This window comes from Solanum stenotomum, chromosome 9 (assembly GCF_019186545.1).
Source record: "Solanum stenotomum isolate F172 chromosome 9, ASM1918654v1, whole genome shotgun sequence".
NCBI lineage: Eukaryota > Viridiplantae > Streptophyta > Magnoliopsida > Solanales > Solanaceae > Solanum > Solanum stenotomum.
The window spans coordinates 55,524,426-55,647,080 of record NC_064290.1 but is presented as its reverse complement, the minus strand read 5'-3'; the positions used below and the strand labels follow the sequence as shown (position 1 = coordinate 55,647,080).

At 33.6% G+C, this 122,655-nt stretch overlaps 12 protein-coding genes, 1 long non-coding RNA gene and 2 other non-coding genes across 18 annotated transcripts; 6 read left to right on the top strand and 9 right to left on the bottom strand.

Annotated features, from left to right (window-relative positions):
* The first annotated feature begins 4,197 nt into the window (after nt 1-4,197).
* On the top strand, nt 4,198-17,627 carry LOC125877182 (uncharacterized). 3 transcript variants are annotated; one of them, XM_049558519.1, is made up of 10 exons: nt 4,198-4,370; nt 5,513-5,676; nt 6,659-7,172; nt 7,483-7,630; nt 9,638-9,748; nt 10,808-11,861; nt 13,682-13,891; nt 14,753-14,822; nt 15,804-15,988; nt 17,238-17,627. In XM_049558519.1, exons 2-9 carry the CDS (start codon nt 5,539-5,541, stop codon nt 15,974-15,976), a joined length of 2,418 nt encoding a protein of 805 aa, XP_049414476.1. In that variant the 5' UTR covers nt 4,198-4,370; nt 5,513-5,538; the 3' UTR covers nt 15,977-15,988; nt 17,238-17,627. The 3 variants fall into 3 exon arrangements, with proteins under 3 accessions (XP_049414476.1, XP_049414477.1, XP_049414475.1); XM_049558520.1 differs by having other exon boundaries at nt 4,248-4,414; nt 5,532-5,676; XM_049558518.1 differs by having other exon boundaries at nt 4,248-4,414.
* A 786-nt stretch (nt 17,628-18,413) lies between these two features.
* Nucleotides 18,414-20,361, top strand: LOC125877181 (photosystem II 10 kDa polypeptide, chloroplastic). Its single transcript, XM_049558517.1, has 5 exons — nt 18,414-18,708; nt 19,502-19,560; nt 19,768-19,823; nt 19,920-19,972; nt 20,105-20,361. Exons 1-5 carry the CDS (start codon nt 18,555-18,557, stop codon nt 20,197-20,199), a joined length of 417 nt encoding a protein of 138 aa, XP_049414474.1. The 5' UTR covers nt 18,414-18,554; the 3' UTR covers nt 20,200-20,361.
* A 226-nt stretch (nt 20,362-20,587) lies between these two features.
* On the bottom strand, nt 20,588-25,350 carry LOC125877180 (DNA repair protein recA homolog 1, chloroplastic). Its single transcript, XM_049558516.1, has 13 exons — nt 24,994-25,350; nt 24,804-24,895; nt 24,526-24,601; nt 24,145-24,207; nt 23,703-23,832; nt 23,492-23,577; nt 23,278-23,403; nt 22,874-22,978; nt 22,727-22,783; nt 22,245-22,307; nt 22,095-22,171; nt 21,546-21,618; nt 20,588-21,114 (listed from the first exon to the last, which is right to left on the bottom strand). Exons 1-13 carry the CDS (start codon nt 25,195-25,197, stop codon nt 21,007-21,009), a joined length of 1,260 nt encoding a protein of 419 aa, XP_049414473.1. The 5' UTR covers nt 25,198-25,350; the 3' UTR covers nt 20,588-21,006.
* Nucleotides 25,351-36,648: 11,298 nt separating this feature from the next.
* LOC125877086 (NAC domain-containing protein 21/22-like) lies at nt 36,649-41,913 on the bottom strand. The gene is made up of 3 exons (XM_049558403.1): nt 41,458-41,913; nt 38,882-39,165; nt 36,649-37,305 (listed from the first exon to the last, which is right to left on the bottom strand). The coding sequence occupies exons 1-3, from the start codon at nt 41,642-41,644 to the stop codon at nt 36,730-36,732; spliced, it is 1,047 nt and encodes a 348-aa protein (XP_049414360.1). The 5' UTR covers nt 41,645-41,913; the 3' UTR covers nt 36,649-36,729.
* Nucleotides 41,914-51,125: 9,212 nt separating this feature from the next.
* LOC125877203 (uncharacterized) lies at nt 51,126-57,803 on the bottom strand. 2 transcript variants are annotated; one of them, XM_049558539.1, is made up of 12 exons: nt 57,616-57,803; nt 57,387-57,482; nt 56,622-56,702; nt 56,107-56,181; nt 55,526-55,609; nt 55,088-55,227; nt 54,148-54,399; nt 53,546-53,720; nt 53,317-53,400; nt 53,076-53,208; nt 52,413-52,606; nt 51,126-51,639 (listed from the first exon to the last, which is right to left on the bottom strand). In XM_049558539.1, the coding sequence occupies exons 1-12, from the start codon at nt 57,739-57,741 to the stop codon at nt 51,451-51,453; spliced, it is 1,629 nt and encodes a 542-aa protein (XP_049414496.1). In that variant the 5' UTR covers nt 57,742-57,803; the 3' UTR covers nt 51,126-51,450. The 2 variants fall into 2 exon arrangements, with proteins under 2 accessions (XP_049414496.1, XP_049414497.1); XM_049558540.1 differs by having other exon boundaries at nt 55,526-55,606.
* A 7,570-nt stretch (nt 57,804-65,373) lies between these two features.
* On the bottom strand, nt 65,374-65,471 carry LOC125878115 (small nucleolar RNA Z122). Its single transcript, XR_007447728.1, has one exon. It is a non-coding gene; the product is annotated as a small nucleolar RNA Z122 (small nucleolar RNA).
* Nucleotides 65,472-65,808: 337 nt separating this feature from the next.
* Nucleotides 65,809-67,445, bottom strand: LOC125877155 (uncharacterized). Its single transcript, XM_049558494.1, has one exon. It carries the CDS (start codon nt 67,227-67,229, stop codon nt 66,015-66,017), a length of 1,215 nt encoding a protein of 404 aa, XP_049414451.1. The 5' UTR covers nt 67,230-67,445; the 3' UTR covers nt 65,809-66,014.
* Nucleotides 67,446-70,830: 3,385 nt separating this feature from the next.
* TRNAH-GUG (transfer RNA histidin (anticodon GUG)) lies at nt 70,831-70,902 on the bottom strand. Its single transcript has one exon. It is a non-coding gene; the product is annotated as a tRNA-His (tRNA).
* A 1,676-nt stretch (nt 70,903-72,578) lies between these two features.
* Nucleotides 72,579-76,128, bottom strand: LOC125877827 (uncharacterized). The gene is made up of 4 exons (XM_049559097.1): nt 75,840-76,128; nt 74,374-74,538; nt 74,031-74,088; nt 72,579-73,063 (listed from the first exon to the last, which is right to left on the bottom strand). The coding sequence occupies exons 1-4, from the start codon at nt 76,069-76,071 to the stop codon at nt 73,057-73,059; spliced, it is 462 nt and encodes a 153-aa protein (XP_049415054.1). The 5' UTR covers nt 76,072-76,128; the 3' UTR covers nt 72,579-73,056.
* Nucleotides 76,129-77,173: 1,045 nt separating this feature from the next.
* Nucleotides 77,174-79,261, top strand: LOC125876274 (uncharacterized). The gene is made up of 2 exons (XR_007447480.1): nt 77,174-77,369; nt 78,855-79,261. It is a non-coding gene; the product is annotated as an uncharacterized LOC125876274 (long non-coding RNA).
* Nucleotides 79,262-79,986: 725 nt separating this feature from the next.
* Nucleotides 79,987-82,505, bottom strand: LOC125876604 (pentatricopeptide repeat-containing protein At1g79080, chloroplastic). Its single transcript, XM_049557824.1, has one exon. It carries the CDS (start codon nt 82,164-82,166, stop codon nt 80,433-80,435), a length of 1,734 nt encoding a protein of 577 aa, XP_049413781.1. The 5' UTR covers nt 82,167-82,505; the 3' UTR covers nt 79,987-80,432.
* Nucleotides 82,506-83,113: 608 nt separating this feature from the next.
* Nucleotides 83,114-83,829, top strand: LOC125876751 (SEED MATURATION PROTEIN 1). The gene has a single exon (XM_049557988.1). The coding sequence runs from the start codon at nt 83,319-83,321 to the stop codon at nt 83,721-83,723; it is 405 nt and encodes a 134-aa protein (XP_049413945.1). The 5' UTR covers nt 83,114-83,318; the 3' UTR covers nt 83,724-83,829.
* Nucleotides 83,830-83,917: 88 nt separating this feature from the next.
* On the bottom strand, nt 83,918-94,548 carry LOC125876225 (uncharacterized). The gene is made up of 16 exons (XM_049557348.1): nt 94,344-94,548; nt 94,072-94,257; nt 93,233-93,412; nt 92,062-92,470; nt 91,738-91,856; nt 91,590-91,667; nt 90,918-91,058; nt 90,341-90,385; nt 89,293-89,459; nt 89,070-89,148; nt 88,009-88,091; nt 87,592-87,721; nt 87,068-87,200; nt 85,977-86,143; nt 85,381-85,573; nt 83,918-84,568 (listed from the first exon to the last, which is right to left on the bottom strand). Exons 1-16 carry the CDS (start codon nt 94,461-94,463, stop codon nt 84,363-84,365), a joined length of 2,436 nt encoding a protein of 811 aa, XP_049413305.1. The 5' UTR covers nt 94,464-94,548; the 3' UTR covers nt 83,918-84,362.
* A 7,865-nt stretch (nt 94,549-102,413) lies between these two features.
* On the top strand, nt 102,414-112,537 carry LOC125876650 (peptidyl-prolyl cis-trans isomerase CYP59-like). Its single transcript, XM_049557873.1, has 14 exons — nt 102,414-102,589; nt 103,477-103,581; nt 103,940-104,057; nt 104,205-104,255; nt 105,432-105,523; nt 105,602-105,701; nt 106,763-106,885; nt 106,962-107,039; nt 107,176-107,222; nt 107,334-107,389; nt 108,933-108,973; nt 109,902-110,004; nt 111,476-111,608; nt 111,709-112,537. The coding sequence occupies exons 1-14, from the start codon at nt 102,492-102,494 to the stop codon at nt 112,349-112,351; spliced, it is 1,788 nt and encodes a 595-aa protein (XP_049413830.1). The 5' UTR covers nt 102,414-102,491; the 3' UTR covers nt 112,352-112,537.
* Nucleotides 112,538-112,992: 455 nt separating this feature from the next.
* Nucleotides 112,993-122,380, top strand: LOC125876474 (uncharacterized). The gene is made up of 11 exons (XM_049557659.1): nt 112,993-113,399; nt 114,473-114,661; nt 114,795-114,848; nt 115,429-115,539; nt 117,116-117,178; nt 117,327-117,581; nt 118,084-118,230; nt 118,337-118,364; nt 119,533-119,603; nt 120,950-121,009; nt 121,923-122,380. The coding sequence occupies exons 1-11, from the start codon at nt 113,178-113,180 to the stop codon at nt 121,989-121,991; spliced, it is 1,269 nt and encodes a 422-aa protein (XP_049413616.1). The 5' UTR covers nt 112,993-113,177; the 3' UTR covers nt 121,992-122,380.
* The last annotated feature ends 275 nt before the right edge of the window (nt 122,381-122,655 follow it).

Here is a 122,655-nt window from a genome sequence, read left to right as displayed (position 1 = left end):
TTTACGCGCAGTAGATTTTTTGACTTGCCACGTCAGCTGTTTGGGGGATATTAAATTCACTTGAAAAGAGATAAGGGGGGTAAATAATTACCCGTAAAGTTTAAGTATTAAAGTAAGTTTTCATGTCAAGTTTTGGGGGAGGGGGGTTTATGTATTTTCCCTTTCTATTATAATATTTAATATAAATGCTATTTTTTTCTTTCTAAAATATCTATCACACTCCACTTCTTAAAAGTCAAATTATATGAATTTTAATTAATATCTTAAAATATATTTTTCACTATATAACTTATAGTTATAGTATTTTTGTATTTAAAAAATTAAATATAAAAATAAATTAGGGGTAATTCATAAACCTCCCTTCATGTTTTAGCTTTACCACATTAATTTTTTTTTTTGCGGTTAAACAATTTACACTTATCCCCATTATCTTTTTTTAACAATTCTTTTAACCTATTAATTATTGATTTTTTTTATAATATTACTAATTTTCCCTTTCTAATATATTTCTTTGTTCAATTAATTTTGTAAACATTTTTTTAATAAAATAAAATGTTATTGTTACATTTCTATTAGCATAGACTTATTAATTTCAATTTTTTTTTAAAAACACCATATATATATATTTATGAATGAAGTCTTTCACTTTTTATCCTTTATTTTGATGTCAAATATGAACAAGCACTTAATATAATGATGGGGCAGAAAAATATATACACAAATGTGGACATGCACTTAGTTTTCGATTTTTTTATGGTGCACATATTGATTTATAACACATATATTATGATTTGTTTTTTTAGGGATTGACAATGAAATAACCTTGATTTGAAAGTTTATGTTGACTATTTATTTATACAAAACCTTAATGTTAGTAGTTGTGGATTGATCTTGGCATTAAGTGATACAAATATTGTTGCATTTCGACATTAATGATATTGTTTGGCTAGATCATGTTAAAATTGACGTTCCACTAATATCTATTTATGGCCACGATCTGCAATTTTAAAGTCATTTTTACAAAATAATATTTTCGAGAATCTTATAATTAAGTTAATATTTTTCAAGTGAAGAGTGTTAGAATTATTTATATATATCAACTGAACTTATTATTACGTTTTAGTAAAATGTGTTAAATATTGATAATTATTGAACAGAGACTCGAATTATGTATTGGTCAAGTTTAAAATATATACAATAAAGTAATTAGTTTACAACAAATATATAAATATGTTTTCATTTACATCAAAAATAGCTAAAAACTCATAGAAAATATACATTAACTATACGATATAGTTTGTCCAAAGTCATAGAAAGTACACACTCGTTATATAATACAACTTACCTATACATGAGTTATATATTTACTGTACATTATGATACACGCAAAAAGCTGAATATTGCTTAACTATACATGAAGTATAGACTGACGAATTCAATCTCGATCAACTCAAAATCACATCTTAATAGTCCCAAAAGTTAGTTATGAAATCTTTTCAGTATTTTGAGTCTCACGTGGGTCTGTTTTCATTTCATGTCATATGTGTGTGGGCTAACAATAGTATACGTCTATTGAATATCAATGAATTCGTAATAAAGAGGCACACTAGATTAAGGGTGTGTTTGGTATTAAAGAAAATGTTTTACAATTTTTCCATGTTTGATTGGCGTAAATGTTTCTAAATCAATTCATTTTCCTCATATTTAAGGAAAATGACTTTCCTTCTAAAATAAAAAAAAAACATTTTTCAAAACTCTACTTCATCCTTTAATTATTTTTTTCTTACCATACCCCGTACCCCGTACCTGACCTCCATTAAAAAAAAATTAATTCTTTTTAATTCCCTACCCCTAAACCCCCCTTCCAAACAAAAATAATTAACAAATAATAAAAATTGAAAAACATTTCAATTTTTTTTTAAACCCCCATCCCCTCCACCCCCGCCATTTCCCGTAAAAAAATCTTTTTTTAAAAAAAAAATATTTAAATTTTTCTATTTTTACGCCTACCCCTACCTCTACCCCAACCATCCACCAAATGCCACCCCCTGATTAATTATTTAAAAAAAATATTTTTGAAAAATATTTCAGGATCGAAAGTCTGGGTCAGGTTCTGAGTCAAATCTCAGAATCAAATTTTGTAACGATCTTCGGGATCTCATCCTTGCTCGGATGTTAAGGTTGCGTCCTAGATCAATTATATTAATTTTCGGATCAGAAATTATTTTTTGAAGAGTATTTTCCAGTCCCAAACCAAAAATAAAAGATATTTTTCAATTACCAACCAAACATGAAAAAAATAAGGTAAAAGTCCACTTGTTTTCCAAGAAAACATTTTCCATGGAAAACATTTTCCTTCATACCAAATACTCCCTAAGTAGGATGGCAATGGGGTAGGGCAGAACGATTGTGGGGCAAATCCGTATAAACCCACTAAGATTTCAACCCGCTCCGTCCCATGTAGCACAATTTGTTGTTTCCACCCCGCCTTGTGAAATTTGTAAGAAATTTCAAATACTAGAAACAATAATTTTTTAACCAAAAAAGTCAAATTTTGTTAACTGCTTACTTTTTGTTTACCTGCTAAAATAAATATGTTAATAGCTTTTTTTTTTTTTTGATAGTTTAAATTGGTTGAATTCGAGGTAATAAACAAAATATTAAATGCAATAGTGATGTAATATCATTTTAATACTTCTTTTTTTCTAATTTTTGGGCCATTAAAACATTTTTTTATTCGAAGAAAAAAGAAAATCTCAAATTGATGCAAAACTAGTACAAAAATTAATGTGAAATTACGAAATTGAATTTTTTTATTCATAACCTGCAACCCGGCCCGTGTGAATTTTGAAAAATTATATTTGAACCCGCTTCGCTCTAATCCCACAAAAGTTCTAACCCGCCCTGCCCCGCAAATGATGTAACCCGTCCCGCTCCGCCTTATTACCATGCCTAACCTTAAGACTTATAATATATATAAATACGAGACGTCCCCTGTCATGATTAACCTAAAAAACATTTGCAGAATTCTGAGTGAGCCGTCAAGCAAAATGAGAAGAAAACGCAATTCACGTCGTCTTCGACTAGTTATTGATTTGCCTAAGCGTATGTACCTTCTTTTCATTTGTAGTTCACATTATTATACAAGTTCCCTATTTATATGAGTATTGTAATTGTGTTTTTCGATCATTTAACATTTATGAAATGAATATTTGTGATTGTCCCCATCAAATTTAATTCTATCATGTTTGTCAAAATCAATTTTTTTTTCTATTTAAGAATTTGTGCAAATTCAAATTTAATCAAGTGAGTGAATTGGGTAATGGGTACATTGAACTTTAGTAAATTTTGAAATGAAATTTATTTCACATTTCATTAAAGAAATTATCTAAGATTGATATTAATTTTATATGAAAATTTTGATACAATGTATACCCCATAAAAGATAGGGCTAATATTCATGTCACAATCTTGATTAAAATTCTACAATATCTTAATTATGAACTAAATTATCTACCATTCCTCACAATTTAAGAAGTCGCAATATTTCTTTAGTCAATGGCTTAACAAATCAAAGGTAAATCATACGGAAATTCATCAAATAATTAAGTATTTTAGGACTTTTTTGATATTTCAGGATTTTACAATTCTGAATGCAATACTTTAAAACATTCATATATCTTGCTTGTGAACTAATTTGCTTATTCAGTAAGACTGTATGAAAATATATTTTTTAACAACTTGAATAATTTTTATGTTTATGAAAAAAATTACAACTTATAATTTTTCAACTTAATTTCATATAGGGAAAGAGCACTTGTACTGAAGAAAAGGGAAACTATTTACCGTGACTATTCCTTACTTTCATACCTCTATGTTTTTTACTATTAATCACGTTTACTGTTTGATACTATCAAAACACTACTCAATTAATTTCTTGTTATTACTGGTATATATGTATACCTAATGACATCAAGGAAGAAGAGACCGTGTTTAAGTGAAAAAACAACTCAATTACTACTTGATACGTCAGAGTATATGGATACCATTAGAGGTATATATATATATAACGATGGTATGAGTAGTGGTTCAATGAATAGAACAAGAGACAGTCACATAAATAGTTTGGGCTGTGGATCCAATCAAAATAAATATATTAGATTGAGTCCATTTTGTACAGTTTTCCCCTTTCATAGGGATAACATGTCCAAACGGGCCTTAGGAATTTAATATGGTATTTTAAGCAAAAATAGTTAAACGCTAAATAGGATGCATGAACTGCAAAAATATGCAGAAAATCTGATTATTCTGTAGTTCTACAGTTTAATCAAACCAAGGGTTTCAACGAAAACTGCTGCTAGAACTAGAAGGTCAAGTTTCCCTCTGCGATTGTTGCTAGTCTCTTCAGCAGAAGGTTTTTGTACCTTGAATTTTGTATGGAAACTGATTTTTTTTTTTGTTTTTGTTGCATGATTCTGTGTGGAGAACTTTGTTTGTTATTGTTCATCTCTTAAGTGAAAGGTTTTCTGTACCTTGAAATTTGTATGCAACTGGATGTTTGTTCTGGTTTCATTTTTCTACTTTTTTCTGGTACTAGTTTTGTTTGTTTTTGTTGCATGATTATCTATTGGATCTGTAGCATTTGTGTTTGAGAGCTTTGTATATGTGGGTTTTCATAAGTAGATTCAGAATTGTAAAACCCTGAAGCAATCTTGGCCCTAACTCAATTAAAAGCTAGTTAATGTGGGGAGGAGGATTGCTCAAGGTGATATAATTAAGGAGAGTAAATTCCCATCCCGTGAACATGTGGGACTCAGCCAGAATAGGATTGCTCCAGGCCAAAAAGGGCAGCATTGAACCTGCCCAAATAAGTTAAAGGGGAGAAGTTCATGAGTCTAGTGTTTCATTTTCTACTTCTATACCACTACTAGTTTTATTTGCTTTGATTGCATGATGGGTCTATGACATATGTGTGGAGAACTTTGTTTTTGTGGTTTTTTCATTAAGTAGATTCAGAATTGTAAAATCCCAAAGCACTCTGACCTGCTCGCCCTTTAGCGAGGAGAGAATTTTTTTGTACCCAGTCGAATCCTTCCAAAAGGGGTCATATTGAATGTGCCCATATAGGTTAAAGTGTTGAGTGTTTTGGTGGTCCCAATGAGCTGTTCATTTATAGAGCCTTTCCTCTAGGTAGTTACTTTTATAGTACTTTAGTTGATTGGCAATGGGCTTATTGTAGTGATTCCGCTAGTTTTTTGGTGGTCCCAATAAGCTGCTCCTTTCTAGAGATTTTGCTCTAGCTACCGTAATATTTTATGCTGTAGTAGATAGGCAATGAGCTTGTTGTAGTGATTCTGTATTTACTTTCGCTAGCCTTTCTGTCCCTCCAACATGATTCTGCATTTTGTGTGGAAACCTTGGTTTTACATTCCTCTTTACAACTGTGCAATAGCAAAACCATGAAGCAACTCACATTGTGAAGTGTCTGATTTTGGTTCTTTATTTTTATTAGCTTTCTTTGCTGGGCAAAGCTTTATTATGGAACCGGAGTTGGTTTCTACAGAAGAAGTGGTGAATGCATTGCTGGAATACTTAGTTGGTCCTCGGTTGCCTTTGAAATCGTCTGCCTTTAAGGAACCTCCCACTCTTTCTCAGCAGCAGTCTGTAGCCAAACAGGTCTTCTTTGGTTTCTTCCCACCCTTTGCGGGTTCTCTCTTTACCTTGTATACTCATTGCATGGTGTTCTTTTTGATATGATCTTTGACCCTTGACATTTGAAAAAGAAAGCATGCCCGATTTCAATTTATTTTCTTCATTTATTAACTTGTTATTCCTTTCAAATATTCCTTCTAGTTAGTTTAAGACTTCTGAGGATAAGTTACAGTAGCAGTGTGTTTGAATAACGAGAACAGACTTCCATCTTGTTTCTCAATTCTTATCAACCTGATATAAAGTTAGTCCAGTTGAATGCGATTTAGAAAAATTCTTGGAATGGAGAAGATTAATTCATACGACTTGAACTCTATCTCTATATATAATATATCTATTATTTCAGTTGAAGGTACAGACATTCAATGCCATGCTCTTTATTGTAAACTAGTATGGTACCCGCGCTATACATGGAAAATATTAGACATAATAATAATAAAAATTATTATCTTATTTTCTTGACCATTTTGTTTTTTATTATTGTTGAATTGTAAAATTTAAATCATTTAAATTTTGAGCCACGGTCATTAATAAGGACCACCAAAGAAGGAAAAATGATTTTCCCCACTCTATAGTACCTTTCAAGTGTTCAACATCATTCAATAATTGTTTACACCAAAAGTGAAACAAAAACAAACAATTCATCTTGATCTTCTATATAGGGTTGTAGTTATCATCAACACATCTTCGGTTTCTCTCCTTCCACACAGTCACCACACACACACACACAGAGGCACTATTTGCCTCCTCTTTTTCTGTCTTGCAAATCCTCCAGCACTGTTCCAACATTCTAGTAGCCCCCCTGTAGTCTTGGTATATTCCATGTAACTTTTAATAAAATTGAAGTATGGATCAGCTTTGGCAACTTTATAAAAAATTGTAAGTGTTTCCAATAAGATCTCCAGCTAACTTTTGAATTCTTTTCCTTGTTCCTTTTTTCCTTCTTCAGTTGCATGCTGTTGTGTTACTTTACAACTACTACCAGAGGAAGGAAGATCCGCAGGCACAATATTTAGATTTTGAATCATTTTGCAAGTTGGCCATGACTCTGAAACCGGCTTTGATGTCATATATGAAGTTCATGAACCAATCAGATCTAACTTCCTCCAGGGACATGAACAATGATCTCTCGGTGACTGAAAAAGCAATCCAAGATGCGTGCAACATATCTTGCGCTTTGGATGCCTCAAAAGATGTTCCAGCTATCAACAAATGGCTAATTTCCAAAGTTTCTGTCTTATTACTAGACTCTAAGAAAGAAACTTGTTTTCTGAATTATTGTTCTGTTACTGAAGGGGTCTGGTCTCTCATAGAAAAATGTCTTGAGCTTCCCACTGCTGAAATAGAAGGTACGGTGGAGAGAAGAAAGAGGCAAACCAGTATGAGACCAGTGACAGTAGATCAAAAAGATGATGACTCTGGCTTTCAGCAACTTGCATTTTTGGCTGTCAAGGATGCAACTGGTACGTGAATTTCAGAATTATATTTGTAATATATTTCTAGATCGGCAAAAGTAATTTGTGCCTAATCAGCTCTATATTAACCAGACAGTCATAAGTTGATTTCTAAGTTCTTTGAATGCCTTTGCTAGCGACAAGCCTCTTAATTAGAGTTTTCTCATGCCTGGGCAGAGAAAGAATTGATTAACAGAACATTGACCTAGGCAGTTGTATCTTTCTGTTCTGGTTTATAAAATGAACTGCTTGAGTTACAGGTGTGTCCTGATTTAGAGAGCATTTTATTATGTATGATACTTTGCTTCATGTGGAGCAGGTATTTCTAAGACTGACCTTGTGACTTTGGAGAAGCATGTGGTATATTCACTCACAAAAGAAAAGACAGCGTCTTGCTTTTACATTATGCAAAGTACCCGATCAATCAATCAAGACATTCTAATTTCTGTTAAGGAGATTATTGAGAGGTTAGTTCTTGTCATGTTAACTGCTTTGGGTAGAAAATACCTTTTGTTTTTTTTAATCAAGGGTAGTGTAAGAGATGGGCTATTTCAACAAGAACTCTTGTATCTCTAATGTTAGAATAGCACATTTGTTTGATGATACTGCTTCCTTTTTGTGAAGAATGATATAATAGTTTCTCGAGTTCATCAATATTAGTACTTTCTTTGAAACAATCTTTTTTTTGAAAATGGTAACGATGTATTATATCACAAAAGTACATGGGTTGTACTCATACCTTATATACAAATGCACTCTAGACACTCCTACTCTATTTCTATATTGAGTCTAAAACATCAACTATAGAGGCAGTGTCATTTGAGTATAATTGATTACACCAAAAACATAACAACAAAATGCAGTTTAGTTTAACATCCTGCACACTATTTTCTATGCCTTCAAAACATCTGGAATTCCTTTCTTTCCAGATTGCCCACCATATTGAAGCAGGGATAATTCTCCATCTAGTTCTGTCTTTTGCAAGGGCACCTGCCTCCTCCCAGCTGTACAATGCCTCAGTAACTCTCCTAGGCATAGTCCAGGATATGCCTTTAAGACTCAAGAAAATCCTCCAAAGCTGCCGAGTGTATTTGCAGTGTAGAAATAGATGGTTTACAGTTTCTAAGGTTTCCCCACATAGGAAACACCTAGAGCATAAGGTTATCCCCCTTTTCATTACATTATCCTGAGTCAGGGCAGCTTCCTTAGCTAGCAGCCAAATAAAGCATGAGACTTTGTGTGGGATTCTACACTTCCATATTTGTTTCCAGGGCCAGATGGGACTCTGCTGGCTTGATTGATCCATCAGCCTGTAAGCTGAATGCACTTTGAACTCTCCTTTATTGTTGCCTTTCCACCAAAGCATATCCTCATATGCTTGAAGTCCAGTAAAGTTTCCAACCAAGTTGAGGAATTCTGCCAACCTCATCACTTCCCAGTCATTTGGTTCTCTCCTGAAGATGAAATTCCACCCTTGTGGTGTCCATAGTTCTGCAATAGTTCTTTGTTGGAACATTGCCAGATTGTAAATATCAGGGAAAAGAGTTTCCAGGTTACCTTTCTCATGCCATTCATCCTTCTAGAATTTGATCTTGTTCCCATTCCCCACTTTCATCTTGAATTTGGGTTTAACTTCCTCCCATAATGCTCTTATGGACCTCCATAAACTGATCCCATAAGGTGTGGTCACAATCTTAGTCATCCAACTATCTTCATTCTCATATTTGGCACCTATCACTCTTCTCCAAAGTGTTTGGTTTTCATTTGAGTATTTGCACAACCACTTCATTAAGAGTGCTTTGCCATGTAGCTTCATATTCTTTATTCCCAGACCACCATTCTTCTTTCCAGTTGTCACTGCATTCCATTTAACTAGATGAAAGCCTCTATTCTCTTTGTTTCCTTGCCACAAGAACTTCCTTCTTATGCTGTCTAGTCTTTTAGTGATCCCTGGTGGGATGGGGAATAGAGACAGCATGTAAGTTGGGAGAGCGTCCAGGACTGAGTTAATGAGGGTCAGTCTGCCCCCTCTTGACAAGTACTGAGTTTTCCATCTGGCCAGCTTCTTCTCACACTTCTCTATCATACCATTCCAAATTTCTAAGGACTTGGATTTTGCTCCCAATGGCATACCCAAATATGTTGTAGGTAGTTTGAAACAATCTTGCTAGTCAGCAGAATGATTCATTTGTATAACTTTTTTTTTTTAAAACAAAGACTCATTTGTATAACTTTGAGAGCAACTCAAAGTAGGTTTATGGCGTTAAATATGCTGAGTTTGAAGATTATAGTTTCGTTCTGTGTTGTTATGAGTCTAACATTGATAAACTTAGTCAAAGAACAATCTCTAATTATTCACTACGTAAAGTAAATATACATAATTGCTTGTATGATTTGTTAATAGCATTAATTCATGTATTCTGATACCTTTTGCTACTAGAAAAATGAAAAGTGACAAGTGTTTATCTGAGTAGCTTACAGGGTCCATTGGTGAAAAGGAGTTCTGGTAGTTGGTCTGCTACAGAAGTAGTTGAGTACTTTCATCTGCTTCCCTATGCCAATATCATAGCAACCTTTTTCCTGAGGTACCTTCAATTTCAATTGGCCTTTATTTGTGGTGAGCTGTCAATAGATTTTGCTTTTATAGCCATTGCTGCCTGGCTTAACATGTCTTTCTGTCTCAGCCATATTTGCTTAGTTCCTTGGTATATAGAAGACTATCAGTTACATCATTCATTCCTTCTGAAGCTTGAGTACATTTGGATACTACTATATTAACCTTTATGATGCAGTTCTTATTCTTGGTTTTTGTTCTTCAAGTTGATACATGTATACTGAAATTGAACTTGACGGTTGGGCCTAGCTGTTCTTGCAGCATTCTACATGTTGCTTAACAACTTTGTGTGATCAAATTGACAAATGCCAACATATGAGTAACTTATGTTTTGTGCTTTTGCTTGATTCCATTAGTCCTAACAAATCATTGAACAAGACTTGTACCGTAAGGAAAAGATAAGGAAATTAGTTGTGAATATGGTGCTAAAAGAACATCATACCCACCTTTATTTAGAGAGCTTTTTTTGATAACTGAGAAATGCCTGGCTAGTGGTGCTGGGTTTGAAACTTGGTAGATAACAACCAGTCCTCTGCCCTTCTCCACTTAAATATTGTCTGTGGAAGGGGTTGAACCCATGACGTGCGCCTAACCACACATCACAAGCTGCACTCTTACCACTAGAAGCCCTAGGGATGTAAAGAACTTTATTTTTGAGAATTAGAAACAACTGATTTACTTAGGTAAGTTGGTACTAATTCATCATCAAATTTCTTTTAAGGTAATATACTTAATTGTACATAACAAACTTACTTGCAAGATTGAGCTATTTTCAGTTGAATGATGCATTATAGTGAAAGATTTAGTCCTCTTTAGCTCTGTTTATGCTGGGAGCTTATACTGTATATACTGTATGTATGTGCATAGACCTGATCAAAATATGTATATCCATTGAGTTAAGATGGGGGAGGGGGAGGGGGGAGCCAAGTTAAGATGTATGCATATGTATAATTTTACTGTACTGCAGGTTCTTGTGTGTTCCAATTGTTGGGTTGTGATATAAGATGTTATGTGACTGGAAAAAATGCAGGGAGGTTTTTGGTTTGGAGGGCTCAAATACCAGAAGCCATGAGGATATAACAGGCAATTGTAAAAAAGAAATTTCTGAGAGCAGAATCTCATTGGTTGATCAAAACTCGGGCAATGTAAGCATCATGACTGCTATAGGTTCAGAAAGTGCTTGCAGTAATGTGGCCAATGATGTGTATGACCGAAAGGTCAACCCTGCAGACGCTTTTGGTGCAGAAGTTGTTGCCGACAGTGGGTGTGAAAGGAAAACAGGGGACCAGAAAGATTTTGGGAAGGAAAATGGTCTGCATCATCACCACGAAACAGTGAGGACCCATGGGAGATTTAGTGGTAAAGCCAAAAAGACAAGTGCTAGTAATGGAAACCAGGGCGTTGAGGAGAAGGTTAAAAAGATTGAAGGAAAGACGCCTGATGAAAGTTATGAAGCTTTAATTGGAACCAAGTCAGATAGTATAAACCTTGAAATTTCAGAGGCAAAACACGGTGATGGTTGCCATGAAAAAGTTGGCCATTCTGCTGTTGGTCAAGAAGCAACTGCGGTAGGTGGCCCCCATAATATATGGAAAAGTGAAGAAGCAGGAAGCGATAGTTCAATTAAAAATACAGGAATTGTAGATCTCAGTGGTAATAAGCTAACTAATGTCAACTTGAAATGTTTAAATGATACAAGTAACAAGGTACAACATGAAAATAGCAGAGACTATGAGGATTCAACTGTAAAAGAACTACATGCTATCATCAATCACCCAAGGACACCAGAAGAGAAAACTGAGGAGCTGGTGAAGTCCACCAAAGGCTGTGAAATCAATGATTATAATGATATGGAGTTAGCTGGTGCTCATCTTGAAACTTTGGAGGTGAAAACTAATGATGGTCATCACTTTTCTAGTTCTCCTACTAGGCCTCAGAGGATGGAAATTGATGCATGTATTCCCTTCTCCAAAAATGGAAATAACAGCAAGGATTGTGAGCTCATCAAAAAAGTTTATCATCAGCAGAAAAAGAGGACGAGGGGGAGTGGTGGAGAAATCATTGGAAGTGGTATAATTTGCAAGGTAGACAATTTCAGTTAATGTAGTAAAATTTATTGATTTACGATGCATTAGTCTTGTTTGTTTTTACTAATCCTCCCTTTCTCTTTTCTAGAGCATTCATGAAATTGCCCACTTGGGATGAGTTAGTGATCAATATTTCAATCGAAAGAAATTTCATCTAGAAATAGCAGAATTTTATTTTAATAGACCTCTTCTCTTCTTTTCCCAAAAGTTTCTGCATTTGTGTATGCTTTGCGGGTCCAAACAACAGACATTAATCCATCCTTGAATTGCAGTTCTTAGTGATAGATTTAGTAGTAGTGACACTAATAAGCATAATGGCATGACATCAATAAGAAGTAGTAATACTTCTAATTATTATAGCAGAGGTTTTGGATGATACACATCATTTCTTTTAATGTGTCTTCCTCAAGCCTTGTACAAGGGAGACATCCACTTGATACCTTGATCTAGTTGTTGTAATTGTTATTTTGCTTATAAGCAAAACTTGATGATCTTATCAAATAGAAGTAACTAGTCTTTGTAATGCTTCATTTTCCGACCTCTTCCCCTTCAAATTATCATACATTAAAGTGTATAATCCCATTGGTGTCAATAGTGTTTGAACACTTCCCTATTATGGGTATTAGCAATCATTATTACATTATATAAAAATGAATGTGCCAACAAACTAATTTGCCCTAGCTAACATGTTAATTTGCACTTCAAAATGATATTTGGAAATGAATGTATAGGCCTCCACATTGTCTCTTGCTTTAAAGGATCTTGGTGGGGTTGCATTCTGAGCAATATAATGTAACCATGTGTAGGGTTTTAGGTTCAGAGTATGTTAATGTCTAGCTTAGGCAAATGAAGTCAATTTACTTTGAATAATACAAATCAAATGCTTTCTTAGCTTTTGTTTAGTCAAATAAATAGTACGTGATTTTCAGTATATTGTTTATAAAAAAAGCTGGAGGTCTGCCACTTCAGGATTTCATCTCAGTAGGCAATTTATTTGTGGCCGATAGGTATCTCAACCGGCTGGTTGTCGGTAAAAGTTGGTTCTTTTCTATCATATATTTTATTTTACTTCTGTTGAAGTGGTGTTATTTCCAATTTAAGCCTATCTTTTCTTCTTAATCCATGCAATATATGAAACCTGTGTCGCTATCTTTGTGATTGTGTTCCACATTGCCAGTGAATCCTTCCCTTCTCTTGTTGTTACAATGCTTAACTAGCATGGACATAAAAGAAAAAAAGTATCCTCATGTTACTATATTGAGCATTATGAAATTATGCTTTAGAGTTGAGATAATGGATGAAATGGTAGCTTGTAAAAGAGATACTACAAGAAGTTGATAAGGGAAAAATATCGTGGTTTTAATGTGAGTAGGCAGAAATAATGAACTTTGCCTTTTTGAAAGAAAAAAAAAGAAGTCAAAAAGATTGGATGAACTAGATTGGATATCTAGGTTTAGGAATTCTGTGGTGGAGGTTATAGTATATTCTTTGGGAAGGACATACAACTGCTGCCCTTTTTTTTGATGATAGTGGTGTCTAGGCCAACTTGGGCGCACCTTGACACAAGTACTTGGTAATTTTACCCACCAAGGCTTGGGCAGATGAGAAGAAATCCCTTAGTGTTTTTTGCCTCTGCTATGGGAATTGGACCTGTAACCTAGGTTCTCCTCCAACTTAATTGCCCACTAGGCGACTCCCTTGGGTGCCAACTTAAGTTGATATATGTCCTTATCTTTTCCAATTTTTTTCCTGGAGATGGGAAGAGGGGTCTGCATTCTTCATTTGTTGTCATAATTGATACCAAACCTTATTTGCAGGCAGAAAGAGCTGATGAGCTGAAGGCTGATAAAGACAACCTTTCCACTATCTCACCCAATCGAAATGGGATTTCTGTGGCACATACTCGACTTGTTCCTTGCAAGCATGAATCTACAGATATAGGCGATTTACAAACTGTTTTGGCTTCAAAAGAGGAGGCTTTGACAAAAAGTTCCCTTGAAGTTCTTCTTCAAAAACGACAGAAACTGGTAATTTTACGTTTGGTATGAAGTAGAGTACATGTGGTCAAGACATACTAATAGCACTAAGCAAATGACAAGACACTTGACCACACACTCTTTTTTGAGAATCTTCGTTTGGATTTTTTTTTTTTTTGGAACTGGCAACATTTTTGTGTATTAATAATAAACTACACAAAGGGTGTGTGGTCCCCCATATTTACATCCAGATGAGCAAAAAAATGAGCTCCTAGTCCTTAATCTCCTCACAAGGAATCTAGTACATCATAAGTTGATTCTAATTCGTCCAAGAACTGAGCGTGAACTTAGTTTCTAATTTTGGATTAAACAAAAGTCAAATGAAAAAACAATGAAATAAGATAGATTAAAATATACTTAAGAAGATCGAAGGAAAATGGAGAAACAAAAGTGGCCATATATTACTTATAAGGCCACATTTGTTTCTCCGTTTCCCTTCGAAATTCTTAAGTATTTTAATCTATCTTAATTCATTGTTTTTTCATCTGACTTTTGTTTAATCCAAAATTAGAAACTAAGTTAACCCTTAGCTCCTTAAGCTGGACTGTTCTAAGACGAAGACTATGATGTATATTTTCCAAACCTGACCACTTAAAACTTGTGTCAATGTATCAAACATTTCATCCTTCAAAATGTAGTCAGTAATTTGTTATGGCCCTTAGTTATGCACCTTTAATGGGTCAAAAGTCTTGTGGGTTTTTCCTTTTACTGTCTCTAAGTAAATAGGGACGGAGGGAGTATTAGTTTTCTCATTTCCAATATTGAAATTCTGTGGAGTAACTTTTTTAATCTGATCACTGGAGCCTACACTTTATTTGGTTCTCAGTAATATTTGCATTCATTTCTTGGCAGTATGATCAACAACTTAAACTTGGAGATGAAATTGCTTCATGTGATAAAAGTATTGAGAGAATCTTAGATGGTATGATTTCTATCTGAGGCTTTAGTAGCTTCGTTTTGTTTCAGTTGTTTGTGCTAGCATTTCTCTTTTCACATGGCTTGGTACTGTATGGATCAAAAAAAAATTCTTCTGCTTGTTGTTTGTTTTTCCTCCCCCTCTCTTGTTTGATTCTCCTTAAAGAAATATAATGTGAATGAACTAAGTTTCCCTCCCAACTTAGTTGCCTCTGTATCTCCTTTTTTTTTTTTTGTAAGTAAGGATATTTATTAAAAATGGTATCAAGATGGTACAGAAAAGACTACAGGACCTAAACTACACCACTCGCTCCAAATACTACATATTTTCCCCTAATAAGTTTAAAAAATCCACTTCCATCATCTATGACCGAAAGAGGAATTATATCCATCAAAGAAAACCAAAAATCCAGCAAGTCTCTAGGAAATGGAGCAAAGAAGCATCCCCACATACTTATCCATCCTATCAAGAGTACAACTATTAGTCCAAACACACAAATTCTTGATACATTTGTTTCTGACTCTGGGTATCTGCAGCCTTCGTATCTCCTTTTAGACCCATTTTTTTCCAAACTGACGTGATGTGTAGTGGAAATGTCCTAACAAATTCAACCTTTTAGGAGATTCATCATAGCTAGACTGTTTTCATGATGGTTGTCTACCTACCTGCACACTTCCTTTAATACATGCTTGGAATGAAGTCAAAACTACAGCAATTGCGCCATCCTAAGTTGGGGGGGGGGGGGGCTAAAATGGTTTCCTTTCTCTTGCTTCCTATTCTTTCTTCTTTGTGTTGGAGGGTGGTTAGGAGGTGAAGGGGAGCAGCGTGGTTGAGACCGAGATAGTATCAGGTGGCTAAGTTTCCTTGTGGTGGTCTTGATTCTTCATCAAGTTTTGGTAGTTTCTTGGAGTCTTGAACTGCTGTATCATGAACTTGAGCTAAATTACTGCAGGTCAATGTGCTCATGTTTATTTTAATGCCTTGTAGGTGGCAAAGATAGTTTGGCTCTAAAAATAGATACGGTACTGGCCTTCTGTGATGAAATGTGCTTGAAGGATAGAGCTTCTATCCAAGAAGACGGCAATCAACATCACGAAGAGTTTGGCTTGATTCAACCAATGAGCGGAAGGAAATTGTCCAAAGCAGTACACACTCCATGATGTGCATGTCAGGCATGTTTTGGCATCAGAACTTACTTAAATTTTATCTCCTCTTTTATCAGTGTTTGTCTTGATCCTCTCCATATATATTATGATGTCTTGTGCTCTTGGTCAGGCAGTATTTCTGATAATTTGTTCCTTTGTTGAATGATCCTTGGAAATGCTTGTGTTTTTCATACAATATTGTCAGCCTTTCCTGCATGGGACTATATATTCTCTGTTATGATTGCTCACATACTTCAATTTTCTGTTCAGTATCTTAATTCTTACGAAGCATTTACTTTATTGTCATTTCCCCCCACTAAATATATTGTTTTTTTTTGGCTGGACTTGTATAAAGTGTTTCCATCATCTAGTGTGTCAGCAACAGTTGCTGGTACGGTATTTTACATTGATGCAATTTTTTCTTTTCTCATAAAAGATGGTGTAACAGCCCACAGAAGCTGGTTGTTAGGCCCGAAAGGGGGTTCATTGTGAAACTTACATTAGGCAAATTTCACATCATAATGGGAGGGGAAAGTTAGGGGTCATATAAGGATTCAACTGTTGAGGTGCCTTTTGGGTTATTACCCTAGAGGAATGCAAAAGCCTTTCGGTGGTCCAGAGTGGCCAAAGTGAGCAATACCTTGGGTCCTTAAGCAGCCCAGAAATCTGTCTTCGTACTATTTCCCACAGTGATCCATATTGCCTCAAAACACTTGAATGTCCTTTGGTTTTTTATTGTGCATTGCCGCTAAAAGATCACCACCTTTTAACAGGAAACCCTTGACATTTCCTTCCCCGTTGTAATTTTCTTCAATTGTTTTTCTGGTGAATTCCCAAGTTTTTTTGTTGTTTCTATCCACTGATGTCTGTGCTACTGAACATAATGCATATTGGGGGGGTGGGGGGTGGGGGGTGGGGGGGGGGTTGTGTTCATCTGTTGGACAAGCTAATAATATCTATTTGTTGTCTGAATCACAATTTTCCCATGATAAATTAAAGCCGAAATTCAGCTTCTCACAACCTGATAGAATCTAATTTTATGACATTTAATGGTACCTCTCTCCTGTAACTTAGATTTGATGTTCTTGAGCTGAGGGTCTCCCGGAAACAGCCTCTCTACCTCCACGAGGTAGTGGTAAGGTCTGCGTACACTCTACCCTCCCCAGACCCCACCTAGTGGGATTTCACTGGGTATGTTGTTGTTGTTGACATTTAATGGTACCCATTCCTTAAAAATTCCCGATTCAACTAATCCTTGGAGTTCATTTTCTCATAGGTGGATTTCATGCTGGAGTTACTGTAAATAGGGTTGGATTTCTACATTCTTGCGAGAGTGATCTGCATTCCAGCCCCCTCTGAAGCACAGGAGTCAGCTGCATTTCAAAAGATTACCCAATTACAGACTATGGCAGACCACACCCATTAGATTTAATGTGGCAAAGAAACATCAACACCAATATTTTTGAATCCTATTAATGGCTACCATACCATAAAACTGTATTAGTTTCATTACTGTCCAGAAGCAAAAATTGTTGTTTTAGAATATTACTTGGTTGCAACCGTATCAGTGCTTTGAACATTTATCAAGGCCAAATACATAATGGTGCCTTGAAATCAACTCTAGTTTATTGAAATGATGTCTATTGAGCACCTATATGTGTTGCCAGTATGCCCATGCTTAACTTAGCATTCTGGTTAACAAGTGTTATGCTGGATGTTCGAATTGAACATGGAGTTTTCATGTTGCTTAGAACTATATGCTTTCAGTGTTAGCAGTATCGGAAGGTAAATACAGTTTAAACACCAAAAGTAGAGAGAAATAAGGAGGAATTTAATCTTTGGATTTGATTCGTCTTTCTTGTGGGAATGGTGAACTCGTTAACCAGCTAGGTGAAATGAAGTCAATAATTAGTTCAAAATTGTTAAGTTCCATTTTTGGTTAAGAGAATTGAGTTGTGCTCTCTAGCTTTTGAAGATGATTTAGGTTCAAGGACTATAATTTTACACGATATTAGAGCTAGACCCATTGATAGGCTGCGTTTCTTAATGTTTTTGGCCTTGTAATTCTGTTTTCACATTGATTGACTGAATGAGTTGTGCTCTTTCTGTATGATCTCGGATAATTCTTTTTCTCATGAGCTAACTTAAGTTAGGATAGGAGCTAACCCCTCATAATTTATTCTGGTCTCCAACAGGCAACAACCCATAGAGGAACCAATCAGTTTTTTCATTTTGTCCTCCTCTTCCTTGCACGAGTGGACTGAGTAAATAGAAAGGAAAATAACAAAAATGTATAAGAAACAAGTCAATCTCTTGGGTCCCTTAATAATCAAAGAAAACCAATGAATGAACTCCAAGTGCACAAAACTAAGATAAGGCAAAGGAAAATAATTTGTAGTAAGAATGCTATATATTGATAATGTTGGTAATAATATTATCTAGAAGCAATCCACAGAAGGGGTGCCACGTGTCAACTTGTAAATCACAAATTGCAAGTCATCACAAATATTATTATCAAGGGACCATGCAAAGGGAAAATAAATAATTCATACTAAGTAGTGAGAGCAAAAGAAGAAAAAAGGTATAGGAGAAAATGGCAAGCACAGTAATGAGCTCATTGAGCCTAAAGCCAACTTTCACTTTGGAGAAAACATCAGTGAAAGGGCTTCCATCACTTGCTAGATCTTCTTCTTCCTTCAAAGTTGTGGCTAGTGGTGTCAAGAAGCTTAAGACTGACAAACCCTATGGTATGTAATTTTCTATTCTTGCCACTTATTTAATTGAATTAGAGTCATACACAAACAATATTACAATATTTACATTATTAGTGTAGTTTTATTTGTCTTGATAGGTAATTTAACATGTCCATGTTTACTATTAGAATTCCTTGTGATTTAGCTTTTAAGTCGTGACCTTAGCTTATAAATAGTATATGAAATATTTTATGTTGTCGATGTATATATTCGTCGAACTCTTGGGAAAAGGTGCATATTTACTCATGTATGTAATGACATGACTTAATTGTATCATCTGGTGTATTTTGGGGCTATATTTATAGGCTTGTTAGCGAACCGTCTCGTATTTGTCCTTGATGTTAATTTGAGCTCTAGTTTAGATTGAGAGGATTTCAGGTGTCAGAATACTTAAGTAAAAAAGTTCAAATTTACCTTAGCGACTTTGAATATGGTTTAAAATTAATTACCTTGCTAGTCTAATATACTTCAAGTTAGATCTATGTCAGGGTCAAGGGCTAATATAAGACAATACGTTAACACAAGGGTATGAATATCTGCTAAGTAGAGAGGAAGATAAAATTAAGATAATTAATCCTTGTTCTCTCAACTCTTTGGTGAAAGCAGCTCGGTATACAAAGCATCCCATATTAGTAGGATTCAAGAAAGGGCCGCAGCCTAAGAGATGTGATGTAGACAATCTATCCTAATACAAATTATGTCTATATATTTGAAAAAAACCAGAGATAAAATATTGTAATGCAAAATTAATACTACCTGCTGATTATGAAGTGGGCTTTGTTACTAGGAATTAATGGAAGCATGGCCTTGAGAGATGGCGTTGATGCCTCAGGCAGGAAGCCCAAGGTTTGTTTCTGCTTCTACCTTTGATATATATATATATATATATATATATATAATAATTATCATTAATTTGTAGTAATATAATATTTCAAATATTTTTTTCAAAATAAAAGAATGTAGTATATAGCAATTGCTTTTCTGTAGTTTATAAGTGTGTATATTTTAATTTATGACTTTTCTAATATATGAGCAAAACATGGTGATGTTTAGGGAAAGGGTGTGTACCAATATGTTGACAAATATGGAGCTAATGTTGATGGATACAGGTTAGTTAAAAACTTCTTAATTTGTTTAATGTAATGCTTCACTAATAGAAAATGAAACAAATAAATCTAATACTTTGTGTGATTTTGAAAATGCAGTCCCATCTACAACACAGATGAGTGGTCTCCAAGTGGTGATGTCTATGTTGGAGGTATGACAATTTACTCGAACTTCCTTTTTTAACTCGAACTATGTATATACACAACAACGTTAATAATTAAGTCGTACTCATTTTGAATCTACTGACTCTAGATCCTGATTCACACATGTAATATAATTGCAGGTACTACCGGCTTAGCCATATGGGCCGTGACCTTGGTTGGCATTCTTGCAGGAGGTGCTCTCCTTGTCTACAACACAAGTGCTTTGGCACAGTAGATATTCTTGTTCTGTACTATTTCAAGTTGTATTCCAGATCGCATCATGTAATCTTTTCAAAAATACTTCAAAATATTTCCTGGCATCTTGATTAATATGTAATTGCTGTGATTTTACTGTGGATAATATTACACCTAATGTTGCTGTTTTAGGTTCTTATAATCTTAATCTTTAAGTTTAGTCGTGATTGATTGCCTTCCATGAGACTCCACACAGTTATAGGGTAATCCAAGATTTGAAGTGTAAGGTTCCTGCAACGATCTCAAATTAATACAACAATAATATATGAGTTCACAGACAAATATTTAGTAGATTTCTTAATGCATAGAGCTAATGGGATAATAATTCCAACGCAACACTAGATGGTACTTCCAATGCAAATGTTACAAGCAAAAATCTTCATTTGCCTCTGGCAAAGATCATCAAAATTTTGGCTAACAGTACAACAAAAACAAAGACAAAATATGCAGCAAAGAGCTAACACTCCTTTTTCACCACCTTAACTCGAATTCTTCAGTTTTGGCTAAACAAATACCTAGTCGCCTAAGACGTCCAAATACAAGTTCTCCTGTTTGCCCAACAGGCAACCAGTCAAGCAATGAAGGACGTATGAATCTCCCTCTTCACGCAAAGAATATACATCTTTCTTCAAGAATCTGTAGTGTACAGAAATGGTCTCATACAAAGCAAATCTGGCAGTGACGCTTCGATTTTGCTCATTTCTAATGAAGAATTTCAGATGGATGTCAATGTTGGTTGAGAAATGCTCTGTTGTCATAATCAGTCGAAGCAGAACTCTGATTCATGTTATTGCATCTCTTGAAGTGCATCTTCCTCTAGAAGCTGCGGCAGTGGATGTTTCAATGAAGAAGAGCCTAAAAACCCCGTTGTCTCTAGCACTGATGACCGAACCATCTGCTCAGGCAGATAGATAATGTCATCTCTCCGCCTCCAAAATATTGATTAACAGTGTACAAGAAACCTCTCAATATGTTAAGCTAATAACTACGATATATAAAAATATTATCTTCGTGTATGGGTACTATGACCACATAAATACAATTGCTGTCGCTCAAAAACTATGACCACATAAATGGTCGTAGTTTCCATCTGTTTTCCATCAAAAACAACAGCCTACAACCTCAAGACACCAGAACAAATCAGCTAACGAACATACCAAATATGCAAATAAACTTAGGATATTGTTTGGTTATTAGTTCTCTTTTATTATCAGGTTATTTATCCATTTAAACCTCCCAGGTTATGTTTAGATATTGAACTTGTATCTTACACAATATGACAACTAAAACTCTTACAAAATGCACCTAAAAAGGAGGGCATGATACCTTTTCTATTTCTTCAGAGAGAAGAGGATTTTCTCTCAAATATTGCAATGCTTTCTCTCGTCCCTGTCCCAGCCTTCATTAAAAGTATCAAGAATCAGTGACTGACTCACACAAGATTAGTAATATAGTAAAACATCAATAAACAGTGCTGAGTCGCATAATATTGGTAATGAACCTTGCAAGACTCAGCTCACTGAAGTATAAGACAAATCTTTGATTAATCTTAGGTTCTGCAACAATAATCAGTTGCTCAGACAGTTTTCAATCACATTGAAAGTCAATTTCTTGCTTATTCTTACTACTTTAAATTATTTCCATCAGCAACCACATAAAGTATGAGGTCTATCAATTCTCCTAAGCTGTTTTCTTTTCATTTGAGTATAAGCTCTGACATTTCTAGTACAGCATGTGGAAAATTCCCAGAATCTTGAGCGGTCATGACAAAAATATGCAAATATTTCTGTTGGGATATGGAGTTTCATAAATTAAAAGTTTAGTAAGCTTCTTGGGAGTCCCTATATTATAGGGAAAACTGCAAAATGTACTAACCGATGCTCTCCGTAGTTATACCATGAACCTTTCTTAGCCACCACCTCAATCAGTTCAGCACAATCTAATACACAACCCTGCAAAAAGTCAATTTCAGGAACAGAATTTGAGCCAAACACTAAGGAAAAGAAAGATAAAAATGCCACAAACCAGCTTGCTCACTCCTTCTCCAAACATAATTTCAAACTCTGCTTGCTTGTATGGTCTAGAAACCTAAGAAGGAAAAGAGTAAGACCAATTAGCATGTTGGCACCATAATCAGCAAGAAGATGCAAACAGTAAAAGACCAGATGTATACTGGCAATTTCTTTCATGTTCCTGTATTTGCTAAAAGAGATTTAAAAATAAATAGAGGTCTTCGCTAAAAGAGACCTCTGCGTGGATGCACCACTAGCGTAGCTACATAAAGTCTTCAACAATATACACCAATTTACAATAATCATACAATGGAATCACCATGCTTCTAGTGCAGGAAATCCAATAACCATGATAACCTTTATTATGCAAATGTCAGCTTTATAGTTTTAAGCACTGAACACTTGTATAACTGAACCATTATCATATGTTTTCCATTCCACAAACATAATACTGATGCCACCACATTGAATAATTATGACATGAAGCAGTTTTACCTTACTCTTTTGAACTCTCACTCGGACCTTAATGCCCACTTCCTCATCTCCTTTTGCCTGAAGGGAAGAGTAACAATTTTTTCATAAAGAGACTTAAATGAGTGAAAATAAAAAGTCTAATAGCCGACTGAGCAGTTCTGCACTCACAGATTTTATCTTCCCTGTAGAACGGATTTCAAGTCGAACGGAGGCGAAAAACTTTAAGGCAATCCCTCCACTTGTGACCTCAGGATTTCCGTAATAAACACCAATCTGATTCGAAACATAGTAATTGCTTTCATTCATCAAGTAAAACCACAAGTTACGATGAGAATTATGCTAGTTTATGAAGTTAATCACAATGGAAGCAAGAATGACAAGTTTCCGTTGACAACATTATCCATCATCTGTGACCTATAGCTCATGGGTTCTACACGGAATCAGCCAATAATGCTTACATTAGGGTAGGTTGTCCCATTCCCTGGACCCTAGTGAACGCAGGATGCTTTATGCACCGGGCTGCTGTTTCAGTACTTGAAAAGAGTACGCTGCAATTTCTAAGTCAAGAATACCTTGTATCTTATCTGATTGAGGAATATAAGAGTACATCCGGCTTTGGAAGCATTGCCTGACATTTTACGTAAAGCTTGACTCATCAGGCGCGCTTGTAAACCCATTTGCTGCATCCCAATTTCTCCCTGCACAAAATAAGAGACCATGAAATCAGGAACTGGTGGGAACAATTTAACTTTCTAATTTTTTCAGAAAATTAAAATGTTGGCTTACCTCAATTTCAGCGCGTGGAGTAAGGGCTGAGACTGAATCAATGCAAATGAGATCTACAGCACCTGATCTACACATCCGGTCTGCGACTGAGACAGCCAAAAGTTTGGTTGACAGTACAAACTCTAGTAAGACCACCATGATCACTGACAAGGTTGCAAGCGCAAAAAATGAAAAATCATTTCTAATGGTGTAAACAAGGGAAAAGTGTTACTTTCTAGAGCCATCTCTCCATTATCAGGCTGGCAGACAATCAAATTCTCTACATCTACTCCAAGTGCTTTGGAGTATGCAGGATCAAAAGCATGCTCAGCATCAACAAGCATTGCATTGCCTCCTAGCTTCTGCATAACAAAATTTAACATTTTATAATCTGTCTCACTTTACATGAGAACATTTTTTAGTAATAAGCCTAAGGCAAGTGGTTTCAGTTTATTGGTCACAATAATAAAGTTCCAATGGACACTGGAAGGATTCTAAGTTTGCTTTCTAGACTTCCAAATTGTCCATTATTTTCTTTCCACTTCATCTATAGATATAAGCATATGACTTCCTTTTTCATCCAAATGATCAACTGCCCCCTCCCTTCCAAGTGCAGCCCCATGCCTGTAGAAGTTCCAAACTGATGGGCAGAATAAACCAAACACATACTGCACCTGTACTTCTGCAATAGCATGGAGAGCTAAGGTAGTCTTTCCACTACTTTCAGGCCCATATATCTGTAAAGAAAAATATGAGGAAAGCAATTAGACAACAAATTGCAGCAACCTTGTTATTATTCCACATGCTCATATCAGATGAGAAGTTCAGGATGTAGACAAACATCAGAATCAAATACCCCAGCCTATCAATGAAATAGTTTTCTAACAAAATCACTCTATCAACTGGTCACTATAACTGTTCTATGCATCTTCATGTAGGATTACTTCACTGATGTGTAATCAAAACCAACAATTAGTAGTAATAACCAAGCAGCCAAGCATTTGAACACTAACGCATACTGAAAATATAAATGATAAAAGTAGAAAAATTTACACCTCAACAATTCTGCCTTTGGGAATGCCACCACCTAAAGCAAAGTCTAGCGTCAAGCAGCCACTCGGAAAAGTTTCACTGCATAAAGAAGCAGATACACAAATGCTTGTAAAACTGATATAAAACTTTGTAGTCTAACTAGGATCAAAATTTTGTGCAGAATATTTTTCTCCTTTTTCATTTTCTTCTTCTTTTCCCCAAAACATTTCATGTTTGTTCATATGTTTTCTGTGCAGGAAGTTAATATAACTTTTTTTGAATTCAGGAAAAAATTACATACACCAGAGCTCCGCCAGCACTACCCAATCTAGTAACGCTTCCTTTGCCAAACGAGCTGTTTATATCGTTCATTGCAGCATCCAATGCTTTTTGCTGAAGCAGGAGTTAGGGAAGTCAGTCACATGGAAATCTTCAGTAAAGCAACATACAGAAATATAAATACACACACACGTAGAGAGAGAAAGAGATACCCGGTCGAGAAACCGAGCGTCAGAATCAGGAGAGAAAGCGCCATTGATTTTATGGTCAAATTCCGAACGAACCCTAATTCCACGTGCTGTAAATTGAGGACGAGATACTTTCTGATAGAATTTTACTGAAGTTGAGTAGCTTTGGGATTTGTAACCAATTTTGGAGCCAAAAAACTGAGCTTTCACTGGGAAAGTTAACTCCATTAAAGTTTCTAGCTTAAAGCTCCGTTCTCTTTGACTACAAAGTTCAAGCGGATTGGAAAATATTGCAATACTTAAGCTCAGTTCTCCTTGCTGAAGAAGGAGCTTAGGCTATGCTGTCGTCGGAGTTCCATGGCGCCATTGTCGACGTTTAGATATTTTTTTTCTATTTTGAAGCCCAAAACGTAAACGTGGACCTATTCTTAAAGCCTAATACATGGGCCTATTCTTAAAGCCCAACTAACGTGTGTGTTCAAGTATCTTGCAGACTGAAGCCCAGCACTATTGAAGCTTAGCAAGCCTATTCTAGGAGTCCATCGTGCATGTATCACTTGTTAATATTTAGTCATCATTTACATTTACAGTGTAATTAAACAGATAACCACTCTTTAAAGTAAGGTTTTTTTTAGCATATGGATAGTTTTTCAATTTGTTTGTTACTAATATTTATTCATCATTTGAAATGTAATTGAGAAATAACTTTTTTTTTAAGTTGAGAACAATTCGGACAAAACTCAATATGGACAAATTACAGAAATACACACATTTTGTTTCACTTATTTCCATTATCACCTATTACTTTTGAAAATCTCCAAAATCCCTTATTTCTTAAATGTATCCGAGTTGCATATTAATGTATCTGAGCTAGTATTTAATGTATCCGAGCTACATATTAATGTATCTGAACCAGTATTTAATGTATCCGAGCTACATATTATGTATCCGAGCTAGTTTTTAATGTATCCGAGACAGTTTTAATGTATCCGAGCTTCAATTATTGTTCTCGGTTTTTTTAATTTTTAAGGGATTAATGTAATTTGAAACTTATTAGGGATAGATTGTAATTTCATATTAAAACTATGAGATTTATGTAATTTATATAATAACGTTGGCATAAGCAGTTCACACTCCAATAATATATATATTGAAATAGACCATGATCAGTGAAGTAATTCTAAAAAGATTATTTCCATTCATGATACCTCCTCTTATAAGTTTCTTAAAATTATAATAAAAGATTATTTCAGTCATGCTACATCATCGAATTCCAACAATATCAAATCGGAACTCTTTTTTTTCTTTTCGTATCTTAGCTAGAGAAATGTAATTGTTTAAATATTCACATATATATCCTAAGTTACTTAAAAATATATTTTGTGGTTGCCATTTTGGTCTCATAAGATATACTCAAGCTTCTAAATATGGCATAATTATAATATATGTTCTGTCTGAGTGTTTATGTATATACCTTTCAAATGTCAAGTGTCATATCTTGGAGCACACGGGAGTTTGACTTTGAAATATGCAAGTGAATCAACCTAATCTCAACAACAAATCGAGAATGAATTAGGAAAGAAAATAGAAAAATCCAAAAATCATATGTTTGAATTACCTAAAAGTGCCAAATATCAATATTATATATATTGTAACACTAATAATGTCACATATGACATATGGTTAATTGAGACGGATTTGAGATTTGCACTTTATGAGTTCTGAATTTTAAGATTACAATCTCTAGTACATCTAGTAACTAGAGTCTGAATTTAATATTTGTACAAATTTAGTGAAATTTTCTAAATATATATATATATTAGAGTTAAGTCAATTGAGTTCTGTCAAATCTATATATTCAAGTCTATAAATTTGAGAAAGCTTCAAAGAAATTAAAGGAGAATCGTGAAAGTAGGGGTGTTCATGGTTCGATTTGGATCGGTTATTGGTTAAAACCAAAACCAAACCAATCTAGTCGTTTTTAAAAATTTTTAAAACCAAACCAAACCAAACGAAAAAAATAACTGTCGGTTTGGTTATTGATGGTTTGGTTTGGTTTGGTTCATATTTTCTAGTTTTTCCAGTTTGAAAGTAATAATTTTTTTAGGACATACGTATCTTGTTAGACCCAAACACCTAGTACATGAACAATTCACTGAAAAATTATTGTTGGTTTAATTAAGCAATTAAACAATACTAAAGTTATCATTACACGAACAAAGTGATTCAATTAAGAGAAGGTGTAACTATCTTATGAAAGACATGGTAGGTAAAGACTAAAGTAATGAATTTTGATGGACTTGGACTTATGATTGTAATAGATGGGCTAAAATTTACGTGTTGGGCTTGAAAAGTGGTAAAGTTAAATACTTAAGTTACTTAAAATTTAACAAAATATTTATATTTTATTTATGAATAATATATAAATAATTATAAAATTTATATATCTAATTTATCGGTTCGATTTGGTTATTTTTTACAGTTATTTTTTAGTAAAACCAAAACCAAGGGTTTTCAAAATGTAAAACCAAACCTAACCAAATCAAATCAATATCAATTTTTTTAATCGGTTTGATTCGGATTGCGGTTCAATTTGTTTTTTTAACCATAACCATGAACAACCCTACGTGAAAGTTTGAAAAGAAACATGTTGCTTACTAGGACATCAAGAAAAAATGTTGTTTTCATCCGATTATTATGGGAGTTTGGTAATAAGTTCCTTTCATTTGGGGATTATATAATACCTTCCCTATAGAAAAAATAATAAAAAATCAGATTCTCAGTTAGACTTTTGGCGCCATATATTAAAAGCCAACCTAATTAATCCTGTTCCATATTTTAATCATTTTCATTCGGACTGTGTATATTTCTTATATTATTATGATAATAACAGTTGATTGAATTAATATTCTTTACTATATTACCCATATATAGAAATGACACTTTATGAGGACGAACACTGCATTGATTAATTGTATCAAAAGTAGTATGAGTTGTACCGTTAAAGTTGAGTTGAAAAAGGGTGTACTAGGAAATTAACATTATATGTAGTCTTGCGTGGTTCTTTTTAGGACATAGAAAGTACGATTGTGCTCCTTACTCCTCTATTATGCAGTTGAAAGTTCAAATTACTATAAAATTTAATTTCAGTTGAAATATCTGTCAAGTTGCTTTGGATAACTCTGGACGAGTTAGAATTCATAAAATAAATAATTTAATAATGACGATTTGAGATACAAAATTAGAAAATTCAAATATTATCTGAAAATTACAAAACAAATCCGTTATCGAATTCCCACCATTGATTACATAGAAATGACACTTTATGAGGATGAACACTGCATTGATTAATTGTACCAAAAGTAGTATGAGTTGTACCGTTAAAGTTGAGTTGAAAAAGGGTGTACTAGGAAATTAACATTATATGTAGTCTTGTGTGGTTCTTTTTAGGACATAAAAAGTACGATTGTGCTCCTTACCCTCTATTATGCAGTTGAAAGTTCAAAATTACTATAAAATTTAATTTCAATTGAAATATCTGTCAAGTTTCTTCCGATAACTCTGGACGAGTTAGAATTCATAAAATAAATAATTTAATAATGACGATTTGAGATACAAAATTAGAAAATTCAAATATTATCTGAAAATTACAAAACAAATCCGTTATCGAATTCCCACCATTGATTACATATTGTTGTTTAGTTTGTTTTACCCTCAACTGTTTTGAGGGACGAGGGGATAGGATGAAATACATAAAACAACCATATGAACGGTGGAATTATATGAATGCCAGCTTTCTCACATAACAATTTCTTAAAAGCACAAAGATTGCTTATATATTGAAACAAAGTTTGTTTTTTGCAGATGATGTGTATTAAGTTTTCTTGCTTGACGTTATTTTTGTTTATTTTACTATTTATGGATATGAATAAGTTAACTTTCTAGCTTCATATCGTAAAGTATTGAAACTACTAATAATAGTTATTGTTCAACAAATGTTCAACAGAACATTGAGTGTATTGCCATTGTGTATCACAGATGAGGAAAATGAATATGATGTTTATGGTATTTATCTGCAGGTAGCTACTCTTGTGAAGAGGCAGATCACAACTCACAAAAATATAAGTGGTATGATTAAGCCCCATAGAATTGAATTTGCTATAGAGACTTTCAAGTTCTGGAAAGACTACTTTGTTTTCAGATTTGAACAAAAAGCTCGATCAGGCCCTAAAGGTGAGATTTTTCAATCCATATAAATTGAAGTTCTCTTCTTCTTTTTGTGAACTCGGGTTACTGGTAAGGAAACCTATAATGGAAATGGGCTACATGAATTTGTACCACAAAGAACATTAGCTAATATTAGCCAGCATGAATGTGTAGGAAAGAAATGATTGTAAGGGAACTTCGAAATTTTCTCCAAGATGTCAAGGATTTGGTTCTAAATTTGGTTAGTGTATTCTTATAGTATCTTTCTAAAATAAAATTCAATAAACTCAATTCAACATATTTTTTGTGGTGAAAAATTATAAATATGATCTATGTTGGATGAACTTAATTATATCAACTTTTTAAATAAAAACGTATTTGAAGGTACAACATTCATCAAACAAGAAAAAAGTAAAGGTTATTATGACTTGATCTTTTATGTGAAACATATTCTTGTAACAATTTTTAATACTATCCACCATACTACTCTCTTTTTTTAAAAAAAAATAAAATAAATATATATATATATAGGAGTAGCGGAAGGGGAAATGTAGAGAGGATTACACGGTGGGTAATTGAACATTCACCAATAAAGTGAAAGTTCAAATAATTTACCAATCGAACTAATAAGATTCTCCCCACAAGTTTAGATAATCAGCCAATCAAACTAATAAGATTCTTCCTACCAGTTTTTTCAACTTTGACTGCTACATGGTAACTAAGAAGCTGGCATACACACCTAGAGTGATGTGCTTCTGAGTCATGACATTCCAAGTAAGCATATTGTGAAAATATCAAACAATTTCTCAAGTTATTTTAGGTGAACAAATTTATCGTAGTATTATCGACTTCCTGTTTAAAAAGTCATATGCATATGTCATGTAACAAAAAATGGAGGTAAACGAAGTCAGATACTTAAATTGTAATGCACATTAAGATATTAATCATTTCTCTATATTTTGGTTAATGGATACTTACCTGAATTAGTATGTATGTAAATATATATTTCTTTTTTTTTGTCTTCACATGTTTTGAGAATTAAGGACCAAATGCTCTGCTGGAGGTTCAGTGGAACATTGATTTGACTATAATTGGTATCATTTCAGTTGAGTAGTCAAGATTATTTGTTGTTATTGTCTGATTCTGAAATTCTGAGGTATGTATGTAATTATTGCCTGAAATATTTTTTGATTTTCAATAAAAAATATAAGAGAGACTATTCGAAAAAATATAAATTTAAATGTGTAATTGACTCAAATGTTTAGGTAGAGAAATATGATGATTGGTAGTTCAGATAGTTTTAGTCTTCACACTAAGTTAGCTCAAAGACCAAAATTATGATGTGCCCAGGGTTCAAAATGTTGCATACTAACCACTAATTCTTTGATTCTTGTGTTTTTTTAACCATCTAAAGTTTATGATTCTCTAATTTGCTTCACTATTGAGCATCGATTTAAATGCTCTCGCTACAATTTTCAGATGGAACATTTTATTCATGGGGAATTTTTATCGACTAAACATTCTTATTGTGAGATTTCCTATAGCCACAAGTGTAAGGAGGGATATATGCCAATGAATGTGGAGAAGAATAATGTGGATAGGAGAACGTTTGGTATACTTACCAATTAGAACTTTTGGATCCTTACTCACTTTAAGAATTATACTGTTGAGTAAGGTAAGTGACCAAGAAAAACAGTTTTGTTCTAGAAACAGAACAACAAGCAGTTCAAACCATGAAAAAGGATTGATTTCAGATTCTCTAATTTTCAAGCCTTCAGTTACAACTTCACACATTTTTCAAGCTTTTAAAATTTGTAGGGAACCATAGTGTTCTATTTTGGATGGTTTTATATTAGTATTTAGTAGTTATTCTTGGAGAGAAGTTATAGTTTTAGAGTAATCTAAATTTTTTCTGTTATTTTTCTATTATCTGAATTGGAACTTTTGATATAGTAGTGGCAGACTGATAGACAATATCAAACACCATAGTTTTATCATATTCATAACAATAACAATTCTGGAATTGAGAGAATGATAATACAATAGGAGACTAATGATGTTTGGAAATAATTAGGTCACATTCATTCCCTTAATGAGGTATTATGTGTATTTTTGACACATAATATCCTATGAAGAAGTTTCCACAGTTTATGTGATTATGCATGTAGGATATGCTTTGCTTAAAAATTTGTTGTTCAAATTTTTATTTATTCAATTGAAAATCTTAGGTTACGAATAGTAAACTTAAATGAAAGGATAAAAGACAACTAGCTATATCATGTTTTATTTTTATCTTTATCAGACACTCAAATTATTAATCTTAGAGGTAAGAATAATGTCAAAGCGAGTCAGATCATGTGCTCCCTGTAACAACGTTTTCCCCTATATTTCAGCTGATTTTCATTTATTTTTCTAAATAAATGACAATTTTGTTTTGTTTGAAAGCCTATTGAGATTTATACTATTTTATTAGATGTAAAAAATAAATTTATTTTCCATTTTTATAAAATTAAGTAAACTTATAACGTTGTTTTGCATAATTAAAAAATTAAAAATACATTCTCTCATACTCATTTTAAGTCAAACATTTAATTTATATTTGATTAAGGAATAATATAATTATAAGTAAGATTAAATAAATAAGAGTAATCATTTAAAATTTATAAATAAATGCAATTGTACCGATATTTTTCAATCTTGATAATTATTTTCTCGACACGAATTTTATTGCTACAATATGATTGAATTTAGAAGTATTCCTTAGTTAGTTTCAAAAATTAAATAGCATTTATATACAACAATGACAGAGACAAGACCCATATAATTTTTAAAAATACATTCTCTCATACTTATTTTAATGTTATGTCAAACATATACTTACTCGATTTTATTGTTTGTGTTGAGGTAGAGTTGAATTTTTTTTAGTTGCTTATATCTAATCCGACCCATTTATATTTGACCCGCCCTGCCCACCCCGCTTATATGAATACTAATAGTGTGCTTACTTATCTTTTTGAACTCCCTCGATGGAAATCCTGCATCCGCCACTGGACGTGACAGGGAGTAGCCTACATATTCCCTAAGGAACCAGAAAATGCTGCTTGGAAGTGCAATGTTGTTGTTGATCTTGTGAAGGAAACTTCTTCCAACAGAGGATGGAGGTTGCTGCTATGAGAAAAGGATGGGTAAGAAAGAAGGTTAGGTATCAGTTTGAATTCTTGTTGTCTTAGAATATTAGTTGGTTGCAACCATATCAGTGCTTTGAACATTTATCAAGCCAAATACATAACGGTCCCTTGAAATCGACTCTAGTTTATTGAAATGATAACTATTGAACACTTATTTGTGTTGCCAGTATTGCCCACGCTTAACTTAGCATTTTGGTTAACATGTGTTATGCAGGATGTTCGAATCGAACATGGAGTTTTAGTGTTGCTTAGAATGCTTCTAGTGTAGTAGTATTAGAAGATAAATACAGTTTAAACACCAAAAGTAGAGCTATACTTAAGCTCAGTTCTCCTTGCTGAAGAAGGAGCTTAGGCTATGCTGTCGCCAGAGTTCCATGGCGCCATTGTCGACGTTGTTTAGATATTTTCTGTTTTGAAGCCCAAAACGTAAACGTGGGCCTATTCTTAAAGCCCAAACCATATACATGGGCCTATTCTTAAAGCCCAACTAATGTATCTTGCGGACTGAAGCCCAGCACTATTGAAGCTTAGCTAGCCCATTTTAGGAGTCCATCGTGCATGTATGTTTATTGGATCGCTTGTTGATGTTTAGACTTTAGCTATCATTTACATTTACCATGTAATTAAACAGATAACCACTAAGTAAGTTTTTTTTCTTCTTTTTTTTAACCATATGGATAGTTTTTCAATTTGTTTGTTAAAATTTATTCATCATTTGAAATGTAATTGAGAAGTAACTATTTTTAAGGTGAAAATAACAGTTGGACAAAACTCAAATAATAACAGCTTCTTAAAATAATAATAAAAGATTATTTCACTCCTGATACATCTTTGAATTCCAAAGATATCAAACCGGAACTCTTTTTTTTCATTTCGTATTTTAGCTAGAGATATATTATTGTTTAAATATTCACATATATATCCTAAGTTACGTAAAACTATATTTTGTGGTTGCTATTATTGGTCTCATAACTCATAAGATATATTCAAGCTACTAAATATGAAGTAAATTATAATATATGTTCTGTCTGCGTGTTTATGTATATACCTTTCAAATGGTAAGTGTCATATCTTGGAGCACACGGGAGTTTGACTTTGAAATATGCAAGTGAATCAACCTAATCTCAACAACAAATCGAGAATGAATTAGGAAAGAAAATAGAAATATCCAAAAATCATATTCTCCAACAAATATGTTTGAATTACCTAAAAGTGCCAAATATCAATATTATATACTGTAACACTACTAATGTCAAGGATGATATATGGTTAGTTGGGGCGGATCTAAGATTTGAACTTTATGAGTTCTGAATTTTAAAATAACAATCTCTAGTGCTAGTAGCTAGAGTCTGAATTTAATGTTCGTACAAATTTATTGAAATTTTCTAAATACATATATAAGAATTGAGTTAAAATTATTGAATTTTGTCAAATCTGTATATTCAGAGTCTATAAATTTGAGAAAGCTTCAAAGAAATTAAAGGAGAGTCATGAAAGTTTGAAAAGAAACATGTTGCTTACTAGGACATCAAGAAAAAATGTTATTTTCATCCGATTATTATGGGAGTTTGGTAATAAGTTCCTTTCATTTGGGGATTATATAATACCTTCCCAATAGAAAAAAAAACAGATTCTCAGTTAGACTTTTGGCTCCATATATTATAAGCCAACCTAATTAATCCTATTCCATATTTTAATCATTTTCTTTCGTACTATGTATATTTCTTATATTATTATGATAATAATAGTTGATTGAATTAATATTCTTTAATATATATAATAATAATGTTACAATTGTTTGGTTGGACTTATTTTATTAATATCTTAAGTGATTAAAAAAAATGAAAACTATCATATGGTGAAGCTCGTGTGCAAGTGAAAGCGAAAGAACCGCTCTGACTTATTTGATTTTCTACGATTGAATACGTCTTTAATTTGCTCCAAAATATTACTTAAAATGTAGTATATAGGTGGCTAAACGGTTAGACTAATTACTGTTATATGTTCGATGTGAATTCAGACATAGAGTCTTTAATTTCTATTCGTACTCATCACAATACAATAACAATAATAACAAACTTAGTATAGTTTTTCAAGTGAAATTTGAAAAAGATTAGACATATGAAAACTCTTTTTTTTTTTTAAATAATAAAAAAATTAACAAGTATCACTTAATTACCACCATTGGCTAATATATTAGTATTTGAATTTCCTTAAGTTATTACTTGCTATAGTAACTTTTATAATTAATGTGTGAGTGTGAACATAAAATATACTCTGTAATTAGTAGATTACGCGTGGAATCTGTAGGCAAACATGGAATTAAAGATGAAACTAAGTCAGCAAATCTTGCTGAGCAAAGAAGGATTTGAGTGTTTTATTTTCTTGATTGTCTTTCTTACCTGTAATTAGCTATGAGATGAAAGTGATAGTTAGATTAATTACTCATAATATTTATGATAGTTAATTACATTAATTACTCGTAAATATTTGTGAAACAATATTGACCATCCTTAATCAATCTTCTTGTTTTCTAGTACCTGTATTTTTAATTAGGAAGTACTCCTTTGTAATACTATTAGGTGGAAATACTTAATTTTAATTAATTTTCATATTCTTTAGTGAATAGTTTGGAAGACTTAAATTAATTAAATAAGTTGATTACCCCGTGTGTCACATTTATGGAATAGGAGTATGTAAAATTGATGTTTGGCTCTTGTCATCTTCAATGAAAAATAATACAACTGACATGTATAGTTGTATATGATTTTATTTTGTTTTTAAAAAAGAAAATTTATTTCATTTAAAGAATTGTACTAAAAAAAGGGTCGGCAGCTAAGAGTTTTCAAAATTGATTGGTCATTCATTTTACATTGTTTATTGATTAGACATTCCAAGGGAAATATCATGAGGAGAAAGTCAAACCTTCCCAAAATTTCATTGATTTCTACTATTCCAAAGATTATAATACAGCTCCCTTATTAAGGGTTTTTACTACTAATATTTTCAATGGGTGCTGGTTCTATCATATTGATGTGGAAATAAAGTCATGGTTAAAAATAAATAAAAAAGAAGTCATATATTAGATGTAAGTGATACTTTAATGCTCTAAACATACTCTTTTTATAAAAATAATGTGCACTTGGCTCAAAATTGATATTATATCATGTTATAAAATATTTTAAAATTGTTTTAGCTAACTTTTAATTGGTTTCGATGCCAATATTTCTGATTTACGGTATGAGTTTTGACTAATTGCCTTTTGCACGCTGCAGGTTGATTTACTATCTTGTAGGTTTGGCTCAAAGCGGACAACAACATATCATAATAACAACGTTTTTGTTGATCACATGGAAGTTCAAAATGAAAGTAATTATAGGACAAAAATAATTAATGATTTTTTATTTTTTTTAGGTTTGCTTTTTACAGACAGGAGTGCCTCCTAATTAAGATTATGAATTTTATGATACAATGAATGTATGTGCAACTAAATTAAGCTTATCCAAATTTCATCTTTAGAGTCTTTCTATTTTTCTTGTCAAATATGATGATTCCACTTTACCATACGCAATTCCAAAATGGGTATATTTTTTTGGACAAAAAGAAGATTCTATATTTGGTGTATACAGTATACCTTTCACTTCATGTCCAAGAATTAGGCATGCACATCTATGATACAATGCATGAAGCACATAGGAAATAATTCGATCAAATTCATGAACAATAACTTAATATTATTTAGGGGACCCCAATGTTCAGAGAAAGTACAGTAACCCCCCCTCCCCGCCAAAAAAGAAAAATAAAATAAAATACATCAGATATTTACACTTTTTCCCCACTAGTAGCGTAGTCATAAATTTTAATTTGATTAAACCAGTTGTTATAGAGTCATTTTCGCCATTCCACTAGAATATATGTATACTATATTTCAGAAGAAATTATTATATCAAAAGTTATTTAATCTGGGAATGGACAAGGACGGCGAATATACTGTTTCATTGAATTTTTTTACTATACGAACACTAGATACTTATAATAAATAAAAATTAAAAATGATACCACTAATCATTATAGTGATTTATTCACCTTCAAATATCGATATCGCTTACGAGATGAAGATGAATGCAATAAAAAAATGACAATGATATGGAGAAATTATTCCAATCTAGGAGACAATTATATACATTTACCACTAGGAAAATATCATTATTGGAACATGCATACATGTATTGGAAAATCTAGTATACTTATATTATTCTAATCTAATATATCAAAGATAACAATATGAAACTAACAACTTAAACAAGACTTTCCATATATCATATCCCACATCTAAGTACAATATTTTCAATAATTCTCTCAAAAATCAATAATTGTTCCATATTGTAGGATATCCCACCTCAGATAAAAAGCTAGTTTCAGAACTTCCTTCACCAAAGCTAGGTGAATTTCCTCCTTTTATATTCACAATATTTTGGGCAGGATTGATAATATTGTTATTACTATTACCTTCCATAATATTATTCTTGGTACTCAAATGACTTAAAACAGCTTTAATTACTTTGTTATCACACGTAGAGGATGTTGCAGTGGCATTTAGGTAATTTCCAATATCAGCTGGAAAACCACCGTATGTGGTGGTGATAGGGGTAGATCCGATGGCGGTTGTGGTGGCTGGGAGGTGGTGGCTATGGGAGCTAGTGAAAGTTTGGTTAGGGGTGAAAATGGAGAAGCAGGGCACTTGCTCATAATATAATTCATTCATATTGATATTGTTGTTAGGGTTTATTTGGTCGAAAGTAATGTAAGGATCCATTAATGGTGGTAGAGATGAAGAACTTATTGTATCGTTATCGTAGTATATGTTGTTGCTTCCAATTCCTTGCTTGGTAGCAAGTAATTCCTTGTTCTTGTGAAATACTCGGCATAATACCCAATCCTCCTGTTTCAGAAAAATGAGAAAGACGTTTAACTTTTATACACTAACAATATGTAACTAAATTAAGAAAAGAATAATAATCTTTATACTATAGTCCGTTAAATTGTAATTACAAAGTAAAAATAGTATACTGAATGAGAGGACAAATTTCATAAATATGGATAATACTAAATGAATTTTAACAATATTCATTATCACCAAGTAATTAATTAATGCTTTATGAGAAAAAAAATGTTTATTTTTCTGAAATAACGTGACGTGGTCAAGGACAACGGGATTAGGTAATTAGGTTGTGTTGTTATCTTAAAAAAAACATGAAAAATGGAATTTATTCTGATTAAACATAGATTGTGAAAGAGTCATGAGATATTTTTTAATCATTAAGTAGCACTGATTAGTAACATATTATATCGCAATAATTGTGCTAGATATGTCTCACAAAATTTGACATAATTTAATAATAGTATATACATTGGTTTACAAATCTTTCAAGGATTTCAAGGAATCAAATTCATTAATCAAATTAGAACAATAATGTTCTATTATATTTCCTAGCTACTACTTATTCCATATATAATTTAAATTAACGTTTAAAGTTTATATCTAGTCAAAGACTATCCCACAAAGATAGAGGTTAAGTAACTGTATATTCTATCTTCTCCAAACTTCACATAAAATTATACTAGATTTATTATTATTGTGATATATATAGTGAATATATAATTCATAAAAGTGAAATGACTAAGGTATTAACCTTTTGCATAAAGTAGTTGTTATAAGTTGGTCAACTACCAATACAGTTTTTAAAAGATAAAATAGTTCACATATTTGTCATAACTCATAAAACCATATTCTTAAAATGATAGAAGAAACTTCCAATGATGTTTACAGTTGAATATTAAATAAGATTCCAAGAAGAACTTAACCGCATTTATAGCGATTGGATTAATCAATTGTATAATATAAGTAGGCCAAGAGAAAAGGTTAATTTAGATAATTAAATTCATTATCTTGGGCCATAAATATATATGAACTGTCATTTATTATGTACAGCCACATACTTGTATTTTTCATAACGACAAATTAAATTCATGCTTATTTCACAATTTCTCAAATCAAATTTATTTATTTTTTAAATATATGAATGGACAGTTCTCTCAATTGAAAACTACTTTTATCTACTTTATTTATTTTATAGTTTTATGATATATTTTTTTCTTAGTATAATAATTAATGAACTTTTTATGGACCTAAATGCTTCAAGTCGTCAAAATGATGCTTTTATCGGCAAAAGTATGACCAAAGAAGAACTAGTTCACTTTTTTTTTTTTTTTACCTATACAATTTTTTTGTTGAATATATATAGAATTTTATGTATGTACTATATGATATAATATTCTCTAAGCATATATACTCCAAAGATAATTAATTGTACATGTTTTCGCTTAGAGAAAATGATATTTTATGAACACTTACTATTTGAATAAAAAAAATTAATCATACATGTATATATATCTATAGTATTAAATTCAGAACTCAATTACTAATATTTGAGCTCGTAGTAAAAAAAGTTGTGTACCTTGAGAGAAGAAATTTGAGGACGAATGTTACTAAGGGGACCTTCATCAAGGCGGAATTCATGCATAACCCAATCACTTTTTCTTCCTTTTGGGGCTCTTCCTTGATAGAAAACTAGGGTTTTCCTCATTCCTACAAGACTTCCTTTTCTGATTATTGCACGATCTTTTCCGGTGGCTTTCCAGTAACCAGATACGGTGGCTCTGTTTGTTCGGAGCCCCGTCGCGTATTTTCGGTCACGTTGGCTGTAGAAGTACCACTCCTTGCCTCCAACACATGCCACTTCTGTAAATATTATGTATAGAATGATTAATTAGTTAAACATTTTAATCTTTTAGCTAATGTACTCCACAATTCAACATAATAATAAAAAATATGTTTTCTAATAGTTTGAACGTTTAAATGAGATGATTACATAGTTCAATATGATATTTTTTGGTTAATTGTTTCTAGTAAGTTTCAAAGTGGCATGCATCATGAAGTATCAAAAGAAGATAGGATTGAGTAGCATAAGAAACAAATAATAAAAGGATGAGAAAATGAAAGGAAAAAGGAATATGTCAATTTCATAGTACTATTATCGAAAATTAAGAAGATGATGATAAAAAGGGATGGGGACCTGTTTTATTTTTGAAAAAATGGCCATTATTTGTGGCACCACCATGACTCACTCATTTTTTGTCCATAAACGTAACTTTTATGCTTGGGTTAAGTGCTAAAATCTCTATCCAAAAATGGAGATAATTAATTATTGGAGGGCCATATTTATGCAAATGGCTTAGGTAAAAGATGTTGATGGGGAAATTTAAAGTTCAAAGAACCTAGATGTATAGTGTATATTACTGTTCCTTTGAAAATAGAAATGTAAAAGAAAGAATTATATTCTTACAATAAAGGAATTAAGTCGACGCCAAAAATTACTAGCTAGGTGATCAATTTTGGTGGACAGAGTTAGCTCGATTAATTTCATTGGACATATATTTGCTATCTCCAAAATATTATCATAAATAGCTCGATTAATTTCATTAGGTATCTGTTATCTTTTATTAATATATGTATCAGAAAAATACGAAGGTGGATCCATATTTTGAAGTTTATAATGAGTTCCTAGCTAATTTCAAACTAAAAAAAATAATAAAACTTTATTATACGTGTATAAGAGGAATCATACCCCACCATCAGCCGGTAGGTTGAAGATTTTAGTCATACAGAAAGATAAGTGAGAACTCTATTGATCCCCCGATGGGGTAGAGCAGGAATAAAAGAAGAGGGGATTGAACCCACATTAAGGAGGGTAGCAATTTCATTTCTACTGTTGGACCAAGTGACTACTTTGTTATTGAGTTCCCAACTAACGTCACTTATATATTTAAAATATTTCTCAAAATAATATATGATCTACACAAAAATAATTGGGTTTTCGAGAATCCGCTCTCACCACCCTTAATCCATCCCTGAAGATACATATCCAATAAAATTAATCAAGATAGATATAAGCTGATCGAGACACCCATCAAGGCAAAAGAAAAATTGAGGATGTTGACAAGATAGATTTAAAATTACACGGGGTAAAGTTATGACCAGAACTAATTGTACTTAATTTTCTCTAAATTGGAGTATAAATGTACACGCTTGTGGTTGAGACAAGTCACCAGATAGATAGATGGTCACTTAAGAGATATATATGACATGTTGTATGTTAATTGATCAATATTTGCATTAATCTCTATCGCTTTCACCATCTTTTGGTTCAACACAATATGCCAATACTGTCAATTACTACAAAAGTTAATTGAATGAGAAACCTTATGAGAACCATTAATTCGTATATATCTCATATATCACTCACATATCCAAAAATATTATTCTCTATGAATACAATTGATCAGAATTTACAAAGAGAATTTAACGTCTATTATACATATACATATAAAAAAAAATGGTTAATTCTATAGATTTAATATAATTTTTTAGCAAAAAGTGTTCATTATTATTATTATGTGACGGTTAATTTCTTCTATTAAAAAAAAAAGATTAGAGAAATAAAGTAGGAGGACCATGCTAATAAATGTTCTGTGGTTACTTATTTTGAAAATTTAAATTAAAGACTTTGGGTTATAGACAGGAAAGTCAAGCTATATTGTGGAAATACTTTGAGAGCGTTTAACATACGCAGTGTGAACAAACAAATAAGGATAAAGGAAGTTAAAATTGTTAAGTGTTAATGCTAAGGAAGAAGACAATTTTATTTTATTTTCTAATTAAGACTAATCACAATTATTATTAGCAGTGTATGATATTCTTATCCACAAAAAATAGTAACAAAAAAATGAAAACTTTGGACCAATCCGGTAGCTATCACTTCATCCACAACCCAACTATGTGGCACAAACAAAAAATCATATAGAAAAATAATAATCAAGAACTCTTGATCAATAATATACCATAGAAGTATGTGATCAATTGAAAATAAAAAAAAAAATAAAAAATCAACCCCCTTAATATTTAAGATGTGAATGAAATAAATCTGAGTCGCTGAAAAAATTAGGAGATTCTCTATAAGAAATACAAACGTACCAGGAATTTCCCAAGGTTCGGATTTATTGAGGTCAACTTCTATGAGAAGAGGGTATTGTTGTTGGTCTGTGGATTGATCAACTTTCTTCATTAAGTAATCACAAATAAGTTCTTCATCTCTTGGATGAAATCTAAATCCTGGTGGTAATTTGGATTCCACCATGCCCAAGCTGCTGTTGTTACTCATTTTTGAAAAGAAATGAAAGAAAAAAGAAGAAAAAGAAAGAGGAGAATTAAGTGTATGAAAGTCTAAGGGGAGGTGGTTGATAAAAAGAAATAAGATTTCCCTATAACATCACTAAAATGATACTCTAGTTCATCTATATATAAGCACTAGTTATTATAGTCCCCATGTCTAATTTTATTACTATTTTATATTACAACTGAAACAAAATTTAATTAAGAAAAAAAGACTTTTAATCATATATCTACATATACGTATCTAATAAAACTTACAAAAGAAGTTATATCTATCTAGGTTGATTAGACACAAAGTTTATAAAGAAATAGAAACTATCGAAATATATAAAATATTATGATTTAATTTACATATATCGTGATATTTCGGTGGCTAGCTAATAAAGGTATATCACAAAAATAAAAGGAGAATTTTAAAATTTAGATAATTGTATAAAAAACATCCAACAACGACCTTTGAGTTTAAGAAGAGAAACTAATTTTATTTCTTAATATAGTAAAATATTATGTGTCATATTTTTAGAATATACAAAAAGGAAAAGAATATGTCATATAAAATAGTAGATTTTAGTGTGGAGGACCTATTATTATTTCTCTTGAGTAGGTAATTAGTAGGAAAATACATTCTTTTGATATTTTTTATTTTTTAATTTTCACTAAATAAAATCAAGTGGTTAATAGGTCAACCAATAATTCCGTGTAATATAAAAGAGATATTTGTGTGGTTTGAATTTCGAAGAGGATTCGTTTGCCTCACGTATGATGATGACGTGGCTCACCAATGGTTGCCTATTTGCTGACGTGTTCTTTCATAACCGAGTCATTGCCTACTTGTTCGGAACTTAGATCCATTCTTGGCCAATTGTAAATATAATCCAAAACCACGACAATAATAATAATAATACATTCAGTATAATTTTATAAGTGTGGTATGTGAAAGATAATGTGTACATAAATTTATAACATTTTTACCTTGAGAAGGTAAAATAGTTCTTTCAAATTAATCCTTTATAAATATAGTCCAACTTTTTCAGAAAAATTATGCGATATAAATAAGATAAATTTTTTTTTTTTTGGATATATATATTACTTATCGAATCATCTTGAAATAATTTATTTATTTTTGAATGAATTTTTGGTGTTGTCATCGAATGAAGGTGTGCTTACTATATCTCTCTTATTACCACTTGCTAATAAATCAGTTTATGTTGAGAGAATAATCTTATAGGATTACTTGAAATGGTTCGGACAAGTTAGAAGATTGCCCCGAAATGGATAGAAATTCTCTATTTTAAATTAGGAGTAGATTTTTGTAAGAAATCGTCAAAGATTATAGTAGAAAGTTAATAGGAAGTTATGTCTTCTCTTGCTCCATTCTGGGATAGGTTTGGTGCACCATAGATGTTTCTCCTTGTGTATTAGTATCATTCATAAGTACTAGCTTTATAGTTTCTTAACCTTTAATTTTTGTTACTATTTGTTGTTGGTTTTGCTTTCGTTAGCATATTATTTTGTTGTTGTTATTGTTCATTTTCAGACTATCATGTAATGATTTCTCTATTTCTTGTTATGTATAATTTACTTTTATATATACTATATATTAATTACTTCCAAAACAACTTTTTTAATCTCACAAATCATAAAATAGGGTAAAATGTGGTAAAAATTAGGCAAATGACATAATATAAGAAAGAAATTACTTCTTTCCCCTACTCTTTCATTAATTACCAAAAATCCTTTTTTTTAGTGTTTTTCGGATACATAATATAACAGTGTGGATACTTAATACAGCATCGCGGATACTTTAATTAATAACGGGCGGATATTTAAATTATTAAGTTGTTAGCAACACAAATACTTAATTAACGGGCGGATGCATAATATAGCAGCGCGGATACTTTAATTAATAACGGGCGGATACTTAAACTAATAAAGTATCCGGTTAAGTTGAATTGGGGGAAAATAAGAGATTTTTGTATTTTAGTAAAAGAGTAGGGAAATATTGAGAATAGGTAAAGAAGTGTTGTGTATTTAAGTAATTTTTCCTAAAATAATGTGTATATACTCTATCTTCTTCAAATTCACAGATATAATTATATTAAATATACCATTGTTATTATTATTGTAAATCTTATACAAAACAAATTCTAATTTATCAGATTCTCGCTACAAATATCAAACACCGAACGGCGAGAGGGAGTTGGCACCGAACCAGATTTTAGCCACCATCTAGAAATTGAGGTTTCTTTCAGATTACTATTTAAAAAGGCCCACCCATTGTACTTAACTGTTTTGTGACGTGCCAATTGAAAGCATGACGTTTTTGGACTGACCTGTTTTGGCACCATTAAGCATTTGGATTTGGAGCCCATTTCACTTTGAAAGTCCACATTTTTTTTATTGGATCCAATTTTGCTTCATTTTTTTTTTTTACCTTCAATAGTAAGTCCCCTTGCCATTGGTAATCTAAATTTGTCCACAGTTGACCATCTTTTTCAAAAGAACAATAATGATTAATTTGGGGGGGCTTGAGATCACCAAAATTTCACTCAAGAGTCAAAAGAAAGTACTCATATTCCATATTGTGTGGTACATTGCCAAACTTTATATTATATACATATATACTATCCAATAAGAGTGAAATTCCTTTCTTGTGTAGATTCACACTCTTCTTTTGCTCGTGTGGAGAATGTCTTTTTTCCATGATTTTTCAACTCTTTTCTGGTCGATCAATTGATTTGATAGCTTTTTATAAATTTATTTTTGCTTCATGTCTTAGAAGAGAGTTTTATTTTTACGTATTAAAAATATGAAAACAATATTCCATAAATCTTTGCAGAGTTATTTTTTTCTAGTCATTCAAATTATAGATGTGTTATGTTCACTTATTTTCTGTCTATAGCCACGTCCCCCCCCCCCCTCCCCCCCCTAGCTATTTATAAGACAATCAAGCAAATCGTTCAAGTCTTAATATGTGCACACCCACATACACAGAAGTACATTTACTCAAAACTAGGGAGTACTGTTTCCATAGTAGCAAAAGATTAACATTTGTAAAATGACAGATTGATAATGTCTTTTCATGCTAGGTCACACATATAAGAGGTTGTCTTGCTACCAATCCAAACTTTATTAATATAATAATATTTAAACAACACAATGGATGGTAAAAAATTAGAAGACTCTCTCCGACACAAATAGTTTATTATCTACTATATATATATATGAATTGACCTTATATATATACATTGTGATTTTCCAATGAACAAATTTGTTCAACCCCTCTACGCTCTAGCTTTGCCCCCGACTCTCTGAAAGCCATATTAAATGTCTTGTATTGAGTGAATTATATAATGACACCATTTTTACATATTCGATAAGAATAGTTTTTAATTTTAGTATAAGGCAAGATCTTTTGATGTAAGAAATGGTTTTAAATAGGGACATAACGCATGAGATGAAAAGGAAAAAAAAAGTTTTCCAATAAATAAATAAATAAATTTCGTCTACGTGACCGAAAATTTAACAAAGGAATCTATTGATAATTTAATACACTTGATTAGGAAATTTTTAATGATTGATATAAGAGGCAAGTAAATCGTTTAACTTAAGAAAAAAAATTGAATTAATTGCCACACTTCAAAAGGGTCCCTTTGGCTAATAAGAGTGGGGTGTGTGTGTTTTGCAATAATAGCCACAGTCTAAAGGTTAATAAAAGCAAAATATATTCCAAAAAAGGAAATTATAAGAAGATAAGATAATGAAAATGATTGACCATCAAACATTATGAGAAAGCTAGCAATTAAAGACCATATTTAGATGGGTTTAATTTCAAAGCATTGTTTGTAATTATAAATATTTATATAATCAGATCATTTATAAAGTAATTACAGATAAATTTCTTGATAATCATTACTATCTTCGTCTAAATTTTTGTTTCATGCCTTCTTAATTATTTAAAAATAATTTACTTTTCAAATTTTTATTTTTTTTCTTATTAAGATGATTAAAATCAAATAAATGTATATGACGATTAGCTAGTTCTAAACCACAACTATCAAATATCTTTCTTTTTTTCATGAACTCCACATACAATCAAATATGCCACATAACTTGTGAGGAAAAAAATATTTTTGTAACCTTGAGGAAATTATAATGGACGTCCTACTATATACTATTAAAATTTACTTATAATATAAGAGAAATTTTACATCAGGTGTGTAACTAAAATCCAATTTGGATATTCATGAGATTTTGAATAAAGTAAACATATGCAGATTTGGCCCTCCCCTCTTCATAACAGTAAACGTTGCCTCAGTTTCAAAGATTATTATAGCAGCCACGCAATAATATTCTCACTTTATTATTGTAAAACATGAGCAATTATTGAAACAGCCCACTTGTTATAATCTAATCAATTTAATTTTTTAAATAAAGCTTGTGATAGATTATATTATAGGAAATTACTTTTGGTCATTTTTCTACAGTGAAAAAAATGAGTTCCAAGAGCGAAGAGAACATATATAAAAAAATTTAATAAATTTTAAATTCATAGGTTTTATAAATACAACATGTTCACACTAATAATCTCATATTTTGTGAACACATCAAATTTAAATCTTGAATGCGAGTTACTCGACAACTAATTGGATCGTGTCAGTCTTTATCCGTAGGAAATTAAAATCACCTAATATAATAATAAACTGAAAGACAATTTTGAGGCCTTCAATATCAACTTCAAGTCTCATTTAGCTAAGACTCAATCATAATAACTAGTTGTTCATTATCTTTATTAATTACCTATTTTTCTTTCTTATATTCATTTTATGGTCAAAGTATTATAGTTAGATTTAATTTGGTAGAAAGTTCTATTTAGATTAGTGTTGAATATGTCTTCGTCTTGAATTTTCTAGGAAAAGTCAAAAGATTAATGTTCCTTTCTTAAAAAAGAGTTGCTTATGAAACACTCAAAGCCTAAATAAAATATTAGATCATGGAAAAAGATAGTCATAAATATCCAAATGAAAGATTAATTTGAAACAAATAACTATATAACAAAGCTTTTATTATCAGATGACTCGAGAGCCTAGTCTAAACTAGCAAATCTAAAGACCGTTCCCTACTAAGAAAAATAAGAAGTTTATTTTATAGTTAAACAATAAAATTCATCGCTAATTCTATACAACAATAGATTATAATGATGAATTTAAAAAAAAATATGTTAGCTACGAGCAATTTAGCTATGAATCAGCCATGAAGTTCGTAGTTAATTTCATTTATTTTAGTGGTTAGATTATATCTTATTAGATGTGGTTAATATCATGTTGAACTCATAAATAATATTAACAGTGAACAAATCTGTCTTTTATCCGTGGGAAATATCGCCATCCTATAATAGTTAAAAGTTAAAACGCTATATAAATTAATCATCTTCCTACCCTGACAAAGGAAGGATCTAAAAGTTCAGGTTAATTCAATAACTTTTATCTAAATCATGTATATATTGAGAAATTCACTAAATATTTAAAGATATTTGATTGTAAACCTAGTTATTATTATCAATCTAGTACTAACATGCATGAAATCAGCATAAGAACTAGAAACCCATAAACTTCAAATGACAATTCATTAGAGTAACTAACTTCGTATATCACATTTCTATAACTACAAGTTTACAACAACATACCCAGTGTAATCCCTTCTATATGACTACAACTACCTTCTGTATCTAAACATAAAAAATGAATGTTAATCCTATTTACCGATCAATCAGCTATATATTATCAAAAGAATCTACAACGTGAAATCCCACTAGGTGGAGTCCGGGGTAAAAGAATCTATTGGTGATGAAATGACTTAATTTCATTGTTTTAAGTATAAAGCCGCAATATTTAATAGTTTAATACAAGGATTCTAGATAGACTTCAAGTTAAAACAACTGATAAGATTCAAGCCATTTTCATCCACCTACATAAGAGTTCAATTTATGACGATAAGTTTTAAAGTTTGGAAATGCAAGTTTTTGTATTTTATACCAAATTCCTTGAATTGTTTGAATACTTTCCTCTTGCTTTGATAGCAACTTATTGAGTAGTCCTGTTTTAAATAGTAACTATTACATCCTTCCTAGTGGGAATTTCAATGTCATTCTTACTAATATATCTGATTTGTCCCACCTACTAATGAACTAACAACTGTACTATACAACAAATATTTATTCAAACTTTCACGTGTGTCCACTCCCAAAAGTGCCACCTGTTAGATCCCATTTTTCGTCATGTCTTAATCAAAAGTCTCCAGAGGTTAATGCTCTGACGGCGAGCATGGGGCATTTCACTTTGGACCTTCGAATTCTATCCTCTAGAAAAACTCTTACTATTAAGAATATTAATATTTAATTCGAGGTGGAGGTAACAAAATTTAGTTCCTCTTTTAGTGATTCGTTCAATCTGTCCATCAAATTGTAGGATCAAAGTTATTGGTGCATGGGTGAACAAAGGTCTTATTGGAAGGACATATATAAATGAGTCATTTAATTTGATGTCAACTGATATTTATGCTCTTTAATTTTGCATGTATAAACACACTTAAACTTGTATAAAATTGAACAGATAAACAAACGCATCCTACTCCTATCTGACATATTACACGTAGAGCGCCATGTAGAACGCATGTGCTACTTATTCAATTCTATATAAGTTTGAGTGACAAATTGTGCACCCCCAAATCAAAGGGCATAGATGCTACTTGAAGTCAAATTAAATATATTATGCCTATTGGAAGCTGATAAGGAAAAGAAGTCACGCGTGTTATTGTTAGTTCAACTGGTGTGAGTTTTTTTTGGAATAAACAGTATGAGCTTACTCTAAAGTGAACAATATGTCACACACCATGTTAAGAGCATCTTTAAACTAATTTCACACAACTAACTTTACCCCTAGCTTGAAGACAAATACACATAAAAAGAAGCTTTATGAACTTTGTTGGCCATAAATATAGATGATGTAGGTGAAATACAATTAATATCCAAATAAGCTCATAGCGATGGATCATGAGATGGTTGAAAAGAAGAAAGCTACATATAAAATATAAAAATATTTTTAATGGCGAAGACCTTGAAAAACAGGGTCGGAAGCAGATAACATTAAACTAGGGTGTACATGGCCGAGTTGGTTCGGGGTTTTTCAAATATCAAACCAAATCATTTGTGTTGAATTTTTAAATCTATAAACCAAATCAAACCAATAATACTCGAGTTTTTCAACCTTAGGTTTTTTCGGGTTTTTATTCATACAAACATATAATTTACTTGTACTTCAAATATTTCTTTAGGCCTATCAAAATACAACTATCTAAGGTGTTTCTTAAAAAAAAAATAACACAAAGTATGATATAATTAATGACACTAAAATATTCAACAAAAAAATAATAATAATGAAATCACGTAAAACAAATTTTGCAAATTAACAAGTCATAATGAAAATGATCATAATTTAAAAGTACTAAATCATGCTATAATAAGTTTAATAAGTATTAGTTACATGACTAAATATTAAAGGAAATAAAAATTAGATTATGTATTTTAATTGTCTAAACCAATATAAAACCAAAGAATAAATATTCAATATTATTGTCATTCTTAGTGTTGAATTGATTTTCTTTTTGCATTAGTATTAATTTGATTTTGATTTAAGTTTTATTATAACTACCAACATCTGTGGACTATAATCTTTATTGAACCATTCAGAATTCTAAGTTTCAAACTTGAAATAATATATAAAAAGATAAAAACTATGAAAAAGTATAAGAAATATTTAAAAATTATATCAAAACAAATATTTTTATGTATAAAATAAAATTTTAAAATATATATATATATAATGTCGGGTGGGTTTGATTTCGGGTTGATTTTTTTTTAGTTAAAACCAAACCAACCCATATATAGTCAGATTTTTTTCCCAATACCAAACCAAGTCAAACCAACCACTAGTCGAGTTTTTTTTTCCGGCTTAACTCGATTTGCAGTTTAGTTTGGTTTTCGATTCGATTTTGTGCACCCCTACATTAAACCATGCTAAGAGTACCATTTCTATTTAAAGCAAAATAAGGTGACTTGTTTACCGTATAAAGCTCAGTGGGAACATGATTGAGGTTCGATTTCCTAATAATATTAGAAAATGGAAGGGAGAATTTGATAATGAGACAGAATTATTAGGTTTACAGATAAGTAAATACAATTAGGCCTGTCTCCATCATTCCAGCATCAGTACACATACGCAAATCCAGAAGACTTTCTGTGCATGCATCGGTTCGGCAGAGCATTAAGCAAAGGTTAAACAACAAAATCATTGGTGTATTCAACTCAGTTTAAAATTACCACTTTTACACCCACATTAGTTTTTACAATCTAGCTCGGATACTTTCTTTTAGAGCCAAGGATCTATTGCAAGCAGTCTTTCTACCTCACAAAGATAGGAATACGGTTCGAGTACATCCTGCCAATCCCACTTGTAAGGTTATACTGGGTATGTTGTTGTTGTTACACATACACATTAGTCTACAAAGGAGTAAAATTCCTCCTAACCAAAAGATATAAAAAGTATTAAGGAGATAGCAATGGTACCTTCTTACTTTTGCAAATATGTACACTTCATACAACTCTCCGATATCCACAGAAAGTACTCTTTAAAGATTTTGCTAAGTCATTTTCTCCAGCAGGTAAGCCTGCACTACATTCTATTTAGCAACGGTAATCATGATAAATAATGCACTTTATAGTTTGTTGCACTTAGTAAAAGAAATCTTATCCCGAATTTCTCACAGGATACTTAAGAATTAAGCTTCCATTTCAGCCTTTACACAGACTATCAACAGAAATATGTATACAGTACATGAAATAAAAAAGAGAAGATTGAAAAGGCCAGCACACAATCCTGACATTTATTTTTACTATTATAAGAATGAGTTATCTGCGACAAACTTGACATCACATTAAGGAAACAAGAATAACATATAAAATATAAAATGTAATCAATGTGTAAGTAGCCTTAAGTTCATGTCATCACCTATCATTTGTCTATTGTCCTTGAATACTTCATAGAACAGTGGACACAACTGTCGAGCTTATATTATAGTACTCAACTTGTTAAAACAAGGACAGTTTCTCATGACATTATATCTCAAGTGAATAAAGGTCAATAAGATAATCATAAGACTACAGAGAGGTCAGAATGTGAAACCAATCAACACTAAGTTCGCAATAGGTTGGATAGATAAAAGATTATAGAAGGTAACTGGTTGATATTAAACAAATCCACATCTTAAGCAAAAATAGTTCAATTAATAATCATCACTCCGATTCTCAAGCTTGTCTTCTCACCTTAGAGAAAAGACAGCAGTAGGCAACTTGAGATCAAATGTGTAAAGAGAATCTTTCAGCCATCTATAGATAAAACTTCTGTGTGTGTGTGGGCGGGGGGGGAGGCCACAATTAGATACTAATCCACTAACGTTTACCAACATTAAGTCTTGTCTTGCTTCCATTCACAAAGAAGTGAAGATAAATAAAATACCGTTTCACCACTAAGAGGGGTCCATGTAAATACTTGCTTCCACAAGGACCCTGTAGAAAGCTAGTTCCTGGTCGCAAACTGCTTCCTTTTTCTTCTGCTCATCTTTTCTCTTGGTTAAAGGATTTCTTAAAAAGAATAACAAACAGAAGCGGTCAAAATATCTGAGAACAAATCATAGCTACACAGTTTGTTGAATCACATTTTGGGGGACTGGGGAAAACTTCTACTTCCTAATTTTCTTAGCTATGATAGCCATATTCCTCGGGGATAACACAGGATTAAAAATAGGTAAGAGGCTTGCTTCCAGATCACTGTCATACTCCTGGAGGAGCAATAATCGGTCAAGCAGTATAAGAGTTTCCAAAACGGGACCCAGGGCAGCACGAAGAGACCAATAAGGCCCTATCAACTCCTGCAGAAAGTTGATAACTTTATCAGAGTAAAAAAAGATTCTTGTTCTTTTAAAGGTATCTTTTTTGTTATATATCACGACCAAAAAAGAATATAAGAAAGAACAGACATCTCTATACTATCTTGAGAACAAAACCACCAAGGATTGCACATATCAGCTAACCACCTTTCTGGATACTTGAGTAGATCATAGGCACCTGATTTTATGTAACTTTGAGCTAGTTGGGATTGGTAAGTTCAACTCTCGAGAATCTGAAAGAACAATGATGCCATACATACTGTACAACCAACAGACCTCCATTCCTAAGAGAAAGCTATTACATCAACTAATAAACAACGAGGCCACAACATTGTGGAACTTCAACTTAACTAAGATATTTTTGACCTTTTAGAATCACATCAATCAAATAGATGCTGAGAAGAAATATCCAGACCACTTAATAGTCCAGCTATGATCTCCAAGAGGCAATATTATTTGGGAAACCAATGACTTTAAAATTAAGCAAATTGAACACCTCTTCATTAAAGTTGTATCAAATCTTGGCCAGCCGAAATCAAAGGAAAACAAAGACAACTAATATACTGTTTCTTGTAATATGTCTTTAAAAGGTAAAGGAAAGAGAACCAGCTTAGAAGCACCTTGAGTGACTGCACTTGTGGGATTACATTGGGTTTGTTGCTGTTGCAGTTTCCAAGTACAGAAGACAAATAATAATGCTGAAAAGAAATCTTTTATGACACTTAAAATAATAATATCATCAAAGATCTACTTACAAAGTATGATTCAGACTCCCTCCAGACTGCACTATAAGCTGTATCCTCCAAATGAGGGAGATGTAGGCGACCTAACCCAGATTCACAAAATTTTACAAATAGTGAGTATCCGTCCACAGCTCTAGACTTGCAATTTTTAGAACTCTGAATAGAAGAGTATTCATGAAGAAACGACACACTCTCCCGTGGTTCACCTGCATAGAAAGCACTTCGGAGCTTATTTTCTGAATAGGTAGCCTTCACAGTTGCTTCGACACTTGGGTGTATATAGACACTAAATGTTATTTCAATTGTTTAGGCGAATGATGTCACATTTGTCTTCTAAAGAAATGTTATCAACTTGTTTATGTTTCTTATTCATTCATGGAATGTATTTCAGTATGTCATGTTAGGTTTGGTTCGCTCAATGGAAGTTTAAGGCATTGGATGCCAATTGCATCCTTCCAGTTTTGGAGCATGACAATAACATATGTACATTTTCATAAAATGATGAAATCTAAAAAATATAAGGCTGGTCAAGAATATATGACACATCTCATGAATAAGCATTTGACATAAATTCTAATGAATATGTTATTCAGAAACTAATACAAGATATACCTTATATGGTTTTACCTTGAATCTCAATGAAGTTCATCAATGGTATCCTTTACAAGTACTCACCAGATTCTGAAGGCCCCCCATGATGCAAATTAGACTCCAGGATCCTCTGATTCTGTTGGCGTCGTAAGGCTTTCCCTTGACGCCCTATTGTAGGGCTTTCTAGCAATATGTTTGGATAATGTCTGAAGAGAACCTTCACAATTACTGCAGGTTAGTGGGCTACTGCTGTTTCAACGGAAGGACTTAGAGATAAGCCCAACGAAACCAGTTAAAATAGTAGTCCAAAATAAACAGCACGTACTATCTGGAAGGCAGCACGCAATGCATGCAACTCAAAGTTGTGAAGCCCTGCGTGCTCATCCAAGCCTCTCCATCTATCAGCACTCTGATAAAGCAACTCAAGGTCAGAAATCGGAATATGACTATGATGAAAAGGTAGACAGGTTTTCGAGATGCAATGAATTTGGACTGTTAATTCAAGTAAGTTCTACCAGCAAGGGTCAACAAAGAATAGTATAATACTCATCTACCTGACAAGCTAGATCGCGAGCACTTTTGTCAAGCATTACTCCAGCAGATTTAACACCTTGACTTACAGGAAAACCACAACAAGAATCCGCTATGTCAATGGCTTCCTCAGAAAGCAAGTTATAACAGCAACCAACGCTAATCACAGCCTTAGCTTTGTCACATTCCAAGAATGTCCTTAAATTATAAGAAATATTGAGTCAACTGCACATCACACAAATATCAAATTGGGAGGGACTATCATAACGTAAAACATTTCCATAAAGTAAACTAAGATAAGAATAAGCCATTTAGTAGTAATTATTCACATAAAGCTTCTCAAAATATAATACCTGATTTGCTAGAAACATAAAACCCAGAGGCCAGAACTTATTCCAAATGAAAGGTCTTAGAATGACAAAGGAGAATAGACATGGGACATCTGTCTTTCTGGACATAGTATCTTATGCAATAAGAACGCAAATCGAACTCCACTAACCAGTCAGACAAATGGAGTAGCCCATGAACATTCATGGTCATCCTAGCACTCACCCTTTAGTTATTGTTAGGTCATTACCACCTCACGAGACTTAGAAAGGAGCACAATATAAAATATGGTACCCACCTCAACATTGTCACTGAGAGGTCTCCACATGCATGAAGTCCAGCAATAACCAATGTAGAATCACTATAAGACCGAGAAGGTAGTATATCCTCAGCAGGTCGAGATGGCTGAGAGACTGAGCATTTTTGGCTCAAATGTTGATTCCCTGCATGATCATTCTCTACTGGGGAGTTACTCAAGGCCCTCAGTGTATCAGAAGACAGCACTCGGCATGTAACTGTCTTTGGCACACTAAACTCTCTCTGTTCGGAGCTGGAAAATAAGGGAAATAGATAACGGATAAGCATTCTGAAAGAATAAGACCATCCAATAACATGACTCAAAATACTCTTGCCAACAAAATGTAACCACTCAACAGATTGATGTAGAGCATTGACGCAGAGGCATATTTTGGTCAACTGGACAATGAATACAGCCAAATTTCTGCAATAAATCAGCTTTTCTTAAACACCCCAACCAGTGTACCTAAATAAACGTACTTCATGTGCTACTGCTCATAAATTGCTTTAGAAAAAATAAGATAGTATTGTTAGACTTAACCTATGTATTTTTGGATGTCTGAAAATAAGGTGAATAAGGAGGTAGTGGAGATTACTGCTCGCCACTGTTATTTATTGTGTAATGTTCAACCAATAACTCAAGTTGCAGCAGTTAAACAGTTTATTCCCCTCTCTTGAGGAAAAAAAGAAGTTTATCTCTCCAAATGCAATGCAAGAATCTTAGCTATATTCAGTTTAGTTTCATTTCCTCTGAACCAAACATAAAATAAGTCAGATATAGTCCTCAACTTTCAATTTACAGCCAAGATTTTCAGACCACTTTTTTAGTGTTATATAGGTTAATTTTAACCTAGTTCATATAAAGATTTCATTAGCATAAGGAATATATGCTGCATATATATGATAATTTCAACAAGTACGCATTCTGAGACTCTACCTACCAGTTTTTACGCATCTTAGCTGCATAGTGTTTCCTGATTCGCTCCGCACGTGCATCAGTAATCTTACCATGATGTGAACAGGCATCAATCGCAATTACAGAAAGCTGGTAGTCAAAAGCAAGCACTTGTGCAAGATAACCCTACACCATATGAACAGTCTTAAGAAGCAGATAGCAGAAAAACCAGATGATTTTTCTCCGCTAACAGAATTACTAGAATATTTCTTTTTTTATTTTATTTTAATCAGGTAAGCTCAGAATTTCATTGATATTGGATCCATTAAATGCTGAAAATTACATCAGTGGACAAAAAATGAGTTAGCTCTTTCCCAATCAACCGTCCTGTGTGAATTCTAAGGAATTAACAAAGTCAAAAAATTCATTGAAACTATTGCATAGGAACAAGCCTGATAATTGTACAACACAGAAGGGGACACACCTGTCCAGCACCAACATCAACAACTGTTCGGGCTCCAACTTGCTTTGCGACTAAACTGACCAGAGCAGAAAGCGCTTCCACCTGCTTTGACAGTATTTTACCATTCTATCGTTCAGGTTGAGAAAATTAAACCCATACAAGGAATCAGCATAGTTGTCTTTTCAAGCTTAAGCTCAAATAAGGAAAAGCATTTAAAATCGAAAAACAACCTCTATTAAATCCTTCGATCCATTTTGTCAAAACTTCTGAAAAATCATTATGTTCTTTCAGTCAGGTTGAGAAATCAAAACACTAAAAGGAGTATGCTTAGAAGCTCTATTGTGCATAAATTCAATATTACAAAAAATGTTCTGCAATCACATACTGAGAACAGAACATAGCTAGCAACGTAGGCCACTAGTAAAAGCTTGATGGTGAAAAAAAAAAAGCTTCCCTAAATGACCTGATATCAACAAGTAACATCATCAAAATCAAAAACTCGAAAGCAAAAAGGATAAAACAATGTTCCACGGATTTGTAGGCAACAAATTGAGCACAAAGATAGGCGTGTAAGAGGACTTAGCAATAATTTCATGCCTTACTTCATGCTTTTTCTTATGATTCATCCCTTGAGCTAAAACATTACTTAGTGAAGCTATGTGCATTCCTGAAAATTCCTGCAAGCAAACAGAAGAAAGAAAAAGTGAAATTCAATCCTGGCTGCCTTACAAAATGGTCTTGAACGTTTTGAAGAAAAAAGAACTACATGAAAGGTATCACTAACTCCAAAAGGGCATGAAACTACCAATGGAAGGGGTCATCTAGCACCTTTCAAGAACTAATTAGACTTCAGACAGCAAAATATGCAAAATGAACCAGCTACAGCAGTAGGCTTATTATCCTTAGTCTAGTTATACAGATATCATAACCCAGAATCCACAGCAACTAACCAGAAGAAATGCCACCGGTAAAGAAAGCTATGTGTACAAAACTTCAAATATGGGAAAAGCATGAGTAACAACAATGGAATTATATAAGTCGAAAAGCTCTAATGGTAATTCTATAACTACCATGTATCACAAATTTAAGAAAAGAATGAAAATAAAAATAAATATACCTGAAAATCTGCCTGTTCACGTGAAAGAGAAAGAGACCTCAGAGTAAGGATGAACTCCTTCAGTGAGCCAGGCCAGTGATCCTAACAACACAAATGAACAGAGTCAATTAACAAAGAAATATAGGTTATCTTACTGTCATAGATACTAGTTAGTTGGGAAACAATTAAGTACTTTTTTCCTTTTAGTTCTGGATAGGTGACATTAAACTAAAGTATTGAGAATCTTTATCTAAGTATTTTCTTTCTCTTTCTCAAAAAACAAAAACATACAGCGAAAGGAATAGATACCACACTAGAAAAGTTATGGCTATATTTATCCAAATTACATTTGATAGTTAGTGGCCAATAATCGACAGCAACAACAACAATGGTTACACCTCAATCCCAAACTAGCTGGGATCAACTATGAATCCCTACTTTTCATATGGACCAAGATACCAATACTCAAGCCAATGGAACTTTGCTATTTGTTGAACTTGTTACATTCAAAGATAAGCTCAGCTACTAGTAGTGAGCAGTGAAAATATATGCTATTGCTTGACCCTCTACAAGTAATTTCTCGCAAAAAATGTGAGATTCTTCTTCCTGAAAGCAAAGCTGCAGATGAACCTCCTAGTAACTCTACACTTTCTATAACTCCAACTAACCACACAAATTCGAATCAGAAATGATTTATTAACAGGCAACAGAACAATTAATCTAAATACACATGAACTCAACAATATAAAGTGTAAAGCAAAAAACATAGTATATACTTATAACTACCTGAACCACACCAGAAGGAATCCGGAGAAGATTTCCAACCGACTCCTTCCGTAAACAATCCATCCATTCTTTATCAACAGGTTCCCATAGTCTATCCTGCATATACTCACAAAAAATTTCAAAGTTCTACACATAAGATATCAGAATGCTATATGCGAAGCATAAACAGTCGCAAACATAGCTCAATTAAGCTTAATTCACAGATGTGAAGTGAATAGAAGGTGAAGACCTTGAAAAAGTTGACGACATGAGCATCTAAGAAATAACGATAAGGTGCAATGAAGTTGATGATTGCATGGATCCATTGTAGGGTTTCACTCGCAGTGTTGCAAGAATACTTGAACTCTTCAGCCATGGAGGGAAGATTTGCACTCTCCCGCCACAGTTACCTTGAGCTCAGATTGCTGGTGAATTCAGTTCAAGTGTAGGAGATACAATATAAGGCCGGGTCGTAAGGCCTATCAGCGCAAATATTTTGAATTGGGCTTGGATGTTATTGTGTGGCCATTTGGATCAGAATTATTAGACCGGGCCGGCGTTGGTAGGAGTATGGGCCGTTACATAAGCTTATTAGGTGAAAAAAATTGAATAGGTTAGCCACTTTTAGGCTGATATTTAAAGTTTAATCACCATTTGTTTTGTAGGTAAGAAATAGTCGAAATTTCAATAATTTTTTGAATAAGAATAACCGTAGCTAAATACGAAAAGAAAAGCTCTAGCACATTATGCTAAGAAACTATTACAATTGAAATTCCATCACACAAGGTTAGAGTTTGAAAAATGTTTTTTAAGTGAAACTCTAGTATTGTTTGTGTGATGGAGTTTGAAATTTTTACAAGTGAAACTCCGACATACAATGTGGAGTTTAAAAACTCCTTTTTTTTGTGAAAATAAAACAAAATATGATGAATTTTTTTTGAATTTTTACTCGTGAAACTTTAGCATACTATCTAGACTTTTAACTTTAGTATTACTTGTTTCAACTACTCCCTTTGTCTCAAATTGCTTGTAATTTCAACTACTCCCTCTATTTTAATTTTGTAAATTGTCAAATAATTTAAGACATATTTTTAGTAATGTGGACAAGTAATATGAGATAGGAGGGAGGGGGGTAATAGTATATATAAAGTCTAATTTTGTTGGAAATATGCTAAATGTGAATAAAGGTGGCACAATTTGTTTATAATATGATTTTGATGTTTTTCTATTTGTATTGAAATCAAATTAAATACGTACTTGTGTCAAGAAAATTTCATATTAACAGTAGAGCGCGATTACATAACCAAAATTCGAATAGGAAACTTATGACACATTGGGTAATACCCTGTGGTTAGGAAGAACCTCCAAAGACCAAATAAAGAAAAAACAAAGAAGTGAGGGGTCGTTTGGTACAAAGTATTATAACGCATGGACTAGTAATGCAGGATTAATAATGTAGGAGTTATTTTTATCAAGTGTTTGGATTATTGCTTCCCACCTACTTTTGGATTTGGATTAAAAAATTTACAAAAAATTTCTTACCAATTATACCCTTGAATATATAACTTTCTATTTAATTTAATTGGGCCGAGATAGATAACTATTGGACAATATTATTTTTATAATTAAGAGTTATTACTAAATTTTTAGAGCTCGAATTATCAAAATTCAATTGCTTTGAAATAAAATAAGGTTATTACTTTGTTTTTTTTTCTTTTCATAAATGGTGTGTTGCTATAATTACAGTGCCGTTCGAAAAAAATCAGGAACACTGAGGATGTTTTCTGTTTTGGTTCCTTTATGATACACGTTATAGTATGTTATAGACAATTCATTATTTTATTTCTCAGCTTATCCTATTTACAACCCTAGTTATAATTTTTTTTTTAAAAGAATAGATGGAATTCCGAACTAGTTAGAAATTTCACTTTAACATTTGAGTCCTTTTTAATCTAAATAATTAATTTCTTCGTTGGGTCCATAATTTTATTACATACAAAATAATTTCTTCTGCCTTATTATCCTATATTTGAAGTTAAATTTAATTGAGTGATTTATTGATAGAAATATCTAAGTTGAGTGAGTTTATCGACACAAAACAAAGTTCAATGCGACTTTACTTGATAAATTCTCAAAGTTGAGTAATCTTTCGAGCAACAAACAACTCTTTTAAAATAATAAAATTTGTAAGCTAAATTATTTAAATAAATTTACTAATATAAATATAAAATATAAAATCAAGAAAATAAATAAAATGATTAAAAGAATTTGAGGGATATTTTTGTCTTTACATAGATAATCTCATGGTATTAAAACTTATGTATTACTAATACCACTAAATGGGAGGTATTAGCAATACATCATATAATACCATATATGTTGTATAATTAATCCATGAATTAGTTATACATGAACTAAAATTTCTACCAAACATAATACTAAATAATACCATACATAATATATGGACTATTTCTTCTAATATTCGCTAGCAAAGAGTGTTGCAAAAGTAGATGCACAACAAAGAGTACTTTCAAGTTACAACTCATAATAGCACGCCAGAAATTGCAACAGCAGAGCACACAGTAGGAAAAAACAGATCAGATAAACTTAGGCAGCTTTAAAGGTTTCCCCACTATAAAGTAGTATGTACTAACATAACATACAAAATTATAGTAGTATATGTATAAAAGTTGTCAATCGTTATATACTTTTCCTTTTTTCTTCAACAACTATATATAGCTTATTCAATGTTTACTCAACTAACTAATTCTAATTGTACATCTCTCTGAAAGCTTCCTTTCCTTTTCTTATTAAATTTTAAATGAAGAGTTTGAGTAGTACGAAAATGCTTTATACTCATGTATATAATTCTACACCTTATATATATATATATACAATCGGATACACTATTTCAACTGTGATTTCGTGTGCACAACCAATACTCAAATTGTGTGTGTATCAAAGCTAGCACAGTGAAATCAAATGGTCGTTTGTCTTGTTAAAAATTTTGTTCACTGTTCACTGTTGTTGTTTTTAGTATACTGTAGGACTGTTAGCTGTATGAGGTAGCTGCTAGCAACAGCAATTTGTCGTTTACAAGTCACACTTTGGAATACCTTATTACCTTTCATATTCATTTACCATTGTCGTCTGCATGTCGATGTGACCACTCACTTCTCTTTAACATTTACCATTGCTTTCTTTAAGAACCACGCTTTTCAAAACATTTAAATATATACACTAAACGTAAAAGATTTTTACGTGGAACGGAGTAAATAAAAACTACAACTTACAAACACATGTCTCAAACTTTGAAAAAAGTAATTTAAGGTTACAACTCATAATTAACCTAAGGAATACCTTAATCAATCAACTCAACTATGAAAACTATTTTCAAAGACTATAAACTATATGTGCTCTAGAAAATTAACACTTACAACTTCAACAAAGCAAATAGCATGTAACTAACAAACCATGCAACTCATCCCACTAGCTAGGTTCTTTAGTTCATGAATAGCTATGATAATAATATTTTACGAAAAAGATTAACTTTAATTTGGTTTAGAATCATTTTTAATGTCATACATTATGGAGTAGTGATAATTAAAAATATATTCAGATAAACGACACTGTCAGAGAGAGAGATATTTATCTTATGATCAAGTGGATGCATGCACTATTTGAGTCGTTGTTCCTCTGTGGTGTGTAGCAGAAGAGGGATGAGTGTTGAATTTTGGTCTCGTGAATTTTGTCGTGATAGATGCATGAAATTTTATAAATTGGGTCGATGAATTTTGTTGACGACCGAATATTTCCAAATCCCACTATTTGTCCTTAATAAATTAGCACCTACATCAACATCACTAAAGTACTAATATCATTATTTATTTATTTATTTATTTATTTTATTGTCTATTGAGGTAAAAGAGAATCTCTTGAACCGACAATTTCATGAACATCACGTTCCTAATAAATATTACTACTATTATAATTTACCATCAAAGTTACTATGAAATAATAAATATCCTACGTTTTTAATAAATGGTCTCGAATTCAAATGATTTTATCCCTTAAAAAGGGAATTTGAATTAGTTAGGATTCAAAATGCAAATGGTATGGAACAACATTGACGGGAAAATTTAACAAAAGTATAATTTAAATATCGTAATATATCCAATATCTTGAGTAACTTGTTTTATAATTTAGTGTGATACAAACATGTTAATTAACGAGGTAATATATTTTGTTTTAATTACTCACAACTAATGTTTTTGAAAATATCATATATCAAGATAGAAAGCTGAATAATTAAACCGAGATGGAGAGGGTTTAAAACTATGAAGAAAATGTTGATCATATAATTTTGTTGTAGTAATTAGTTAATAATAGCATATCTATGGGATCTGGTGTTATCGGTATATTCCAAATTAAAAGTCTGATATACACATTGAACAAAATATGAAAAACATACATGAATTGAGTCGAGAGTTATTTTTTTGAAAACAATCTTCTATCTTTATAAGATAGAAGTTAGCTAGATGTGCATACACATTATTCTCTTCAGACCTCGCTTATAAACTTACAATGAATATGTTATTGTCGTAGACAAACTATATGAATAGTAAGTGTTAAACCTTGAGATAATTTAAAACTTTATCATAATCGTAATTAAAAAATACTGATGTATACATTGAACAAATGTGGAAGACATACAAAATATATGAATTGAGCCATGGGTTGTCTTTCAAAAAAAATCTTCTTAGCTAGATATACGTAGACTAGGGGTGTGCATTATTCGGATTAAACCAAATAACCAAGTCAAATCAAACTGAAATTTTATTTGGATTGGTTTTTTGATTTTTCGGATTGGTTTTGGATTAATAAATTACTTGGTTTGGTTTCGGGTTTTAAAAAATAAAGACCGAAAAACCGAATTATATATATATATATATATATATATATATATATATATATATATAATGTTTAGGTTTAGAATTAAGTTGGAGTTAACCACTTTTGTCCCTTTTTGGTAATTGCCTTTCATGATGATTACGTTTATATTTTATGTTTGAATTACATGTATAATAGGTATACTTATAAGTATTGTGTTTTAAGTTTTACTTATGATTTATATTAGAAAGTATATTTAAGGGATTAAATATTATTACTTTGGTTATGTTATTAATTATTGACATAACCGAATAACCAAATCGAAAAAGCCGAACTGAATAGAGGAAAATCAAACCAAATTTATTTTGGATCGGATTGAGTTACACTTTTACAAAACCAAAAACCGAAAATCCAAATCGAATAGTACAAAACCGAACCGAAAAATCGAATGCACACCCCTAACGTAGACACTATCCTTTTCAGACATCACTTATGAACATAGAATGAAATATGTTATTGTCTAGATAATTAAATGAACTATAAGAGTACTTAAATCTTGAGGTAATTTAGAACTTTTATCATAAATCATAATTAAAATAATAATTTATTCAAATCTGAATGAGAAAAACTCAAGTATGACAAAAACCAATATTGGCTCATTCCATTCACCACAAGACAAATATATTGCATTCACCCAAGACATTTCCTCAATCTATATGTCTCCTTTGGAACTAAGAAAGAGACACTATATATTAACAACTCTCCTATTGATTTATATATTAAAAAAAAAGACAAAGACAAATTCACTGTGCAACCATATTATATAATTAAGAATGTAGACAAATAAAAACATTATATTATTAAGCAAAGGTTAAAGAAAAAGAAGAAAAAACAAAGGTATGGTTGATAAAATTAAGGCAGGCTGCAGGGAGTTTGCCTCACTGTCTAAACTAAACAACAACTTGTGCATCAGCTTTTTTCAATTCTAATATTTGTCTTTGGTTTGCTCATTAGTTGTTTAAGTATATACTTAAGTACATGCTAATCCACTAATCTCATAATTAAACTATTCTAATACTATATGTTTTTGTTCCCAAAACACCTTTTCTCAGTTACTAATATTTTTCAATAATTTACACAGATTTTATTGATCTTTGCATGTGCACCTCAAGGTGATGCCCCACTCGCTGGCGCGTTCCTTTACTCATACCCGATAGATTGATTTTGTTAGTTTGATTAATTTAAATTCGTGTCTATTGAAATTTATGAGTTAGGTAGTTTATTTGAGCGCTGCTATTTAACATATATCTATTGTTTTTAAACTGTTTGTATGTCTCCCTACTTTAGAACAATTTTAGATATGTAGTGTAAATTTCTATTTGAAATCAGAAAAAAAAAATAGATGAAAATCATCCATATAGCCAAAAAAACAAAAAGAGATTGAATTTCAAACAAAAATGGCAGAACTTCTATTATATGTGCTTGAACTTTGACTAAATAAAACTTCAGACACCTCATATCTGAAATTACTTTGAAATGGATAAGACTTGCAATTTTTTTTACCTACCACGAGTATGGCATAAGTGGTGGATCCAAGATTTGTGCACTTCAATCCATAATTCGTTTAATGTAGATGAATATATAGACGGAAGATAATATTTCCCTTTCGCATATAAACCATAATTTGATAATTGACACCAACTAATAACTCAGGTAAAGCACTCGCTATCGAAAGAAACCACTTGATTAGATATGATTTTGAGAAGATGACCAAAATGCAAACGAATATTGGAAGCTAAGGCTGCAGGTGCAACATCGACTACTGCGACAATTGTATAGTAAATGCTACGGAGAATTGGTTAAATTTTCTCTCTGTATCACTTTTCCTTTACTGGCACTACAAAAAAGAACCTTTAGGCTGCTCCACTAACACTATGCTACCTAAATGAATAAATTGGGCAACACCCACTAGATCTGCACATTGAGTGTCAATATCAAAATTCAATAATACAAGTGACACAATACTCTCTTTGACACAATAGATTAAAAGCATTTTTTCTAAATTTAAAATTTGTAAACTCAAAATTCCATATTTACCTTGATTGATTAGAGCAAATTTTGGTATTGCCAATGTCTAAAAAGCACTGATATCATAAATGAGTAACCCTACGAGTCCATTCTAAAAACTATTGGTCAAAGTCAAGCAACTTATCATGGAAATTCCAAGCAGATAGAATCGAGTAACCAACTTGAAATTGGTGAAATTTCACACTTCCAATACAAAGAAAAATTGACTTGTGAGTAATGAGGAGCTATATATATGTTGCTTGTAACCTTCAAAAATATTCTTGTACTCATAGTATCCTAAAGAATCAGACATATATTTGGCAAGATTTTAAAGAATTCGAGCAACATACGTTAAAAGTGGACAAGAACGGTGAAAGAATTCAATCACTCAATTCGTGTTCTCTATAGATCAGGACCTATAGCATTTAAATTCTGAATTGATAACGAAACAAAGGAATGGTCAATTTATTGGAATCAAGTGGGACTCTTTCATCAATTTACATAATTAAGATTTTAAGGCTTATATAAATAGGAAGATTATAACAAAAAGAATGGGGACATGAAATGGATACAACGACAATAGAAAGAACTGTTATATCTTTATCTGATTATTTACACTACAAAATTCACACATACATGGACCTCTTCAGCTCTTCCCCACTTTTTTCTATCTTGTCTTCAAGTAGAAAAAGAATTGTTACTATTTTGGATAAACAAATTCCATGTTATATTTACTTGCAAAAGCTGCAGCATCCCTGCCCCAGGTTAAAAATCACTGCTTTGTTTAAGATAAAAATATTGTGTTAACTCATCCTATTGATTCAACATAAATATCGAATTCGTACGATTTTTAGCAGAAAGAGAGGAATTGAGTGTTGAGTAGAGAAAGGTGTTCTCTAACAACATTTAATGGACTGTAGACACACAGTTTCCACATGCTAGCACCATATATTGTATCAATCATCCAATCTTTACAAGCTCTTCGCGTTTTTAAATTACATCGAATAAATTATTATTATTTTAATACATGGTCATTATAAAGTGTAGTTGCTGGGGGATCAGACTGACGTGCAAAAAACAGATTGATCAGCAAAACCTGCCATTTTCTCAGTGTGTAATAAAAAATAAAAAAACTCAGCATTTCCCAAATTTCAACACGAAAAAGGTTAAAAGAGAATAAAAAAACAAAAATGAATAATATTAGAAGAAATTATATTTCCAGTAAAGCATAGCAGAGAAAGATGCCAATGCATGTCACGTTACCTTCTTCCTTGTGCCCAGAAAATGCTACAGTGATCTTAAAAACCATCATCACGACCATCCATGGCGCGTGGTTATCAAACGCTTTAGCACACATAAACATCATATCGATTCATTCAAGAATGAAAAGAAAGGGATGAACTTTTAGGAAAAGCTATTCCCATAGCTTTCAGGTACAAGAAATATAATAATACTCCATTAATAAGATTCATAAAAAAAAATAATTAAAATTCAAAAACATTAGCTTTCAACATCAGAGTTAGCAAAGAAGAAGAGAACAATGGAAGTAAAACAAGCTAAGAGTTGCCTGCATATTTACATGATTTTTTTTTTCTAAGCCTGTAGAAATCTGGAAAAATTGCATGAAAAAACCCCCTCAAAAATCTAACGGAAAAAGGGTAAGGATTACCAAGTTTCTAGCCTAAAAAACTGTCATTCTTTGATGCGATCTGTTCTGGGTCTGATGTTACTGTGATGGTGTCCTGCTTTGTTTCCAGTTACAGCAGAAGATGAAGATGAAGAAGAAAACAGGGGAAATCCGAAGACCCCTGATTTTGAAGAACCTCTAAGGGAACAAACGGGAACATTGAGAACAGGAGTAACACGGACATTAGCTGAATAAGATCTCTCCATTCCTCTGTGTTTATACCTGGGTCCACCATTGAAGGTGCTGGGACTGCTTGAACTTCTTTCTAGGCTGTGGAAAACAATCTTCCCCGACGAGTTCATGCGAGGACTATCAACAGAGGCTCCTCGAACAGTGGTGACAGTAGAGTCTGATTGTTTACGAACGGGGCTTCTGCTAGCTCTATTAGCAAGGGGATTATCAGATGATGACACTCTATGCTTCACAACTCGAACCCGGCGGTGATTAGAGATATGATTTGCATTTCGAGATAAACTGTTTGGTTTATCTGAATCAAGGGAGAGTCTAGGAAGATCATCGTAGTCATGGCCAGAAGAGGAAGACGAAAGGGATAATCGAGAAGAAATTGAAACGGACTCGGTATCGGAGTCCTTCAACAACGGAAGGTGAAGAGACGAGTCTAGAGAAGTGCTTAAGGACTTTGAGTTGCGATGAAGGAAATTTTTCAGGGATTTATGAGCAGCACTGCTCGGTAACGACGACGTTCTCTGAGTTTCCTGCTTGACATTAATGTTGTTTTGACTCTGTTTCTTCAAGCCTAAAAGCTCCCTCCATCGTGTAGTACACCTCGGTGCTTTCGGAGAGAACAAATAAGGATCCGCATTACAAATCTCATTTCTCATCCGAACTTGAGGTGTATCCGGCGATCTTACACCAGTGGAAACAGCAGCCGACGTCGTAGCAGCAGGACGGATCATAGAGAGATGAAGCGGCATCAGCTTTCCATCGAAAAAAAGCTCATCAGCTGGCAGCATATTTACCGGATTTTCAAGGCAAAACTCAAAATCCACCATATCTTTCGAAACTTCTGGATCTAATTCCTCCACCTTATCATTTTCAACACTCGTCTGCTTAGCTCCGGCAACCTTGGAACCTTCGCCGTCCCTACTAAATGACATCCTTGGACTTAACCAACCATATGACTTGTACTTCGCAGCCGGAGAACAATCCAAAAACTTCTCCGGCGACATACCCATTTTGTTTACGCATGCTGAAGCCATAATTTCCGGCGTACAAACAAATAGAAGAAACGTTAACTTAACGATTACAGAATGGAATATATATATAAAAAGAAAGAGTCAAAGATCCCAAAAAATATGCAAAAAGATGCAAAGTAAGAGAGTAGGTAGCTAGGGTTTATGAATAGTGTTTATAGTAGTGCAGCGCAGTGTATGTGGCGCTCCATTGTTTAGCAGTAAGCAACAGGGAGACTGTGTCCCAGTGGCATTATATGTGAAGGGGGAGCACATAAATAGAAACATCAGAAACAGGTGGGTCCATTGTTTACAACAAATGGGGTATTAACACGTGGAATGTGGTCAAAGATTTAAAAAGCCCAAATCAATGTGACGACTTGGGTCCAAAAGCCCAAACTGAAAAAGCGGGATAGTTTTGGGGATCATGGCGGGCACATTAATATTCGTTTTTATTTTTTTATTCAAATTTTATCTGAAGCAAAAATTTAAAAAATATATTAAATAGGTAATTACCGTTGTAAAGAAATTTAAAATATTTTATTTATTATTATATATATTGAGAGGAAGAGGGCAAAATTAGGATGGTTCGCGGAAGCAGATGCTGAACTGCGTACTGGTCACTTTGCCTGCTTTGCTTTTAATTAACTTAAATTAAATAATTAAGTAATTGATTAAGAGATCTGTTGGCTTAGCTAATTAAAAGTAATCAGTAAGTATTATGTGTTGTGAAACATTATTAAATGTTAGATACTGATTTTATAAATAAGCATTTGATAGAGAAAAAACATTATTAAGTATGGGATATTTATGTATCTTCTCTTTATATGCTTGAATTATCTAAGTCTCGTCTCTCTCATTTTATCGATTATGAAGGTCACTCTCACCCTTTTCTGAACTCTCCTATTATACACATTGCACAACATTCATTTAAACATTTTCATTTTTGTTACTTTTATTTACATCGTCTATCCATACTGGTCTGATCACCACTTTATACGTTCATCCACCCCACTCCAATATAAAAGCACCACACTCTTATGTGGAGTATTTTTATAGCTAACAGTCTACCTTTTTTGTTTTGTGCAAAAAGTTATGAGTTTCATTTGTTACGAGAAAGTTAGTTGTTGTTATGTTAAGATATGCCTTGAAGACCTCTCCAACTTGACTGCATTATTTGGATAAATACAACACTAGCAATTCTAGGTTACTGTTAAAAGTATACCTCGTTTACTTAAAACACATTGGATGTTTTTGGAACCTAGTTAAATAATTTTAGTGTACTACTCTCTACTTTTTTATTTTATTCCTTGCTTTCACTTTTCATATTTTGACTTACCACACTTATTAAGAAAATAATTAAAAATATAAGTATTTCTTATAAAGAGATTTGATATTTTTGAGGTCTTTACGAAAATAGTTAGTACAAATTGTAATCTTATTTACACACACAACATATATCTAGTATAATTTCATAAATAAATTTGAATCGGAGAGATGAATGTAAACATAGACTTTGTTCCTTATTTGTGATGTAGAGATCAGTTTGTTTTCGAACGTTATTTGCTTTGTCAGGTGAAATACTCATTATACAAGTCTTGCAACTTGTTCATTTGCTTTTTAGTTTCGAGATCTCTATCTTTGATCACTATACTTTGTTCTTTCAAATTGATTAATTAATATAAAGTGTTATTTATTGCTGCTAACCCCATGTGCCAAACTTAGAATAGAACAATTTCAAGATAGATAATCATGTTCTTGTTGTTTCATTTGTTAACAAGGAGTATCATAATAAGCTTGTTTGCTTATGAGGAAAATTTTAAATTTTTATGTGTTTTTTTGCTTTTAGATAGGAGGGGAATGTAAGATTATTTTCCATTTATATGGTTTCACGTGAAGGCTTTTGTCTTCACTTTATGGAATAGACATTTTTCTTTTGTCATTAAGACATAAAATATTCTTCTTTTGAATAATCATTTTCTGGCTTCAAACTTTACAACTATATGAAAATATCACTTTTCTAGGTTCCTGGTTATGAGAAAATGAAATGTTTGTCATGGTTAACTTCAAACCTTATTTTCAGTGTTATATTTGTTGGAAAAACTTGATTTAATCCACAAGTAAATTTATAAATAGCGATGAACACTTACCTTAATTCATTGAAAGAATTCAATCATAGAAAACACCTTAAACTTAAGTCTTAGTTATTGAAAGATATAATACATAAATGTATCATTTAACTTAGCATCAGTTGACATCTATGTCCCCTCCCCTCGACTTTGATTATGCACAAGTAGGCGTTTAAACTTGTAGAAAGTTGAATAAGTAGACACGTGTGTCTTACCTGACATGATACGAATAAGTTCAAGTGTATCTCAAGTGACATAATTGAAAATATGATAGCTCTAAACTTTTCTCCATGATAGGAATAACCAAATATTAAAGAGAGATAATGTTATGACTTTTGTTCGAGAGAAAAGTAAAACTCAAATTTAAATATGACAAAAGAAAATCATGTCAAAAACCTAACACATGTACACAACTAGATATTGCCCCTCAGGGCCTATAGTGGAACACAAAGACAAATAGCCTGAAAACTAATAACACAATTACACAACTAATGAAAATGCAACAATATCTACTTATAAATTAGTTCTCAGAAGGTGTTGGGGTGGATGAAATAATAGTAGGGATTTGGGGGAATGATGGCATTGTAAATCCTGGAATTGTTGGTATATTTGATCCAATTTTTGGAATGGAGGGCATATTAGGCATGTTTGGCATTTCTGGTATAGTAGGAAATTTTGGGTTATTGGTTTGTAATAGATCACGACTAGCTTCATATTTCTCACTAAGTGCTAAGGAGATAATAACAATTATGAACATGCATGTGTATGTGCTTCTACCCATTTTTTTTTAATTTTTATTTGTAGTTGGAGTTGAGAAGATTTAGAGATGTTGTTTAATGGTAATGAGAAAGTAACTAAATGGATTAAGGTATTTATAGTGGAATATAATACTATTAGTTATTAATTTGTTGGTTTTGGTTATGACTTTTGATTGGTTGGTTTGGAAACTCTTGGTAGATTTTTGTTGATGTTAGATTACCATCACGTAGGTGTTGTATTAAATTGAACCAATTGTCAAGTTTTAGATTCTTGGTAGATACCTATTTGTGTATTTGTGGTGACCTTTCTTGGTTTTAAGTTGAAATCAAATGGTTGTTATATAAACCATTTTGGTTTTAAGTTGAAATTAAATGGTTGTTATATGAACCACCTCATAACTTTATTATAGATTTTTCATATGATTATTTTTGTGAATTCAATGTAGAATTTTTTTAATTTGCCTCACTTTGTTAAGCATTGGGCAAATAAAAGGGCACACAACTTTTTTCTATCTAGGCCCTAGTCTTGTTCTTTTAACATAATAGTTGTAGAAATAACTTCTTAAATAAGTCTTAGTAATTGAAATGTCACTTCATAGTCTTCTAAGATCTTTTTTAAGGTGGGATAGCGAGAAAATTATTGAACCAATCAATCTAATTTAAAAGTTAAATAGGTTCAATTATATTATTGTCTTCAATGTATAGTTATTTATGTACGATTTTTTTAAAAAAAGAGTAGTGTGTGGCTGCTGGGATTCGAGCCCAGGTCTCCACGGCCACAACGTGGAATTCTCACCACTAAACTACAGCCACTTTGTTGTTTGAATTGTTCAACCAACAATCTAGTAGCATATTCTTTATATATCTTTTTTCCCCTTCTAAGCTAACATGTCACAATTGTGCAACTTGCTAGGTTTAGAATTGGGACATGAATATAGACGTGGATCCAAGAGTTAATATACTACGTAGCGGCGTGTTTGATTAGTCAAAAAAGAATGAAAGAATGAGATTTGAAACTTATAATCACGAATAAGTCAGACATTTGTATAATTATAACCATCTCATTAAGAAAAGAATTAGTACAGCGTGATATTCAAATTTTCACATTTGCATATTGAATGGTCTTTGAGATTCGTAAAAATGGTGACTCAAATTAGGATTTTTCATTAACGAATAAATATGTCTCCTTGTGTATGCTAATTGAGCATTCAGAATATTAAGGTACGTAAGAACCTATCCTAATATTAGCCGTATTTCTTATGAGCGATTTTACAATTTGTCTTTCAACTGTACCCAAAGAAAATAAAACGATCAAAAGTAGAATAAAAGCATCAATATCATAAATAAAGGTGAAACACACGAAATTGTAAAATTACATATAGAAATATGGTACAACACCCAACTATATATAGTCCCCCAGGACGTATACACAAAGACAAATAGCCTGAAAACTAATAACACAACTAATGGAAATGCAAATCATATCATCAACTCAACAAAACAAAGGAACAGCACAAATAACAAAACAGTGTAAATCACAATCCAATATAATTAGAATAATTAAGTAGACTAATCTACTTAATTAGTTCTTAGGAGGTGGTGGAGTGAAAAATGGGATAGATGGAATAGAAGTTGGGATTTTTGGGAATGATGGCATTGGTGGCATTGTGAATTTTGGAATTGTTGGAATTGATGGCATTGGTGGCATTGATCCAATTTTTGGAAATGATGGCATGTTTGGAATATTTGGGATATTTGGAATGCTTGGTATAGTTGGAAAACTTGGGTTATTGGTTTGCAATAGATTACGACCAGCTTCAGATTTCCCACTAAGTGCTAAGGAGATGATAGCAACTATGAACATGCAAGTGTATGTGTTTCTAGCCATAGTTTTTCTTCTTTATGTATTGTGTGTGTAGTTAGAGTTGAAGTGTTTGAGATTTTGTTTGATGGTGATGAGAAAGTAACTATGGATTAAGGTATTTATAGTGGGAGTTTGGTTAAGATTATGATGTGATTATACAGTGTTAGTTATTAATTTGTTGGTTTTGGACTTTTGGTTATGACTTTTGATTGGTTGGTTTGGAAACTCTTGGAGGCTAGGGGCAGATTGTTGTTGATGTTAGTTTACCATCACCTAGGTGTTGTATAAGATTGAGCCAATTGTCAAAGTTTTAGTTTCTTGGTGGACACCTATGTGTTCAACTTTTTTGGTTTTAAGTTGAAATTAAATGGTTGTTAAACTACCTCATAACTTTATTATAGATTTTTCATATGATTATTTTTGTGAATTCAACGAAGAAGTTCAATGTGCCTTACTTTGTTGAGTATTGAGCTTAACAAACTGAAAAGAGACCATCTAGATGTGTTATACTCGTCCTAGAGCAAATTCTTGCTTTAAGTAGATGGTAATATTTGATTTTAAGCACAATAGAAAGGATTATTCTCTTGTTAATGACCATTATCAAACAAAGAGAGAGATCGAGCAATCTTCTCACGGTATTTCAGAACCACCAATCACTGGTCTTATCAATTATAGAATCATGAATACACATTATACAATAAAATGTCAAGTTGTAAAACAAAGTACACCTATCTGATGCAATGCAAAACGATTAACAATATGTTTCGGAGCAGAATATAAGAATTCAGTTTCACAAAGATTTCCCCCTTCAAATTGTACCTACAGGCTGGCCTACAGTAGTTGAGCTCCTAAATCAGTCACCACACGTTTTCCATTTTATAATGTTTTGCTTTTCTGGGCAACTAGGACATACTGTGGCACAAGCTGAAAACGAGAAATTTTGATAGGTAAAAGAACATCTTTTCAGAATACCAGAGTGTTGTAACTTCATGCATCAGACTACCTTTTACACCACCAGGCTGAATCAGTTCCAAATGCTTGCACAATCAGAAGGAGCGTCTACAGGCACTGCGAAGGACATTTGAATCTTCTCTGGATTTTGATCATGAACTGCCCCAAAACAACCACATAGTAACTGATTTAGAAGCCAGTCAATGACATAAAACTCATACACTTCCTTTTAGACATTATGAAGGCAACACTCAAAAAGATTTAGCTCATCTAAAGGTTATCAAATGTTGCATGCTCCAGTAATATTACACACTTTAATAATATGCTCCAACTCACAAATGATTTTCTCAGCAAGCAATTGCAGCACCAAGATATTGAAACACAAGACAAAATGAGTACACTGAATTAATTCATTTGACACATACTGGGAAAGGTTAGATAGTAAGAACTAAGAAGATATCATTGATTCCAAAGAAGGCAGGAAAAAGTTCATGTTAGCAGGCTCTACCTGTAGTCTGTTCCAGGTTTGGGTATCACTTACCATGCATGATATGCCTCCTATTTTGGACCCTCGTTGTCTTGTTTTACATGTTAAACTTCTCAACTTAGCCAAAACTACTGAGACATTTTACTTAGAAATTACTGCTCTGAAGATAAGAATGAAGTGTTTTGTTCTTTTTCTTTATCCAGTAAGATAGGCATCTCAGAATGGGAGGTCAAGATTTACCAGTAAATTTCTCCACCAAACAGTGGAAGTAACCTGTTCCTCCTGCTTAAATAAATGTACAAATAAGCGGAGACTGTGTTGATCACTGGCTTATTGACGCTCCGCCATGTCTATCATACTAGTTTCTGATGTCCTCTCAGGGAGGAAAACTGCTGTTAAAAAGTAGGAGGTTCATAGAAAAATCAACTAATGCACTAGAATTGCGTGTTCTAGATCCTAATAAACGTGCAAGGGATAAAAAGCTATGACCCGATGAACCTCGATTACCTTTTTGCATCAAAAGACTAGGAAATATATCACAAATCAAACTCCTATGTTAATTGTCTCCTAAATGTTCTCACTCATGCATATCCAAAGTGAGGAAATTATATGTTCATCGAACACCAGAAACAGCTTTACCTCTTCAATGAAGACTTATGGTTCTCATGGTCTCGCCCACCATCCCCTGTGGACTGCTCTGCAAAAAGATATAACAAAGCATTAGTGGATATAAGCTTCCTTCAAAACGCTATTAACCCTGTAGAAAATTAAATTTCCAAGATAAATTGTGGAATTACTGTTCCATGGTACTTTTATGTCCTACAGCTTGGACATAATACCAAATTCATGTACAGAACTATTTGAAAGATTACACAAGTAAAGCATTCACACCGGAGTATAAAGTATTAAGAACCTGCACACATCCTAATTGAATTTCCATGAAAAACTTGACATAAATGTATCAAGAAAAAAATAAGTGTACCATGTCTCAAACCAGCAGATAGTGTGTGGTCGATACTATCAAGACGCCTCTGTATAGACTTCAAAAGTGAGTTCAATGATGTAATTCTTTTCCTAACACCAGAAATTCTGGCAGCATGCTGCATGATAAAAGGCAATGGGGCATCTTCCAGCAGCTTGTCAAGCTCTGCAGGTAGAAGCAGGACCACGAAAGAACAAGAAATCAATCACATAAAAGCAGAGTCTTTGATTAAACACCAGACTTAGCAACCTGGATCTCTATTCCTAATAGCCTTTTTAATACTTCAGATATTATATAGAACAGTGATTTCCTTGCATCTGTAATAGTTAGTGAACCCACGGCAATTAGATGAGTCTTGATGCAATCGACGTGTAGCAACAAAACTTAAGGAAATACAGTTTTACATCCATTTTTCAATGCAATTGCCTGTCGCCACTAATAATCAGGCATAAAGAAGAATGGGCGACATGTCTACTTTACATAGAGAACACAAAAGTCTCACTGTACATACCAAAGGGAGAGGAAGGAGCTAAAAAATTATTTCGAGATATCTATTTTCTTTTTAAATGAAAAATTATTTCAAGATATCTTAAACTCACTTTTTTTTTTCACACGCTGAATATAGTCCGCCAAGTTAATTTGACTTTTCAAAATGTATGGAATAAAGATTGACCTTTTTGCAAGCAACAATGTTATTAGACTTCTGTTAATATCTACGAAAGCAATGTGTATCTTTTTTCCTTCTCTTTTTGAAGCTTTAAGGTTCAATGAGAACTTAGAATATATCAAATAGCAATAGCAAAAAGGAAGAAGAAAGTGATTGTATTCATTCTCATGGAAACAATGGTGAGCTTCAAATGAAACTAGAAGGTGCAAACAAAATTACATATACAACTATTGCCTCCCAGCATACACACACATACCCCATCCCTGGTGATTTCTCTAACATGAGAATGGTGTGATGGCATCTTATGCTCATCTCGACCAATCCATTGAACAACTTGCTACATTGCACAACCACATCTGTTTGGGTAAGCCTGCACATCATATTGCAGCTGGATTGTTACTCCTATGGCTCAACCATTCAGCTATTCAGTTGGAACATCCATCTTAGTAAAGATTATTTGGACTCTTTCTAAGATGTACGATAATAGAGCAATTTTGTTTGCAAATCTTCCTACTTTTTCCTTTTAATCCCTCCCTAGGGCCTCCCACCCATTTTGCTCCATTAGTAACTCAAGCCCAAAGCTTTAGGGTTGAAGGTGGAGGGTTCTTTATCATCTGAGCAACCCACTCTTGTCAAGCTTCCTACTTTATACTATTCAATAGCAATTGGTAACAAAAATGAAATGTTTCAGCCTAATAAACAGTAAATGAATCCCTAACTCCAATTATACAGAGCATCAGAAATGAATGTCGAAATTAAGTCCAGTGAATACAATTAGAAGAAGGTGATGGAATGATACCTCCAGTGAGACGATCGAGAGTGGAAGAGAGCTGATCTTGACTACGAGAGGTGGCGGCAGCGCTGTCATCAAATTCCCGGATTATAGAAGATATTATGGTGGAAAGGCCCTTCGCTAAGGCAGAATTTGAAGTGTCGTTGTTGTCGTTTACGCCGTCGCCGTCGACGGCAGTACTGGCTGAGTCATGCTCCGGGGTGTTGCACGGTGGTTTTTCTGGGGCTTCGTTCGACATTGTCTTTTCCGGTACTCGTCAGCAGGAATGTCAAAAGGGCAAAAAAAATAAAAAATTTGGCCTTAATTATAGTTATTCCTCATATTTGGAATTTTACTCCTAAATATTACAAAAATTATTTCTACATTTGAATAAAAAAAAAATGCTCGTATGGTCGTAAAATGTTGGACGAGCCAATGATTCGAAAGGGGTGTGAATTATTTTTTGAGCAAGAACTACACCTCTACTTTTTATTTGTCTACGAATTTTAAGTTTTTATGGTAAAACACGAGAAGATTTATCATCAATATGAATGAAATCAGAAACAAACTTGAGTTCTCATAGTCCATGATAACCAAATCATCAATAACAATAATAAAAGCATGAGAACTTTTTTACTATTCTAATGAACTAGATGACTGCAAAGATGGAATTAGGGACGAAAAACTTGTAGATTTCTCTAGATTTAAAAAAAACGAAAAATTTCCTAACATGATTTGAATGGAAATTGAGCTTTCAACCCACTCTAGGCTTGCAGGGCGAGCCTCAGTGATTGCTAGCTAGCTAGAGTTGCCATAACTTATGGTTGTAGTAGAGGCCTTCAATGATCGTGACCTGAAGTTGTCATAACATATGATTATAGCAATGAGAGGGTCTCAACAGAGAAAAAAATCAAAATAACGAGCATTCTGCTCACCAAGAAATTGAATTGTCATATTTGTTTACCAACACTTTTGTTTGGGATATTAAAGCCTCAAGTATAACACACTAGTGTCCACATAAAATTAATGTTATGTGATCATATGTTAAATTTATTGCATTGTTAATCATAAGCGTACTTGATATTGCTTTTGTATATATTTAAGAGGATAAAATTAATATCTATTACATAATACGTAAATGTGACTTCATAATTTTTTAATGTGAATTTAAACCGAAGCTAAACAAATACTAATTTTTTCAAGAAGAATGACTTTAAATTTTTAGCACACGAATATGAATTTGTTACCAAACTAATTAAATATATTGGGTAACTTACTATTTTTGGATGATTCACTAGATTTTTATGTTGTTTTGTTTGCGTTATTCTTTTTCGCAACTTTAACACTTAAATAATTTGTCTTTTGAGAAAGAAAAAAAGGAAAAGAGAAAAACGAAGGGCAAAAATGAAAGTGAAATTACTAGAATGTCCTGGTAGGAGCTAGGGTTAGTTACCACCCTATAAATAAAAGAGGAGGCCGCATTTGCACCGTGGAAGCGGCGGAAGACGAGATAAAGAGAGAGCCGACGGTGATTTTTGAGCAAGCATGAGGGCCAAGGTCTGTTCTCTGATCCTAAATAATGCATTTCATGTTATCTTTTTCGGTTTTGTGTTGCTGTTCAGTTTTGTTTTTTGCTGAAACTTCAAATTCGCAATTGTTATTTGCTTGTAATGAAACGATTTGTGTATGCTGTGATGGATTAAAGGATTGGCTATTGTTTTTGTTGAAGTTGTTCATACACATCGTATTTTCAGTTACCTATTTGAACGCATTACCTGATTACTTGATTATAACTGATGTGTCATGCTTGGAGGTTTATAATACATGATTCATGGTGATTGGAATACTTGGAGATGATTCATTTAGCATGTAGGATGATAGACCTTTCAAATAGAGGAATTACAAACCACATAAAGTAGAATGGAAGCTCACGAATAGGATATACTTCGATTCTGGATTATAATGTACCACAATGCTCAATTACCCCTTGTGCCTTGACAACTTTAATCTACAACAATAGTGATTAAAGGGAGTAGGGACTCGTGTTAGCGTGTTAGCTAGCAAACGTCTTATGAGCATAAAGCTCCAAGGTCTTTTACAATGGTGTTTTTCCACAATCATCCTTTCTCCTAGCTCACATAAACTTCTCTTATGAGATCAACCAACAGACAAAACAGACTCCAACATACACAATCCCCTTCAATTCATCTCTTGCAAAAGTCAAGACATGGACTCATGGACGTATGGCTGATTGTTTATCGAACCTTAGAAATTTTTTACTTGAATCCTTTGGGAAAGATCCTTGATTTTCCTATAACTTGGGGAGAAATTGATGTTAGAATCACGTAATCAATGAAGGAGTAGCCACTGATCTTAGGACCTTGAAGGAGGAGGAGACTGAGAATTGGAGCTATGGAACTTTGGTTCTATGTGTGAAATGAAAATATGAGCTCAAAATCTAATTAATATTTTGCCTCGGTGGACCTCACTTTCTATTTTTTCATTGTCTTCTTGATTCGAGCGAAAAAAGTTCGGAAAGGTGTTATCCTTTATGCATTTGTTAACCCCTGGGGCATTTTATGTTAATATACACTCAGCTGCTTTACTAGTCATATTTGTTTGTACCTTATCAAACACCTTTCAATAAAATATTCAAGTATTTGTTTGAAGTTGGACCATGTTGGGTCTTTTGAGATGTAATGTTGGGGTAGAAACATTCTGAAATCCTGCGTCTTCCATGGGAGAAAGTATTTGTTAGTCTTTATTTTAGTAAAAATGGGAAGGAATGTGTTGGGCTAGTGTGTGCCCCGGAATGTAATATATATTTTTTGGATATAGATATTTTGAAGAGTGTTGCCTTGGAGATTTAGAGGAAAGCTGAGACAATGTGATGTGCTATTTTAGCCTCTTTAGATAACAACCAAGTGTTTGTGTCAAAACTCTGTCGGCACCGCAATTTTGTGAACAGGGAGTCAGCTAAGGTTTTGTTTTCTTGTACCATTGTAGTTGTAACATCCACTAATGTTTTTATTTTAAATGCAGTGGAAGAAGAAGCGTATGAGAAGACTGAAGAGGAAGCGCAGAAAGATGAGACAAAGATCTAAGTAGAGCAGCAGGGGTCCAGATGCCTAGGGTGGTTTCTTGGTTGAAACTGCAGCCTTTTACTATCGCTGTCCATCTCTGTGGCAGCTCCAAAGAATGGAGGTTGTCCGTTGTTTGAAGCTGTTCATTAGTTAATCTACTATATGTTCTATGAAGGAGCTTAGTTTTAGTTTTTTAAGTATTGCTAGTAAGGATGTTGTGTTTTTATGGTAACTTGCTAGTTTTGTCAACCAAAGATATATGTGAGATTATCTTGAACCTTTTCTCTTTTAAGCTGACAATATTAAGAGGATTTCTGTTTATCTGGGCTACATTTCATATGAATAAATTTTGGCTTTGAACGTTAATACCTCATGTGACGTTCTGATGATGAACAAGTGTGAAGTGAAACACATGATTGGTTTTGATCTAGTATGATCATGCTTGTGCTTGCTTGGTTCAAGAATATCAAGGCATATTGAATCTGAATCATCTTGAAGAACATCTATCACGTTAATGCAAGTGTTTACACCACTTTAACGTACAATAAGTCAATTACTGAATAAATTGTAACTGCATGTTTACTAGAATCAACAAGAGGTTTACTTGAGATTGATCAGAACTAAAATTTGCCTTGGTGACTTTGTGCAATATATACGTATAACATAAAAGATGGAAATTTTCATTTATCAGACCAAGTCACAAAAATATCCACTAGCTCAAATATGTTAAAAGTTTACACACGTGTGGAAAAAGAAGTGTCTCAGTAATCCATGTTAGGCAATACACCTTGGGGGACACTAATTTTCTCATGCTCGACATTTACTTAGACTAACCATGGGTGTCATTTGAGCTGAGGGTCTATGGAAACAGCCTCCCTACCTTCAAAGGGTAGGGGTAAGGCTTCGTACACACCACCCTCCCCATACCATGTTGTAACGATGGGTGTCATTTGTGTATGCTCCAGGCTTTGCCTCTTTCCTCAAGAGAAACTATACTAAAGAGACTGAAGAAGGCACTAGGCCCCAAGGCTCTTACCAATATGGACTGTGGAGGTTCAGTTGAAGTTAGAAAACTGAATTGGAACTGAACCTAAGAAAAATTAATATCGACACTAATGAAAAGAATTTTGGGTTTTTCTACATATAAGGCTCAGTTAATATACAATGTTTCAAGGGGAAAGAAGCTGTAAGGTTTCACTTAGAAAGCAAATACTGTATGTTCTAGCATACAATAGGCAACTAGAAAGAAAGCTTTAGATAAAGGAGATACACAGCTATTTTTGTAACAGCAATTGAGTAGCAAGAGCAAGCTAGTGAGAATCGACAAGTTTCACCACTCACCTATTTAAAGCCGACTATGAATCAACTACCCTATCTGAAAACCAATTATCCCGAAGGTTTATTAGTTGTGTAAAGTTCCTATCTGACATACAGCATGAAAATAATTTTTGTTGATTTGGTGTATTTAGCATTTGCTGATGAATAACCTTTGTTAGTTTCTCATCCTGTGACCACACGCCGTTGTTTTTGTGAAAGATCAGCATACTGCCATGTCCTCAAGCTCATATTGCATAGCAAGTCTTTCAACAGTATTTCTACTAATTACTTCTTTCCGGTGCAATTCCTTTAGGACTACTGATGCAAGCTCCTTGTGATCTTCATGGATGATGCCTTCGACTAGAATGGTATATGTTATCTCATTGGGCATATAACCTTTGCTGATCATGTCCTCAAATACCTTTAGCGACAGGTCTGTTCTTTTGGATTTGCATAGACCAAGCACAAGCGCATTGAAATTGTCAACATCAGGCCTATATCCATTTTCTTCCATCATGTAGAATACATCAACGGCAGCCACCAACATCTTTTCCAAGCACAATCCTCTGATCAATGATGAATAGGTGTAAGAGTCTGGAGTAAATCCGTGGGCTGTCATGTCATACAGAAGCTGAAATGCTGCAAATGTGTTCCCTTTCCTACATAAACCAGAAATCACAGCTCTATAGAAATCATGACTAGAGAAGCTTTGTTTAATCCTCAAAGCTTGGAGAATTGAGAAGGCTTCATGAACCAATCCTTCGTCACACAGCACAGCGATGGAATTATATGTCCCCTCATTAGGACTACAATGTCGTTCTAACATTTGGTCAAGACACTTGATTACTGCATCCACTTTCCTATCTTTGCAGAGACGTGCAATTATCGGATTGTAGCTAGCAGCAATTGGCTTGAACTGTTCTCCAAAGTACATTTCATCCAGAATCTTGATAGCATGATCCGTTTGTCCATGAAGAGCAAGCGAACTAATCAATATATTGTATGTTACAATCGATGGTGAACGATCTTCTCCAACCATCTCCGCCAGAAACTCATTCGCTTCTTCCCAACGTCCTTCAAAACACAAGCTCCTCAACAAGATATTATAGCTGACAACATTAGGATTAAACCCTTTTGATGGCAAGTTTCTAAAGAATTGTTTCGCCTCATCTATTCTTCCTTCTTTGCACAGCCCAGTTAAGAGAACATTGTAACTAACCAAATTAGGCTTTCCACCCTTGGCAATAATATTGTCTAAAAGCAACATTGCTTCATTAACCCCTTTTTCTTTATAACTAGCCTCAAGCAATATAGAATAAGTATATGCATTTGGTACCAACCCTTTCTGGATCAACTTTTCGACAAATTGCAGGCTTTTGTTCAAGTTCCCCCTCATACAAAGTCCTCTTATAAGAGAATTGTAAGTCACAGTATTTGTTGGATATCCATATTCTTCCATTTTATCAACTAATTGCATAGCATGACCAACATTTCCTCTCTTACACAAGTTATTCACCAAGAAAGTATAAGAAGCAGCATCAGGTATAGTACCAGAACTCACCATCATTTCCATAACTCTAGCAGCTTTCCTAAGTTTATTACAATTACAAAGATCATACAAAAGCTGAGTTGCATGAGTTTTATCAGGCTTTTGTCCCTTTCCCACCATGTATTCCAAATACAAAAATGCATCATAAAGCCTAAGTTCTTTGTTTCTTGGGTCATTTTTGCCTGACCTCCAATTGGGTAGAGTGAAAATACTGCCCTTTGAAGCTACTGGTACCTGTTCTTTTAGAGCTGGACTTAAATGGGAAGAAGCTAAATTTCTTGAAATGCTCTTACTTTGGAAGAAAGGAAGGAACTTTGGTATGTGGGTAGAAAATCCACAAGAATTTCTTGCATTTTCTGGTGATGGATTTGTTATTATGGATACTGAATTTAATGGGACTGCCATGAAATCAAGAAAATAATTGAAGCTAAAATGTCTAATGGAACCAGAAATGAATCACAAAAACCAAAAATATGATCTGGGTGTCAATTCTCTACAATCAATCATAAAGAAAGACAAGGAAAGAGCACAAAAGAACATACAATATAGTGTCTTTTAGAGAATCTATGCCATTCTTGATTATGAAAATAGAGAGCTTCTTCTCCTTGCCCTCTAATTGTACAGTATTCTGTTCCAGAGGAAACAGATTTTTTCTTTTTGTAAAGTTTGTAAAATGGACTAAATCAGTTGAGCTCCATCTTCTAGTGTGGTGTGGTGTGGGTCAAGTCTGTCCACTCCCTCTCAGTGTTATCCAAAAGATGGGTGAGGGATAATCATAAAGAGCCCCTTTTTTTTTGTGGGATTGTGAATAATAGGGCATGGACGAGCTAGTAGAAACAAATTCAGACGAATTCATTAGCTTTTAATTAAATTTTATATTCGTATTATAAATTCACTAAATATTTAAATCTTAAACCTTAAACTTCATTTCAAAATTAATAGGAAGAAAAGTTATGAGAGGAAATGATACTGGGTATGGCTTGAAAGTTGGAATGATGCACTTATCATGCAAAAATAAGTAGGTACAGTACGAAATTACTGAGTGTATTAAAAATAAGTCTCTTTACCTCTATAACATAGTATTACCATTTTTAAACGTTATTTATGGATTACATTGGATATGTTGGTGTAATAAGAAAATACCCCATGTCAATTAGCTTGAATTGCTTAAAGAATGGACTGTTTTTAGGACACACTTATATTAGATTCACACTCACAATGATTATTTTAAAGAGAACATATATATACTATATATTTACTATTTAGCTTCGCAGAAGTTTGGCCGGACCGAGTATAAATTATGAATGTATATATAGGCTACGTATTGCTTCGCAAGAGTTAGTGGTATTACACATAGCCTATTAGGCAGCAAGAAAGACTGTCCACGTTTTCATAAGTAGAAACACTTGTCTCCCTCTCTTGCAGAAACAGCCATGCTCATCATTGCTTATAAAACTCATCATGGAACTGATTAAACAAAGTCCATTCTAGTGCCAATTTTGATACCTAAAAAGATAAAGAATAATGAAACAATAAGGGTTATCTTTTGCAAAAGTTATGGCAAAGAGCAAAGATGATATTACTTATGGGACAGCTCAAGCAAGACTATCTGAAGATGATGCTCTTAGAATAAGGTACAAAGCAGGAACTCCTCTTGAAGGAGGAAAAATTGCTGACTCTCAACCTGTTGATCTATTCTCAAGTGCTCGTAATATTGAGAATCAACAAGGCAAGATTGCTGATTCTCAACCTGTTGAACTCTCCTCAAGTGCACAAAAAATTGCAGCAGCAAAACAAAAACAATCCCAACAAGAAGAAAAACCTAAAGATGCTTCTGATTTGGAGGGAATGAATACTTATGTTTATGATGATGAGAATATGGATAAAAATCTGCCTCCAGCAGCTGCAACACTTTTGTTTGATAGCAAGAAGGCTGATAATTGGACAACAAACCCTCCTTGAGTTAAAACTAGACCGCATCATCAGCTTTTTAAGTTTTATTTGTTCTGCACATGTTTGTGAAATATCTTTGGTTACTTTTGTACTGTTGATAATAGTAATAAACAGTTTTAACCTAGTTAAAATTGTCTACCTAATTTTGTAACACATCATAGGAAATTCATTCTATAACAGGAGCAACAAATTAATGGCAGCATATTTAAATAGCGACTCTATTGCGCTTATAAATGTTACAATTAAACACAAGGACTAAGTATTGTCAAAAAAGAATTCGTACATCTATTCAGTATTAGTATTCCTACTTAGCCTTGCAGGCTCAGTAAGTTACAAGCTACAAAAAATTCAATATCCAGACAAGACATCTAACCGTGCTACCAAAATTTTAAACCCACTCAATCTGGGCATCTTTTTCTTGAACTCGACAGCTTAAACGGAACGGCTGGCTCGTTCTTAGACCAGATTATAAGTCGACCCCACTGTTCACACTTTCGAGCTAGTATTACTATGTGCATGTGCATGTCAGGCAGCTCTCTCTCGGCTACAATGGGATCAAGCCTAACAACAATGTAGCCGTTTCATCAATGAGCGTAGATTAAACCAGCAAGTCTGCCTTGCAACAAAGCTCAACCGGACACTAGGCAATCACTCAACTGCACTACTCCTCTTCTGTAGTAATGATTCCAGGAATGTGGAACACAATTTAGCAAGAGGAGGAAGATTGTGAGATGGTCCACTGAATAGCGTCTCCCAATATCTTTCTGATGGTACTGATGTGATCGATGGAGCTTGTTTTCTCTCTAAGCTAAAGTCTGGTAGGTCCCCGTACAGAGATGCATATCCGAACTTCCCTGCAAATAGGATAGCATATAGTTTCATCAGTCATGACAGTCATCTTTTAAAAAAAAAAAAAAAACACTGTTTTCTGAAGATTATTATCAAATATCAGGATATTCCACCTGCAGAGAATTGCTCTACAGCTCTGTCAGGTAGGTGTTCAATTCCCTAATGCAGACCTTCCCCTTAGCCCTCTTACCCACCCACCCCCCACCTCCCTGTTAAAGCTAAATAATGCATCATCTGATTTCTCCAACGAGTATATGTACTAGAGATAAAGCTTGCTTCCTCTTAAACATCGTGAATCCATAGAATTTGGTAAAAAATTTCAAGAATATGTGCTTGATCTGACAATGATGCCATGAAGAACCAAGGACCTTGTGGGCAGAGGAGAACAAATACATCAAACCCATTTCCTTTCTCTCGTAAGGTTATCACAGGACATGTCGTATTTTATTTGTTAAGATGATGATAGGATATGAGCTTAAATGATGAAATGAGGATCAATATAGCTGATCCAACTTATTCGGTAATGAGGTGTAGTTGTTGACTTCTTATCACAACACACCGTTCAGCAACCATACATCTTTGTGCCTCTGGGCTCGTTATTTTAAGGCCTGTAGCACCCATTATAAAGTTTTTAAAAACAAGGTTTATTTCAAGTACTTTGGTATATTGATCCAATCCAAAGTATTCTGAAGCAACCTATCACATAAAATAAACCAAAAAAGGCCCATGTACATCCCCAGATTAATAGACACCAGAAACTGAAATACATAAAAGCTTTGTGTCATACATGAACTTAGACAGAGAAGATGGGACACACCTGTTTCCTCAAGATCAGCAAGATTTCCTCGGCTTATCTTATGTATATGGGTGTGGCTGTTGAGTGGATCAAAAAGCATATATTCATGATCAACGCTGAGGTAAGCTAATAGTAACTGCACTGATCTGCCATCAGTAACACCATCCTCTGACTTAGGACTTCCGCGAATGAAAGCAAGTGAAGCACCTTTTGCCTGTAAAGAGAAAGGATGAGATGCAAAAAAAGTAAAGATGTCCAGTTCTCGTCCCATCTATAGAGAGAGTTTCCACCTTAGAAGATGTGATACCTCTCCCAATATATGAATTAAATTAGAAAGGCACAAGAAACTGTCAGAGGGGTTAAGGTGACAGGAAATTAGAAGTAGGGCATCAGAAAACATCTGTACCCTGGGTGCAGGAAACACAAGGGAATGAAAACAGACAAAACCTAGGTCAGGGTGAATGTAATTATTTTCTCAACAGCCTCCATAAGATCAAGATCTACCACCTCTAAACGAATGCAAGGTGATTCGATTCCCCATTATAACTGACATCAAGTTCCCAACTTAAAACTTCAGAAAGAAACAAGGACTCAACATTTGAGACAGGAGTCAATACCTTTCTTACAAACCAGATCCCTATGGGAACATGATCTGCAGCCCTGAATAATAAGATCACTCCATCGCCATCCAGAGTTGTGGCTTCATTAGACATCAGAGGTCCAACTGGCTTTGGGAGAAGGGTCAGGATGGCAAACAAGGAGTCATCCATCGCACAAGTTACAGCTGCAGTGATTAATAAGATACTAGTTAGGATGAAACATTAAGAAAGGTTTTACAGTAATGTATGACACATCTGCCTACAAGTTCACCATTAATCTGCTACACTTATTCAGACCTTTTAGTTAGATTATACATATAGGTGCAAATTTAGGAAAACTCGTTTTAGAATCCGAGTCTCTTCAAGTCATTTCCTGCTTTCCTATTCCAACGCAGCAATTCTTTTTTAATAGGAATCCCAATGCAGCAAAATTGGACTGTTAGCACAAGCAAGATAGCTTAAGATTTCCCCAAAAGACCTGTCCTGAGTTTAGCTTGAAAAGAGAATCAGCCTACTAGTTGTACTCCAAGCCATGCAACTCTGATAACAAGGGGAGTGAGATTCATGGTATAAAAAGACTATCACAATGCATTATCTACCATTGGCCTGACTACAGAACTAAGAAATCAATACATCCACCAGCCCTTGGCTTCAGTTAACTTTTTAGCAAGATTGCATACTTCATTTGCATACGACACCTAATAATTCAAGAGCCAAGCTCGTACTTAGGAAGCAAAAATTATGAGAACTTCAAAAATGGAGAAATATGGTTGGCAATTACACTTCCGATGCCAGTGTTTTGAAGAAAATCACAAAAAACAAAAGCATCCATGGGGCTTTAAGCAAAAGTGAAGCACACGCTTCATGACATTAAAAATACCGTACATAGAGAATTGAGCACTATAATGATCAAGTTGCACTTAAATAACAAATTTCAGTATCTGACATACAATTGCGTCAATATTAATCCATTTTTTCTCATTAACTAGAAGCAGAACGTTAGAAATAAATGATAAGGATTAGAGAATTATCATAAGCTGCCAAAAGCAAGTGGTTTACAGTTGTTTGAAGTTTATTGGGGCGAAGTATGATAAACAAGAGATACAAACCTTCTATCTTAAGTTTGTAAGACCATGATACAGACAGCTTTGACATGCTCCACACTGATACTTGTGCCTTAGAACCTTGCGATGTGGTTACAACATACTCTGACTTCCCAATAAATGCTAAGGAAGAGATTGGCTTCACAAAGAAAATAGTTCAAATGAGAAACATTTTGTATAGAGACAGAAAGAATGATAAAGGTGTATAAAGTGCCACAAGGAAAGCATCAGAACTGCAAATTAAGATTTTCAAGATTTGTTTTTGGTTGTTTCATTGGCTCATATTTCCGTTTTTTGTTTAACAAAAAGGATAACTCTCAGAGCTAACTTCTTTGCCGTCCAATGAAGTTACCAGACAGCAACTCAAAAGTGAGTCATAAAGAACACTTCAAGTAAAAAGGTTTCAAATACTAGGTAAAAAACTTTCTTTCCCCAAGGTAAGCAATTTAAATTTGAACTTGGAAGTGTAAAATTGTTATTTTTTGATATGTCAATAGTGTAAAATTAATACTGGCATGCCAAGAACTTACCTCAAGACTCTCCCCAACTGTAGCCACAAGAATATTCCTCTCTGGATCCCACAATGTAATAACTCTTTCTGCAGCTACAGCCAGAACAGAACCATCTCCAGAAAAGGCAGCAGCTGTCATTGGCTTTTTCCTATTAAAGGAGAAAGTTATGTCAAACAAGAAAATAGAGGCCCTATCAATTTATTATGTTGTAGTCATCAATGGCAAAGTTCGAACGAGCCGCCATAAATCATAGAACACCAAATGCAAATGACAGCTACTTGCTAGTGTTCATGTGCAAATAAACAAAATGAACAGCAAAGGAAGTGGCATTTTCATCTAGAATCTCCTCTCAAACAGTTAGGATTTTTTTACATGGTTGGGCAATTTTTTTATCTGACCATTGTAGTCGTCCTTTAAAATTTAAGCCAAACATACTTGTAGGAACCAACAGAATGGCATGTCCATCCAGCGTTTTGCATCTGGTCTTTTTGTTGCATCTCCTGACTGCTGATCCAAACCTACCAAAAGACACAGTGATGTTAGTGAACACAACAACATACCTGGTGTAATCACACGAGGTGTGTCTTGGGAAGGTAGGATGTAAGCACACCCTACACCCCTGCCTTTAGGGGTAGAGAGGTTATTTCAAAAGAAATGTTTTCAAGAAGGATTGCAAAAATAATATGACAAAATAATAGCAATATATAAAGCAAATGAAGCAACGGGTAGTAATGCACATAGAAGAATAACAGATTACGCGACTACTAAATAGCCCCTAACTCTCCCACACGAAGTGCGACAACACTAGGCTACTTACTAGCCTTCTACCCTAATCATCAACCTCCAAAACTTCCTATATAGGGTCATGCCACTCAGTAACCGGAAGTTGTGGATTGTTTTGTCTAAATTTTAATCACCTCCCAATTCTTTTTCGGCCTATCTCTGTCCCTCATAATTAATGTTACAACCAACCTCTCACACCTCCCTAGTGACGCATCCGCGCACCTCCTCTTCACATGTCCGAACCATCTCAGTCTCGCTTCCCTCATCTTGTTCGCCACGGAGGCCACCCCTATGTAGCCCTGTTTTTTTATGAAGTAATAAATTTCATTAGTAAAGCGCAAAAGCTTGCCTGTATACAATAAGTACACCAAAAGTAGTAACCCTTGCCTTGTATAACTTCATTCCTAATCATACCTCTCCTAGTATGCCAACACATTCATCTTGAACATCCTCATCTCTGCTACCTTCGTCTTCTGAAGGTGGGCGTTCTTGACTGGTCAGCATTCTACCTCATACAACAATGTTGGTCTAACCACCACTCTGTCCCATACTAATGTTGGTCTAACCACCACTCTGTAAAACCTACCGTTAAGCCTGGTTGACACATTCTTGTCACACAGTATCCCGAAAGCGAGCCTCCATTTCACCCACCCTACTCTTAATACAATGTGTGAACACATAACTTCACAATTAATCTAAATTTATCCACTTACCTTGAAATCAGCACCCCGTGAGGTGGTAACAGCCATGTGACGCAAAGGATGGAAAGCAATGGACGAAATACCAGAATCTCTGCAAACCCACTCACTTGAAAGTCAATTTATGAAAGAAAGCTAGAGTATTATTTACAAGAGAGAATAACTGCCCAATTTATTAGAGCACGAGCTAAAAGATACTTGAGACCAAAGTAGCTCCGAGAATTAGACAAGAAAGAACCTGTGGGGCTCATAGACCACTGTGGATAAGCTGAAGTCTTTATTTGAAGAGCTGCATGACCAGAACTTCAAACTTACAAGACCTCCTATTCCTTCTTCAGCAAACCTGGTTTCTACCGTAATCATGATGGAACCCTCTGGAGAGAGGGCGACCAAATCCACTACCACCTGCAACAGACCAAAAAAGAGCTCTTCAACCCTCAACATTTAACAGCTTGTTCATATTACTACAATAATATCAACAAAATTACTGTTCTCCGTAGAAGGGTTTCTAACCATCTGGGCATTTTTTTCCAGTAGTCTATGGTGTAATGTATAGCATGAAGACTATGGAACTCAAGATGGGAGTGTAATAGGTTTATTGATGTGAAGCATAGGATGAAGTTCAAAAGGAAAATTAATGCCAATATCAGCTAAAGTTTTTTCATTCTTCTCTGTTCCTTGGAAAATTTGTTGGGGAGAAGCATTTGATACAGCCAATATACAAAGAAAAGATCCACATTGTGGTGTAAGCTATTGAACTTCTAGACTTCCTCCATCTCCAAAGTTCATAGAAGGTACTTTCTGCTCCCAAATTTGAGCTCAAAATCTGGGAAACTGAGGTGAGGAATGATCTCTTAGTGAGAGCGGAAAGATGCCACTATTGCTTAAAAGAGATCATTTTTCAAACATCTCATAGGACCATATATGTGCCGCATTCTTGTTTGCAAACTCACGAGTTCCATCTAAATTCATTAATGTCATATTATGTTCCATTTCCTAATTCTATTGATGGCATGAAACTTGGTGCAGAAGCAAATGGTACAAGGTAGTAGAAGAGCTGACCAATTTCTCAGGTTAGTTAATTCTAGGATAAAGGATATGTGTACGAAATTACAGAGTGGACTAGTCAAATACACAGACAAACTTCCATTCAAGCACACACACACATCCATAAAAACAATTATATATGCTGATTCAAGCACTGGAATATAAATATTTATATATATATATAGCCGTTCAGGACTTAGCAGATAGAATAAGAAGATCAACAGGAAAAAATTCTATACCGTGACTTCATCAGCTGGTTGGTGGCTTCTTTCACAAACCTGAACCTACAAATGGACAGATTGGGGAAAAATCAACTACCAACTCTAGTAAAAAGAATACATACTTTCAACACTAATACAAGAGGAAAACTGTTTGCAAGCTTACAAAAGTACAATGTTCAAAAGTTTGTGCTTCTTTAATTCCTCCACTAATCATTGGATATATCTAGAGCTTGACTGTAAAATAAGAATGCATTGATACTAATCATAAAGGTGGGAACATCAGATATCCAAGGAAACCTACAGAACCCCTCACTGTGAATCAAAGCAAAAGGTAAATACCCCAATAGCGCAAGCAGACGAACTAACCAACACACAAAATGATAGAAACAACATGAAGGTGTGCTACCGAAAAAGGGTAAAACAAAATTAAGTTGTAAGTTTTTTTTTTGAAACTGGTAACTTAAAATTAAGTTGTAAGTTTTATTTCCTTTTTTCAATTTATCATTATTTTTGTGAGGATGGGGTTAACTGGGAAAATTTAGAGCTAAACAGAAAAGAAAATATCAACTGATGCTACTTATTCCTATCCACTTACCTCAGAAACCTCACGGTCATCAAACAAGCTATAGAACTGGATACAGTAATTTTCTGAACGAATGGCAACTACCCCCGTGGCAGAGTCGAAAACAATTCCTTCAGATGAGCCGTCAGATATATCCAAGACCATGCTACGAAGCTGAAAATTAAAGCTGTAAGGTCTCCCAAAGTAAAAAAATTCAATATATCATGTCAAAACATCAGGTAAGATGGAAATAAGTGTTTTAAATGGATTGACCACACACTCCAGACAAAAACATTATAGCACATGCACGTAGAGGATCATCCAACCCACTGCAAGCATCGAGCTGGAGGAATCTTTATTATTGATCATAGAGTCCACATAAACAAGATAAGAACGAAACCAAAAGGAAAATGCAAGCCGATAGTAACATGTACAGCTGCAATAAGAATAGATTTGTTCTAGCGCTTGGAAGCAATATTCCAGATGCTTCTTCATCAAAAAAAAAACATTCCAGATGCTCATATACATATATCAAACAAATTCATTAATGAACTTGGAATTTTTTTCCTTATCAGTATTATGAACACAAAACAACATCCTAGCAAAATGATGACAGGCATGAAGTCTTCTCTTCTCCACTCTTAATCTTTTCTAATGATGTTTTGCCTCTGAGAAAGAAGAAGAAGAACAACAACAACAACAAACCTTGATTCCTTGAATGGACCTCGATACCTCCATAGAAGGCATTTTAAGAAGGTGAATTCGGTTATCTGCACAAGATATCTGGACAAATTTACTTGGTAAGAACAAATCCAGTGACAACTACTTTTACTTTATGGACAAATGTGCTTACAGAGGCCAGAGAAGGATCAGATGAGATGGTAAAATACAAAAGGGGGGATCCTATTCGCGGGAGGAATTTCTGCTTCCCAGTGTCCAACTGCCAAACCACGAGAACTCCTTCCTTCCCACCTGGATCAAGTTAAATAGTGGCTAATTCAAGTAAACGTTGAATTATAATTCATTTTGTACTCTAAATTCCAAATAAATAAAAAGAGTGATGCTCCTAAAAAATCTCTACTAGCTATGACTTTGTATAAAATAAGTTGTACACAAGAACATCCACATGAGTCTCATCTTTATACAACCAACCATGCTGATCATACTAATTTTATACCTGAGTAAAGATAGGCACCGTCGGAAGAAAAAAAGAGAACTTTCACTTCTGCAGAGTGCCAATGCCTTGTGGTACAAATATCAGCCTCATCTTTATCCCTAACTCCAGGATTCTCCTCCATGTCCTTCATTAGTCCTCCACTTCTCTGTTTGTTTCCAGATGAGAAATTATGCTCCCCAACACCCCTCCATATTAAGATCCTTCCTGTTACATCTCCAGCTGAAACTATTCTATCTGTTGGATGAAAAGCTAGAGTGCTCAGGGTTTTCGTATGATGTAATCTGATGTTCTGAAGCACTGAATGATCAGAATCTTTAGTTGGTATTTCCCAAATGCGAAGCTTGCGCTTGTCACAGACGCCCATGTATCTTCCAGAGCAGCTTAATGTTATAGATAGTGTGTTTTTACTCTGGAGAGAAAGTTATAAGACTTGGTTATTTTTTATCGCATACAAAAATGCTATTGTGTGAGTTTACTTTGTAAATTAAGGTAAGTAAATATTTGACAGTGGCAAATGCAGTGATAAAAAAGATCATCAACACCTTTCTGACAGTGACTAACGGTGTGAACGATCTAGAAGCAAAAGATAGCTCAGACAAGTTTTAATCAAGCTAGAAAGAGTCCAACCTGAAACCATATATTTTGCCCCGGAAAACACTTGCAAAATTGTTAACATTAGTTGGTGTGATATATTTTTTATGTAAGATAGATAAAATTTTATTCACGGTTGGATCTGATAGAGAAATGGAGAAGGGGTATCTTCATACTGATTTAACAAAAAAGTTTTTAAATAAACCCATGCCTTTTGTAATAGATTTTCTATTTGGCACAATCTAAATTGGCAAAGTTCTAAAGTAATGGAACACTGGTCACAATTTAAACAATTCAACAACGATCTACTGTTTTAGACCTAACCGTCTTTGTTTTTTTACATGGAGCCATCTTTTGATATGCTTTATTTGAGCCGAGGGTCTATCGGAAACAACCTCTCTACCTTCACAAGGTAAGGGTAAGGTTGCATACACATCACCCTCCCCAAACGCCACTTGTGTAATGTTACACTAGGTAAGAAGTTGTTGTTGTACAAGGAGCTATCTTAGTGCAAAAATAACAATCAACACACTTTTTCTTCCCTGTAAAAAGAGAAGGCATGGCAGACAATTTTGCATACCTCAGCCAGAGTCACTCCACCAACCAAAGTAGATTTGGTTAAGTTACACTTCCTTATCTGCCACCATAAAGCACAACTTCCTCCCAGCTGTTCTTTCAACACTATGACAGACACATATGCAAAAAGATCAGAAGGCTTTTCGCTACTCTCTCTGGGTTGTGATGATAAATCTGGAATAACCTGATAAAGAGGAAAGAGGCATGATAAGATAGTTATGCTGCAAAGTGCAATGTCAAACACATAGTCTGAGAAAGAGATGTTGCTACATGTGAGTAGTACTTGGTGAACAACATAAAACAACAGCAGAGGCGAAGCTCGAAAATGGCTTCGTCTTGACGGGTTGTTACTTTGTTAGTGTATAGTGCAATTCGTGAGTTCTTCTGGGAATCTAGTCCTACATTCCTGGTATCTAGGCAACTATCATTTCCTCAAGTAGGAAAGGAACCCAAGCTAACTACTCCTAGTTTTGTACCATCCAAATACTTGTGTGCATGCCCAAATAAAGTTCTAGACATTCCCATGCCTTGGCATGGCATTTATTTAGCAAATTAGAGCATCACTAACACCTGAATCACCTGATGCTAGATCCTATTCTTCACTAACAGTCCGTTTTCTCCTTGTAATTTCAGTTAATATATTATTATTTTTCAGTAAAATCAATATTTTCTTGAGAAGTCCAAAACATGAAATTCTCAACTTTAGAATTGGTATAGTATTGATTCCAGATTCAAATACTAAACGGAGGCAAAAAAAAAAGGTGCCTTTTTACCCATCTGTCTAGGCCTTGGTAGGAGGTACCCATGGAACAGTGGAGGTACTTAAAGTAAAAAGCTGTTTACCATTGAGTGAATGGGCAACTTAACATCAATACTTCTCATCAGCTCCGGCACCGAAAAGTCCCAATATTTAATAGTACCATCCTCAGATGATGTCCAGCAGTAGCACAATAGTTTGCCTGCCGGAGTAGTAGATGGTACTACCACCACCGATGTTACCAATCCCCTATGACCTTCCAATTCAGCAATCTGTAAAAAATACAAAAATTAACAACTTACAATAACTTATACAGCAAATTTGTTTTAACTGTTGAGTTTGTCAACGTAAACTGAACCTGTAAGCCAGTGGAGGTGCTAAAAATAGAAACGGTGTTTCCTGTGCATACGAGAAACTTCTTCGCATCATTTGAAAACGCCGGCTGTGAAGAAATCAAACTTCTTCCGCCAGTAATCATCTTGATAGCTCCTCTGCGTAAAGAAGAACAGTGGCTCTGTTTTATGAGTGTTAGGTTTGCTTCTTCTTTCCCTAAACCCTAAACCTCTTAAAAAATGAGAGGAAATAATGTTAAAATTTTTTTTGTATGAATTACGTTCAGAGACTTCTAGTTTCATTACTTTGTGCTTGCGACCCCTGTAAGTTCTGAAAAGTGAAAAGTTTGACATTTATTTTGGGAGATTTGTTAAAAGGCATTTTTGTAAAAATTAATATAAGATTTTTAGTTTATAAGTATTTTTTAAAAATTATTTAAAAGTTATATTGGCTTAAAAATACTTAACATAAATCAATTCAAATAGGCTTTAATATAATTAAATTCAAGCAAATTAAAGTTGCTTAGATATTTTTATCAATTACTTATTCCCTCAATTTCAAAATAAGTTTTCGGTAAAGTTACAGCATTCATGTATACTATAGAGTTTCAGAAAAAAGACTAACACATGTTCATTTCCTTGTTATACTAGAAGACAAATATAAGAGGGTGTTTGGTTTGTCTAAAAAGTTGATCAAATTTACTTTTAAGTCAGTTTTTTACTTCTGAAAGTATTTGATAAATATAAAAAATAACTTAAAATAAGTTAAAAATGACTAAAAATAATTTAAAAATTTTTGGCAAGGTAAAAATGACTTATTTTAAGTTTAAAATGACTTAAAATAAATCAAAAATCAAAAGTAGGTCTCCCCCTACTTTTTTTTTTACTTAAAAATCATTTCAGTTTGATTTTTTATTTTTAACTTAAAAAGTAATTTTTAAGTCAATCCAAACTGTCTCTAAGTTATTAACTCCAAAGGCATATGACAAATTTGTTTGTGCTGAATTGTCAGATCCTAATTTAAATCCCGAATTACATACACTTGTTACATTTTTAATAAAAATCATATTTATTAAAAAATAATAAATATGATATATGATTTAATAAACTACCGTTTCTAGAAAATGAAACAAGATAAAATATTAAGGATATATAGTTGGAAAAGAAGAAGCCCAAAGTAGTCCTTTATCTTTGGGCTAAGACCATCTCCAGTCCAACACTAAATTTTACACTAAAATCTAAATTTGATGCAAAATTTGATGTTTTGAGCTCCAATCCACACCAATTTTTACACCAAATTTGGTGTAACACTATTCATCACACCAATTCACTTTTTGAATATTTTAATATTATTTCATTATACAAACTTTTAATTAAACATTATATAAATTGTATGTTTTAATTAAATCTCTTGTATATTTAATTATTTTTTATGTAATATTTTTATAATATTAATTTTAGATATAAAATTTAGATTTTTTATAAATTAATTTTTCTATATATGATTTTTTTTTAAATTAAATTTATGTTAATTCTACTATAAATTATAATTGGGTATAACTACAATTAACCTTCACAAAAATTAAAAATGCAAACATTGCTTATTTTAAACTACGTAATGCATTAATAGAGCATTTATGGGAGCATGATCTTGAGAGTTGAATATTTATGTAGAATTTTAAATATTTTTTTCAATTATGTAATGTTTATTTAATTGTATTTCATTAATGATTTCACTTTTATTTGTATTATCCATTATTATGTATAATGTATAATATTTGCTAGCAATTTATATTATTTAAAAAATTATGGTACAAAATAATTTTATATTAAACGATTATAAAAGGAAATAATATGAATTATATATGGTGAATGTTTTAGAAAGAATTTGTTTTATGAAATAAGAAATAATAATGTAATAATAAAGAGAGAGAAAAATATTCCTTTTTGGTGTAAAATTTAGTGCAGTGAGTTGGAGTTGATTACACCAAAAATAGTGTTGACACCAAATTTGGTGTAAAATTTGATGTTTGGATTGGAGATGCCCTAAGACACAAAGTCATATTTATTCTTTCATAAGAAACACTAGTCTTTCATGTTATAATATTGGTGTGGTATTTATCTGCCCTCAAACTTTTGTCATTTTTGAAAAAATCGAGAGATTCGTCACGTCATAGTTCACATGCAACATTACTAAGTTTTCTTTCCTTACAACATTATTTGTCAACAATTAGTTGATATACTTGAAAAGGGAAAATCTGAATCTGATTGTAATAATGTTTGGATTGAATAATATTATCTTCTTCTTACCTTCTCTTAAGTGAAGTTATTGTTTCTATTCAACATAAAGAAAGTTTACTGAAAAATTCATTAACTAAATTGTAAATAGAACCAACGTTAAAAGTATTTGAAAAGTTTAAGAAAAGATCAAAACGTGCATTAATATTGAGTCTTAGCCAGAAGATAAGTGACTATTTTAGACTTTTTCTCATTGGAAACACATTAATTTTTACGTTGAACTCATGAGTGATACTTATTTCAAGAACAATATTTTTTACTAAGCTGATATTTATTTTGAAACAGATGGAGTGCGATAACCAAAATTGTTTTACTTATACAAATTTTTCATATTTTTCTCAACAACTACAAATACAGATAAGTTTTTTTTTTTAAAAAAAAAAACAATTTTATATTGAATTTTGTTTGAGAAGATTAGACGAAAAAAGACCTAAAATATTCTTGAACTATTGTTTTTGGTACAATAATACCAATCATTAACCTTTCAGGTAAAAAATGTCATCAACGTCAATCTTTTGTCTCTAAATCATTCTTATTTTTATCAACCCACTTCAACAATACAATTACAAAATTCATTTATTACATGCCACAATATTATTAGCTAATTTTAAAATAAACTAATTAATTAAATTCTCAACCCACAATCCAAAATCACATAATACCCACCCCCCATCTCCCCCATTTAAAAGCGAAAAAGATGAACCTTCAACTGATACAATTTTGTTATAATAACACATAAAATGGAAAGTAGTAGTTTTTATTTTGATATACTAATTAAGTAGTAAACTTTTCGCTTAAATTTTTTTTTTTTCCTTTCTCAAAATTCAAAATCTAAAAATCTGGGTTACCAACCGCCCCTCCAAAAAATAGTCAAAACCTGAATAATTTGAATTGTCAATTGAGTTTCTTTCGGAGCATTCGTTAATGGCAAAATGCCCTTCCAGTGTTTTGTCATTCAATTCTCAAATGAATCAATTAGGAAAAACTTTGTGCTTGTATTGATCCACTTCAGTGATTTTGAGTTTCTTCATCCACACAATTTTGATGAAGAAGTTGGTGAAATCTTTGTTAACTTTTTTTTGAACATTATATCTGAATTTGTTGTTGTTGTTGTTTTTTTCTGCATAGAGAATCGGTTGTTTTGAGGTCAAATTTAAGAATGAATTTAACTTCGGAGAATATTTATATATCCTTGTTGTATTGTTGCTTCACAGGCTAAAATTATAAGTAGACGACGAGTTTAACGAGGCTTTTAAGTGGGCGGGTATAGGTTATTAGGTGGATTCATGTTGTGTGTTGAAAATTTAGTTAATTAGTTTATTTTAAAATCAACAAATAGTATTGTGCCACGTAATAAAAAAAATTGTAATTTTATTTTTGAAAAGGACCGTTAAAATAAGGGTAGTTTAAAGTCAAAAGGTTGACGTTAGGGACATTACTTGCCTGGAAGGTTAATGAAGGGTATTATTATACCAAAAATTATAGTTCAAAGATATTTTATGTCATTTTCCAAAAATTAAATTAAAGAAGGAATAATTTAACCACATCTTGATATAATTTTTGGATAAATCATGCCACATATAGAAGTTCTAATAACTTTTTATAAAACACTGTCCTTAACCACGATTTATAAATTATTTATCAATCATGATTTAGAAATTACATAATTACAATTTATAAATTACTTTTATCATAGAATTCATAAAACTCTCTTCTCAAAAAAAGAAGAAGCCTTCCTTTCCTTTCTCAAATACTAAATACTCTTTGTTTACAAATATTTTTTCTCAATTCCACTCATAAATTAATGTCGAATAAAAAATAAATCTCTCTATATAAATATCATATATATATATATATATATATATATATAAAAGAGAACCTTAGACCCGCCTACGTGGCGTTATCACAAATTAGAATTCTCTTTTAATTTATTTATTTCCAAAACTTGCCTTCCCTTTTCATGAAATAACTTTTATGAAAAGTTATGACTTTAATGAAGAGTTGCGACTTTTATGAAAAACTGTGACTTTTATGAAAAGTTGTCACTTTAATAAAGAGTTGTGACTTTTATGAAAAGTTGAAACTTTTATGAAAGATTGTGACATTTTCGAAGAGTTGCAACTTTTCCAAATAGTTGTACCCTTTCTGATAAGGTACAATAAACATTTGTTCATACTACCCTTTGTTGTCTATAAATAGAGGGATTTCCTCTCATTTTAAAACAACTAAAATTTTGAACCTCTTCTTCTTCTTCTTCATAATTAAATATTTGTGTACGTTGTTCTTGTTGAATGGCTCACTGACACCATTGTTTATGTTACAGATCCTGGTATGTATTTTGACAATCATTAATTTATGCTTATGTTATTAAGGATAAATGATAATTCGTAATAATTTTCATTTTCCTTTACATTATCAATGTTTGTTACTACATAATCTTGTATGTAAGATAATATAATGTTTTAGTTTTAATACCCGATAGGTTTTAAGTATTATTTTATAAATTTCGTTCTATTAAATTTTCGCGCATAAAAGAGAACTTTAGGCCCGCCTACGTGGCGCCACCACAAATCAGAATTCTCGTTTAATTTATTTATTTCCAAAAGTAGCCTTCCCCTTTCATGAAATGACTTTTATGAAGAATTGTGGCTTTAATGAAGAGTTGCGAGTTTTATGAAAAGTTGTCACTTTAATGAAGAGTTGCGACTTTTATGAAAAGTTGTAACTTTTATGAAAGGTTGTCACATTTTCGAAGGGTTGTGTCACGCCCTGAGCCTACAACCTGGACGTGGCCGGCACTCGAGAACCATTACTGGCCCCAAGCGAACCCTTGGCCTGACTTATTTACTCAGTGAAAGACTTTAAGCATTAAGAAAAAGATTCATATGCTAAATAACTCAACTGTCTCAAACTGAAGTCATGATGTTTTAGAAATAAACATTTAACTTAACCAAAATGGAAACTCAATTTTGAACATAAGTCAATAACAAAATGATGACGAATGAACTAACATCCGACTGATTATCTATGAAGCCTCTAAAACAACTGAGATGGATGTCGGGACAGGCCTACGATATCCTAATGAACTAAAATGATAAAGTAATGAAATAGGGGGATCCTCCGGAATGCAAGGGGGCTCACCAACAACTATGAAGCTCAACTGAATCAACGATACGTTGTATGTTGATCCTGGTTACCTGCGTCTGTATCACAAGACGATGCAGGCTAACTGGCATCATACATTGAATGTACGAGTATGCGAGTTGGAATGGTAAACACAACTTAAGCTTGAAAAGAATCTGAAAGAAACTGAAAAACTTACCTGATTCGATTCAACTCAACATAACTGAACTCATTTCAATATAAAGCAGTTTAAAAACAAGTGCAATATAAGGAAAAGTTGTTTAAAACATGATGTCAACTCTGTGTATTTAGAAATACAATAATAACTCTGTATATATGCAAAGATACAATATGAACTCTGTTTATATATAAAAATACAAAATACTGTTGTGGGAGTTTCTCTAACCGACAACCATCACTTAAAAGCTATAGTGATGATACAACGTTTTACCTCACGCTGCCAAGGACCGTCTTATACCTTGTCGGGGGTATAGAACCTAACTCACTAAGTGGATCCACTGGTCTATGCTAAAAAGCACTAAAGGAATCATTTAAAAAGTATGACTATTTTCTACCCATGATGGCTGCATGGTTTATGGGGGCTGTGAGTTGTCTGAACTCTCCCCCATATCAGTGCTCAATACTACCCCCAAAAATATAATATTAGCGCTTATGTTTAAAAACATACTTCTTTCTGCGATTTGAGATTAGTGCTTAAAAACTTAAATCAAAGACGATCTTGAAAATCAAAGTTTCCTCTTTTGCTTCATTTAGAAAGCGATTACTCTTTTCTGAAAACTAGCCCGAAGCCTCCTTGGAAATCGAGGTTTCCTTTCTTGTTTAAATGTGAAAACATTTTAAACCCTTGGGAATACATAACCCCCATATACTTTTGAAGAAATTAACTTCAACTTTACTCTTTACTGAACTCAAAACTTAAGTCTTAAAACAAAGTTAAAACGTTTGCAAAAGACTATTGGAAAACTTTATGAACTTCTCTTAACTTGACTCTTGACTTCTCTTGACTTGACTCTTAACTTTCCTTGAATTGAATTTATGGATTCAAGGATCGTGATTTGTGATAGGAAAGATCTCATGATGTTTAGGAATGAATTTAGATAGTTAAACATGAGAAAATATCAAAAAATCAATATCTGAGGGTGGGTCTGCGACACGAAGAAGCATTTAAATTTTGGTTTCGAAAAAAACTTTTGAGGCAGAACGGTCCGTGACTGCTCCGCTCCGCGAAACGACTTTTCTCAAAATTGGGGACTAGCTCGGCGACGTGGAGGCATTGTCAAATTTCGCCCGACGAAATTTCTTCTTCATTTCCCAGCTCTAAACTCCATGGGTTCTTTCCCCAAACACTTAAAATCGATTATAAGCTCAAAGTACATTAGATTCTACTCAAAATCAAACCTAAAATCATGGATTCTGTTCAAACAACTCCTCAACGATTTCAACGAATCAAGAATTTAATAGAACTTCAACAAACCCATAAAGAACTCGATTTCTAAGCTTTCAAGAACTTAAATTCGCTAAAATAAATCATGATTGATGCGTGGGTGAACTAACCCAGCGCTATGTGATCTCACATACCTTGTAGGGATCACCCTCGACGAAATTCACAAGCTAATCTCGATGAATCTTGAACGAATCTTGAACGTTTTTCTCTTTTCTCCTTTCTCCAAGCCCTAGCGTGAAATTCACTTTTCTAAAATTAGACTTTACCCCAATTAAATTCCTAAAAACGAATTAGAATAATTAGGTAGGGAAAAGACTAAATTACCCTTCCAAAATCGGATTGGACTTTCCTAACTCCAACAGCCTAACTTCCAAAGGGCATAACTCACTCATACGAACTCGAAATCGCGCAAACTCAGCGGCGTTGGAAAGATCATTCCAAGATCTTTTCTACCATATCTGGAAGTGCCTCTAACTCATCCTGAGCTAGAAGTTATGACATTTGAAGTTGGTCAAATTCAACTTTTCCTAACTTAAAACAAATTCCAGATTTTCATTATTTCCAAAAATGACTATTTCTAGTTTTTAGCTTCTTCCTAGCTATTTCAAATTGCGAGATGTTACAGGTTGCAACTTTTTCAAATTGTTGTAACCTTTCTAATAGGGCACAATAAACATTTGTTCACACTACTCTTTGCTGTCTATAACTAGAGGGATTTCTCTCATTTCAAAACAACAAAAATTTTGAACCTTTTTTTTTTCTTCTTCACAATTAAATATTTGTGTACGTTGCTCATGTTGAGTGACTCACTGACACCATTACTTATGTTACAGATCTTGGTATGTATTTTGACAGTCATTAATTTATGCTTATGTTATTAAGGATAAATGATAAGTCGTAATAATTTTCATTTTTCCTTTACATTATCAATGTTTGTTACTATGTAATCTTGTATGTAAGATAATATAGTGTTTTTTAGTTTTAATGTCTAATAAGTTTTAAGTATTATTTTATAAATTCCGTTATATTAAATTCCCGCGCTTCGCGTAATTTTACTAGTAAATAAATAAAAGGAAAAACTTAGGAAATATTTGATCATGATTTTTTAAAAGAAAAAATAAAAATAATTTCAATTTATATTCATAATTAAAATTAAATATATAATTTCAATTTTCAATAACTCACTTTAAATTCTCGATTTGGAGGTCTCTTTACCTCAACATTCCCCGAACCTGCTGAACCAAAACCCCTCTTCCCCACTCTTCAATCTCCTTTCTTCCTGAGAAAAATGTCAGTGATGATAGTGACGAGTTTGGGAGAATTGGTTATTGACTTGTTTACGGATCGCTGCCCATTGACATGCAAGAATTTTTTGAAGCTGTGCAAGTAAGTGTTTACGCTGAACCTGCTTTTGTGGATATTATTGTTTCTGTTTATACTCGTCTAATTGCGGATTTAAGCTACGATATTGGAAAAAACTTGCTGAATTTGTTCAATTCGTTTCTTATCTGGTGTTGTCTTTGTTTCAATCAGAAACCTATTTGTATTCTAATTCTAACATGCTAACTATGAATCTACTGCGACGAAGATAGGTATGTGTATGCATTTATCCGTTGAAACTAACAAATTGAACCATATAGGAGTTGCATTTAGCTGTCAGCCCTTTTTTGAATTAATACAATCATAAAAAAAATATTCCTTGGTCATTGAGAAGCAAAACAAAGAAACTCATTGAACACTACGTGATTCTTCCCATTTATCCTAGCCTTGGTGGACAGAGTAACCTAGTACCTGTTGCTGGTGGTAGGTGGCAGGTATCCCGTGCAATTAGTTGAGGTCGCCTGGACACCACGGTCATAAATAAAAAAACAAAAAAAAAAAACAAAGAAACTCGGTGCATCCAACATCAATTTTTTTTTTCTTAATTTTTGATTTCTCAGTTCAGTTTTCCTTGTTTTAGTTTTAATTTTATTAGCTCATAGCTTTTCTCTTTGGCTTACTTTTGTCTTGTTGGTTTATTAGATCCGAATTGTCAAGGTTTGAATGATGTGTCAAAGTTGGTACTGTTTTTTATGCAAGTCTTTCATTCTGTTTCATACGGCTGTCACCAGAAGGCCATAATTACCTTTATGAACGAGTTGTGTATGTTCTCTTATATTCTATGCAACACACCGGTATCTGACTGAGATGAGAAGTGAAAACAATATGTAAAACGAATGCATCTATGTTCAAGGAGCGTTAAACTTATAAACTCACTCCTTTCGATAATGTAGGATTAAGTATTACAATGGCTGCCTTTTCCACACGGTTCAGAAGGATTTCACTGCGCAGACCGGAGATCCCACTGGAACAGGATCTGGGGGCGATTCAATTTACAAGTAAGCAGTAGTTATAGATGCGCTAAATTCATTTTTTTTCAAGTGCATTTTTCTTTCATTTGATATGGTGAACCCAAACACCCATCTGAGGGCCGACACTGGCTTTATCCAGTTTCACTCACTGGTGACTCAAGCCTCAACCTCGTAGTTGGAGGTGGAGGATTCTTTCAGTTGGCCGTACGTCTATTTTCCCCTATTTAATGGCTTATCTTCCAAGTAATGGCTTGAATGTGTTGTCTACCCCTGGATTATTTATAGTATCTATTAATACATTTTAGTAAAAGGGGTCTTGGATTGTCTTTTGCTATAAGATGCAGTATTCATATTAGCCTGATCACATCACTCAATGTGTTTTCAGAATTTTATATGGTGACCAGGCTCGGTTCTTTGGAGATGAGATTCATTTGGACTTGAAGCATTCAAAGATGGGAACTGTAGCCATGGCTAGCGCTGGGGAGAACCTAAATGCTTCTCAGGTCTTGTAATTTTCCCTCACATTAGCTTTCCATACAATCCTTTATAATGAAGTTCTTGTAGCTTTTGTCTTCATTTGGTCCCTTTCGAGTTCATAGCTTGTGATACAACATCATATAGGTATGTGATTCTTCTTTTTGACTTTTCAGTTCTACATCACACTGCGTGATGATCTCGACTACCTTGATGGGAAGCACACTGTGAGTATTTCTCTATCCTAAACTTTATTCGTCCTCTTTGTTCTATTAAGGCATCAAAATTTGACTTATTTCGTTGATCCAGGCACTATAAGTTTCTCTATTAGCTGCATTAACATTTAACCATGTTTTTGGCACCATGAGCATTTCCTTATTTGTTTACCTCTGTTGCACTACAATATGATAATTTCTAAGCTAAGAATTAAGATGGTTTCACAAATCACAGGCATTAAGGTCATTGTTCCGATCGACATTTGTTTTACCCCCATCTAAGTAGGTAGGAGGTATTATGCCAGAAATAGCACAAAAATATATTACCTTCCATTGAAAGTTCTAAGGGATCCAGTTTAGTACTGAAATCTTTATCAGATGATATAAAATTATAGCCAAATAAGGATTCATTTTATGAGGGGTTCTTTTTTTTGATGTTGCTCAGATTCTATCTGGAGAATCCTATTCTGGAATACTTTTGTGAAACTCATTAGTAGTGATAACAAGAAGAAAGCTACTTGGCAACATAATTTCCGATACTTGCTGACCTACATTTTGTGATGTTTAATTTTTTTTTCCTGAAATATTTCAAGGATATGCAAAGTAATCATATCTTAGTTTCAAACTATTCCTGCTTGCTCCTACTAAGTTCGCATACTATTTTCTCCTATCTTCTTGTGGATTTTTCACTATGTTGGGTTAAATTTTTACGTTAAGTAGTTGCCAAAAAAAGGTTGTGATTTTCTGTAGATATTCTGAAATTAACTACACTCATTATAGTGATATTAGTACTATTGTATCTATGTTTGTGCTTGTCTAGGACTTATGGCTAATAGAGTGTATTAACAACCTTTTATTTGATATGTTCTTTATGGTCTGAAGATGATGCATAATATCCACGTGCTAGAATTTTATCTTGTATAGTGGCATCACAAATAAAAAGTGAAGGAAATATCTTTATATTTTATTTCCTTGATTGTCTTGGTTTTCCTACATAGTTTTGCTTAATTTCAGATTTATATTCTGCATCATTCATGTTATTTCATTGTTATTTATTATGACTTCTTTGTGAATAATATGAGGCTAAAAGGTATGAAGCCTCTGATTATATAATTCCTGCGTGTTCTCTTAAAGTTGTTAAGATCTCCTAATCCTTGACATTTTGATCAATGGGTTTTGTTCTGTCAGGTTTTTGGAGAGATTGCAGAAGGGCAGGAGACGTTGGATAGGATAAATGAAGCTTATGTGGACGGGAAGGGCAGGCCATTTAAAAATATCCGGTTCGTTGTTGATGTATTTTATGCTCTCTTTTTCACTATTTAGTAGATCTCTTCTAATTGATAATTTCCACACTTCAGAATCAAACACACTTACATAGTGGACGACCCTTTTGACGATCCTCCCCAACTAAGCGACTTGGTTCCAGATGCTTCACCGGAAGGAAAGCCAAAAGATGAGGTAACGAATGTAGAAATTACTGGTCCACTTGTTCACCTCCCCTAGTTTCTATGCATCTCAAGTATATTTTAGTTCATCCTTCTCTGCGTTAAATTTAAGATTATTCTTTCTCAATTTTTTTCATGATTATGTTGGTAAAGATATGCAATGGTATTCCGTGAAGTTCATTTCTTTCATTCTGCAGATCTTAGTTGATACATGGACAAACTTTTAAGTTTTGGACTGTAGGTTATCCACCTAAAGATTCTGCAAAGCTTTGTTGTCTGTTTCCTTTCTTCTTTTTTCCTTTTAATCTGTGAACCAGTTTTTAGCTTAATATAAAATTTAAAGATGTCCATTTAAAGTTAGTATGCCAAGATAATTAGGGTGTCTTGAGTAGGGACGTCAATGAAATTCTAGTAAAAGTCGAATAAACTAGTACTCACATCTTTCCACTGTTCAGTTCTAGACAAATAATTTTGTCTACAGCAAAGCTTGTTTCTTCTGGAAAATTTTAACAATGTAAATGTCAGAATATAGAGCGTGAGAGCCACATTTCTTGTTTTTAGATTGGTCTTTTTGCTAGAGGATTATGATAGATTATTAAGCTTTGCATTATCTGACAAAAAAATTCTTCATCCATATTTAGTCAAGAATTTTGTATTTGGGCTTTAATTTGAAAAGAATGATAGAGTTCCGCGTCAGATATGTGTGATTACAGAAAAACTAAGAGATTTGTTTTCCTAAAGCATGTTGCATAGAGAAGTTTTTGTTTCTAAAATATAGTGTAAAACACTAGACCCATTTTGTAGGATTACACTGGGTATGCTGTTGTTGTAGTGTAAAACACTAGGCCTGTTTTGCAGTTCCTTTCCTGATATTCAATGAAACTGCATGACTTGCTCACTTGGATGTGATCTCAGGGTGGGACCTAAGGCTCTTCTTTATACCCATATTCCTTTGCAATGGAAGTGAATGCAATTTTTATAGAAGAGGATAAATATCCCCAGTATATTCACCGTCCACTTTCAAGCATTACCTATTTATCCTTTTCTTGCCCTTACATCTTTTAATCTACTTAGGTTGAAGATGATGTACGACTAGAAGATGATTGGGTGCCTATGGATGAGCAACTAGGCATGCAAGAACTTGAGGAGGTTCTGCGTGCAAAAGAAGCACATTCGCGAGCAGTAGTACTTGAAAGTGTAAGAACTTTTATCAACTATATCATTCAAAAATTGCCAAACAACCAAATTGTAATTGTACTAACTTGTGTCACAGGTAGGGGACATTCCTGATGCTGAGATAAAGCCTCCTGACAATGTGCTTTTTGTATGTAAATTGAATCCAGTTACTGAAGTGAGTTTCTTCTTTATTCTTGTGCTTAAGTGTTTGTTTTAGGACTATTGTCTAAGCTTTAGTCTTGGTCTTCCAACATTAGAACAAGTATGCCGTTTTTCTTTCTGGTACTATCAGACAATATTTTTCCATGCAGGATGAAGATCTGTATACAATCTTTTCACGCTTTGGTACCGTGACATCGTAAGTCATTGACTTCTTGATATGTTCAATATTTTTACGTGCTATTTATTCTTCCCTATCTGTCAATATGCGTTGAAATTTCTCTCATCTCTTAGTACTTGTTCTCCTCAGTGCTGAAATAATTAGGGACTTCAAGACTGGGGATAGCCTCTGCTATGCTTTCATTGGTAAGTTTAAGTTTCCACTGAAACAATTGTGAGGTAAAAGCTTAACAAATATAAATATACATCTTATTGCTGCTTCTTCCCCAGACCCCAGTGATGTTTTTCTCCCAAATTAGACTCTGAAGGATGTGATGTGAGTTGCCCCATGCTTGCTAACAAGTCTAAGCGTGCTATAATGATATCTGTACCTTTGGCGCTCATCGAGGGTGTCAAAACCTCTTATGTTGTTGACCAGTCAATCACTTGAGGAAGACCTCCTTTTAATTTTGCACTATTTAGGGCAACATTCTCTAAATTATCTGAACCAAGGAGGACATATGTTTGATCGATATCCGTACCTATATATACTTTTGAAAACAATTCCAACATGTGTACTTCTTTATCAACATTTTCTAATGCAAAGTTCTCAATAGTGATCTGATCGGTATGATACCTCAAATCTTGATTGATTTGCCTCATCTAGCTGTATACTACTCGTAGCTGAATATAATACCTTGATCTCCAATTGATTTTGTTGTTACCTGCTATTTTTTCAGAAGTAACAATCTACTGTTAACGAGCAACACCTTGAATCCTTGATCATCATCATCTAAGGTGGTGAATGCCATCACCCTGATCTCTAACCACAAGGGTGTATCTCCTATTCAAATATTTGCTTGCTTCACCACTGATCATATTACAACCTGCATTACCTTTCCCAGTGATTCTCTTCTGTTCCCACCCTCACTAGGAATAGCCCATCTTAATCTTAGGGCTTGTTTGGATTGAGGAATATGAAAGGAACAAAAACAATAGAATGTTGGAGTATCAGTCTTTTGCATGGGCTTTGAGGAGAAACTAGAAGAGAAGGCAAGAGAGGGACAGAACTTAGCACTTAAAAGCTCAAATCTTATCTAGAAATCATGCAGAAGCTTCTTTTATAGAACTTCTCATTAGAACCTCAGTCTCTATGAAGGATAGAATCATAGGTGGTAATATGATTGCTAATCAATATTCATTCTGTCAATATATCTTTTACAAAATCAAATGCAATAAAATAATAAATTTCAAATTCATTGCCTCTGCTTTTCTCCAAAGCAGACCCTGTTGGAGTAACTTACCCAAACCCCTCTTTTCCTTTTAATGATTATAGTCTGCACATGGATGGCTTTTGATTAACCTTAGTCCAAGTTCATAAACCCTTGTGTTTAGACAAGGCCTTCTTCCCCTTAACAAGTCCCTTCATGTGAATCAGGGACACCTTGCACATGTTTTCCCCCTTAATGACTTAATCCCCCTTGGTTTGTATATGTACAATACAAGGGAGGCAAAAAAAGACATACTTCCTCTTTAAGGGATTGAAAAGCTTGTAGACATTGTTTCTTTCATATCTTCACTTTTGGTTTCCTCTTCTCTGTCTCGTTACCAACTAAACTGGGAAAACAGTTTTTAACTATGTTGTTTTTTGTTCTCTCTTTGTTTAGCCCCAATTAATCATTGTGCAAGTAATTGCTTTCTTTTGTACATTTTTCCTTACGTACTGATTTATAACTTCTTATTGTGCCAGAGTTTGAGGACAAAGAGGCCTGTGAACAAGCATATTTTAAGGTAGTAAAGAAGAATAATATCCGTCTTGATTGGAATGTATGAATGTATTTTATTAATTGTGTCTATTTATCAAAGGGCTTAAGAAGTTCATATTTATGAGCTCCAAATTGAATGTAAAACTTGAATGCTGGTGTTAGAATGTATATCACTTAATGGACACTTGTCCTATGATAGTCTGTGTTATCTTGATGTTAAGTGTAAACGAAAGCCAATACTGATAATGCAGCACCCATACTACTAGTTTTTTTTACAACATATAATCCCATAAGTGGGGTCTGGTACTAGATTTTTAAAATAAAAATAAATAAATAAATAATGTGTGTGAAATACCACCAGTTGGAAAGCTTGATTTGAAAGATCCTTGTTGGTGGGTATTAAGGCAGTTGCTTTATAGAAGTAGTGCTTGATGTACATGTTCTTGGCATAGTTTTTTTTTTCATGACCTGCCTATTAATTTATGAAGGGGTTTGTCCCCCCCCCTCCTTTTGTTAGAAAAACATGTTATGGAATGTCTTGTTGAGCATTTATGTCTCCCAGGTCAGGTTTAAAAGTTTATCGTAAGCAGTTTTAGTTGAGGAACGTAGGGGAACAACATTTCACTTTTTGGTTTCCAATGGATACAAGAGGTGTGGTCTGAAGTAGAATCTTTGCAATGATTGGTGTGATGAAATATGTGGTAGAACTACCCTTTTATGGAAGTAGACATTATTTTTAAAGGCACCAGAAAGGAAAGTGGGCAATCAATATTAATTGCAGGAGCACTTGCAAATGCTGTGCATTTCTGTCTAGCTTGTTTTATCCTTTCATTTTTATGAACTTGTTACCTGAACATTGAAGTTGTGTGTTTGTTTATACTTATTAGAATGTAGCAACATTTATGGTGGGGGAACTATGATTTTCGATGACTCACTTTTGCTATTTTTGATAGATGGATAATGCTTTAATTGATGATCGAAGGATACATGTTGATTTCAGCCAGAGTGTTGCAAAGTTGTGGTCCCAATATCGACGCAAAGACCAAACGGGTAAAGGTAACTATGTACATCTTGTAATGTGTTCGTCTATCAATTTTGAATGGAATTTATTTGTATTAAAAACTGAATGCTATAGCAAGATGATGTCATCAGATTGTATGACGGTTTGTATTTGATATCAAATACTTTGCTCATCTATGCAGATGTTAGTATGATTTTTGAGTCCATGCAAGTGCTTATTGGAATTTGATCTTTTTAGGATCACACTTCATTTTATATTTACTGTTGATACTTCTATTCAGTGTCATTATTATGCCGTTTGATCCCCCAAAATTAATTACTGTTTCAGTTTAATTTTTCTGGTATGATAAAATTACTGTTTCAGTTGGTGTGACCAATTGACGGATTATGTTTCTTAAATGTAACTTAACAGGTTTATCCTATTGGAACTTTTTCCTCGAGGTTGCTAAATAGGGTGATAGATTGGTTTCTTCTTTTGATAGGTAAAAAGTAAGTCTTTTTAATGGATCTCAGTACCAAGATTGTACCGGACAAGTACAAAAACATGCTGAGTAGAAATCCTCTTATAGCTGTGAGGATTCCAAAGTTCCAGCATTACATCAAACATCAAAAGCAAAGTCAGCATTACACCAAAATTCTAACTCTGAATTTATGTGCTTTTAACTAAAGCAATACTCTTCCTTCCCTTCAAAGCATCTTCGATTTCTCTCTTCTGACGAAACAGTCCACATTATGCACAATGGAATTGTCTTCCAGATCTTCCAGACCTTCCAGACCTTCTTCTCCTCCTTTTTCGAACTCTGGTTTTGCCAACTACAGAGGGCTTGCTTCACATTGGCTGGCATTGCCCACTGAATTCCGTAAGACTATGGAACATCTGAATATACATCAAATATGCCACTTGAAATAGCAGTGTAGTAGCAAGCGATCGACTGTCTCACCATCTTTTTGCAAGTTTAGCTCCAGCTACAAAAGTTAAAACCTCTTCTTTGTAATTTTTCCTGCGTCAAACAAGTGTCATGTGCTGTAACCCATCTAAAAGAAGCTACTCTAATAGGAGCTTTGATTTCTAAATTATTTGTCCATGGTAGCACCATCCCGAGCCGCATTTCTCGTCAGAGTCTGATAACAAGATTTCACATAGAACTTACCCCGTGGGGGCTGTAAATCCCACCTCATCAGGCTTTGCTGATGAGTTTTGATGTGAATATAAAGTTACCTTATCAAAAAAACAAGATTTTCACGTAGAAGTTCTTGATTTAAAAAAAAAATCACGTAAAAGTTCCCATCTCTACTGCCTTTCCAGCATATCCCTGTAAACTTGCCAGCGAATTGTTCCCACAATCTCAAGTAAAATATCATGTGAACTTTCTATAATGACTTTATCGTTTTAAAGTAGTTCCAAAACTCTCTTATGTGTATCTGCACAGTAGAACATATGGTAGCAAGCAACATTGTTGCAGCCCCTGCCAAATTAGATCTGATCAATGGCATTTATTTATTTCAGGAAGAGGTTGCTTCAAATGTGGTTCTCTTGATCACGTGGCTAAAGACTGCACTGGTGATGCCACCAAACAGCAGTCGAACTACATACTTAAAGAAGAAGACAACAAGCAGCGTGGTGGAGACGGTAACTCAAGGTTAGCAGGAACAAATGGCCCACGCCTCATTCCTCCTGTTTTTCTCTCTAAAAGCTCTTTTTTTTTTTTTTTTTAAACTCTTCTGAATCTTTAATTCAAGGTATGAAATGGTATTTGATGAAGATGCTGCTGGAAGTCCAAAAAGAAATAAGAGGGAAAGAGAATTTGAAGGTGGTAAACATTACGAGAATCAGAATCCTAAACGTAGAGAACTGGAAGATGATGAAGCCAGGAAGGATAGAAAAAGAGATGGATATGAACGGCATAGGCAGGAGGATAGAAGTAACGATTATAGAACTGAAGAGAGGCATCGTGGAAGTGGGATGAGAGCAAGTGGAGAGAAGGAGAAGGATTATAGGGGTCGAAACGATCTGGATTATAGAAGAAACACTAATTATGATAACCGTAAGGCTGGGGGGGAGAGACCAGACCATGATAAGAGACATGCGGATAATGTGAGGCATGGAGACAAGGGTTATCGGAGGGAGAGTGAAAAGAGGGATCGGAGAGATGAGGTGGAATATGATGGCGGTCATGCAGATGAAGTTAGGTACAAAGACAATTCACAAAATAGAGGAAGAAGGGAAGATCAAGATAGAGGAAAACGAAGGTCAGAGGGTGATGATGCTCGTGACCGTGACCATGACCGTGACCGTGACCGTGACCATGACCGTGACCGTGACCGTGATCATGACCGTCGTCGTGATCGAGCTCGTGACCATGATCGTGGCAGAAGGAATTAAGTCGGTGAAAATCATTCACTTGAGCCTGGAGAACTTAGCTAGATAATGATATTTCAATGTATGATGTGTTTGTGCTTTGACACTCTTTTTTGGTGTATGTTGTAAGAATTAGTCATTACACTTTAAGGGCTCGCAAAAAGAGCTTAGTAAACAACGATGTTCCTGAATGAAAAATGCGTACACGTACTGAAATCACAGATAATTTGAAAAATAGTGATAATATAGCACAAGCAAGATGCACGCAGTTTCAGCCTTTTAAATTATGTCGACAATGAACCAAATATATGTTCTTGTTTCTTCAATTTTTGTTTTTGAATTCCTCAAGTTTCAGTATAATTTTTTAATTATATGAGTGTGAACTGAATTCAAAACGTAGCCAGAGCAAGTAAAAGTGTTGGAGCTCAAGTGCTCAACTTTTATACAACTCTTACTAAGGTATACATATAAGGCTATTTTCTTCCCTCCAATAGACTCATCTTTTATTTACTTCTTACATCATTTTTATTAAAATAAAGAAACTCAAATTAATTTAACTAATTTAGTTAATTCTAATTTTTCTTTGCTTAAATGAAAAAGTCACATATACTTCATCATTTAAATAAGGGTATTTTAAATAATGCAATGGCAGGGACTAGTTTTGTTTCATTTTTCCAAATTTTTGGGCTCAAATTCAATTTTGGTGCAAGCATTTGGGTAATTTTCTAATTTTACATGTAGCGTCGTCACTGAGTTGAACCCGAGAAATATTTGTAGTTGTAACACGGCGATAGATAGCCGCAACGCTGTGTGTACCACTCAATAAGCACTTCAACCTGCTAGTGGTAAAATGGCGAGAATGGCTTGCTCTCAGCTTCTTCCTTCCATGGCAATTCCGCTCAAGTCTTCTTTCCTCAATGGTTCTTCTCACCAGTGGTTACGACTCTCAGAATCTACGAATCCTGTGGTACTCATCAAAAGGCGCTTCTCCGTCGCTAAGATAAGCATGAGTTTGCGAGCTGGCATCGTTGGCCTTCCTAATGTCGGGAAGTCCACGCTGTTCAACGCCGTTGTAAGTCTATTTTCACAATATATTTCCTTCTGCAAGGACGCACTTGAATGCTTACCACCTATATTTGAAGAAATGCCGGTAGTCATGCAATTGAAGCTCAGAGAAGTGAAGTAGAAACTTAGAAATTCAAATACAAGTACGAGTGTGTAATGAGTTAGATGTTTACTGGAGTGTAAGTATAGTTACTGGTCCTTCTGTCAGAAGGAATTGAAGGTTGATGCTGTTAATTGAAAATTGGATAGCTCTTAAACTGGAAAACTACAATCCGTAGGAAATTAATGGAAAATCGATGTTGCATATTTTTTTAGATGCTTCTCGAGAGCCGAATTGTTGTACATCTATTTGATAAATGCATACTGCATAGTGCATATCTGTATGGAGGATGTTATTCACTAGTTAGAGAGACTGTAACTGAGGTTTTGAGTTGATGAACGTGTTATTAGTTCTACATGCCGGGGTAAACTACAATGTCTGTAGGAAATTATTGGAAGGTTGATTTTGTGTATATTCCCAGATGCTTCTCCAATTTCCAATATTATTGGTCACCTGAGCCTAATTGATGTTATTATGCATACTGCACATCTGTATGAATGATGTTATTTGCTAGTCAGGGGGACTCTAACCGAGGTTTTGTGTTGATGAATGTATTATTAGTTCTACATGTTGGGGCAAAAAAAATCATATTACTGAATAATTTGTGTGTTCAGTGCAAGTGTTAAACCAGAAAAATGGTAATTGTTGTGCTGCTTCTTGTTATGGCTGTCGATGTAGATCACCAATGTATCTTAAACTTCAGGTATCTCTGGAATCCTCTAGCATTAACTGACAGAATGGGCTATGTGTTTGACAGCATTTAGGTTCTTGTTTGCTAGCAGGTGTCAGCTGCATATGTACTATTAATCTACTATGGTCCATTCTCTGTGTATTCCAGTCTAAAAAGCTAAAAAATGGTAGCATATGCTGGAAACTTGACATTGTATTGTTGTAGTTTGCTGTCAAATAACTCCTTTGATTATCTGCTGGTATGTTTGTTGTTGGTCTTACCCTTGTAGCCATTGCCAATGTTCTTGCAGGTTGAGAATGGAAAGGCTCAGGCTGCTAATTTTCCTTTTTGCACAATAGAGCCAAATGTAGGGATAGTTGCTGTCCCTGATACACGTCTCCATGTTCTTTCTGATATAAGCAAATCCAAACGAGCAGTCCCTGCTTCGATAGAGTTTGTTGATATTGCTGGGCTTGTAAAGGGAGCCAGTCAAGGGGAGGTTTATTCTCAATAACCTAAAGTTTCCTAACATCAATTTTTATTAGTCATGTTTTCACTTATTGTATCATTGCATCAGTGTCATTATAAATTGAAGATACAACAACAGCTTTATTAAAAAGTTTCTATGGCAGGGCCTGGGGAATAAGTTCTTGTCACATATTCGTGAAGTGGATTCCATACTTCAGGTTTATATACTTTCTAGTTCCTTTATCATTATTATCTGTAATCTTGTGTTATGTTGAAGTCCATGTTAGTGTCCACTTCCCACTTCCATGGAAGTAATGATGAATCTATTAGATTGACCTCATTGAAGAGTGTCACTTGATCCTGGTATAAAGACAAGAGAAAAATATTACATAAAATATAGATCTTGATGTATCCCTTTTTGGTAAGTAATGAAGAAATTTTTGAAGTATCACTTAGGATTGCCATGGTCAACTTGAGATCAAAGTCAGGAAAGAAACTTCTCTGAACTTATTCTGGTTACTGTCTGTATATTTCAACTGTCTTACTTCCTTTCCAGATTTAATACTTCAATTGCATTTCAAATATGAAAATAATCATTCCAAGGCCTTTTTATCTCTTTTGAATTGTAAAGCTTTCTTTTACTGTTATATTGCACTCCTAGCGTATGAGCATGTAAAGACTAAAGAGAAGGAAGAGTTCTCCATCAGTATGCTTTGAGTTCCTTGCTGATTTTAAAATTGTTCTGTCATATATTTTCTGTTTGTTTCTTGCTGAAACTGCTTTTGTGTACTATTTTAGGTAGTACGTTGTTTTGAGGACAATGACATTGTTCATGTGAATGGGAAGGTTGAGCCAAAAGCTGATATTGATGTAATCAACTTGGAATTAATATTCTCAGACTTGGATCAGGTACTTGTTACAATTCTGCTTTACATTTACAGGATGCTAATGTGTGATCTTTAAAGAAACTGTGTGAAGATCTCCAAATAATTAAGGAAAAAAGCAGTTGTCATTGGGATCCATTTAAACTTTTTCTTCCTTCTTATTTTTCACTACAGCTCAGATGGAACTTCATTCCTTTCTGAAATCAGTTCCAGTGGTTCATTTGTCACTGGAATTTATGATAAGGATATTAGCATAAGATTTTCATGAAAGCTATGGGTGCTCTCGAGTCTTGGCTGTTATGCTGACAAACAACTTGTTAGATTTTGTACTGTTGCATGCAGGTTGCTTTTTAGATATGTATTATGAAGAAGTGATATAATCTGTTAGAGAAAACGTGACTGCATGTTTGAGATTTTAATTTCTTGCTTCAGAACAGGGTATAGTACTAATGGTTTAAATTGTAATTGAAACTTTAAGTACGGTCATTTACTTTCTGGTGTTTGTTGCTGACCAGTGTCAGTTCTAAACATTCAGTAGATATCCTGTGGGTCAGTAAATTGTCTAATGTAGCAGACTCATAATAATGAACACTTCATCTTCGGTTCAGGGGAATGATTTTCAATTAAGCTCTATTCAAAAAATTTGGTTTATCACTTGATCTGTCCCAACTTGTTTGAGACTGAGGTGTAGTAGTGGTTGTACTCAACTGCAATAAAAAATCTGAGGAATTCTTGAAAAGACTACCACATGTGAAAAATAAAATTTCTCCCATGCAATATGGCCTGAAATTAAAACATTTAGTCATGCTTTTGGACCATCTTGCTTTACCTAATACAAATTTGCCTTCTGAATCTATTACAAACACATTTAATTGGAAAAATAAAGTAACTGAAAATTAACTGTTGATATGTAGTCTATTAAAAATCTCAAAAAGCATCAGTTTCATTACTGTAGGGGAGAATATAATTCTCCTTTTTAAGAATATCAGGCGGAGAGGAACTGTGATTCCTATCATACATAAAGTCCTCCTAAGTTGATGTCTATATTTTAGGTGAGCTTAAAGTGAATTACTTAAAAAATGCAGATGATTTATTTGCAATATAACTCATTTTGTTTGGGCTCAAGTAAGACAATGCTGCAGGATAAAAAGAAGTATATAGACTAAGAAATGATCATGGTAATGACTTGAACTGTTCTGCTAATCTTTAGGTGCTTATAGAGAGGCAGTCACCTACCCGAGCCTCCTCATTTGTCTAACATGAACTAGGAGTATAGCTCATGGAGATGTATGCAGAAAAATGGAGGAAAACGAGGACATAAACATAAAAAGTACTTGCTTTTAATTAAAATGGACAAAATACAGATTCAATCGCATGTGATGATGATAGTATTGCACGAGAAGTGTATATGAATAATAGCTTTTTATGTACCTATGAAGCATGTATGGCAGTCTCCTGATGATGTCAGCAAAATGCACATAAGACAAGGGATGCGGATGATATATTCTTTTTTTTTCAACATTAATTTTGTATTCTTCTTCTCCTTGTAAGGTTTCTGGGTATGTGAGCCAACTAACGGCACTAAGTTTACAAGAATGCAGATTGAGAAAAGAATGGAGAAACTCAAAAAGGGCAGAGCTAAAGATTCACAAGCTAAAGTAAAGGTAAATTTATCTTTTAGTTTCTGGGAGATTAAGTGGGTGGTTCATCCTTGCAAGGTTTTAATATGTTGATTGTTGTATGATTGGCATCCTAGTAGTTACATTACAAACGTTGTCGTTGGGGATATTTATTTTAATACTATCGTTTCAGGAGGAAGCAGAAAAGTCTGCCTTGGAGAAAATACAACAAGCACTATTGGATGGAAAACCAGCACGATCAGTATCTTTGTCAGAGTTTGAAAAGGATGCTATAACGCAGCTTTGTCTTCTAACAATGAAGCCTGTCATATTTGTGGCAAATGTAGCGGAATCAGAGGTAGCTGAACCTGAAAATAATCCTCATGTCAAGGAAGTAATAAAAAAAGCTGCTGAGTTAAATTCTGGTGTGGTTACTATTTCAGCGCAGGTTAGTTGACATCTTTCACTTTTCCCTTTTGTATTTGAATCGATCAAAATTCACGGCTTATTTCATTTCAGGGGGAGATCTTTATCCTATTTGCTCTATTAGAAATTACTTTAATTGTCATATCTAGTTGTGGTCCTCGATACTAGTCTAGAAATTCTCTCTTTTTTAGAAGGTGATACGAGTCTAGAAACTCTTATGATAAAACTAATACCAGAAGGAAATTCGGGACATGTGACATTACCTTTCTATGAGAGAAGGGGTGAGAAGCATGAACTGTCCATCATGGAAATCGGGACCTGTCAAGATCTCGTAACCATTTTAGGTAGAGGAGCTATTATCTACCAACTTGTTTTCTTTGTCATATGTATCCTTAACTTTTTCCACCTTTAGGGAGTAAGATTTATGATGTGCTAAAGTGAATCTAGCTTTCTACACTATAAAAAATCTGTGGCATCAGAGGGTTACCTCCAGTTGCTACATATTTCTGGTCTTCCTATTGCAGGTTGAATCTGAGCTATCTGAACTTCCTTTAGAAGAAAGAATAGAATATTTGAAATCTCTTGGTGTCAATGAAAGTGGCCTTGGAAATCTCATCAGAGAAACTTATGGTCTCCTAGGGTTGCGTACATACTTCACTTCTGGCGAGAAGGTGAAACAAATAAAAGAGCTTTAGTGATTTTTGATCATTGGCTTAGTTTTTGCCTTTTGGGTACTGTAGTGTATGAGTATTGAGTTTATCATTGGTCAACTTGCAGGAAACCAAAGCATGGACCATCCTCACAGGTTTGCTCTATATTTTCTCTTTTTTAATCTTTTCTTAAAGTGAAAAACAAGCAGTTCTGGTCCCTCTCTTATATTATTTTCCAATTTTGGTAGTTTTTTTATCTGGCTAAGCACATAAAATCTCCACTTTTCCTTGTTTTGCTCTTTTAAGCCTATTGTTAATGGCACTTCTACAAGTTAATAGAATCTACTTTGTTTGTCTTTCTTTAGTAGCTTTACTTAAATGGCAAATTAGATTTTCTTTTAAATACCTGTGTCTTTTCCTCTGATTAAAATGTTTAGTTTTAATCATTTAAAAGGGGGGAAAAGGGAAAGCACAAAAAAATCATATCTTTCATGCTTGTCGTTTTCTATCCCTCCTCTCACATTGTCTCTGCAAGGCACATTCATTCTCCCCTCCAATCAGCAGCCTTCCCACTTATTCTCCCTCTTCGGGCTGCCGCCTTTTCTCTCCTTTGGCAGCTCATGCAAACAACCATATGCAGCACTTTTTTCCGCTTCCAAGCTCCCCCACATGGAAGTTCTTCTTCTCCCTAGTTCATTTTCTTTTTTCTGATGCTGTTTTACTGATCATGTTGTTATATTTCTGAGCCCAAGGTCGTGTTTGAGGACCAGTTGGATTCCAGATTAGTTCTCTCCGCCTTAGTAAATAAATTAAATATATAATAAAAAAATAATCACAATAGTTCCCCGTACATCCCACCGCACCAGATCCAACTCAATAGTCTTCTCCATTCTCCAAGTAGAAAAAAGAAAAAAAAGAAAAGAGTGACACACCACTTTCTCCCCTATTTCTTCTTTAAATCGCAAAATATCTTTATTCTCCGGATCCATCTCTTTTTTTTCTTTCTTCTTCTTTTCCTTCATTGTGGGTCAATTTTCTCGAGAAAAAGATTCTGGATGGTTGTTTAGGTCAATTTTCAAGAATAAACAAAAAGTTTTATGTGCTTAAAAAATAGAGGGACTAAAACTGTTCTCTAAAATTTTCCTTTACTGGGAACTTATAACTGAGTCACTTGAGCTTCTAGAAAAGAATAAAAATTCTTTTGTATTTTGCTTAAACTGGGTACAGATTTTAGTATTTGATTGGCTCTTGACTGACCACGTGGCATCTAACCCTTCACATCCTTTATCCTGAAATGTTTGTCTAACCATTATGATTATATAGGAATGACTGCTCCCCAAGCAGCTGGTGTTATTCACTCCGACTTTGAAAAGGGCTTCATCAGGGCAGAGACGGTGAGTATCATGTAAAAATAGGGCAAGTCATAAGAAACAGTAAACTATGCTTTGGTTACTTCCAAGAACTTCATCATGTCCATTGTTTTTGTTTTAGAGGACGACCATATACTCAATATTTCTGATAAAATTTCGTAGGCATGCATATATATCCTAAACATCGCGAAGGTAATGATTGAGAGCTTAGAGCTTCACATTGGTTAGATCATAGATGATGAAGATATGCTGACAGTAGTGAAACTTTGTACTTTTGTGAATACAAATTAATGTGATTGATCTGTCAGTGTTTAGTCACCTTAGATGGATAGAGCAAGTCAAAGCAAGGTTTCACATGATAGGTGGAGTTTGACCGAACTGTTTTGTTATGTGATATGTGATTATCAGTGACTATGAAGAATAAAGTCTATTTTTTGGCTGGAACTGTAAGATTTGCTAACATGGTTATAACTTATAACTTGTAATCATGAGTCTGCATTTACCCTATTTTCCAGACATAGAGATTCTGTTTAAATGTTATTTTGGTGCTAGGTTCGTTTGTGCATAAAATAATACCTAAAAGATGTTCAGATAGTAGCTGTTGATAGGGTGGATCTTAGCTCAATCAACAACAAATATGAGTGAATCCAAACTAACTAGGCTGCTTAGATGAATCCTCAGCATCCAGTTAGCTCCATTCAGACAAGTAGTAGTGGATATATGAATCCTTAGTAGGGTGGATCTTAGCTCAATTGATTTAGGATTGGTTTGTTTGGTTGTGAATTTGAAGGTTAGATCCATTATGTTGCCCTTTTTAATGCTTAATTGTGTGGTTATCTTTTGTCTTTCATTTCAAGTAGCCCAGAAACTCACCACACTGATTATGTGGAACTAATAGAACTGTCTTATGAGTGCTTGGAGTTGTTTTGCTCAGAAGAAGGCTTAACTTGCCACAAACTAGATGTTGGTACCATTTCAGCTTAGTTGACCATCCCCTTCCAACCTCATATGCACACCCAAGACTGGATGAGCTTGTTGTGAACAGACTCAACCATGGCAAACGTATAACTATAGTAGTTATCCTTCGTTATTTTTAGGAGAAATGAGCCGACCCAAGACTGGATGAGCTTGTTGTGAACAGACTCAACCATGGCAAACGTATAACTATAGTAGTTATCCTTTGTTATTTTTAGGAGAAATGAGCGTTAACAGTTCCAATGATTCGTCAACTAGGTGTATTTTTATTGTCTTGGTATGTTATTAGCCAAGTGTTTTTTCACTATAAGTTTTTGAACGGGTTTCCCTTTACCTATTAAAATGAAAACTTTTTTTTAAGTTTTAAATGGTTTGTCAACTTTACTTCTTTGCAGGTTGCTTATGATGACTTTGTTTCTGCTGGTTCTTTTGCAGCTGCAAGGGAGAAAGGACTGGTAAGTTGGCACTTTCTGATCATTTATGGTTTCTTGATACTGTTACTTCTGTTGATTTTTGACCTCAGATGTTGGGAACTGTATAAAATGTCTTTGTAGTATTTGATTGAGACAGTAAAGCAGTATATAACCCATTGATAGTCTACCAACCTGAACCAAGTGTATGATTGAAATTTGAAAACTGGCCTTCTTTTCAATTTCAGATATATCTGAACCTAAATATGGTATTCCCCCATGGGCCAAAAGTACCTCAGATATTCCTTGGCTTCCTGAAATATCTCGAGGAATCAGTTAAAACTTAGGACTCGTGATTGCAGTGTAATTTCAAAAGATAAATATTTAAAGTAACGGTAAATAAGCTAAATATTTCAATTTTAGCTCTTAAAAAGCTTTATTTAGAAAAATGCCCATAAAATAACCTTAGAATCTATCTTTGGTTTGTAAGCACATGCAGTGGTTACATCAAAATACCTTCCCGAAGGAAAAAGCTTTGTCAAACACAAATATAGAATCCATTGTTTGTTTTTGGTGTCATTTCCTGATTAATGTTGATTGGAAATTTTTTCGCTGGAGCAAACTTTTTTAATTTTTTTTTAGTGAACCACTTCATTATCATGTCAGATACCCTCAATATCTTTAGTTTGTGTAAATTGAATATTGATAGTTGTTACCTGACCTTCTTACTTCGGCTCCAGCACTTAAAAATAAGATGTTCATTGCCTCCCCTACCCCCAAATTGTAAAGGGGCTGCTAATCTCATGTAGCTTTTACTAGTATGTAGTTTTCTTTCATAAAGATAATTACTTGTGTAATAGAATGTAAATAGTGCGTCTTTTTTAGCACTGAGTCTACTGACCCTTGCAAACAAAAGAATAGATCAAGCTGGTTACAGGATTTATCTTTGTGTATGCAGTTGAGGTTAGAAGGGAAAGATTATGTTGTGCAAGAAGGGGATATAATGCTGTTTCGGTTCAATGTCTAATTGAAACACAGTTGGTGAAGAAGATTTCACGAATTTTTATGATGCTCACGGTTGTTTTGAACCATTCAGATTTCTGAGACTGCAGATTTTGCTATGAGAGGTTTTATGGTGAAGCATAAATTTATGAGCTAGCCAGGTTTGTGAATTTAAGGCACTGCAACTGGTGCTGATGAGATAGATTTATGGTTTTCACTCAGCCGCTAGAAATCTCAATTTTGGCTCGTCATGTAACATTCAATGTCCATAGGTCTTTCGACTTGTGTAATATTATTGTAATTCTTTCACTCCTTATTACCCTCCCCCATACGCCTTAGATGGGCACTGCAATATGATTTTAGCAATAAACGGAAAGAAGAAGATTCAAAAGTAGAACTTTTGTCAGTTTGATGGGTTATGAATTGTCCAAACAGTCTGCGCATTCATATAATTCTATAGCTTGAAACCTTAGCTGCATAGTTGGAGATACTTGGAACTTCTCTTTGCTCATTTTTCTTCTTGATTTCATTTGTGTGAGAGCATTAAATAAATAGATCTCGACAGCTTGACCAAACAAGGATAAATGTATAAGGCGTCCTGCTTTGACTTGCTGTTTTCACAGTTACTATTAGTCTATTACTATTTTCAATTGGAATGTCTAGTTTTTGCTGTGGTCAATTCTTAACAC

Excerpts from the sequence above, each read along its gene's own strand:
- LOC125877182 (XM_049558519.1), top strand. The coding sequence starts at position 5,539 with ATGGAACCGGAGTTGGTTTCTACAGAAGAAGTGGTGAATGCATTGCTG. Across the intron at positions 9,749-10,807 it reads ATAGCAACCTTTTTCCTGAG|GGAGGTTTTTGGTTTGGAGG; the intron begins GTACCTTCAATT and ends GAAAAAATGCAG. Across the intron at positions 11,862-13,681 it reads GAAGTGGTATAATTTGCAAG|GCAGAAAGAGCTGATGAGCT; the intron begins GTAGACAATTTC and ends CCTTATTTGCAG.
- LOC125877181 (XM_049558517.1), top strand. The coding sequence starts at position 18,555 with ATGGCAAGCACAGTAATGAGCTCATTGAGCCTAAAGCCAACTTTCACT. Across the intron at positions 19,824-19,919 it reads GCTAATGTTGATGGATACAG|TCCCATCTACAACACAGATG; the intron begins GTTAGTTAAAAA and ends TTGAAAATGCAG. Across the intron at positions 19,973-20,104 it reads TGGTGATGTCTATGTTGGAG|GTACTACCGGCTTAGCCATA; the intron begins GTATGACAATTT and ends ATATAATTGCAG.
- LOC125877180 (XM_049558516.1), bottom strand. The coding sequence starts at position 25,197 with ATGGAGTTAACTTTCCCAGTGAAAGCTCAGTTTTTTGGCTCCAAAATT. Across the intron at positions 24,896-24,993 it reads ACGCTCGGTTTCTCGACCGG|CAAAAAGCATTGGATGCTGC; the intron begins GTATCTCTTTCT and ends CTCCTGCTTCAG. Across the intron at positions 24,208-24,525 it reads CCAAAGGCAGAATTGTTGAG|ATATATGGGCCTGAAAGTAG; the intron begins GTGTAAATTTTT and ends TTTTCTTTACAG.
- LOC125877086 (XM_049558403.1), bottom strand. The coding sequence starts at position 41,644 with ATGAGTAACAACAGCAGCTTGGGCATGGTGGAATCCAAATTACCACCA. Across the intron at positions 39,166-41,457 it reads CGAACCTTGGGAAATTCCTG|AAGTGGCATGTGTTGGAGGC; the intron begins GTACGTTTGTAT and ends TAATATTTACAG. Across the intron at positions 37,306-38,881 it reads CTCAAATTTCTTCTCTCAAG|GAGGATTGGGTATTATGCCG; the intron begins GTACACAACTTT and ends TTTCTGAAACAG.
- LOC125877203 (XM_049558539.1), bottom strand. The coding sequence starts at position 57,741 with ATGGCTGAAGAGTTCAAGTATTCTTGCAACACTGCGAGTGAAACCCTA. Across the intron at positions 57,483-57,615 it reads ATGTCGTCAACTTTTTCAAG|GATAGACTATGGGAACCTGT; the intron begins GTCTTCACCTTC and ends GAGTATATGCAG. Across the intron at positions 51,640-52,412 it reads GGGAGTCTGAATCATACTTT|GAGTTGATAGGGCCTTATTG; the intron begins GTAAGTAGATCT and ends AACTTTCTGCAG.
- LOC125877155 (XM_049558494.1), bottom strand. The coding sequence starts at position 67,229 with ATGGCTTCAGCATGCGTAAACAAAATGGGTATGTCGCCGGAGAAGTTT.
- LOC125877827 (XM_049559097.1), bottom strand. The coding sequence starts at position 76,071 with ATGTCGAACGAAGCCCCAGAAAAACCACCGTGCAACACCCCGGAGCAT. Across the intron at positions 74,539-75,839 it reads TCTCGATCGTCTCACTGGAG|AGCTTGACAAGCTGCTGGAA; the intron begins GTATCATTCCAT and ends TTCTACCTGCAG. Across the intron at positions 74,089-74,373 it reads ATCTGCTGGTTTGAGACATG|AGCAGTCCACAGGGGATGGT; the intron begins GTACACTTATTT and ends ATCTTTTTGCAG.
- LOC125876604 (XM_049557824.1), bottom strand. The coding sequence starts at position 82,166 with ATGGCAGTCCCATTAAATTCAGTATCCATAATAACAAATCCATCACCA.
- LOC125876751 (XM_049557988.1), top strand. The coding sequence starts at position 83,319 with ATGGCAAAGAGCAAAGATGATATTACTTATGGGACAGCTCAAGCAAGA.
- LOC125876225 (XM_049557348.1), bottom strand. The coding sequence starts at position 94,463 with ATGATTACTGGCGGAAGAAGTTTGATTTCTTCACAGCCGGCGTTTTCA. Across the intron at positions 89,460-90,340 it reads AACCAGCTGATGAAGTCACG|GTGGTAGTGGATTTGGTCGC; the intron begins GTATAGAATTTT and ends GGTCTGTTGCAG. Across the intron at positions 87,201-87,591 it reads CAGTTGGGGAGAGTCTTGAG|CCAATCTCTTCCTTAGCATT; the intron begins GTAAGTTCTTGG and ends TTCTTTGTGAAG.
- LOC125876650 (XM_049557873.1), top strand. The coding sequence starts at position 102,492 with ATGTCAGTGATGATAGTGACGAGTTTGGGAGAATTGGTTATTGACTTG. Across the intron at positions 103,582-103,939 it reads GGGGGCGATTCAATTTACAA|AATTTTATATGGTGACCAGG; the intron begins GTAAGCAGTAGT and ends ATGTGTTTTCAG. Across the intron at positions 107,390-108,932 it reads CCTCTGCTATGCTTTCATTG|AGTTTGAGGACAAAGAGGCC; the intron begins GTAAGTTTAAGT and ends TTATTGTGCCAG.
- LOC125876474 (XM_049557659.1), top strand. The coding sequence starts at position 113,178 with ATGGCGAGAATGGCTTGCTCTCAGCTTCTTCCTTCCATGGCAATTCCG. Across the intron at positions 114,849-115,428 it reads AAGTGGATTCCATACTTCAG|GTAGTACGTTGTTTTGAGGA; the intron begins GTTTATATACTT and ends GTACTATTTTAG. Across the intron at positions 119,604-120,949 it reads GCTTCATCAGGGCAGAGACG|GTTGCTTATGATGACTTTGT; the intron begins GTGAGTATCATG and ends ACTTCTTTGCAG.